Consider the following 142,327-nt stretch of genomic DNA (forward strand, 5'->3'; position numbering starts at 1 on the left):
CAAATTTTAGTCATTGGGTATTTGACTTTTTCATATCTCATAAAATGCCACACTTGTTGTTGAAAGGTTGCAATTTTTAGATATGATGGTCTTTTTTTGTTTTCCAGACATGACGGTTTTCAGATATGAAGAGTTGTGTCCGAGTAAACAGCTTTTTGGACATAAAGAATTGTGTCCAAATCTATAATTTGCAGACATGAAAAATTGTATTCTTCTCGCTATTATATATTCAAGGGTTATGTTCAATACTTCAACTTCCATTTTTGTTTCTCTAAAAAGATATGCGTTCATTGTTTTCAATTGTTTCCCTCTTAAGAGTTCCTGGAGAAATATCAGAATTTTTATTGATATTCTTATTCCGTGGCTTTGTTGTATTTTGGAGGATTTTTGTCGATAACAATTAAGGGCAAATAATTTGGAGTGTTATCACGTCTCAAATTCACTAAAGTTCCCAACACATGCTACTGGTTAATCACTACAATATATGGCTTTCATAAATCATATACATTTGAAACATAATAAAGGATACATAAAATAGGTGATCACATCACCTTTTTGAGTTTGTTCATATAAGCTGCTTCAAAATTTGCAAAATTTCTTTTCTAATACTTTTATAATCTTATTTTAATAAGTTGCTCTAAGCTTAAATGTTTTGTCATATGGGCCTTATGCTGGAGGTCCTGCTTTTATTTTTAAATTCTATTAATTAGTTGTCGAGATAGTTATGTCAAGTAAGTACGTCTAAATTAGCACCCAACTTTTCATGTTATATCGAAATATATAGTCTTTTCATAGGCTATTGGAATTGTCCTACTTTTATAATTTAGCCCCGCGTTACGGGCGGATTGCGATTTAGTGAGGAAATACTTTAGTGTCCAATGTATTGATTGCCCTTGTAATTGAACAATGAATGTCTTGAAAATCAAATGTTTATTCATTAAGGCTTCATTTGTTTTGCTAAAAATAAATGATTTGAAAAAATATTCCAAAAAAATGATTGCTTAAAATAATTAGTCAATGAAAAATGTTGTCGGTATTGATAATAATTTTATGAAAATATTTTTCGTTCATTCATTTTTGTAAGCGGCACAAGCGATCATTACTAGGAAAATGTGTTCTAAATGACGTATTTTTCTTTGAAATAAATGCAATTATATTATACCATGAAAACACTCGCTAATAAAATCTTTTTATGTTACCCAATTATAATTGGGCGCCAAAAGTGCACGGTGCATGCTCTTGTTAATTAGTCCCACCTTATTATATTTATATACACACGCAAGCACCCATTAACGAATATATTAATATGAAAATTCAGACAACTTATGGGGAAAGTCGGTGGTTTTTTGAATTTTTCTTTGAAGTTAATGAATACGGGAAAAGACAGGAGAGAGGGAAATGAGAAGAAGAAGACGGAAGAGGGTGTTTCGGTTGGTTTTGCGGTTTCTTCGTTTTCTCACTCGCCTTCATTGTTCATGTCCTTTCACTTCAACAGTTTTCTCGTTCGTGCGTGTGCTCTTTTCCCACGTAAATCAAGCCAATTTCTCAGACATTCCCTTCTCTGCCATCCATCTTCTTCAGCCCCATACCATAACCACCATCGATGAAAAGCAACTTCTCTCTCTCCCTCCCTCTCTTTCTCTATCTCTCTCTCTCTCTCTCCCCCTCTTCTTACGCCATCTATGATCGCTTAACGTTCTACTACAGTTGTCTCTTCTGTTTTCAGTATCATTGCTTCGCAAAGTTCCTTTGATTTTTCACTCTTCCTCTTTCTTGTTTTCTGTTCGTTGCCTTTTCTTTCTAGGACGTAAATCTTTCTCTACTGCGCGATTCTTGCCTCGTTGCTTCTTGATCCCTACTATTTCACCCTTTATTAGAATACCCTTTTGTCCATTCCTTCAAATTCACTCTGTTTTTCTCAGTATATGAAGACGACATTCTGCACTCTGCAATCTCTTGGCCATATCAACGCTTAATTTTGTCAAAGTTATCGTCTTTCTTGTCGTGTCTTTGTTAGGTGGTGGTTTTTTTTTTTTTTTTTAATCCATGGATTATCACGAGAGTTCGGGTTCTGGATTTCAATTCGTGAATCCTGCTTTTGGAGACACCACGTACACCAAGGTGTTTGTTGGGGGTTTGGCTTGGGGGACGCAGAGCGAGACACTGAGGCAACACTTCGAGCAGTTTGGTCCAATTCTGGAGGCAGTGGTGATCACTGATAAGACCACAGGACGATCAAAAGGATACGGTTTTGTGAGTACTTGTTTCTTCACTCGTCCGTTCCTCTTCCTTCTATGTTAGCTGGGGATGATTTAATGCTTATGCATTGATATGGAAGATATCTCTTCTGCAAGTATCTTTTTATGACAGTTTTCAAATTTGACTAGGGAAAAAGATCGTCGCTGTAATTTAACTATGGAATCTAGTATATTCGAATAGGATTGTTACTTCTTTTAGTGGAACGGTTGATCTGATTCATCTGAAAGTTGAATGACGACGATAATCATACATTTCTTTGACCAGTTAGCTTTTCAGAAGTCTGGGCTACTCCATGCGGGCAATGAGTTTAGTTGAGCTATGTTGCTGTCTAGTGATCTTGTCTTTGTGCTTCTTCTTCGTCTTCTTTTGGTTTTTTTTTTTTTTTTTTTTTGTGTTTTCGGGGGTTCGTAATTTCTTCTTCTTCTTTGCTGGTAAGTTTATTAGCACATCTGCATGTGGAGAGTGTAGGTTACTTTCCAGGAGGCTGAGGCTGCTAGGAGAGCCTGTGCAGATCCCACTCCGATAATTGACGGCAGGCGCGCAAATTGCAATTTGGCTTCACTTGGACGAGCCCGCCCGCCTCCTTCTTTTGGTAATACATCTCCCTTGGCTTCCTGGTCTGCAATATTGCTTTATGTAATGGTCTATCTGATGTATGTTCATTTTCATTGGTTGTCTTTTGGCAAGTCTCTTTCTGTTAAAATGATTTAATGAAAATCTGAAAGCACAATAAGGAGCGGAGTTCTGTTTTTAAGCTAGAAGTATTAGAAAGATTTGGTTTTTCTCAAGGTGACTTCTGTGCTTGGTTTGTATGAATTTCTGTTTCTATTTGTTGAAAACCTTGTACCTTGTTCGCTGTCATAGAGATGCTTTTTAATGTATTAAACAGACATTTGTCACTAATTTATCAGAAAAGCAGAGTCACTAATTATGTACTTTGAGTATGACAGAATTGTAGATTCTATGTTTATGTGCCGTTTGTTGCTTTGTTTATTTGAATTGGCTATTTGCTTTTTTTGACTGCTTGTAGATTGTGTTGCAATTTTGATACACTGTCTATGTTAGTCAGTCAATGTATCAATTGTATATAGTGCTATTTGTTTCTGTTTCTTGTAGGAAACCAGAGATCAGCAGCACTGTATGGAGGAGGCGTGCAGCCCTACCAGGGAGCTTATACGGGGGATTTCGGCTACCAGCAACCCGTTTACTACAGCTACCAACATGGATATACTTATCCTGCTTATAGGTATATTATTTTACAGATTATTCATGTTTTCAAACTCTAAATTTCATTTGGGTTCCATCTGAGTCCTGCGTTTGAACTGTCATGGGTCTTTAGAAGGTCAAAATAGGCATCAATAGTGTTCCACGTCTTTTAGGAGTTATTGTGAAGGCTGAATGATCGTATTGAATGGAGGTGTTCCTTTCGTATGCTCCTTGCTCACGTCTACTGTGGCACTTCTTGCATTTATCTGCCACTGAAGGAAATTTCTGCTGGAAGGCACCTGCATTGATTTCTAGGATCTTTTAGTTTCATCTGGAATGGTCTTTTAATCCCCTAGAACGAGCACCAGTTGTGAGGGCCGTATTCAATGTTTTGCAAGATTGGATATTTATATTCTAGATTTTTGTCTCCTTGGCTCTTAACCTAAACACAATAGCCTTTCTGCATCAGCACTTCAGCAGTCCACAAGTATAAGTTTACAAGTATACATACAATGTATGATTGTCTTGGCAATTGTATATACTGAAACCTTTCAAACTGCAGCGACGTGACATCCTTTTAGGTTGGACTATAATAAACGTGCCTAGGGTACTTCCCTTGATGTGTAATAAAATCCACAATGATGTTTGACTTTTGCTTTTCTTACTAGAACTCTCTTGCTCCGAGATTTTTTGAGTTTTAGCATACTTTTCCTTTTGTTTTACCATGCAGATATTCAGCACATGGTCCTGAGTATGTCTACACGCAGGTACCAGACTCAAAACCGTTCCTTGCAGAGATCTTAAATAACAGTTTTACTTTGATTAGGTTTGACAAAAGGGAGGGCGCTCTGCGTTTAATTTATTGTTTCACTGACCCTATTTTATCCTCATGTATGATTCATTCTAGTAGGGCGTCTATAGTCCATACATGGGTCAGCAATACCTCCAGATGTATGGAGTTCAAGCGGCTATTTATCCCTACAGCCAGATGGGTCAGAGCATTTCCACCGGTCGTGGGTTCAGTACCATCCCACAGTACCCAACGCCAAGCCATCAGATTGTGCAGCTCGGTGGCCCCAGTGCTGATGCCATGGCAACCTCACAAATACCCACAATACACGCAATGTATCATACCGGTAAAGACTCATAATTTGGATTTTAGGAAGCATATATGCATTAAGTTTTATTGTATATACAGGCCTTGAGAAATGCAGAGTAAGTCGGTAAAGTAATATCCTGCATGGTTTGGTTTGTTTACATCAAATCGGATTATTGCGTGGACTCCTAGAACTCCCCCTGAACAATTGATTGATTGAAGGTTTTCTTCAAACCAATCGGAAGAGAATAGAGAATTTTTGTCTGCACATCATTTACTTGCTTTCATTGACAGGCGTAGCTACAGCTTTTGCAGCACAACCACAAATAATCATTCCTAGCGCACCTCCTAAGTTTATGCAGAGTAGCAGTTCCGATGGTACATCTGGGTGAGGAAGAAAAGATCGGGGTGCGCTTTTCCTTTCCCTGAATTAAAGGCTTAAATAGGACGTTATACATGTGCCTGACTTTCACTCTGATGTCTATCTAATGCTTGGATGCTGTCAATCCACAGTTTTTCTTCATCATGCGGGGACTAAGAGTAGTCAAGCTGCTACATCGGTGGCGGGCTTCTTCCTTTTGCCTTCCAAAGTCTATAATTTCATGTTCTTTAGGTACGATCAGATCCTGTCTCTCGCGTTGGTGTTTGTCAACACAAGTATCGCATATGCCGATAAGGCTATTGTAAGCTGGAGTTCCAACTAGGAGTGTAATCACTCAGACCTTTGGTGATTCTCTGTGGCCACCTATTAGATCTTCCGTGATTTGTTGCAAATTGGTTGATTTGTGTCTGGAGGAAAACCTTATCGACATCTATCTGTCTGAAAAGTGAACCGATTTTTGTGCATCCTGCTCTGCTTTGCATTGATTCGTTCTCCCATTTGTTGCAACCCGCAGGTCGTCATACATAGTCCTCATCAGGGAGTCAAAATGTCTGAACAGCTCCTGATTTCGGAGCGGCATGGGAGACTGTAGCGTCTCTTCCTCGTTCTTGCAGAGCCAAAACTCTTTGCTCGTGCTGGGTATGTGTCGCAAGCATTCATATCCATTTTGGAGGGGTGGTCCGTGGTCACTGGAAGTGGTTTTCTGGTGGTAGCCATGGAATCTACAGGTTGGGATCAAGATATGGTTCTTTTTCCTAAGGACAGTCACAGCATTTGGCGTGTACATGGTACTCTGTATATACATGTTTCTGAGTAGCGTGCATATTAGAACTAGGAGGTCCTATTGGAGACATGAACTTTGTAATCAGATGAACCTGAGAAGCATAAGATGCACAATTTTCCTCCTCGTATTTTTAGGAATAATAACACTGCAAGTATCTGAATTTTTGTCTAAGTACTTCAATTTTACTTTTGGCTCAATGTAAGGCTCGCATTTAATAAATTGCTATGTGATTTTGCTGACGTGGCTGGCTGGCTGGCTGGCTTAGCAAAAGTTAAGCCCATTTGCCGACATGGCTTGCTCGCTAAGCGAAAGGCATCATTACAAGAGTTCACATTCGATTCTAATGTGATCGGCGAATGGAATGGTTATTTACCGACTATTGAATCTAATTTGGCCATTTTTTTTTGTCCGATTTTAACGGAGGTCTTGCATTGACCCACATTTAAAAAGTTGAGTTACTCGATTGAGTTAAAAAGATGTTGGATACTCGATTGTAAAGTGGGCAATAAGATTTAGGTACTTCTAGCTGTCATTATCCTTTTAATCTACTATATCATAGGAAAAAAAAAATACATATTTTGCACTTTCTCAATGTGGTTCTCAATCTTGTAATATATATCATTAAAATTTTGAACTTCTAGTAATCTTGATAAATTCCTATTCGACGTGCTGCGATCGATCTGTCAAAATTCTAATAATTGATGCATCGTCACATAAATTGAAAAAGCATCAAAAGTTGCTTAATCATATTCCGGATTATCTATCGGTACCAACAAATATTCCGGATTATCTTGTTTGATTTCCACTAATTTGTTAACGAGTATCCTAGCACTGTTTTCCCTTGTTATGTGTACTAATTGTATTGACAATTGAAAATCTCACATTTTCCACGTTCGTTTTCATTCCCCACCTTTCCCTCCCTTTCCGAACAAAGCCCAAGGGGCTAATGAGCCGGGCCGGGCCTTGCAACCGCGGGCATTTGTTCAAGCCCACCCAAAGCTGTCTTTCGGTCCTTGTTGTGCTAGCCAGGCCTGCACAGGCCCATTAACTTCCGGGCCCATGATCCGAGCTATGCTTATTAAATGCTAGGGATGCAAATTAATCAGGAAAGCTCGAAATTTAGACCAGCCCGGACCTAATCGGCTCAAGTTTTAGGCTTGATTAAGACAGAGCTAGTCCTTAGGTGGGTATTTGAGTTTTCATACAAGGTGGTACGGGTTTTTGGGCCTAGGGTGTTTGGGCCAAAATTGGCCTGATACTGTTTTGAACGAGAGAATTATTTTTTGGGGGGTCTACGAACAAATAGAATTGAATATGTAAAATAAGAGAAGAATAAAATTGAAAGTTAAAGGTAAGTTGCTTATTTTTTTTGTATCTCGATAAAATCATTAAGCTATGATTAATCGTCAAACTTCAAATGGACCATGAAAAGTCATGCCACGTTAAAGTTGGCATGTGCGAATTTCAAAAAAAAAATTTTTTTGTTAAATGTATGAATTTTAAGGAAAGTCATTGGTTATTCGACAATAAAATATAATTTTTTTCAAAATGATAACATAATTTGGGCTAAAGCCCAAATTGGCCAAAACCAAATCGATTAATTTCAATCAAATGCTTTTTTCTTTATTTAAGCCGACGCTAGGTACCGTGCCAATTAAAGTAAGGTTGGTCTGTTCGAGCTAGGCCTAAACATCCCTCAAGACCTAGCTGGCTCGACTCTTTTGCACCCATTTTGAGTGCCATATACATATAAAAATGTACTTACTTCTATCTTTATCTAAAAACTATTTTATGTTAAGGCTAACAATACAATCTAGAGGAGAGTGAATAAGTTGATTTAGAACTTGATAAATTTTCGCGGTTGATAAATTCAAGAACAAATTAATAATATCAAATGCAAGTGCTTCTCTCAAATAAATATAAACACAATTAAATAGATAAAAAAAAATATTAGACGCAAAAAATATAGTAGTTCAACTTATATCAAGCTTACGCCCACTCTCCCCGACAAACAACCACAACAAGACTAAAATCTACTAATAATCTCAAGAGATATTATCAGCTCGTAGTAGGTGTTGCTTCTATGCAAAGCCAGTGGATGCTATTATCAATACATAAGCACCTCTAGCAACACTGTAATATACTTTCTTCCCAGATTACGGATAGAAGTAACCTCACAGTGAATACAATTAGAAATACACTACTTCTACCAATAAAATATGTTCATTTTTGCCCAACTCTAATACTTCCCTTGGATTGAATTTTATAGCCAACAAACCTCATATGACCGTTTCAAATTCAAATCACTCAAGTAACCATTGCTTTTACTATTAGTATAGGCGAAACGTCTCTTTGTCACTCTAATAGAGACAATTACCCAAAGACAGTCATTGATGCTTCTATCTAAAGTCCATCATCTCTTTGTCTACCCATATATGATAAAATTGCTCCAACTCAACTCCAATCCTTCCGTTGTGAATTCCAAAGCTAGGAACTAGCCGTTAAACACCAATTTGAATTCAAATCAAATTGGAAAGATGTTCGAGTTCTCTTCTCCAGTTGTCCGATATGTTGGAGTCAACACCTAATATTGAAAGAAAAAAAGATTGTGCTCACATGTTAAGTCGGTAAAAGAAAAATAAAAAATGGTCTTCAAGTTTCCTGTGCAGTAAAACTACACATGTGAACATAAAAAGAGAAGTTGAACTCTTTCTCCAATTGGCCGAAGAAGAAAAGTGAACATTGATGTGCAGCTCTTGTCCATGTTCAATTACATGATGACGTCGGCAAAATGAAGACAATTCACAGTTGGTTCAAGTGATAAGCTAGCAACAAGATGGCACCTGCAACTTGCCAATCTATAATAAGTAAATGGATTTCACCGCCTTCTTAAGGAGGTGAAACTTGAGCCTATAAAATAAGACTTATATTGAAGGTTTTGAAGTAAGCTGCCATATGCAAAAGGTGAGCTTCAAGAAAGAGAGAGGTAGCGCAATCTAAGTAGACATAGAGAGAGATGTTCCTCTAGGAGGGTGAGAGATAAATAGATTAGCTGAGAGTGTCTTTGTATAAACAAGTATTACTTTGTGTGTTTTGAGTGTGGTGTGAGAAAATATATTGTAATAGCTGTGAAAATGAGATTTTTCAGTGTTATAGACTGTTGACACCTAAATTTTGATTTTTTTATAAATAAATCATTCATTTAAGCACAAAATGAGAATTAACATTAGTTCTCACCAAAAATTAATTTCTCATGCATCGTATTTTTATTTTTTGTCAGTCATACTTGCATATAGACCAAAGGTGAGTCAATTGAGCTAAATTTGATGAGCGATTGGACCAGGTTTAATCTGAGAATTTCGACTAAGATAGGTAGGGGGTGCCGATATTAATTAGGCTATGTTGAACCTATTTTGAGCTGAAATCAATTCATTTAAAAAATTAAGGTTTTTAACTAAATGTCTATTATTTTGAGAAAGCCTTAATTCAATCCCGGAAATTCACGAATGAGCCCACGAGAACACAAATTCGGCCAAGCCCATTGCACATATTAAATAGTCGAAAATTGCAATAAATAAATGCCAAATTGAAAAATGTTAGATAATTGAGCAATCTTGATTTGAATATATCTTTTAGGCTCTAGATTAGGGAAATAACAGATTTTGCTCTTAAAGAAAACCCTAAATCTAAGCCTATATAAGCATAACTTTCCTCACAATTGATTTTTTTTTGGGGGGGGGAGTGGGGCATTCATCATAATACACGGCCACAAAAATTTCTTTGGCGGAATTGAGAGTAAAAAGGCTTGCTCGAGCATTGCATCACCGATCACTCCTCAACCTGGACACACCGAATTCAAAGATGTCCTAGTGATGCAAAAGAAGTCCTTGCAAGCTGTTCGGGGACATGTGCAAGGGAAGCTAGCTCATGCTTGAGGAGCCTCAATTCTTGATCCGATGAAGCGGTTTGTTCACTGTCCAAGCCGCGTAGCCTCGTCGCTTCTTATCGGTCCGTGATAAAGTCAGCCACGATCCCGACAACGTGCATGCTACCTGTCGACAGTGAAGTGGTTGAGAAGTGGTTGAAGACACTCGGCGATCACCTCTGCATCATCGGCGAAGGGGTTATTGTTGTTGATCTAACGAACCCAAGTCATTATTTGCTATTCTATTTACTATACTTGCTGTTCTTCCACAAGTTTTCCAGACCAGGTGAACTTCATCAGCCCATATCGACATGATCAGCATTTCTAGTGATAGTCCAGCTTGTGTGGACGTTTCTTTCGCTCGGTCCTATTCCAGTCGGCCACCGCTAGTTGACCACTAAGCATTGACATTTACGTGTACTAGTCCTAGCAGTGATTGGTCCTTGGTCCAAGATCGAATCGATTTGATATCGGCTCAAATTTGGATAGATTATCTTCGGAAAAGGTAAAAATTTTGATTACTATTAATTGGAATATTGTCTTGCCTATCTCGAATTTTGAATATTCACTTGCCTATCTTGTCATATTTTGCATGTCTTGCATATTTGCATCAAAGTGGATATTTTTCAAAATACCAGTTGATTAGAAAAATTTCCTTTCCTAATCCGCAACTTGCCATATAATCGAGAAAGTCCTTCTTAGGATTATTGATGGAATACTCGATTAGGCAAGGATTTGGGTTCAATCCTTAATCGTAGGATTACGAATTAAAGATTGACTCAAATATTCGCGAAATATTTCAAAACTTGATTGATATATCCACTTTCTTGATTGACACTAATTGGCATATTCACTTTCCTCATTTGATTTGAATTGTTTGATTTTCATATCTTTTAGAATATATCCGTCGTATGATGTAATCTCGAAAATTCTAAAAGATTTGCATTCATTCACTTTCCATATTTGAAAATTGCATATCTTTTTAAAAATAGTATCATGTAGATCATTGCATATCTAATCTTTTTTTTTTTGTAAATAATTAGGTTAGATTGCATTTTAGGATAGAAATTGCATGTTTAGATAGAATCTCATGTTTAAAATAATTCATCTTTAATATATTAGGTTTTAGTTTAATGTAAACTCTAAAATATGCAAGATAAAAATTATTTTGGTATAGTTCTATTTTAGGAAATAAATTCATCCGAAAATAAAAAATTCATCTTTGCCACGTCATCTTGCCATGTCATCTTTGCCACGTCATCCATGCCACGTCATTCATCTTTGCTATATCATCTCATATCATGTCGTATAGATTGCATGTTAGTTTGCATTGCATGTAGAATTGTATGCTTAGGTTAATTTAATTGACTCCAACATCACGTAATCAATTTAATTAAACTATAAGCATATCTTTATACATTAGTTTAAAATTGCATATTTAAAATTTTAATTCATATGTCACGAGGTTAATTTTCATTTGCATGTCATCTTTTGCATGTCATTTAGCTTAGTCTTGCATTTGCATCACGACATTGCATCACATATAGTATAGTCTTTCATGCATTCATATAAAAATCGAAAAAAAAAAATTTTGTGTGGCGCATGCTCCCTTGATTATATTGACTTCTGGATGTTCATTAATTGATTGTGCACCCGCATGATAACCTTTGTTAGTGACTTAGGTTAAAATCAATTAATGTTGCATTCTCAAATGATTTTTTCATAAAATAAAATGGTACCGAAATGGCGTTAGAGTAATCTAGCGTAATCAAGTCCCCGAACTCTTAATCTTTGGTTCGTAGGAATAAAATAGTTTTCCCGCTATTTTATTTAGGTTTCTAATCGACCTACCATAAATGATTAGTGGCGGCTCCAAAATTAAAATCTATTGCATGTTAATCAATTAAACCTTAAGTTGCAATTTGGTATGGACTTGGAAGAGTCCAAATTAGGTTAGTTAAATAATTAACCCGATAATCCATTAGCCTAGAAATTTCTCGGATTTTTTTAGGTAGTGACATGCATGTCTTGCAGTTTGGTATAACAAATGTGTTGTGACTCGTTTTACCATCACAACACTTCCGCATACCCTACAAGTGGCATTGGAGCAAGGTTGCATACTCTGCACATGGTATCAAATTTAGCAGGTCAAGGATCATATCAAAGTGAGGCATTCAAGAACTTAGAGCAGACGATTGAGGATCATAAACTCAAAGCTAGCAATGTCATCCACCAGTTTTGTACAATTACAACTTCCAAAGTTGAACAGAAAGAATTTCAATAACCGGTCTGCCTAGATAAAGGTTATTTTAAAATCGCAAGATTTGTGGAACCCGGTGAAAATGGCCACACGTAAGTGGCCAACGTAGAAGTACATGATGCATTAGAAAAAAAGGAGAAAGATTTGTTGATAAAAACCTAGAAGAAAGATCAAAAGGCAAAATACACGTCTTTCAAGCTGTGGAGAAAACATATTTGAAAGAATATTGAGCAAGTTGTGAAGACCGAAAATTCCACAAATTGGATTATTAAGCGAAATAACTAAGGATATACTTGGATTAGTGGCACAATGGATGTTCGAATGGTAAACCATGGACGATTTGTATCGGTTTCGAGCTTTGCGGAAGTGAACCACGCGAAACTTGGTCCTAGGAACTCTACTAACCCCAGCCCTTTTTCCACCTCCTCAAGCATTTTCCCTCCCTATAAAAGACTCCATTTTTCTCTCTCTCTTCATTCTCCCTTCTTCTTTTGCGTGGATAAATCCCTCTACTCTCTCTCGGTTTCCTGTCCCTCTTCGCCCGTTCTCTTCCTCCGCCCACTTTGACGCTGCCGCTCCACCTTCAAGCACGACACCACCTCTACTTGAACTCGAAGGATGACCCTAGCTCAACCCTCCATCGCTCGTTGCTCACTTGCTCTCTTTTCCCCTAATCGGCCGCGCGACGTCTCTAGGAGATGAAGGTAGCCTGAGCTCGTTCTTCCATCAATTCAGCTTCCGTCTTTTTTATTTAAGATCCTAAGGCAACTGTCTATCTATCTTCCTTCTTTTTCTACCCAATGGTCATTCGTTCTAGCACGAATCGCCAATTTAGAAAATGGGTCTCTTGAGAAGAAGATTAGTTTTCATAGACAGGAAAACGGCTTCTCGTGGATGATTCCGTAACACTCCTAAGTAGATCTAAATAAATGGAAATTGGACGAAATGAATTGGAAAGCCGACTCATGTGAGGAAAAGTAGCGGGTGAGTTTGGTGTAATCACTAAAAGGCTTAGCAGGCCAAGAAGTGGGCGAAAGTCGGAAGAAAAAAATAAAGGAAAAAAAATGGAGTTTGGCTCGTTGATAAATCTTGGACTATTTGGATTTTTTGAGAAACGCTGTTGAGGAACTTTTTGTCGTAAAATTTTTTAACCGAGCCGCGGACTGTATGTGTTTTTTTTTTTTATCAAATCTAGCGAGCCGCTTGGAATTTACTCGGCTTGCTTGGGCTGTTGTCCCATCTTTCTTTCCCTACTAGCTAGTGAAGCATGCAAGGCCCAACTCTGTCTGGTTGTCTCATGGACCCTCTCATTCGGGAACAATGTGGGGCCGCGAGGTAGAGCGAGGCCCGAAGTTTGATGCACGAAATTCCTCCTCTATAGACCAATTCCCCATTTAACTTGGCCAAGAATGGGTCTGTTTTGTGGCAAATTAGGCCCGTCTAAAGCAACTAAAGGAGCAAAAATCAGATCCCATTCGAGGAACTCTCTACCGCACCATCTTCTCGCTCAAGGGACCGCAACCATGACTCATCGGTTTGCTCTCGATTGTTCTACATGCGGTAGCGGCCATTTGTCTCCGACACCGATCCACAAACGAGAACCGCGGCCCACGAGTTTGAGGTGAGTCTTTCTCCTAACCCGCTACCTAATCTACGCAATGGGTGTCCGACGGTTACGAGGTGGGGTGGTGAGGTCTCGGAATGGGTCCGCCGAAGGACAGTGGTCGAGGAAAAGTGAAAGCGTTTTATTTGAGGACTTGAGTTTGGGTTGGATAGAAGTGTGGATTTGTTGCAATATATCATTCGACAAAGAATGGGTCTCGATGATGTTGAACCGAAGGGAAGAAGGAATGCGTGGGTTGTATTTTGGCTCTGCATGTTCGTGCCTTCAATTGAGGAGGGGTCCACAAGTGATGGGTTTTTGTTGCTTATGGTCCGTTGGGGGAGGGAAGCCGAAAGTGAACCTGTGTAGGGGTGTGAATGGGATGAACGAGAGAGAAAAAAAAAGGAGATATAATAGCAATAAAACAAAAAAAGGAGAAAGGGACGATCATGCTGGTCCCATAAAAAAAAAAAGAAATTATGCTGCGCACATTTAGTTATTGGAAAGGTTTACATTTTGTTATGGGGCGTAGTCGAATCATGGATTACTCTTTTTATGCACAATTAGTAATATTGCTAATGATAGGTGATGAAGTTCGGATAGGTCGCCGAAGGACGATAGAATGAGAGTCACGGTTGAAGGTCCGGGTTTACAATGAGTTTTAGTACGAACAGTTTATGGCCGAATTGAGTGCAAGTTGCTATTTGAACCCATTTATCTTTAGCCTCTATTAAATACTTGATAACAAGTAAATTTGAGGTAACCGAGCTAAGTTAGAGTTGTCGTTAATTGGGTCAAAGCACTATTAGAAGTAACGACAACATAATAGTCACGATAATCTCTCATTGTGACAAAGAAGCATGGTATGCATTCAACATGTGCATGATTCATGACCTCTCACGTTTACTTCATGGACCGATCGCGGTTCGTGGGTTGAGCTTCGAGCTCAATTTCCTCTGTGGTACCTCATGGAGTTTATGGAAAGACCCTACTGTGTGATCCGGGTGGTCCTGTTGTGTGATCCAGACCGGTCTACGTGGTGTAACGAGACAATGCTTTGTGACAGTATTGTGATCGTGCAATTGCATTCTTGGAAAACCCACATCATGGACTAATGGATTGCATATACATCTCTAACCATGATCGTAATGCTTTATCTTGTATGATATCTGTGTCACTATAGACGTGTACGATAGTGCGGGTCGCTAGAAATCTGGATATGTATCTGTGTGATCGTTTGTTTGACAAGTATTATGGAGATTAGTCGATGTGTTAGGGATTTGACTCATTGAGTTTTTCTCACCCTATTGTTGTCTACTCTTTTTAGGTAATGGCTAGTCCGCAGACCATTTTCTACGGGATACCCACGCAAGTCTATGTGAGCGTGGAGCCTTACATATGCCCTAGGTTGCCCGACTATGATATGGTTCGAGTCACCGTCACCATCCGGGTGAACGACGGATTAGATGTGGACGGGTTTCCCCATATATATAGCTATGTACGGCATTCTGGAGGATGACCTGGGATTTATGGGGCCCTACCCTTTGATTACATTGCACCCTAGAGGGCCTTAGTAAAGTACGGTAAAAGGTTTGCGATGTACGGCACAAGCCAAAGTCTTTGTTGATTTATATGTTTGTAGAGTTGTTATGGGAGTTTTGTCGGGAATCGGTTGTTCGGACTCTGAGTTCCTTTTTTATCTTGGGTAGGGTTACGGGTCACTTTTTGGAAGCCGTCCGATGTGTATCTCCCGGGTTATATGTAAACGAACTCAACCATTTTTGGTCTTTTAGTAAATAAGTGCCGTGTTTTGATAACTCAAGTCTGCGTGTATTTAATGTGATTTAATACCATCCAATAGTGACGTGGCGAACCTAGGCCACCGCGGGCTCCGACGGATTCGTTGCTTAATCTAATATCTAGAGATCATGGGTAACTAGAATATGTATTCTAATCATTCTGATTGTTGTTGAACCGAGGTGAATTAAAGTTGGACGGTGGATGGATGTTTGGGCGTGAACCATGGGAAGAAGGAAGAACCCGAGTTTACTCTAGTAGTGATTCGAACTTCATTCCTCGAGCTTTGGACCGGAGGCAAGTAGAACTTCTAAGCATTTCCACTAAATTATCTATTAGGTCGTTGATTGGGTGCAACGACGCCGGATGTGTATGGGTTTATTTGCTTGAATGCTTTGTATGTAGGCATCCGTCTACGAAGTTTGGATGGCATGTGAGGTGAGCCTTGATGTGTGAAATGTGGTGCGTGTGATGTGGTGGTTATGCACATGGACGTTTGGTTTTGAGGCCGTACGGTTGTGTGAGGTGTTTGATGCTTTGTGGTCTAATGAGGCATGTGTCCCTCATGATTCTCATGGCCTGTGTTCCGTGGATGAAAAGTTGGGATAAAAATCAGAATCGAGGCCCGTGTTCCATAGATTGGAAATGAGATTTGTGTCCCTCATGTAACCATGATACGTGTCCCATGATACTCGGTTTTGAAGTGGAAACCGAAAATGAAAGAACGAACCAATGCATGCTCATGCGTGTGAAGGTCGTATTGCACGATGTATGGAAACATTATCGAGTCTCATTCTGCTTGCGGTTGGTGTTAGGTCCGCTTGGTTGTTTCATCGTTCATCCGTTCTGCGTGCTTCAATGCTTGTCGTGTGGTTGTGTCCAATTGAGTGGCGAATAGGTAGTTTAGTCGAACAGTTTAGAATGCAATCTACTTTTTTCAGATAAGAATCAGCCATTTGAGAAGTAGAAAACTTGGCAAGAAGACGATGTTGGATGGAGTATACCGATGGAGATGATGGCTAGTACTCGGAGTGCTTTTCCTCAAAAATCTTCCTAGTATATTCGTTTGGTTTGTTCAATACAAGATAATGTAACTAACTGGTGTGTGTGTGTGTGTGTGTTTGTGTGTGTATCGGATGTTGTCGCTTGTGTGATGGGTGTGTGGTATTTTATGAGTGTTTTAACGCATGTTTTTCATACTGAACCCTATCAAGGCCATACCCTTTAGGTGTACCTGCTATTTTCCTTTTTATGCATGCACTTGTCTTCCTTTTTAAGTGGCCCATTGGCTGTTTTTAGTTTACCCAGCTTCCGTATGTGCTCTCTATATCTATAATATCATATTAAATCAAAGCTCGAAATAAAGTCAGACGACGCTCGAGGACATTGGAGCTCTGATGATAAGGACGTCACACACGTAAACTGCGAAAGTAGCATGTGATATTTTGCAAAACCCTACAAAGGTGATGATCGTGTTAGACGAGTGTAGCTTCAAACACTTCGAGAAGATTTCAATCTTTCCACATAAATGACTCTGCATGCATTTCGTCGTACTTTGACTGTGTTCAAACCACTCATAACCAATTGAGGGTTGTAGAAAAAACTTTAAGGTCTTTGATCGAAAGATTTGACTACATTGTTGCGGCAATTGAAGAATGTCAAGATATATGAACCATAATGTTAAAGCAATCAATAGGTTCATTATGTTTGTGTGAGCAAAGAATAAATTAGAAGTCCATCGGTTCGAATCCCAAGCAAATACCGCAGAGTCGAGTCTCTCACTCAAGTCGAGGAGATTATCAAGATGGACGAGGTCATGGAGGTGCCCAAATTAGAGGTGAAAATTTGAATTTCACCGGAAAGTATAAAACGCATGACAAGTGTAGCAAATTTAGACACCACAAATTTGAATGTCAAGCAGAGATGACGAAATACACACATATCATTGATGATGACAAAGATGTGGTGCTGGCATGTACCATGGATGATGAAAGTTCTCTATTCATAAATAAAAGTGATTTCAAGAGTCAAATGATAAATGGTATTAGCACAAGGGATAACTAACAGTGGATAAGACCTAGAGATTGGCAGAAGCAACCCGAAGTGAGAAGCACTCGGTTAGGGGGAGCTCACCTGGGTCGTAACAAAGACAACAAAAGTCATAGTGAATGGTGCTACATCTATGGAAAAGTAGGTTACTTTGCTAGAGTCTCTTAGTGCAAATAGGGAAAAGAAAATGACACATCTTTTATCGGGAGTTTTGAAACGATTGTTGTAATAGAGGAGCAAAAAAAGCTCAGAGTACCTTGTAACAACCATTGAGATATCCCCAAAGAAGAGCAAGCTGAGGGGAAACTCGAAGAAGCAAGTGGCTGCTTCAACAAGTAACTTTGAGAATGAACTGCAGGGGATGTAGGAGATGTTGAAAGAGAGGGATAAAATTTCGAGGCAAAAGGACAAAAAGCTCAAGGTCAAAGAAGAGAGGATGAGAAGCTCCAATATAAGCTAAAGAAGTTGCAAAACCTCAAGAAATGTTACCTAGAAAAAAATATCCCAAGGGGCAAAGATAAATGGAAGAGTGTAAAGAAAAAGTCCTATGAGAATAAGGTTTGAGATATCTACACTTAGATGCTTTAGATGGAATTGAATCAATTGAAGTATGACATGAAAATCGAGAATGAGAGACTTAACCATATGAGTTGCAATCTAAAAATTTTTGCGATATATTTGAGTATGGATACTGTGGAGAGTGAAAAAGAGACTAATTTGCAAGTTGAAATGGCACTACTAAAATCTAAGCTTCACAAAGCTCAGTCGGAAGTTACGATCCTAGAGGTAACTAAAATTAAAGTAGATACCGATAAATCAAGGATTTATCTCACAGTCCTGGAACTAGCGTCAAAAGGATATGAATACCAGACACTATGGGAGAAAAGTATTAGGCGTTAAGGGGTATTGGAGTCAACACCTAATATTAAAATAGGAAAAGATTATGTTTACATGCTAAGTCGGTAAAAGAAGAGAAATGAAAGATGGTCTTCAACTTTCTTTTGTAGTAAACCTACACATGTGAACGCATAATGAGAAGTTGGACTCTTTCTCCAATTAGCCAAAAAAGAAAAGTCGACATGGGTGTACAACTCTTGTCCATACTCAATTCCATGATGAAGTCGGCAAAGGAAGACAATTCAAAGTTATGTCTTCAAGTGCCAAGCTAACAACAAGATGACACTTGCAACTTGCCAACTTGTTCAATAAGTAAATGGATTCCAACAACTTCATAAGGTGGTGAAACTTAAGCATATAAATAAGGTTTAGAGTGAAGGTTTTGAAGTAAGTCGTCATACGCAAAATGTGAGTTTCAAGAAAGAGAGAGACAACGCAGCTTAAATGGATATAGAGAGATGTTCCTCAATGAGGGTGAGAGAAAAATAAAATAAAATATTGCTTTGAGTGTTTTGAGTGTGATGTGAGAAAAATTTATTGTAATAGCTGCGAAAGTGAATATTTTTTAGTGTTGTATTTGTATAGTGCTTTAGTGTAACAAGTTTGGCTTGAATTGTCTATTACTATTCTCTCATGTGTACCATCACAATGCTTCTGCATATTTTACAAGTGGTATCAAAGTAAGGTTGTACATTCTACATGATAGAGGTAGTTGCTCTTGCCAGCAATCGGATGACTCTATCAACACTACTTGTTGGAAACCGACTTTCTATATTCTATCTTATAGTCATTCCAAGCATATTGGCAATCATTACACTATCAAACTGTTTACATTTCCATGGTTCTTCCAACTCTTCATGATTCTATTAGACATGTTCTCCTTTTATCGGGTCAATTCATGCTTTCTTGAACTCCACATTCTAGGCTTGTTATGCTTTTATCGGGTCTATCTAACTTATGAAAGCATTGTTACCCAGTACCTTTTTCACCCTTGATATAGGCAGAGCACTCCTCATACCACTTTACCTTTTTAGGACGTCATCTACATATTGGCTTGTGCATCTATCACTCAGTGTATCAACCAATTCACACATTAGTAGCATTTGATTATTTTGTTATACTCAAATTTTCTTCGAAGTTTTCTTGTTTGTTCTTTATTTTTATCATTCTTAACTGATTCTCGCTTGTTTTTGTGGAGTTTTGGTTGGTTTGATCAACGGGGGTAGTTACTCGGACTGATGGCTACATTCTCCATCTTCGATCACCATCCTGTGTTGAAGATTCTTTGGTATATTTTATAAATCTTGATGAAAGTATTTTATTGATATTTCAAGTTTAAAACTGGATTTGGATTTCCCCTGGTTGAAAGTTTTGGAGTTTCCTATTTTGGTGTCGATTAATTCTAGAATCACTATTGTGCATGATTTTCGGATGCGAGTATTGCTAGAATACGAAATTTGAAAGCATAGATAGTGTCGCATCAAATTGGAGGTCATCTGTCAAGAAATACGATGTTCGATCTTTTATGCCGGAGGCGCATGCCATGCCCGTAGGCGACGTAGATAAATCTTCGATATTGATGGAGGTTGGCTCGGTTGTGGAGGATAAATCCCTCATCATTCCAATAGTGTAGGCCTGTATTTTTCGGAATTTGGCAGCAATGCCAACTTCAAAGAGAATTTGGAACAAACTATGCGGTACATAATTTGATGCTATGGATATTAATATACTATGAACTTGAACCATAGACACCTCTGGTGTGGATTAAACCGCTCAACAAACCTAGTGTTTACTCCTAACTAATTTTTGGACAACAAGAGAGTTAAACAATTGACAAAGGCGGAAGACTCCTATTCAGGAAACCTCCCTTCTGTGAGCTATAACGGTTTGCATGGACGGACTACGGGTCAAATCTTGTGTCCAGCGGGTCTTTGACCATGATGAAGACTATCCAACGGCTTGTTTAAGAGCTTGGGAGTGCATAAAAAGGGATTCCAAGACCGCCAAAGGAGATGATCTCCACTTTGTTCCTTCATCATTTACGTGGTCGAACATGCAAGATGAGGACTTAATTCTGCAGAATCTCGACTAGGCACCGGTGAATGTTCCGTGGAGGAGAGTGAGGATGGTGTTATGATGTCTACTGAGAAAGTGGCAGCTTCAAAGTTGCATGTGCTTTCCGAGATGGAGGAAAGTCTATCCCGATAGAAAGCTCGGGTTAGATGGACGAGATTTGGAAACAGAGGTAAGGCTTTCTTTCTTTATTAATTTGAAATGAAAATATTCATTCATGGACTGTTGAGTCATTAATGGCCAAAAAGCACTTGTAGCTATACATATTTTTTTTGTAAATTTTTAGATTAGGTAATTTTCATTAATTGTGACCATCGATGGTGAAAATTCACTTTTGATATTACAAAACATCGCTTTATTGTACAAAAAATTTACATTGATAAGATTGTGACAAATCCATCCAAACTAATTTTTGGATTACCAAAAACCTCAAATTGTTACATCTGTGACAAATTTATTCCAAACTTGTATGAATTTTCACGTGAACTTGTCATGTCAATTGAATTATTTTCATGTATCATCCAGTTCAGCAATTGCATGCTAAAATATGATAGAAGATAATAGAGGGCGAGTATGTCGCAAGTGTACCAATTTAGAGTTTTTATGACCTAAAACTTAATTTTGAGTAAATTTATTCGCAAGTGGGTCGCTTTGGAGTTTTTGGTGACTTAATAATTAAATTAAGATAAATTTAAGACCAATATAACAATTTGAAGTTTTATCCTGGTATTATCCAGTCATCATTTTTTTTTTTTTTGGGTCTAACTTTTTTCAAAAGTGGTGATTCAGAGGGTTCAGTCCATTGGGCCATGATGGACTCGAGCGGCACCGCCCCGTTATCCTTCCACCGTCGGGAGCACGAGGTTTTCGCTGCTCTGTGAAGCCGGCCTCACGCGGACCCCTCCACCCCTAGGGCCGATGTGGCCCAACCCTTGGCCCGGCCCGTATGGACCAACTCTTGGTTTGGAACGGGCCCGTCCAGAAGAGGGCCGCAGCAGGCCCGACCCGTAAGAAACGAGCTCGGCCCATTCATCGTTGAATAGGCGTGCAAAATAAGGAAGGTAAAGATGAATTTGAGTTTGAAACCGGACAAATCAGAACCCATTCTCAAACCTCTCTCCACTCATCATGGAGACGACAGCAACCGCATCGCCCGCCAAAGATCCTCCCCGTCCCTCCGCCGAACCTCCCCAACCCGAGCCGGTACCTGCGCATGCACCCGAACCTCCGTCCACCTCAGCCCCCGCCACCGCCCCTCCTCCCGTCAAACCCGAACCACCGCCGCCCGCCGAGCCTCCCAAACCAACCGCCGCCCCCGCCCCCGCCACTCCTCCGCCTCCTCCGTCCGAGCCACCCGTCACTGACGCCGACGTCATCTACATCCCTAGCTACTCCAGTAAGTCTCTAAAACCCTAAAATATGGTCTTACTCTCTTCTTTTTTTTTTTCCCTTGAAGTAATCTTCCAGTGCCGACGATTGAGTATGTGCAACGTGAATCGTTAGGGTGGTTCTCATGGAGCGACGTGCACGAGTGCGAGCTCCGGTTCCTCCCCGAGTTCTTTGATGGGAAATCGCCGTCGAAGAACCCGAGGGTTTACATGTACTACCGGAACTCCATGATCAAGCTCTACAGGCGAAATCCTTCGAGGAAAATCACGTTCACCGATGCGAGGAAGACGTTGGTCGGTGACGTGGGGTCGATTCGTAGGGTTTTTGATTTTTTGGAGACGTGGGGACTGGTCAATTACTCAGGGTCCGCTCCGAGCAAGCCATTGAAATGGGATGATAAGGAGAGCAGTAAGACCGCCGGCGCCGGTAGTGGTGCAGGTAATGCGGGCAACTCCGCTGGGTTGAATAGGGAGGTATCTAAGAGGTTGTGCAATAGCTGCAAGTCTGTGTGCACTATTGCTTGCTTTGCTTGTGAAAAGGTGATGTTTTACTTCATTTGTTTTTTGGTAGAAGAGTGTTAACTTTTTTCAAGACGATGTTTTACTTCTCTTGCGTGTTTTTAGGGGCTTCTGTAGATTCTCCATGTCTCAAAGAAGTGATGATTGTTATGAGAGCAACTCTCATCCATTCATCATAAATCTTGTTATAATATTTTGTGTAGGACTTGCAATAAAATCAACTGATTACGACCAGTTATGATGAGGGATTGGTTCCCCTATTTTTAGATACAACTGCTGAAAACTGTGATTTCATTCTTTGCTTGTTAGCATATGCTCATGTGATTTCATCTTATTAGTGCTAGGAGCAGAAATTTTGTTGATTTGACAAAATTAAGATGTTGGTGTGCTATTGGTAAAGTAAAGAGTCTTTTTATTGTCCCTAGAAGGTTACTGTCATGCACGTCAAGCACTCTCTGGCTTCATACTAAGTTTTTAAATACCTCCAAAATGATTACTCCTCGACAAATAGTAGAGCTTTCAGCATATATTAAGGAGTTTGTCTACTACATTTGCATTCAGCTTTGTCTCTATAATATGGATCATATATCCATCTATAGGAGAAGATGATCGACTAGCTGGAAGATTTTTTATGCTGACTATTACATTTAAACCTACGACTTGTGATGTGCAGTATGATTTGACTCTCTGTGCAAGGTGCTACGTTAGAGGCAATTATAGGGTTGGCGTTAGTTCTTCTGATTTTAGGCGTGTTGAGATCAATGAAGACATGAAGGCAGATTGGACAGAGAAAGAAACTTTGCATCTCCTTGAAGCCTTAATGCATTATGGTGATGACTGGAAGAGGGTTGCCCACCATGTTGGTGGTAGAAGTGAGAAAGAATGTGTCACTAAATTTGTTAAACTTCCTTTTGCCGAAGAACTTGTTAGTGATCCTTACTCTGGAGACATTGATGGGAAGTATAATACCGTGAAGGACCATAATGATGTTGAATTTGGAATTGAAAGCTCCACAATGTCGGCGCCTAGTAAAAGAATGCGTCTCACACCTCTGGCTGATGCAAGCAATCCGATAATGGCACAGGTACAGAATTCTGTTTTTCCCTAATGTTGAAAGTTCTTTTTTCAATCCTGTGTGTTTGTGTTTATAGGGTTTAGAAGATCACATTATTGGCATAGATAAAAGAGCACTTGTTTGGAAAGTTTGTAGGAAGTCTGTCCTTGGCAAATGTCTCATATTGTTTTCCATTGTCGGAAGACTATGTGTGATGCATATCTGATCCATGATGTTAAACTTCCTAGGATAGAATTAGGACACTATTTTCTGACATGTTTGACTGTTGTAAAGGTCACAGAGCTACACTTTGTATCTTTGGCTTTTTCCATCATTTTTCCATGAAAGACTGGGCTTTTGAAAACCGGTATCTTTATTAGTAGATTTTAACAAAATAATTGTCATATTTTTATTATTATCTGTTATTTTCTAGTGAATGAATTAACTTCTTCCTTACTTGTCAAATTAAGAGAATCTTTTACTCAATTGAATTGAAATTTTCAAAGGCAATGCTTATTAGTTTATCAAACAAGCATCTATTTAGGTGCTGATTTTTTTATTTTTACCACTTAATTTGAGGTAATTGAACGGGCCCTTAATTTTCACCACTTAATGATGTTATCAAATATGCCCTCATATTGCTTAATAAGTGGTTGAACTTCATAGGGTCCTTGCTGTTCTAATTTCGTTTTTGACAATCAAACCATCTCTGCAGGCTGCTTTTTTGTCAGCTTTGGCTGGTGTAGAAGTTGCAGAAGCTGCTGCTCAAGCTGCTGTGATGACCCTCTCTGAGGTTGAGTATGGCGTAAGCAGAGGTAATTTTGGATCTTTTGTTGGTGATAAATCAAGATGTGTTCATAGCTTCCCAACGATAAACCTAAAATATTCAGCAATGAGTACAAATCAAGTGGTATTAAGCTGTCTTTATGATGATCCATAGGCAGCATGAGTAAATTTCACCTCCACTGTTTTCGGCTACAAAAGCAGGACTATTTTCTCAATCTTGGCCTTTTACAATGCCATTTGTCCTATGGACAATTACTTGGTTACTTGTTGTATAAGATAGATAATACAAAAGGACTATTTTTAGCTGAAATTTGCATGTCATTGTTGTCCTTCAGCGATGGAAATCTCGAGGCTATGGTGGTTTGAATGTGCAGCCTACCTGCTTGAAATCCAAGACATTTACTTTTTTATGAAGCAAATTTAGGCAGTGGCAAGCTCACACGTGTGAGCAAGAAAAAGCAAAGTCAAAGATGTGAATTCATTTGAGAAGCCATCCAAGATAAAATGCAATGAAATTAGGCTTTGGTGGCAACTTGAAACGACGCAATCTGTAGTCAGTCTCGGAGTCCTACAAATATATGCTGTGTTTTTTAAATATTCTCTAGGAAAAATGTGTGTTTAAGAAGTAGCTAGCTCATTAATCCTAGATTTATGCTCAAGTGTCTAGAGAGAGTCCCTCTGGGTATCAAAAGAATTCTACTGTTTCTGTGTAAACTATATAGCAAGGTGCACGCTATTCAGAGAGTTTGTCTATCTTGGAGGGTAGATGCAACACACCTTCTGCACTTTGTGAAGGGCGAAAATTATCTTTGAGGACTCATTTTTGTTTTCTACATATCTATTTGTAATTCTCGAGATTTTCACAACACTTCTTACCACTATGATGACTTCATATCTGTCATTTGATGTCCTCCATAGTACTGGTTGTTGAAGAACTTTTAGGTTAGATATCTAGTGTGCAATTTTTCAGAAATTCTGAATTATGAAACAGCATATATTGAGTTCCAGAAGCACGTTTGGTCTTGTCTATGCTTCGTTGTTGCAAATTTTATTTCTAACCATGCATATGCTCAGAACTTATCTTTTACATATGTCTGAAAGTTATTTTGGTCTAACCGTTGGGTGACTTGGGCGTGGGATAATAGCCCTACTCTTTTTAGTCCAATGACTTCATTCGTAGCCATATTTCAGAAGCTGAAGTTTCTGCCAATGGAGAGACGGCCCTAAATGCATTAGAAGGTGCTCTTATGGATGCAAATTCATCGCTTGAGAAGGAAGAGCTTGATCTGGAGAGAGCTGTATCTGACATTGTGGAGGTGCAGGTCTGTGTTTTTGTTCTTCTTTCTAAAAAGTCTAGAGATAATTGTGCTAGTGTATATTTTGATCTTTGGTCCATCTGAACCAAAATGGAGAATCCAAATATGTATATGATCTACCATGCTCTCATATTGATAAAATCTGTCAATTTTTTTGGCGGTTAGATGTCTACCTTGAACTACCGATTGAAATGACCTGCTTGGTTATTCAGATAAAATGGTAGAAAAGGAATTGTCTCCGGGAGTTGTTTGGATCCTCTGGTTCTGGCATTTGGTCATCATTTGTCTTGCCTTGAAATTAAATTATGGTGTCATCTTCTGGTGCAAATAAAACGATTAGCTCTAGTCTTGTTCTTTTAAAGAATACGGTGTTTTCAAAGCAGGCATCTGCTGCTTCTGTCTTTACCCATTCCTTGATCCGCATCCTTGCAGCAGGTGCCAGGCATCTTACTTTGCTTGCTTCCAACTGCTCCCACCGTGGCCTTTTTGTAGAAATACATAATGAAAATTTTGATTGAGTTTGGTGTCGATTCATTTTTATTTTTGTTTTTTATTTTTTGTCAATGATGTCGATTCTTGACAAGTGCACTTTCTTACACTGATGCCATGGTTCACAGATGAAGGAAATTCATGATAAGATAGTTCGCTTTGAGGAGTTGGACCTACTGATGGAGAAAGAGAGGCAGCAGTTGGAGCAAATGAAGAGTACACTCTTTGTCGACCAGCTTTCCCTGTTATTACATAAAAATGCTGCATCTAAAACTGGAGAGGGTGCAAGGGAGATTCTTAGAACTGGTTGATAATGTACTTTCATCCTATGACAGGCTGTTGTAATGTTATGAAGCACTATAAGTGAAAAGGCGATACTCGCTGTAGTTTAGTTAATGCCCTTTAATCCTCGCGTAAAAATTACTTCTTCTTCGGTTCTCAATTGCTGCATATTTTCTGTTCAATAACTTGTTGACAAAATACACAAGCTGCCATTGGTGGATCCAGTGGACTTAAAATGGTTAAGAGTGTGCAATACACGGACGGCGTTACAACTCCAAATCAACTACGGCTCTTTGAGCACAAACTATTCCCGCTTTCATCTTCTTTCAGTTTCAAATAAATCTGAAGGAAGCGACTGCCTGCAGTTCCCGCGTTAAATAAAGAGATCAGTTCGTGAATCTGTGGTGAGGTTCGAGATGTAGTTGGGATTATAAAGTACTTCTTGGGTCGAATGAATTTACCTGTTCTATCTTCGATCCGTATGCTTCGGACTTCTCTTCCACAAACTACAAGAACACAGAGAATACAATTTAGCGCCTTGGGTTCCAGTAAAAGGATGAATCATGAAGGTAGTGGATACGATTTCCCTGAGATCTAATACCGCCATACCTGTCCGGTCACTGTATACAGCCTGTTGTACCAACCATTGAACGCCATCCCGATTGCTGAATATATATGTCTCTGGCTCTCCCCAGGATTTTGGAGCGAATACTCGATGTAATAGAATCCTGATAAAAAACCATTCTTTCAGGGAGATGACATGTAGTACAGATAAATTCAGATTAAGGCAATCACTCGAGGTCTAGGAGCGAAGGCCACGATACGGATGCAGATGGACTCTGACATTCTTGTGTGAGAAAGGGGTGTTCTGTTTAGCTAGAGAAGATTATGGTTGAGAGACTACTACCATTGGCATCTCGGCAATCGATGAGTTTAGCCGCCACACCAGGAGGCCTCCGCCAGCTTCTGTCCAGACCGTTTACCTACAACAGCTAGCAGAAATTTAGAAGCATTATAAGCGGAAAAAAAAAAAGTAGCAAATGAATGAGCTTTCAACTAATTGGAAGAAGATGTTTACCAGATTCTCGGCAAATGCATCGACTTTGCCGAAAGATCCCATTTTTGTGAAGTCCGGGCCAATACCGGTGATTGCTACACTGACTATGCGAAACAAGATGCAATTGGACGAATCATCAGGATTCTAAGTAGTGACGAAATGAACCAGAGGATGATGAGAGATGAAATCTATTGTGAAGCAGAGTAAAACATTACTGTTTGAGGTTGAATCTTCTTTGGGAAAGAAAGCGGTAACAGATTTGAATCCACTAGGATCACCATTACCCACCAGCCAATCTGAACAAACAGGATTTAGTACTTCAAACAATCATCACATCAAAAGCCATTCATCTCATCTACTAGAAAGAGTCCGAGCAGAAAAGTAAAGCGGGCGATGCTGAAATGGTAAAGATTTTAAGCAAGAAGATAGAACAATTCCAACTCTCCAGCGCATCGCGTCTTGCTATTGAGACAGAATAAACTAGGAAAACGCCTACGTTATGATCCGTATCAGCAAAATTAGGACTGTATCATTCATGACTCAAATCGTGCATCGAAAATTGTAACTTGGCGGGTTTGCTGGCATTGATATCCATTTCATTCCCTTCAGCAAGGGTTCTACTTTCAGGATACTAATACATCAAACGAGAGAAAGGTGAAATGAACTATAACAGATCAGAAATTAGATGAGAAATCCTGCAAAATTTTTATGTTTTCTTTTGCTGTGAACAAAGCTATTTACTTGCCAAAAAAAAAAACAAAGCTATCATAAAATATGCAAGTTGATGGTCAAATTAATGGGTCATTTCATTTCACCTTGAGGAATTGATATCTTGAACTTGTTCACATCATCCACATAAACTTGCAAGTCCTGTTTTACACCTGAAACTCCCAATTGGGTCCAAATAAGAACCCTCAAAATCCAACCACATATCCTCAAACATTTTGCCAAGGAAAAAAGAACAACACAGCACCAGTCTCAGCCAATGCATCTGAAGCAAGACTCTGAAGCGAAAGTGCAGCAAAACCCAGCTGCAGCACAATCTCTCTCCTCTTAGCTCCACACTGTTCTTGCATGTGTAAGCCGGAACTAACCAAATGACAGTAACAATCCAAATGGAAAAATGAAATTTTATCTATCCGTTAATGTTGAATTAAAAAAATGCCTGCAAAAGAGCGGCAGAAGTCCAGAAATTTACGGTGCTTGGAGTTGCCTATCGTTTAAGCAACACTGCAAACGGGATCTTCTTCCTGCTTCATAATCTGGAGAAAAACCCAATGAAGAGAGCTTCTGAATTTGACTGGATAAATAAAAAAGCAAAAGGGAAACGATGAAACTGGATGGAGTTGAGTTGTGCCGATGACCTTTCTTGTTGGATGAGGAGCGAAGTCGCAGGGACGCAGAGTTGAGTGAAGAACAAGAAGCAACGGACGCCATGAATTTGTTCCCCTTCAGATTGCCTTTTTTGTTTTTTTGTCTCTGGTTCCACCTTAGCTGCAATCTTGAATTTCCGTGTTGTAATACGTCGTCGTCTTCTTCGTGACATGATAAATATCATGCAAAATCAGGAAATTATGAAGACAATTTTTATTTTTATTTTTATTATTATTAGGTGTGATCGGTTCCCGGTCCGGTCTGATCCCACCTAGAAATTGGAAACTGGACCCGAAGGATCGGTTCCCAATTTCTAGGACCGAGAAGTAGATCGGTTCGATTGGTTCTCAAACGGTCCAATGCAACAGATGGATTATTAGTAGGGGTGAGCAACACAGAGTTTAATTTTAATTTATTAATTAATTAGGTTTGCATTTAAGATAATAATAATAATAATAATAATAATAATCGATGGATCATTATATTTATATTTAAGAACCCGGAACTAGATCGAAAATCACCAATTCTAATTTTATGGAACCGAAAACTAGACCGGCGCCATGAGTATCGAATGGAACCAGGTTGATTTGGGCAATTTCCAATTGGGTCGATCCATCTTGCTCACCCCTAATTACTATTGTTGATGTTATTTATGTCTCTTTGGAGACAGTCCAATGAAATTTGATCAAGTTGGTATGTATTAGGGATTCCACATTTGCTAAAATGTGGATAACTTTTGCAAGATAGAAGAAGTGGATGTCCAAATGTTGGGTCAGATATAAGGGGAAAACTATAAAACCATTGTAAATATTTTCCCCACTTTCCTGTATCACTGGTTTTGAAAACCAAGTATGAACTGTAAAATTTTATAGTTTTGGAATCATAAGTTTAGGAGATGCTGTTAATGTCTATGTTATTAGAAACAGTGAAGAAGGAAGGAAAAAAAAAATGTCAATAAGCCATCATGACAAAGGCCACAGACGCGGCTATTCGTTTCAAATACTACAATAGAATATCTTGTCCAAGCAAAAATTAGGACTGTAATCGAGCCGAGTTCAGTCAACACAGTCAAACCATCACCTTGGTCGAGCTCAATTCAACTCGATTCATTTATAACTAATTTATAACCAACTGTCAAACCATCCCCTTGGACGAGCTCAACTCAACTCGATTCATTCATAACTAATTTATAACTAACATACATAAAAAGCTCGACTCCGATAAGCTTGGACGTTAAGCAATTCGAAGTATTTTGTGTTCATTTTTATCGATGTTAACATATTTTTCTTAAACAATAATGAAAGCTTGATTTTATGCTTAACGAGGCCTGCAAGTCTATCAAACTGAATATTCACAAGCTCAATCTTGACTCGTACTCGAGCTCAACTCGAAAAATTAGGCAAGTCGATCTCAAGTAGTCATGGAGCTGAATCCAAGCTACTCGCTAGTAACTTGACTTGGTTTCACCCCTAGCACAAATTAGTCGAAATGCATTCACCATTTCAAATGGATCAAATGCACCAATTCAAACATATCGATAGATACTAAGTCATCTACATCTGAGTTAGATACTCTTCTGCATAACAGATGCATCGAGATGCAAATCACTGTCGTAAGGATCCAATGATGTTGCATTGAGATGCCCACACAACACTCCAAAGTCAATACAATTTTCAGCGAACAGATTATTGGGAAACAAAACACAGCACCACCTGCCTAAAAGTTAAAGAAACCGCGAAGGGGGGAAAAACAAGAAAAGAACATGACTGGCTTATAAAAGAAGATAAACAAAACTTCAACCCCTCAAACTTCTAAGGCTTTTGACAACAACAAAAAAAAATTCTAAGACTGATCTTATCCTCGCATGCACGTAAAGTAGCATGAGAAGGAGAATGTCTCCGTTTTATTGTTTCTCGTCACATAGTATCTGCCCAGCAAGTCGATAATAGGTCAAGAAGAAAGAGCAAGGGGAGCGAAGGAAGTTCACCAGCTCCTAGTTGTGAGGTGTGCTCAGACGTGGTTGATGCCGTTGGATGAAGGTGCGGACAGGACAGAGAGGACTTCGGTTACAGATGCCATGGAACTCAAAGCTGCTTTGAGAACTTCCTGCGAACACCCTGGTTTCACAATGGTGCGGACCTGGAAAAGAGACACCGCAAATCAAATCAACTGGAAAAGGAGCGTTGCTTTAACAACATGAGTATGAGATTGCTACATTAAGTTGCCCAGCACCACTAAAGCATACATGAGCATTGAAACCTGAAAAGAAGGGAACAGCATGCTAGAGAACAGATCAATCAAAATGGACATAACTATGCCAAATTCTGTAACAAGCAGAATTGGTACTCTCTATTCCAGCCAAGGAATGGCGACTCTCTGGCCTTCAATGGCAAACCAAACACGAGAATGAGAATGATTCACCCTGTTACCACACCATTTCCTCGTGTTTCTTCAAAGGACAAATTTAACATTTGTTGCAGCAGTCCCCTCCAATCCAGAGTTCAATTGGCAAACCAAACACAAGAAGGAGAATGATTTGCACTGTTCCCACGTGATTCTTTGCTCACATCCAAAGGAATTCCAAGCACTACCATAAAATTTTGGATCCCCATCCCATTTTGGCCTGTGTTTCATTCACTAAGAGTGATGCTCCATAAGGACTGATTTCATCATTTCCTCCCCCATAAACATCAAACTCACTCATTTGATAGCTGACTCCATTTAAAAGTCTCTTTATACAGAAATCCCATGCAAAGATAGAGATTAAGTTACATAGTCAAACTACAAGACTTTAAAGGAGGAACGGAGGGTACGGTGGAAAGATGAGCACCTTATCAAGGTATTCCTGAAGCATCTTGATACGGCCCATGTAGTCCTGGTCTTCCACACACAAAGATACAGGCTTAGCATCAGCACCAGGACCATCAAACTGAAGAGGTCCTGGATTTCTGTAGAGATCATCTATCAAGAATTTGACTGCATTCTGTTGCAGCAGCCTACACAGCCAGAACAGAATCATACCATCACCAATATGTTGTACACATTTCTTTCCCGCCCGGGGTAGATTTGTCATATAACCAGGACAAATATTATTGCGTGTAAAAAGATGGAAAGATCCTTCCAGGAAATCATTCTCCATGAACTTACTCATATGCTTTGCCTTTCAAATCAACATTGGCTGGATGGATGGCAGGTTTACCAATAAATGAGGAATTGGGATTTTGGGCCCATCGCTTGACAGTCATCATTGCCTGACGTCAACAAGCAATTGAAGAAGTTAACAATACAAACTTCTCTGTAGAAATCCAAACTGACAATCTCAAGATTCAGAGAGGTAACATGCAATTTGATAGAACAGAAAAAGACGTACTGTTATGGGTGCAGCACCACAGCGCCACTTATTCACTGGATTCTTTAGATTAGTTACAGAGGCCATGTATCCATTCAAGCCAGCAGCCAGTATATGGTAGCAAATGTGCCCCAAAACCTGAATTGAAATAAATCATAGTCATGGAAAAGGCATTACTGAATGCAGTGATACAACTGTTAGTAAGGAACATACATAGGCATAATCACAGTCGAACTTTGACGGTAAGGACCCCCTAGCTTGATAGCCAAAAAAGTGGCATATAGCGTTGAACTTTTTCCCCTTGTATGTTCCTTCTTTCTGTAAGCACCAACGCCAATGACAGAGCATTTCAATATTTAAAAGAAGGCCCCCTTAAATAGACAATATAAAAGAAGTGTCAAAGTAAGAACATGGAAAAAGGACTTAATGGAGGTTCAGATTCAAGTATCTTCTTTGTTGGCTCGAGATAAAAAGAAACGGTGATCATGGAAACTAGGTCAGAGTTTGATGTTCTCTAAGATGATGAATACTGAATCCATGGATTGAACCTTGGTGAAACATGCAGCAGCAATTATGAGAACCAGCAGCAGAATAGTTTTCCAGCATGATCATACTCTTGACAAAAGATTTAAACCACATGACTCATATTGAACGGCGTTTTTCTCAACAAAGAGGGATGATCTTCCCCAGCTAAGCTAAATACAAGGAGAACATGGATAGTTTCGTCCTTGCTTGAAGAAATCAGCATCTCAGTATAAATTCATGTTCATCAAAAGATTGAAAACAACTATGAAGTTTGGAAAAGGACCAAGTATTTGTAGCGTAGAGTGAACATGCCAAACATATCAAGGTAACTGTGGCATACCATCCGCTTGTTCATTTCTGCCTCCACGAGATGAGCTAGCAGTTTCTCTGTCTCAATCTAGATAAATGGAGAAAAGATTTCTCTCATTAGTCTCAAATGAAAAATGCTTTAACCTTCACATAAAATTTAACCCAGTGACCTATCCAGCACCTGGGATAACTGTGCAGAGTCATCTGATTCAGGATGGAGGAGTAGCTGGCAAAACGACAGATATAGACTTTTAGAATGGCGTGATTGTCTTTGAATAGTAAAGCATGAAAAAAAACATGATTCCAACCTGCTTCTTGATAAAGGGTGGTAAAAATTCAAAAAGTGCTGATGCCCAAGGAGAGAGTTGGGAGGAAATCTTTTCCACGGAAACACCTTGCCTGAGCAATCCATGAATTTCCTGCAAAGAACAAGCAACTAGTGCTTCTTACAATAGCAAACACTCATTTCATTTTTTGTATAAGTGCAAAGACTGATGCATTACCTTCAAAAGAGAATAGACTTCAGGAATACTTTCAATGAGCCCTTCCGGTATTAGGATAACCCCATGGTACTTATCTATCAAAACATAAACTGAGTCAGTAGGTGAATTCACAAACATTAGTGCATTTCTAGAGATGTCTGAGAAACCTTGTTCTGCCCTAGCTTGAACAGCATCGCATAACTGCTTTGCCAGGTCAAATAGAGTAAGCTTTGATGCAGCAACTTCTTCCCCGAGAATTACCTATACATGAAGGGATAAAAGGCAAACACAGAGATTCATGACATCCTTCATCAACAGCAATGCTAGATCAGTGATTACTGACTTAGGAAAGCCAAAAATAGCTACCATATTAGGGTGAGACTGTAAAGTGCATTCCAGGGCCACATGTGATGCCTTTCGTCCCATGAGCCGAATGAAATAATAGTACTGAGAATATAAGGAAAAGCAAAAAGGTTAAAAGGAGATGGCAAGATGTTTAGAAACACAATTGCAATTTTTAAAGACAAGATTATAGCCAGAATAAATATGTAACATCTAAGTGCAATGACTGCTGACTAGAGATGCCTTGTGGGCCGGTGATGCGCTACAACAGACATGCCATAGCATCTCTTTGATAGAACAATGATGAATTAGAGTAAAACATACTTGAAGCTTGACAATATTCAAATTTCAAGGTCGCTTATCAACTGCAATTCTGCAAGCTGCGATCCTTACCTTCTCTGCAGAAAGGGCATCCGTGCAGACATTGCTGATGAGCTGGGAATTTACCTGGATACAACAAAATGTGAAGGAATTCTCGGAAATACATTATAAGCCAGGAAACTATTCTTCTCATGGCACTGTCCAGATGCATTTTCAGGGGCATCTTTGCTCTCAGAATTTGCTCCCGAGGAGAATTTCAAACTGTACACTTCCTTTCATACTGAGTCAAGCACATCACTTGCCTTTGCAGCATTGCGCAATTCAAGCTAAATTATTAATGGGACCAAGTACAGATTTCCAATATTAAAATGCCTCCAGTTCGAAGCGGGAAATGCTCATTTTCTTATTTCACCAAACTCATTAAAAAGTTTCCGTATGAATTGATACATCATATTACACAAGATCTTGTTGCAAATCGCTTCAAATGAGTCAATTGAACATATGATAGTGAAACTTCTATAATAAAAGGCAATTAATATTGAAGTGTTGTTTCTTCCATCTAACTGATAATTCCATAACCTTTGAAACTCTTAAGACAAGGAAGATATGAACTCGAATATACATTGGTAACATAAAAATTTACAGTGTTTTTTTAGGCTTTAAAAAGTACTTTTTTGTATCGTTACTTTCCCCCAAAAAATTAAAATTGACTATGTTACATTGAGCTCTAAAACTATAATTTTAAAAGAAAACAATGTATGAATCTCTATGTCAATATTTGCTAATATTAAAGAGTTTCAGGTGCTCTATCTAAAATAAAAGTCATATTCTGAGAGCCATGAAATTTAAAAAAAGTTAAAAGTAAAAGCCACTTCAAACAAACCCAAGCACACATCAAGAAGGCCCATTTAGTACCTTGCAAATAGTATCAAAACCAACGTCAGTCTCCACGAATGGGTTCTTGAGATCTCCATTTAAGGTAACTGGAACACCAACAACCTAAATCATCCAAACTCATTATTAGTATGACAGATGCCTTAAGAAACTCAAGATTAGATGGACAATACTGAACTATTAACACTAACAAACACACGTTGAGAGATGCGCCCATGCTCAAAAACACACAGGCAGCACAAGCACACAAGACACGCATGGATATGTCTGCACATATCCGTACTTGTGTGTGTTACTGGGCGCAGATGTGCATACATGTTGCACGCGCGCGTGTGTGTGTGTGTGAGAAAGAGAGAGAGAGAGAGACTACTGTATTGTCCTGTTACTTTGAAACTTCCAACAGATTCAATATAACAAGAGTACCTTTGTTGAGCATTTGGCTTCAGCAAATGTTTCCGCAAGCTGAGCTGCGTCAGTGTTTGACGTGACCCCTTCAAAAGCGTCAAACATCTATAATTAGACCCCAAGTTTTCAGTGGTAGGAAATCAATCATTTGAGGCACCATATGGTCAGTTACCTCCAATAATAACAAGACCATCTAATTTCAAGTTCTTGCATGTTGTCAGTGCAGCGTTGACTTGCTCAGTTGTTCTTATTTGGTCCTTTGTACGGCCCAGCAAATCATAACCACCTTGACAAGCATGTCAACGTCAGAAACGCTGGACACTATAATATCCATCAGATGATGTTCCCTAGAATGTACCTTGATTCTTGTAGGTTGAGAGAATTTCATCTGTGATCTCTAGAGTTTTCTGGGCAAACAAACCTTCAGAGCCACCTGTTGACAGATGACATAACAAGTCCCTTGTAACTGATTTCAACAGATCAAACAAGCAATAGTTGCACTCCTTGCTGGCTAGGCTTTAATGAAATCAGATTGCTGCTTCATAAAGCAAAGATCAGACAGAATACACATAAGCATTTTCAGAAAAGAAGTCGAAAGAAATCTCAGAGGCCAATGAGGATAGCCTGCATCATACGTATCTGCATAGTAGATTTAGATCATTAGGAGCTGAAAACGTTTGGACATGTTATTCCCCAAATAGATGAAGTACACTTCCATTTAATTGTGATAGTTCAATAAATACTTGAATTAGATTCTCAAATAATGGGAGCAAGTTATTTCTATTTTCTTTTGATAACCGCCAATTTCCAATAACGCTGAATTTTATGTTCACTCTTACCGTTGAGCGTCAAAATTGTATCCATTCATAAAATATTTATTCCGAATTATGATATCATTAACATTAGAATGAACTCCCCACTCCTTCTAAAGGGAAAAAAAAAAAACTGATTTTAGATCCATCATCCATCCTCAAACTCATTAGTTTGACCAGAACTTCTTTTCGCATATCAATACAGAGGATTCCCATCTTCTCGGGCAAGCATTATGGAAAACACTACATACTATTCAACAAAGTCAATACCTTAAGTTAAAAAGCGAAACATGGTAATTTGTCCTTGTTATGCTGGCATTAGATGGAAACAAAAATTGAGTCCTGTAATTTCGTGGATTCAATTTCAACACTATTTGAACATGCATATGTGGATTAGCTAATCCATAGAAGCTCAGATGCAAAATGCAACTTACCCAAAAAACCAAGTAGAACACTACTGGGGTTGTGGATTTTGAGAGCACTGTAGAGACCCCATATGACATTATGTCCTCCAGGAGACTGTCTCCCACAGAAGACTACTCCAACCCTATCAAATTTTGACACGTGTGCCAATCAAGTTAAAAAAGAAAAATACATCGCAGCACTGATATAGTTCACTGTTCTGATGGGAAATAATTACATGAGAATGTGCAGTCAAATACATAAAATTTTTGTGATATGAAGCAACAGCTATGTGAAATTAGTAATTGCTAGAAAATCCGCAATGCAGTTTTTTCGATGAATGGTATTATAGCTATAGGGAAGGATCATCAGGTGGGCAGCACAAAAGGACCTGGTGAGATTAGTTCATGGAAAGAAACATAAACAAGGAGGGTCAAAGTGTTACGTGGAATGCCACAGGATAAAACAATGTTTGTAAATGTAATAACCACTCTTCATCATTATATGATGAGGCTCAAACTATTTGCATATAAGAAAAGTGAAATAAAACAATATCAAGCGTAATGATACTCGGATGCATAGAAGAGGAAACAGAAACATTCCCCAGAAATCATAATGCTTGCATTTATGCAGCAAAAGGACGTCGATAATCATTGAACTAAGTACCTCATAGCAGGATGCTCGGTGATAATCTGAGCATCAGCAACCTTGGCAGTTGCCCGAAGGAAATGAGCCAAAGGCTGACCATAGGTGTGTGGAAAGCTTCGACCGATGGTGTGAGCACCAGCTGGATCTGCGGCAGCGGTGGCATCACCAAATTCTACACGAACAGTTGTCCCCTACACAACAGATTTGAGTCAAAATACAAACTCGCCATAATTTCAAAGTTTAAAGACCGAACATGACCAGTGTTTGACTGAGTCCACACACTGTCTAGAGTACCGAAAGCTTGCTTTTGCAATCAGATGCCGAGATAATGCATTGACCAGAGTCCTCACGGCCAAGTAAAAAACTAAATGCTCGCATCGTCAGTAATTCTCTTCCCTTTTTTTCTTTTTCAGGAAGCAGGCAGTAAGCGCTAAAGCTAAAACGCATGTCCGGAACCAAAATACGTTCAACAAAACAGTAGAGTCACTTCTCGACCCCTAATGATCGACTAGTGCAATTCACTCCCAAAGACAATAGGACTCCAACAGACGACATTAACGACGAACACGAAGAGTTGGCGACAGATTGCGGCAAAATGATACGAACGAGAACTTGATCCAGCCATAATCATTTCCAGAAACTCAGCTCAGTCCGATCAGGATCGGATCCGCACAAACCGAGACACCACTCTGATCCACCGCGATCGCCAAAAAAAAAAAGCAACCAGGCGCGAGATACTCAGAAGTGACGGGACTCAAATCTAAACTCCGGTCCGGCTGAGAAGCGGCGGCTACTCTCGGCTCCGGTAGCCACAAAAGAAGAGGAGTGAGAGCACAAGCATATATCAGAAAACGCGAGAACGAGAGAGAGGGACCTGGAGGCAAGGAGGGAGCTGGGGCTGGTAGAGAGATCGGTGCTTCTGGAGATCCGAGAGCTCTCTGGGAATGCCGTAGTCCGACTCCATTTCCGATTCGACGGAGCTTTTTAGAGAGAGAGAGAGTAGTTGAGAGAAGAAGTGAAGCAGGAGGAGGGGTGACGGTTTTTTATGTGATGGATAGGGTGGGTGGGGGGAGACAGAATTAGGACACCGCGAGCTTCGGCGTCGGGCGCTAAGACAGACGAGCAGAAGCAGGCCCATATTTTCCTTTTCCTTTTTTTTTTTTCTTTTCTTTTTTGAGCAGGAAGGAAAAGGATCCGAATGCAATTCGGGTTTCAGCCACGGTGCGGTCCCGTACAACTCTCTAACCCAACCTAACCTAACCTAACTTCCCCCTTTTCTGTTGGCATGACCACGGAGAGCCCGTGGACTTAGGCATGACCACGGGCCGTGAACCGCCGATTCCCGTTCATGAACCGGCGGTTCCGGTTCGTGGCCACTATAAAATCGGAACCGGTTCTTGAAGGGAGGGTTCCGATTCCGGTTCCGATTTCGGGATGGGGCCCGATTTTCCTATTTTTTTTTTTTTGCCAGTTTCTAATTTTTTAAAATCGAAACCAGCCCATGAGGGGCCGGGCCAGTTCCGATTCTTCCATGGACCAGTTCCGGGCCCAAACCAGCCTGTGACCATGTCTACGTGGACTGATGAAGAGTCTATTTTTTTCATCTTCCCATTAGTATTGTTTTCCCAATGAAAATCTGAACAGGAAAAAAAAAGTACTCTTGATTTGGAATATTTGTGAAAATAATTTCAAACGACAGTGCGTGTCAGTATTTGTATGTCGTCAAAATTTCTACAATCCAACGAGGAAATTTAATAATTCATAAGCTACGCAAATAAAATTTGGTGAATGATGAAAATCTAAATTTATGTAACATTTTGATTGAATTTCCTTATCGTTCAGATTTGGATATTATCTTAGCAAGATTATGTATGATAATGTTTACTTAGGTTTATATTTGAAGGATTAGGAAACCCCGATTAAATGTTGGCATCATTGCATCTCTTTCGGTAACCTTTATGTTATGAGTTGATTTTTTTTTTTTTGGGTCCGATTTATGAGTTCATATTGAGATTTACTTATTCGTTTCCAAAATTTATGAGTTTGATTCTCTTTCCTTTCTAACCCTACATGGATAAATTGTTACGAAGTTTGTAATTTTCAAAAAACCAAATAAAAGTTAGCAACGCGACTCAAAAAAAAAAAAAAAAAGAAGAAAAAAAACCGAACAAGTCAAGCAAATAAGAATTGCTGTGTGGCTACTCGCTTGGAATGGTAAATTCAAAACAGGCGAAAAATTGTCGGTCGACTCAAATAAGAGTTGGTAACACAACGAGAAGGAGTTAATTAGATTTAACGCGACGATAAGCTGCACGAATAACAATGTCGAACAATCGGACGGATGTCGATAGTGTTTTTTTTTTTTTTTTTTGGGTCGATTCGATAGGTTTGTTTTTAGATGGGAAGAAAGGATCTGGGCGGGGGATATTCCTGCGAAAGGGTGGGTGACTTGGATATTCAGATGAGAGATCACACCAGAAGGCACCAACCACCGGTGGGTCTTTCCGAGTCAACTCGCACCTAACACTCCACCACCACCACCACCACTACCGCCGCAAAAGCCAACGACTCTTCCTCAACTGAACCGGAGGTCGTCCTGGCCCCGATCTTAATCCCGTCGTTAACTGTGGGATTGCTGCCATGATTAGGTCCAAAAGCACCCGATTTCCCAAGCATTTCCGCCTCTAGATCCTGTCAAAATGGGTTCAAAAACTCATTTAATAACCCACGAGCATTTAAAAATAGGTCTTAAATTGATCATAAGAAACTTAACATGCCAGCATAATGAATTTATAAAATAAAGAGGTCAAAATAAGTTGATTATAAATGGGTCTATTATGAACTCATTTACGACCGCATTTTCCCTTTTTTTTACATTTTTCTTTCTTTTCCTACGAAGTCGGTGAGGGCGCTGGTCGACCCTTGCCGGCCACCCGGCGATGGCCGCAACACTCGCCGGCGACCGGCGAGGGCGCGACACTCGCCCTTGCCTAGTGCCCGACGAGGATCGCCGATCTTAGAAGTAAAAAATGTGAATATAAACAAATTCAAATAAAAAAATTTAAAAAAAAATCAATTTTTTTAAAAGAAATAAAAATATGAAAATCAGATTTTGTTCTAAAATTATAAAAACAAAATAAAAATAATATTTTTTAAAAAAATTATGAAAGTGATAAAATTTGTCCAAGTAGTATAATTTATTTAAAAAAATATATAAGAAACAAATTTTCTTAAATTAGATTAAATATAAAAGTGTTTTAGTAATATAGATCGAATCGAGTATGGATCGAGTCGATATGGATGAAAAAATTCGTACTACACATTAATGAATCATAAATGGATTAATGGATCAATGTGGATCGGGATTGATCTACTTATGATCCAATCCGAATGCCTTGTTTGATATCTCTACCGCCTCTTTACCCAAAGGTGCTACCCGCCACGGGCAGCGACGTTGCAAGCCTAACTTACAGCGTGACTTGGTCCTGTTTGTTAGGAAGGATCGGCAAGGAGATAAATCGTCTAAGGAGGAAAAGAAAGAAACATCTTGTTTTTTTTTTTTTTTTCCAAAACTGTTGGAGAAACAGGACTTAGAAATTATTATCCCCCCGAGTTGTGACGACCGTGAAAATATGTTGGATCTTTATACCAATCACGCCTCCTATTTTGCTTTATAAATAGAATTGCGCTCTTTCAAATAGCTGTGTCTTTTTCGTTTTCTCTTCTTAGGTTATCATTCAGAGTCCGTTTTCCCCTTAACTCTATCCAAACACCGGTAAATCTCAGATTAAAATCTCTCCGCTCAGGTTGTGTTTGATCAAAACGACATGCATTTAGATAGAACAAAACGAGGGATTAAATAAAAATAAAAAAAAGACCCCTTGGAACTTCTTTATATCATAACACTTATCTGATAAGTCATTTCTCATAAATCCTAGTATGGAGGTTCTCTAATATAAGTTACCGAGAAATTAAATACAAAATATTAGGACTAGAAAAGAAACCAAACACACAAAGGGAAGCTAGATCTACGAGGCGACAGCATCAGAAAATCTAGGGCAACGGCGGCTCCCTCCTTTATGGCGACCAACACCATGACGAACCCCATGGTGGTGGTGGTGGTGGTGGTCTTCTGTCGGAATGGACCACCGCCGCGATACAATCTGATACTCCACTAGAGAGAGAGAGACAAAGGTGACCACCACTCCCTGCTCAGGCCACTTTGAGTTCTAGTTTGAGAGAGAGAAAGAGATAGCCACCCAAAATAAGTTCGGCGGGCCTCGAACAGCATATGACAAGCAAATGCGAAAGGATTCATAAAAAGGCGCTGAACCATAAAATGAACGACTTAGCAAAGGAAACTGCTCAAATCATACGGGCCGATCATGGGAATTACATAGCAGCTCGGATCTCTACTCAAAGTCCTCATCTCCTAGCAATTACTTCCAATATCTCACACCATTTTAAACCACAGGACGAGAAACAAAGACAAACCCCGATGCCGGAAAATCAGTCAGAAAATCGCAAAGGAGAGAATCGACCTATGCCGAAACCCAGGGCAACAAAAATCTTGTCTTCATCTTTGTCCTCGATGCTTTGTATTTTCTGCTCTTGTCACGGGTTTGTACCCCACAGGATCCAAACATCTCACTTCTTGCTCCTCTTGTTCGAGCCAGAGGTTTCAGATTTCCCTTTCCTGCGTTTTCCCGCAACACTGCTTCCAGTGCCAACAGGAGTGGCGCCGGCAGGGTAAATAGGCATGTGATGCATAGGAACCAAAACAGGGAACCCAGCGGCAGGGGTTCTGCAACACAGCAGTTAAAATTGGTATCAGCCCACACGCAAAATAACAACCGCAGCAGAAATTTGTTTCCTAATTCTTTTTCATAAATTTATCTTCAATTCTCCTTCCATGAAGGACAAGAGGAATTGACCAAAAAAAAAGGACGAGGAAATGTCTAGGAACTGATAAATAACAGGCGACTAAACCATGTACACTGGATATCTATAACCAACCAAGATTATGCTACTTAACAAATGAAAGAACCAAAAACTACAAACTGCTCACAATGACTTCAAGATTTAATGACCTCCAGCAACAAAATCTTGCTCCATCGAAACACAAATGTTGGTGCATAAGATGAAGCCGAAAGGCTCTAAAGAATAGAACACAATCATCAATCATCTACTTACAGCTACTTACAGCTAAGATGTTGGCACAAGTATACGCTACATATGATGGTCACCATCAGCAAAGAACACCATACAAACAGAACATATATAGTCAACCAACACTGAGGAATGTCACAAAATGAAAAACCCAAAAACTGAAGCTGCTCACAACAAACTTCAAGATACATTGGCCTCCAACAAAATTCTTGCTCTTTTTTACTCTGACAAGATTTTTGCTTTCCACAAAGATCGACCCCATGACCTAATACTAGATGCCCCCAATCCCCACAAAGCCCCTAATGAAAACCGCTAACTAAAGATCGAATTATTTTGGATAAAGATGTTGCCAATAAGTCATTAACAATCAAACCCATAAGTCATCCTTGTCAGAAGAAAGACATTAGCACAAATACTTCGTACTTATGATTGTTAATGTCAATGGTGAACAAACTCATAACATTTCCAGTGAATTGCAGCCAGACCCCAAATTTTTATGCTCACGATACAAGTACCACGATATAAGCAAAAGAAAAAATAAGGCAAGGAAGTTGGTACAAAAAGTTGGACAATAAGGAAGGCAAAAAAAACTTAGAAGACTTTGATGAGCATCAGATGAGTGGCATATATGCAGTAAAGCACACTACTCTAGTTTACTCTTTAAAGCAGTTCATTCACTTTGCAACGCAGGGCAAACAGGATGCACAGTAAGATATTACGCTGAATTCAAGCAAATCATCTTATTAAAACACATTTGAACATAATCAGGCCAGAAAATGGTGATCGAGATTGAAAAGCTCAGTTATTAGTTCCAAGGTTCAAGACTCATACCCGAGAGCACGGCAGACTCCTGCTTGGCCACATTAGCACCACATGCACTGTTCTGCAAACTAAGACGCAGAGCTTGGTTTTCAGCCATAACGCACTGAAGTAACCTCCCAAGCCTCCTACATTCCCCCTCTAGATATTTGCTCTTCACCTCCAGATCTTTCACATACACTTTCTTCCTCTCTCTTGACCTGATAGCGGCATCCCTGTTTCTCAGCTGCCTGAAATATATCAAACGACCTGGTTTTAATAACATTCGACTAATGAACACATTAGTAATTTCTGTCTCAACATATTAATATCCCTACTGAAATTCTCAGAAGGTTCTATTCGTAATTCGAAAATCGTATGAAAGCATTTAAGATATGGACAATCACTCAACTATACAGGAGACGACCATATGCCTAAATCAAGTGAAAGAAATTATGAAGTACTGCACCTTGGCAAGGTCTCAGTGTCCAAAACACCGTGAGCAAACATCCAAATTTAAACACATTGTTTGATACCACTAACATGTAACGGAATATTTAACGGACTTGCAGAATGTTGAATTCACTCGCAAAACTCTCTGCGACTAATTCTATGCGCCTCAAGGCATAACCATAAATCCTACAATTCAACCGCTTCTTCTCCAGAAAGACAAACTAACAAAAAATACCGACAGACTTTGAAACGACGGTACTAATTGAACAATTCGGCAGTACCAACTAATCAACGTACCTCCTGAGCTTCTTAGACGCAGGATCGCTGGCTTCATCGCCATCGTTAGCCTCACCAGCCTTCGCAGCCTCGACTCCACCGTGATCCGACGAGCCCGGCTCCTCCTTGTCGCTGGACACGTCGACTATCTCACCGCATCCATCCCCAGGAGAGTCAACGAGCACGTCGGCGAGGAATCCATCGCAGAACTCCTGGCTCGATTCGGCCCTCATCCCGCCCCCAACTCCGTCGCCCTCGTCGTCCTTCATCAGAATGTTCTCGATCTCGTCCATCCACGAGAGCCCCGAGTCCGGAGACGACGTATTCGTCGACGAGCAAGCGCCGAGCACATCGCCGGCCTCCGGGAGGTCGTCGAAGAAAAGATCGAGATCGATGTGAGACATCACGTCGTCGTCCATATGCAACTCCAGGTTCTCCATAACACGCTATAAAACAAAAATCAAGGGGAAAAAAAACCGGGAAAAAAAGAGGAAAACAGGAGAAGAAAGGGGAAGCAGAAGATGGAAGTCGACGATGGAGGTCTACCGGAGCATCCGATTCAGATTCGATTTGGGGAATTTAGGGTTTTGCGAGAGGGTTGTTTCAGCGACTTCGATTGATCGTCGCCGAAGACGACGGAATGCTAGAGCAACGAGGAAGGTGAGGGAGGTTTTATATCTTCTGCGTTTGAAATTTTTGAAACTGCGATGCCATCATCAGTCCAATGAAAATTCGACACGTGGAAAGTCATGGGCTGTGCTCCCGCCACGTCAGGAATCTCCCCCCTCCGGCTTCGCGAGTGGAGAAAGTGCGAGGAAATTTCCATGCAGCTTCTGAGAAACCCAGGTTTGGATTCTTTATGGGACTTTGGTTTGTTTATGCAAGTTTCTTTCGCACTACATTTGAGACTTTTAAGGTATGTTTTTTCGGGAAAAGTAAATAATTTAAAAAATATTTATAAAAAAATAGTACTTATAAGTTATATCACTTGAAAATTAATAAAAGTAAAAATATTTAGATATATATTATTGTCGATAACAAACATAATTTTATAAATTAATTATTTTAAACGAAAACAAATAATCATTTAAAAATAAATAAATTATTTATTTTTCATAAAATAAATTAAACCTTATTCTGTAATTTGAAAAATTCGATTTATAAATATATACATGTACATGTATACCACACACACCTCATGACCATGGATGTGAATGGTATAAAGAAATAACTTAGAAGGCCCACGAACTAATAAATTAATCTTTTTTGTCGAATTGCAAGGATTCAACTACTGCCATCGTATCCTAAAATCTATTCCGATATATTTGAATTAGACGATAGCCGCCCATGATTGAATAGATTGGAGGTACGGGTGCAATCGAGACTAGCCGAGCTCGATCTTGGTGAATCGATATAGTGCTAGAGCCGAAATGCTCAACTCGACTCGCCAACTAAGGGCTTGAACTCAACAAATATCAAAACTTTCGATTTGAGCTCGATCTAGATAGAAAATCTAAATACTCGAGCTCGAGTTTAATAATCTCGAACTTTTTGCCTTTTTCGAAAGTGGATCTAGGAACGTGCACCAATGCCCTTTATCAACTTTTGTGTGTTCCATAAGTTAGACATTTCGTCTTTTGGCTAGACCGGTTTGCAAATATGCATTTTGAATATCATTTAGTATTTTCGTCTTTCAAAACACATGAAAACTCCATTAAAACTCAAAAGTGCCCCGAAAAATAACAATTCTTAAATCTACCGGTATATCTCTTAAATTTTGGTATATAAAAGACTATGCATTCTTGAAATGTCAAATAGCACAAGAGCCGGAGTACAAGAGCCGAAAAAATGATCAAACTCAATATATCACGATGTTTGATTTTGCGTAAGGGGTAGACATGGCCAAATGGAACCGGGGGCCCGGAATCGGCCCGTTGACCAGGCCCACGGTTCCGACCCGTTTTTTTTTTTTTTTTTAAAAAGGGGGGGAAGGCCCGGGGGGAAAGAATGGGTATGATGTCGAGAGGGATAATGGGTACGGTGAGGACGAGCCGAGGGAGAAATGGGTATGGTGAGAACAAACGGAGGGAGAAATGGGTTTGATGTCGAGAGGGAGAAATGGGTATGATGAGGACCGAAGGGAGAAATGGGTATAGTCGATCTCGCTCGCGTCTCCTCCCGATGACGCCCCCTCCGGTCCTCCAGCTCTCCTCCCTCTCTCTCTTCTTCGAGGCTCGGGCGGTGGAGTGTTGTGCACAATTTCGGTTGCGACCGTGAGAAGAGTCGTTTTGAGGTTGGGGCGACGTCGGTCCCTAGGCCCGGGAATCGGCGGTTTCAAAACCGGAACCGAAACCGCCGGTTCGAACAAACCGGCCATGTCTAGGAAGGGGTGCAAATGGGCGGGGTAGGTCTAGGGAGATGGCCAAACCCGAATAGATCGGTTCTAACCTTTTTTTGGGACCGGTCAGCAAAGCTCGGCTCAAAAATAGAAAAGGCTCAAGACCGAAATCGGTTTGATCCGGGCCGATTCAAGCTTTAGCATGGCATGATTTTTTTATGGCACATATTTAAAGTTTGATAGTTAATTTCGTATATTTACGCACTTGTGAAGGTTAATTAAAATTAAATGAATCACCTTTGAATTTCTTATTTTTTCTAATTGCGGGTATGATTTTTTTTTTAAGGTTTAATATCAAGAAAAACCACAAACCGGTACACTAATGACGAATTTACCCCAAACTATTTTTTACCACGAAAAAATTCCAAACTAGTACACATGTGATAAATTTATACTAAACTATTTTTTTGACCATCAAAAACCCTAAACCGATATATATGTGACAAATTTATTATAAACTAATTTTTTTACCACGAAAAATCTAAAATCGTTATAACAATTTTACCCTCGGTTAAATTGGGTTAACACCACGAAACATTCAAAATTAATAAACTCGTGACAAGCATAGGGTAAAAATCCCAAACTTGTACACTCGTGTATCGCCACGTGTCATCTAACTCAAGAATTTGATTGGTAGATTTAAAGAAAACTAACTTATGGTAAATTTGTCACAAGTGTATCGGTTTGGGGTAAATTTGTCATAAGTGTGGTATTTTTTGTGGCTAAAAAAATAATTTATGATAAATTTATCACGGGCGTGTCACAAAATACCACACCTGTCGGTTTTCCTTAAATCTAACCTTCAAATTGCCGAGTTAGATGGCATGTAGGAGTTCACGAGTGTACAAGTTTGAGATTTTTACCCTATGTTTGTCACAGGTTTGTTAATTTGGGATTTTTTTTGTGGTATTAACCCAATTTAAAGGAGGGTAATTTATCACGGGTATCCCAACTTAGGGTTTTCCTTGGTCAAAAAAATTAGTTTAAGGTAAATTTCTCACAAAAATACCAGCTTAGGATTTTTGGTGGTCAAAAAAATAGTTTGAGATAATTTATCACAGGTGTACTAGTGTGAAGTTTTTCGTGGTAAAAAAAAAAATTTAAGGTAAATTTATCATTGGTATATCAGTTTGGAATTTTTCAAGATATTAACCCTTTTTTTTATTTAGTCATACAGATTTTCAGGCCTAGCATCTCAGGCCTGAATACCCCAAACCGGCCCGAATGAAACTGAAGGCCCATCCCAGGGAGACATAATTGCCTGCATAGACGTTCACAAGTGCACTTAAACCCCCACAACTTTGGAGGGCTAAGATTGAGTCCGATGATGACACTGAACTGAATTCTTCTTTTTTTTTTTTTTTTGGTCATCTCAACCGAAGTCTGAATTCTTATGTTACTGGTATCCAACAAAAAGCAACTAAACTGAATGAAATTGATCGAGACAGTCGCAATGGCGTCCTTCGCTTCTGTGGTCGCTATCGACGGGCCAGCAAGAGGCGCGATCCCGTCGCCGTCGTCGCGCTCTCTGAGATCTGGCCTCTCCTTTTGCCCCCGCGTCGTCTCACTCCCCGCCGCGAGGGGCGTCGGCCGCGGCAGAAACGCCGCCGCGCTCGCGGCGAGGGCGATGGCGCCGGCGAAGTACGAGGGCACGCGCGCGAGGGAGAGGCGCCTGGCGGAGATGATAGAGGAGAAGGTGAGGGAGGCGAGGGAGGTCTGCGAAGGGGACGCGAGGTCCGACGGGTGCAAGGTGGCGTGGGACGAGGTGGAGGAGGTGAGCCGGGCGAAGGCCGATCTCAGGCTCAGGCTGGAGAAGCAGGACCCTCTCGAGCCCTTCTGCGAGCAGAATCCCGAGACGGACGAGTGCCGCGTCCACGAAGATTGAAGAATCGAAGATCGAAGCGTCTCGGCTTCGAAGATCGCTTCCCTGGGAATAAGCTCCGAATGCTTGTGTTGTACAGGTGGTTGTTCATGTATCTGAGAACATTGCCTAATGAAAAAATAGCAACTTTCCGAACATCGTTCCTCTCTCGTAATGGATGGAATTCTATTAGCCATCTCAATGGATCCTACAATGGATCCAACATTTTCTTGCTCAAAATCCAATGGACACGGCCACGTATCGATGCCGGCTAATCCCAAAAGACGAAGAATCCGAAAGGCAAGACGCGAGACCTTCAAATGTATAGAACTGGCTGATCAAAATTATCCATATGGGTAAACAGATGCAACTACGATGATAACGATACAAGCTAATGAGTTCGAGATCATGCCATGGATACAATCATAATGCCAAAACAAAAGAAGTTCCAAGGGACCCGAAAAAAGAGAAAAAATAAAGGACCACTGATCATCTTTCTACTCGGTCCTCACTCTTCATCAGCAGCCATTGGTTCACCTACGTCGACCGTGAAATTGTACTCCTGGTCGCAGCCCAGGTACGAGTCGCACATGAAGTACAAGCTGTACGTCTTCTTTCCGGCTTCTGGAGGAGCGGTGAATTCGAGCTTAACCTTGGACTTCCTCTGAAGGGACACCCTCTTGATGGCAAGCAACTGGTTGGTCCTCGTGTCACCAACGACGAGCCACCACCCTTCTTCCTTGGCTTTGGGATACCTAGGGGCATCGACTGGGCCCACCTCAGTTCTCCCCTCCATGTCCCTTTCGAGCGTCACTTGCAGCGTTATGTCGTCCCCAGCACCAACACTGTCGTCATTGAGTACCTCATAGGTGAGGTCAATGTTGGGGAAACGGTTGCAAAACCTTGCAATGTCCAGCAGCTGGGAGTCCGACATCTGAAGTAGCTCTTGCCTCTCCACATCTTCCATCTCCAGCAGATCAAACACGGTCTCTATAGTCTTCCCAGGGTTCTCCAGGCATTTCTTGGCCAGATCCTTGGTGAAATGCGGGAGCTGTAGAAGCATCGAATCGCGCTCCCACATGCCTTGTGTCACCATCTGGCTTACTTCCATTGCAAGAAGCGCAAGGCTCAGCCACCCACTACTTGATATAACATCCACCATCGCCTGAAGCAACCTGCTAGCAGAAAGGAGGACCTCCCGTTGATCCGACGCCAAATTGCCACCCAGAGGCTGCCTCGAGAAGTGGGCCTGAAGCAAGGCGTTGGCCTTCATATGTGGGTCCGTGGCTTTGGGGTTTTCAAAGGAAAACCTCTGGTGGTGAATAAGCCTCCGAACAGCATCCTCCTCTCCCGGTCGAATGGGGAGTTGTGCATATTCTGAAGCAGACGACAGAATCTCCAGAAGACCCTTCATCTTTGTTTTAGAAGTCAAGGAAGTACTGAACCGCTCAATTGTAGTATAACTGATATAGTAGTATGATGCTATCATGCCAAGATTTAAAGGAGAAAGGTCCGTATCATCCTCAACAAGGACACATTTACTAGCTTCCAGGTCGTTCAAAGTATTCTCCACAAGCTCGGAGAGGTGATCGGACAGATGCCTATGGCTCACCCCCTGTAGATTGTAGTAATTTGGGTTTTGCGTCAGCCTCCTGTACATGAAAGTCCAAGTCAGGTAATCCACGGCATCCTGCTTGTTCTCAATAACTCCTGCAACAATTTCTGAGTTCAGATTATCGTGCAGGAAGTGCTGCAAATGGCTCTCCACAGGGAAAGCCTCGTACAAGAATTTCTTGTAGTACTCCTTCCGAGGCGCATGGCAAAGGATAACACATTTTCCGGAATTATCTATCAATGGCCGGCTAGCACGACCCATCATCTGCAAAAGATCTGTGACAGGGTAATCTGTGTGTGCGTTCTCCCGCCCATCATAGTATTGTGTTCCCATGACCACTACCAAGTACGCTGATAAGGGCACTCCCCAACACATGGAACTGCTCATGACACAAACCTGAAGACGACCAGCTTCAAAGAGCTTTGTGACCACCTGTTGGTCAAGACTAGACAACCCCTCGTGCAAATAGCCAACCCCATGTCGCAAGGTGGTCCTCAACGTTTCTTCACTAATGCTGTCAATAAAAGTCTCCACATCTTCAAAGGAGCAAAGTAAAAATGGAGGATTGTCCCCCCCTTCTGCACTTGAATAAGTCATCAAGTCCACCGCAGTAAGTCGGACATGCTTTCTCGTGGGAACAAACACTAGAGCAGGCTTCCCATTCTTGGCATGCTGTACAATTGCTGTGTATGTCGGTTTCGTCATTGCTTGCATCCTTGCCTCAAAATTAGCAATGTCCACTCCTTGGATGTGAATCTCCAAGGGAGCAGGGCGGACATTGGGTGGGAAGTTGAAAAGACCATGGGAAGTGGCGCCAATCCATTCACCAAGATCCTTTGCATTCGCGAGTGAAGTAGACAGAGCCACAATTCGAATCTTGTTCTCCAGACTTGCTATATATCTCATCCTAGAGACGACCACCTCCAATACCGGACCACCTTGACCCCCAATCAAGTGGAGTTCGTCAATTATAAAAAGACTAACCTGTTGAACATGCTTCCGCTGCTTCCATCTACGAGATAAGGCATCCCACTTCTCTGGAGTGCTGATGATAATCTGACCCTTCTCAAGCAATTTCAAGTCTGTTGCAGTTTCCCCAGTTAGTTCAACCACCTTCATCCCAAGACCATCCCTCCCAAACTTGCTATTCCAATCTCGGAAGCGTTCTTTGGCCAGAGCTTCCATAGGAGCAATATAAACAACACGCATGATACTATCAGGTCCTTTCTGGTGATTTCTTAAGATAGCAAACTCTGCACATATGGTCTTTCCACTCCCAGTCGGGGCAGCAACAAGGACATTGTCATCTGTGTTGTAGAGCACGGTGAAGACCTGAGTTTGAACAGGATTGAAATTCTTGAAGTCCTTATACAAGGCTTCATACGATGGGTTTCTTAAAGCAGTCACAGGCAGTGGTTGTAAGTCCAGTAACTCTGTTGGTGGAGGATACTTTTCCGGTAAAATAAGATGCCTGAAGGAAACAGGCAAAACAGTTTGTGACCCCAGCCACCTATCTGACACAACACGAATGAAGTACTGAGGTGGCAAAGGTTCATAGATTGGAACCGTGAAATTCAGAGTGTGGTCTTCATCAATGTACTGCTTCTTCAGCATAAAGTATTCATGATGAAGAATGTATTCTCCATCATTGTCCTCCACAATCACCCAAAATGGTTCCACATACCCATGAACTTTGTCCTCCCACTGAAAGTCTGGTGTAATTGCGAGTTCAACTCTCAAGACAGATCGAGTAATTGGCAGAACATGTGCTGCAAGGTTCAATTTTGGGAATTGGTGGATAAACTTATGCAACATTCTTCCCTGCTTTGGTGCACGAATTAGCTCTCCTAACTCTTGCGAAGAGAGGTCATAGTACCTTTCCCAGGCTAAATCCTTCTTCTCCAACTTTGAAAGAATCTCATTAGGAATCCCAGCAAATTGACGAAGTGGTGTTTGGACACTCCACATCCTCCTGTTGACCATTTTGCAGAGGTTCAGAGCCTTCTCAGCCAACTGTGCCCATCCCCTTTTAAGGACAATCTCAAAAAGAGATCGCAGAAGACGTCCAGCACTCTAACAAAAAATAAATAAACAAATTAGTGAAGATTCGAATGATGCTACAGTAAGCAAGATATAATCAAGATGACGGAAATTAAGAGGAAAATGTACCTGAGTTATGAAAACCATATCTGAAGTCAATGAAAGCCCTTCAAGCTTTAGCTGAGATATGTATGCTTGAAGCAAGACATTGATCTTGGCACTAGGCTCCTCCAGACTTTCTTTCACAGGTATGGGAACTCGATCCAAAAGCTTCGCTAGCTCCATCTTCTCATCCTGTCTCACTGTCACATACTTAAATTCTTCACTCAGTGAGAACAACCGACATAACTCAATATCCCCCATTGTCGGCTTCAAGTGTTCATTATACGTGGATATTGTCCCATGTGTTATGTAATAGTAACTAGCTATGCGACCCAAGTCAGTAACCTGGAAGTATCCGCTTTTCCTATCATACTTGACCAAATTATTCCTATCCAGGATGCTAGCAGCAGTATGAATCTGCACCAAAAACAGAAAATACAATATAAATAAGCGAAACGAGAGACTAAATGCTCATGTTCGCCGCACACCCTAAAAACATAAATAAACAGCATATCTGGGTTACTATGAACGGGGAAAGAAAAGATCTTAAAAACCAGTAAAATTGAAAATCATATAACACACAGGAGAGGCACATTCCAACAACTCAGTTCTTAATCCTTGCACAGAGAAATAGAAGCATATGTGCCACGCTGATCCATATTAAAGCAAAACAGGAGAAACATTCCCCGCTATCCACCACTTTAGAACCATTACCCTCGCTTAAGACCGTAAATCACCTCTTTAAAAATACCCCAATATCCAAGCAGAAAGAATCAGAGTTCCGACAAACCCATGCATATTGAATGATTAATGGCATTCTAAAATTTATATGCAGTTTCATAGCGTGCCATTGAAGTGACATCAAATTCATGACAGTAAAATTAAATCTGGCTTCATTCACTCCAGGCACATATTCTACACTGAAAAAACTTTTACTTCCTGAAGAAAAGTGGAACAGACAGATAAAACCGGAGAGATTCCTCCATCTTCCATCTTCCTCTTCAGATGATACTTAATTCTCCGTTAGAGCCACTATTCCTTCTATTCGCATGTATTTCAATAAATAAACTTTCCATCTAGCACCATAAAGCGTAAGAACAACAAGAATAAAACGAGATCAAACAGTTTTTTGTCCTAAGAACATCTGACAACGCATTCTACCTTGTTATGAACTACTCCAAAACCAACACAAAAAGAACTAGCATAATTAAACTGAATGAGAAAAGATCTAAAAATACCAGAAAGGACAAGAACATCTAAAACTCAAAAGTTTGTTGAACAATGAAATACGAAGTGGAAAGGACACCACGTCTACTACATTTGAGAATGCATCCACATAGATAATCTCAAACATTTAAAATCATGATAATTCTTACCAAATCAGCCCTTCTCTCCTCCAGCGTAATATCATTAGTGAGAACATCTGGCGCTAGACCATATAGTGTAGGATTCCGCAGCATACGGATATACAAGTATGTGTAGCCAATCCAGTTGCATGCTTCTCTAGCATTCTGAACAGTCCCAAGAACAATTTCGGCATTCAACTGATCAGCCAATTTGGAGACAAACTGACTTTCTATAGGTAGCTGCTGATTCATCAAAGACAGATAGTATTGTAGTTCACTATGGCCAGTGATGATTATTCCTTCACCGCAGGTATCGTACTGAGGTCGTCCTGCTCGACCCAGCATCTGCATAACATCCAGCGGACTCAATTCGGTCCATGCTCCCTTCTCTGGATTGTATATCTGTGTTCCCTTGATGATCACAGTGTGTGCAGGTAAGTTGACACCCCAAGCAAGAGTTGCTGTTGAAACCAAAACCTGCACATGACCATCAGCGAAGAGATCCTCAACAAGTTGCCTATCTGCCCTCGCCATGCCAGCATGATGAATGGCAAAACCGTAAGGCAGGAGGTCCTTAAGATCATTGCTCTTGACGATGTCAGTGTGACTTTGTAGAATTTCGCGGCTCACACCATCCTCTTTCAAGAATCTACCAAGAGTATCATTAGCGAGTGCAGAATCTCTTATAGCTCGAGCAGTTTTGGCTGTTTCCTTCCTGGAGTGGACAAAAATAAGAACTTGATGCTTCCCTGCCGCAGCTACTACCTTTTCATAGCACACGTCATTCATCAACTGAAACCTCTGCAGCGGCTTCCTGACTGTTATTCCGATATACTGCTGGGAAAGAGGGACAGGTCTGTAACTATTATCAAAATAAAATAGTCCGTTGTTAACATCTACATGCAAGAACAACGCAACATCCTCATAATTGGGCAATGTAGCTGACAATCCCACCAATCGAATGTGCTCTTTTGTGGTTTCAATTTGTCTGACAGTTCTGGCAACAATGCTCTCAAGTACGGGTCCTCTATTATCATGGAGGAGATGAATCTCATCAATGATCAAAAGCTTCACAAGCTGCGTGTAGGTACGATCTCCCGATTTTCGAGTAATGATATCCCACTTCTCAGGGGTCGTGACGATGATCTGAGTCTCTTCGATTTGCTGACGAGTCAATGACTGGTCACCACTCAACTCCCTCACCTTGACATCATACTCTTGCAAACGGTTAGACAGATTACCAACAACTTCGGCAACAAGTGCTTTCATAGGTGCCACATAAACAATCTTATAGTTGCTGTGATTAAATGATCCATCTGGATTCCTGTTCAAAGCGATTTGCTGGAGTATGGTCAGCACGGCTACATTAGTTTTCCCAGCTCCAGTAGGAGCACACAAGAGGATGTTCTCTGCACTAAAAAGAGCAGTCTCGTAGACTTTGCTTTGAACACGGTTCAGCTGTTGCATCCCTTTGAAAGCAGGTTGTGCCCAATCAGGCAAGGCAGATATTTTAACAAGCTTCTCATTGGGATCTGGTTTAGCTTTCAACACTGGCACATGAACTTCTTCATATCCTTTGCTGAGATGCTTGAAGGAGCCAACAGGAAGATCGGTCCTTCTATTTGCCATCAAAAGGCCACCTTGCTCAAAAGCAAGGTTGTCGAGGTCGAGTAACTGACGCTGTCCCTTTAACCAACTACCTTCCGCATCCCTATCAACCATACCTCTCCGACCTGTATCTTCATCTCCAGCACTCTCATCCTTCAAACGACGAGCCTCTTCCCTAATACTCTTCTCCAAATTCTTTTGCCTCTCTTTTGCAGTAGCTCTTGTGGCATGCAACTGTTCCACTATTGCAGCCAACTCCGGTCCCAAACCCATCATTTCTTCTTCAATCTTCTTCCGGTCATCTTGGTCTTCAGCCCTAGCCAAACGGGTGCACCAGACGATCTTCAACCTATTCCGCAATAAAAACTTAATGAGTCTGAACTTATCAAACTGAAGATGCAACAATAGCTTGGTCTCAACCTCCCTAGCATCCCCTTCAGCAAGTATCTTCAGCACCTCCTCTGCAAGCTTCTGACACTGCTGGGGATCAATCTGCTGTTCATAAGCCTGAGAAATCTTTCTTTGAAGCCAATAAGCATCAATGTCCTGAACATTCAAGCTCATGCCCTCACTAGCTTCCTGCATATCATCATCATCTATCCCAGCACCCATCTGCATGGCCGAAGAACTGTTTGGTTCTGCAACATCTTCGTCCTCCTCTTCGTCCTCCTGGACCATATCGAGATCACTCTCCTCGTCGTCATCTTCATTCTCTTCAAACTCAACTGCAACACCCACATCATCATCAAGTGCCTCATCCCCATTAGCCACAGCAGACCCAGCGGCATCACTCGTGTCTTGGTAATCAGTGATAAGCCTCCCAATTGAAACGAGCTGATCAAAAACAGGGTTTGGAATAGGGTTCAACAACTTCTCAATCTCCTTCTTCTTATCAGGATTTTTGAACGTATCATTCTTCAACACGGCCAAAATTTCATCTGCTGCACCACTAACTATATTCAATGGCTGCCCACCCAACTGCTGCTGAATAACACTGAGCATCGCCTCGTATGCAGCCCTAGTCTCTTTCGTCTTCGGCTGGTAAACCCCTTCTTCCGTAGAGGTCAACACGCTCTCCTCTCGAAGCCGGCGCCTCTTGGCCTGCCTAGGGGCGGGCTCCGAGAGCGAGTCCCGCTCCTTCTTCTTCCTCTTAGCCTTCTGGAGCTTCTCATCGAGCTCCGGGGGCCTACCTCGGTACGCCCGGTCGCCGAAGCTCCTAGGATCGATCTTCCCCCACAGAGACTCGGGCTCGCCGGTGGGCTCATGGGTGTCGCGGGGCCGCGTATCGGTCGTCAAGACCAGACTCGAGTTGGCCCTGTACTCGTACTGCTTGAAGCGAGCGTGCGCCTCGGCACCTCCTCCCAGATGCGCCATGGCTCAAAACGGCTCGGCAAGAACCAGCCCTCCAAAACCCTAGTTCCACGGAAACAGAGAGCTTTCAGGTTCTCAGGAACGACCAACAAATGAACTTCCCAATCAACGCAATACCACTCCTAGGGTTCGACCAAATGAACTACTTCACAATCGATACAGAGACGCAAACAGGCACGGCAAAGGCGAAACACACGCACGCTACGAAGATTGGAGAACAAAGTACTTACAGAGATAACGGCGATTTGAGCGGCAAACCGAGAGAGCTCTTCCTCCAACAAATCCCTTCGTCGCTTGACACGAGAAGAGAGAGTGACTTCTGAACCGGAGAGGCTGAATTTATACGCGGACGCCGGTGAAATCATAACGAAGCACCGCCATTCCTCACTTCACTGGACCTGAAGGAGGCTCGCGAGGGCCTAAAAGAGGCGGTCCTTTTTCGTCGCTCCGGCCTGATTGTCTTCGTGGACCGGTCTGTTACCGAGCCGTGGGTTCGAGCGTTATTACCTTATTAGACCGATCTGTCCTCTTCCGGGCAAAATGCCCACGCTTGCTTAAAAATAAAATAACGATTGTTTATTGCGGGCAAAATACTTAATTAACTGCAAACATAATTAACATGTTACCGGTAAATTTCTTCCAAGTCAATTCAATATTAACCTCCCTTAATTCAAGATAAGAATAATGCTTTCTCCTTTTCAAATTAGCGGATTCATTCTCCTTTCCAATTGATCGTAAACAATTTTTCATTGAGTGATCATTCTCAACAAACCAAATATGTGAAAGTTTGAAAAGCTAATTTGCAAAAAAAATTTCTTTCACTCAAACGAACACACTCCTAATTCATTTTCTAAAAGTAAAACTAGCACAAATCTTATATTTTTTTTCGTTTCTTTATTGCAATTTTCTCATACTTTGTGCACACGTAAGTCTTGACTTTTCTTTTTGACTTTTTTGGCTAGTCAATACTGAAAGAAGACCACGGCCTACAACAGATATTCCAGCTTGATCACCAAGCAAACAAATCAATAATGAGTCAAGCATTTGCCACATGTGAACCTAACCTTTTTCTGTTTTTCTGAATACGAGAGGTTTTAGGGTTTGTACGTTTGAAGACAAACTGTCTTCGGATGGTAAAATTTCATAAAAGGGCCTCAAGTGTCCTAAACAATAATACAAAGTGCCTTTTTTGTTTCGAAAAATAACATGGTGAGGAATATTATCGTCTTTTTACATTTTATAATTTTTGTCTTTTTTTTTCCTTTTCCTTTTCTTTTTTTTCTTTTTTCTTTCCTTTTCCATTTTTCTCTTCCACCTCGCCTTGCCGGTGGCCTTGCCTCACGGCTGCCGGCGAGGGGTTTGAGCCGCTTTCTCGACGAGGGCGTTGAGGCTTCGTCGTGTGGGTGCCAAGAACTTGTGCGGCTTGAAGAGTAACCCGTGGAACTTGGAATTGGGCTTGAGGATTGAAGAAGACGAAAAATAAGTGGAAGGGACATTGGGGACATAATTTCTCGAGGGGATTTGTGACATCCCATGGAGGGGGTGGTACTCCTTATTTCACATTAGCTAGAGAGGGAGTCTTGGGCTAAGTTTATAAGGGTTGGGGGCTCTTTAGGTTGCATGAGGCTTTTTTTGGGCCGAGTGCCCAAAGAAACAAAACCGTACGGCTTGCAAAGCCCAAGGTGGATAATATCGTACAAGTGGGACCCCCGGGCGTTATAGTTGGCATCAGAGCCGACTCTCGACGGGACAGTGAGTGGAGAGCGGTGGGTGCTCGCTAGTGCCGCCGAGGGGGGGAGTATGTAACATCCCATGGAGGGGGCCTAGTGTGGCCATAGCAGTGGGTGCTCCCCTTGGGCTAATTTATAAGGGTTGGGGGCTCTTTGGCAGTGGGTGCTCACTAGTGCCGCTGAGGGCCTCAATGGGTGCTCTCTAGTGCAGGTGATGGGGGAAGTATGTAACATCCCATAAAGGGGGTGGTACTCCTTGTTCTACATTGCCTACAGAGGGAGTCTTGAGCTAATTTATAAGGTTTTATGGGCTGAGTGCCCAAAGAAACAAAATCGTGCGGGTTGCAAAGCCCAAAACGAATAATATCGTCCAAGCGGGACCCCCGGGCATTACGAGATTGGTGAGATGGGTTTGGGCTTTTGCAAGCGAGATCTTTGGTATTCGGCCACACCCTGAAGTCGGCCATCGCCGGCGAGATCTTTTGAATTCTCCTTGGAGAACTCCCTCGCTTGTGACCGGCGAGGACTCCCAGCCCATGAACACCAGCGAGGTAAGGTGGAAGAGACAAAAGGAAAAAGGAAAATAACAAAAACAAAAAAAAAATCAGAAAAAGCGAAATGGCGAAAACACCCATGTTGAAGTCCTTTTTTGAAACAAAAATAGTACTTCATGCCCTTATTTAACAATATCCATTTCAAGCCCTTAATTGAGAAAACGAGAGCACTCGATGTCCTTTTTTGAAATTTTCCCTTTTCAAAAAATTGTTTTTTGACTTTTTGATAATTGAATAACGGAAAATTAATCGATTTAGCGCTCTGTGATTTAAGTGGGGGGCCCCGACGGTGGGTTGCTGGGCTAGTCCCCCTCCGGGTATAATCCTTGGTTGGCCCTCGGGCCGGACACCGGGCGAAGCCCGGTGAAACCGGTGGATCCTGGACTATAAAAAAAAAAAAACTAATCGATTTATTGAAAATGTTTTACATAAGCTAAAAATGAAAAAGTTTGATCGAGGAAAAACAACTTTCCCTCTTGGCATAAAGGAAATCGCTTCCCTTAAATCATCAAACAAAAATAAATTAACCATTTTTCTTGAAAATGATTTCCACGGTTACTCGATCATGAAGTTTTAAGTGACAACTAACGCATCATCAATTTTGTAATCATGTTACAGTTTTAGCAACACCAAAAAAAACCACAATGTTGGACAACGCAACAATTTAAAAACTAATTATATAGACGACACGTGTTGGATGAAAAAACATATTGATCTTTCTTATTCGAAAAAATACAGCGTTAATGAATCCCCTTAGATACCGTTATATAGTTTATAAAAGACAGAAATTTGGAGATGACGTCGGAATGATTCGAAAGCTTACGGACCTACCGTCGCCTATGTCGTGAAATTATGCCATTTATCTCGTCGCGTGATAGTCACAAAAACAAAGCAAAGTGCCGTGCGGCGAATGCAAGAACGAACATTCTCGCAGCTCCAACTTTAGTTGTTACTTACGTATGATGAACATGGAATAGCCCGAAACATTAGCTGTATATAAGCAAGATAAAAGTCTAGTTAATTGAGAATTTCTTAATCGTTTACTCACTAAGCGATCCTTACAAAAATTAATTGCAATGATCATCTAAAGGATTTCATCATCAGATTTTATTTTGTGCCACTGAAGAAAATGGTGTTCTAAAATCTCCAAAACCGTACATAAATAAGCCCACACTTATGTTGCCAATCGAAATATACCCTGTATGGTTTGTTCCTCTTGTTAGGGATCAAATTGCAATAGAACAAAAGTATGTGGATGAAATTCAGCAAAACAAAATTTAAAGGGACTAAAGTGGACATTATATAAAAGTGTAAGGACCACTTAAAGATCGTCATAGGTCAAATTGACTACCGGGGAGCGTTGGTGCGTTGCATCCTGCTCTTCTACACCACAAAAACCATCATCGAGATCCTTCCCGGTTCTCTTCCCGCGCCACATCGAAGCGAAACCTCGCCGACCAACCTCCATGGCCGTGCTTCGATCCCCTGTTTCGCCTCCTTCTCTAGCGTCCTCCTTCGCTTTCGCGTCACCTCCACACGCACTGCCCGCTCATCTGGCTCCTCCGAGGTGGCGATGGACGCGGCTCCCCAAGTCTGCCTCCGTCTGCAAAGCGTCGTGGCAAGAGGTAATTACCCGATTTCGCGACTCTTTTTCCTTGTGGACGGAAATGGCGTTGATAGCTCACTTTTCCTTGGTCCGTCGGCGATGCGATGTTGAAGCTCGCCGGCGTTTTGGTGTTCTCGGCGATTCCTTTTACGGCGGTGAAGGCGATCGCCAACAGTCCGTTGGGGGAATCGTTGCAGAGACGGATGGAGGAGAGGAAGAAGTTCGCGGTTGAGAACTCGTCGCAGTTCCGGGCGCTCGCTGAGAAGGCGAGGAAAGAGAGGTAATCCTCCACGGTAAGCCGGTGATTTCCCCTGTTTTCAGTTCTTGTTCGTGGAAGATTGCCATATAGATGCTGAGATCTTTGTCCTCGATTTTGAATGACTATGGATACGTTGGAACTGTCTATGGAAATTTTCGAATGCGTGATTTCTTTTCATGGTTGCATTTACTGGCATCTGGTTTTGGATTTTACCAGTAATTGAAAGTGAAGCAGTTAGCATCAAGCACGTATATGAGTATTCTTAAATGAAAATGGAAAGCATGAGCAGTAGAGAAGCATCTTGCAACATGTGCTTAGCAATTTCTATAAATAACCCGGATCGACGACGCTACATTTCAATTGTCTTTCATGTTTTGGAGCTGGCATATTGAGCTCAGGTTGTTTGCTTTGTTACATTTTTAGAATCAATCACTAGAGGAATTTGAGAGCGATTCCTTCCTTTTATGGCTCCAATTACCTTCAAATAGACTGAGGAAATTATCAGAACGAGGAAGCCATGATGCTATAGTTGCTGAATCCATAGATACAGTTAATGCTTCTCTATACTGCAATATAGCCCCTTCTGCTGTGCTCCTCCCACGACAAATGCATCTCTTGGCACGGTTCAAAATTTGAAATACTACATTTCCCGAAGACTTGCTTCTATGGGACTAAGCTTTTTGTAGTTGTTAATTGAGGCTTGTGAGAGAAAGCTTGCATTCATCCGGCTTTTCTATGTAAATAACTGGAGAAATATCAGTACTAGCACAGGATTATCAGATTCTCCATCGGTATTTGGTGTGTTTCACACATGGTATCTTTGTTCAGCCTTTTCCTGCACAACTCGTATGACTGCCTAATTTACTTGATTCAAGCTGGAGGTTGTTCTTGTTGTAAGCATGAGCTTCATTGCTTTCTTGTGTGTTCTTTATCTCTACATTAACGGCCAGTTAAAAAGGACTTCTTATAGAAGGTAATCAGAGAAAGTGAAAGCAAGCCTACAACTCTGTGATTATCTGAGCGGGCTAGGCCAAATTACATCTTGAGAAGAGTTTTCAACCTTCCTTATGTTTTTAACTACATTTAAACATGCAAATCTTCCTCCATGACTGTAACACCTACATTATAGTTCAGAAAGATCACTTGCCATGTTTTGTGCTTCAAGGTTATTCTTGTATGCATTTTCCAAGATGGTTTATCCTTGACAAGATGTATGAGTTTTGGGTTCGTTTTATAGCTTCCCTTCTCCACTTGCCTATCTGGAATTTGTAAATGAGGCGCATTTACAGAAACATTGAGCAATAGTGGTGCTGTTTTGTAAATTCTTTTTGTACAATAAACTTTCTTAGTCTGCGGTAACTTTTCTGGGCTTACCTTTTTCTCTTTCATTTGCTGACTTAAAGTTGATAGAAATGAGTCATCATATGAGCTCTGATTTTTGAAACTCTACCCTGAACTTGCTTAAAAGTCAAAGTGGACAGATTATATCCTACTAGTTTCTGTATGTGCATACTAAGTTTGGAGTATGTTCTTTTGCTATTTAACAGTCCATGGTACGGAGAAGACCGTCCTCAGTGGCTTGGGCCAATCCCATATGATTATCCAGCATATCTTACTGGTGAATATCCTGGCGATTATGGGTTTGACATTGCAGGTCTTGCCAGGGATCCCACTGCTTTTGAGAAGTACTTCAAGTATGTTACATGATATTTCTGTGTCTTTCTTATGTGATGCCTCTTCATTGGTATTTCTCATGTCTGTCAGGTGGTACTTATAGTATATTTGCAATTCAGTTTTGAAAAGTGACCTTTCTCTCTCTGTACTGTGGAAAACACGAGCCATTATCTCACGAGTAGTGTTTACAGTATCTTGCCTGAGGTCAATCAACTGTCTCACATGTATGAATTGTGATTTTTTAACTAGCTTCTTTGCTCCACATGATTGCAATCCTGAACTTAAGATATAGCAAGCTATTATGTAATCCCTTGTGCCCAAATGAGATGGATGGTTTTGAGATATCATTTGGATTTGTTGTTCCTTTAATGACGCGTTATTTTGTATGCAGCTTCGAGATACTGCATGCACGCTGGGCTATGCTTGCAGCACTTGGTGCTCTTGTTCCTGAAGTATTAGACATAGTGGGAACATTTCACTTTGTAGAACCTGTCTGGTGGCGAGTTGGCTACTCAAAGCTGAAGGTCTGCATTTTCTCTTGGCATAATACTCCCATTTATAATCTATCCATATTTTTACTGGTAAATTCATGATCTTGGCTCCCACCTGTAATCTAGCTTGGTAGAAGTTTAATGAAAAATTAGTGTATTATTTTGATGGCCTACTGACTCTGGATAGAGGCTCCACTGACCATTCTTAGAGTTAAGATGAATAAAAGTATGAGCTACCCTCCCCACCCACCCCTCGCTCTTCTCTAATGCAAATTAAGTCCAAGAGGATCTCTTACTTCTTTGTTTGAAGTTCTACAATCTCCTGCGCCTAGTCTGTGGGATAGAATTGGGATTTACTTCCCCTTGCTTAGAATTTGTGGAGATTCTACCTCCGGGTTTCTTTTGGACCGTGCATGAGGAATGCTTAATCTATGACAGGCTAGTTACATGTTTAGGTTCTTGTTTTATTATATTTATTTGCTGGCATTGACAAAAAAAAGACGATGTAATGTGTCAGCAAAAGTCATTCCTTTTCAGATCATTACGTGATGTCCTTTAGGGTTGCTATTGCTAAATAACTGCTGCTATGCTTTTGCTAGCTCGAGAATCTTTCCTACATTTCCTTGCATGACCTCAGAGTTATATTCTGACTCCCTAGAAGCAGATTATTGTATACCTCATGATAGACACGTAGGATGGAAAGACTGCTGAATCCTGTTCACTCATTTTAGTGAGGTTAGTAGTTTTGTACATGTTTATTGCTGTAATGTCCGTGCTACAATGCTTTGGTTTATCTTATTGTCTGGATCGAAGACATAGATCACCATCATCAATGTGTCATAGATTTTCTAGCAAAGAAGTGGAACATAGTCATTTTTCTGTATGCTTATCTTAATTTCACTTTTGACAGGATGTGCTTGCAGCATATGACTTACGTAGTTTGCCTCACATTTTCATGATACCCAGGGCGATACACTGGACTACTTGGGGATACCCGGACTTCATTTAGCTGGAAGCCAGGGAGTGATAGTGATAGCTATATGCCAGGCCCTTTTAATGGTAAGAACCATATTTAGCCTTGGCCTTTTTTAGCTGCAAGATGTTCTCTGACCCCCGTACTTTTCTTCTTAATACTTATAAGTATTTCTTCTGCAAATATTCTTTATACTGTCATTTGGTGTAACAAGCCTTAGTTGGATAAATTGAAGAGTCAAAAGCTCTTTGTGAAAGTATCTTATGTGATGGATATATTACTTGGAAGTGACGACGTGGTGTAACCAACCAATCACCATTACCCGCATTCTATGAATCTCATCCTATTTTATGCCTTCTATGTATGCTTCTTTTTTTTTTTTTATCAATTACAATCTCGTGGTGTTTCCGTCACATAAAATCACTTTTCCATTCATTTCTGGCAAAAAGAAAAAAAGAAAGATCAGTTATTGCCTTTGTAGGAAACTTGTAACTTTATGGTAGAATAAATTTCGTTCACTCAACTGAGGAGATTTTTTGTTGCATCCATGTCCAGCATAAAGCTTTTTTTTTTTTTTTTTGTGTGTGTGTGTGTGTGGGGGGGGGGGGGGAGGGAAAGTAACATGTAACTTGATCTTATAAGCGTTCATTGCTAACCTCTGGCTTACAATCTAACAACCTACCCGTATTTGTAGGGCTTTCAGCAATTTATAACTGTTAGATATCAACTGTTCTGCGATGTTAATATTCTAATACAAGTTTTGTGGGGTATCATAATTTGTTAGAATTGTTAGGTCAGAGTCATTTTACTGTGTTTAAAAACTCATTGAATTATGTTAAGAACTCAAAGCTTTTACGTTTTAAATGCTCCTACTGCTTGTCTTAATAGGTTGGACCAGAATATGCAAGGTACTGTGGCATTGAAGCTTTGGAGCCTCTAGGAATTTACTTGCCAGGCGATATTAATTATCCTGGTGGAGCCCTTTTTGACCCCTTGAACTTGTCCAAGGACCCCGCGACTTTTGAGGAGCTCAAGGTGAAAGAAATAAAGAACGGGCGCTTGGCTATGGTTGCGTGGTTAGGTTTTTACGTCCAAGCAGCTTTGACAGGTAAAGGCCCCATACAGAACCTGCTCGAGCATATCTCAGATCCATTACGCAATAATCTTTTCTCGGTGCTTAAATGGATGTAAAGCATTAGTCCAACCATGTAAATATCTTGAGATGATACGAGGTCATTGTCTACCGCCTCGTGTATAGAAATGACGAGTTGAGGTTTTCTAGTGGACTTATACTAGCCAGTAAAAGTTTGTTCTCTCTTTTCGGCTACCTGAGCAACTGAATTATCAAAGCTGCTACGGAGGAGCTGGAAGTATCGCAAGAAATCACTTTAGATTTTGCCCAGGTAGAGGGCATTCCGGCAATCGTGAGCTTCTCTTTCCCTGTTCAAATCCTGATATCTTCTTCATATGGCATTGTGCATTAGAATGGCGCGAGGTTGTTGCAGGCATCATTGTAGCAGGTACATGTTCAATTCAAAATGTTGCGCACGTTTGGGTCTTCATCCGCAGTCCACTGAATACATACCACACATGTAAACCATGTTACTTCTTGAATGTTTAGGTAGCAATATAACAGCGTAGGCTTCAGAGTCCCACGACATATGGCATCGATAGTCGGCCACATCCCCACGGGGATCAACGCTTCACGGATCGACATGCCCCGCGGGCACCACTTCATTACTTGTTTTTTACCTAAGGTAGAACTTTCGGATACTCTTAGAGTGCCGAGTGTCGCACTAGCGGAAAACCGCCAACTCTTGTGCTGTCTACGGATTCCATCATTCCCTTATCTTTTAGTCTCCTGAGAGGCTCCAGCTGGTGGAGGAGTGTCGTGAAAGGATAGTTTAGAGAGAATCCACAAAGCTGGTTGGTATATGGGCCCAGAATGTGAACTATAACCAGTCACCACCTTCTTCTTTTGAGTGGGCCACATCAGTTCCATGAAACCTAATCACCACCTCAACCTGCGTACCCAACCATCCGGTTTGCCCTCTTTATTTCTCCCCATTTTCGACGTTTCCCACGACCCCTCCCTTAAGTCGTCCCCAATATGCCGATGCTTCGCCTCGGCTATCGTCCTCGTCACTCGATAATTACTCATTATTAACAATCTGATGCGCAAGAAGCCAGATAGCTCTTGTTGCCAACCTCATCTCGTTCTCACTTCTGATGTTCGGCATGCTCACGGCGGGAAGGATGACGGTTCCACAAGGCCTCTCCAGGCCCCTCTCCACTTAATAGCTCAATACATCCAAGTGGAGCAAGGACGAGACACTTAAACTTTGTGTCGCCCCAAATTTGCAAAATCAAAAGTAGAAGACGGAATGCCTCTGCTTTGTCTTTTGTGTGCCGAATAGCTCGATAGGGATTGAGAACGAAATCGAAGGAAAAAAGCTTCGCCCTACGATCCAAACATGGAATTCTTGGCACCGCCGGGAGAAAAAACAAAAAAGAAGAGTGACGAGGGAAGAAACAGATCGTTCCCCTCATAATGAAACTTCTTTTTGTCCTTTTATCCTTTCCGTAAAAGTCCACGTAAACGACCAATGGGAAGAATTTACGGCTCGGGCAACAAAGAAAAGATCACAAATCAGTTTTGGTCGGGAAAGAAGCGGAGCTTTTTCACGGTCCCGGTCTTGGTATTTGACGAGGTTGTTCGAGCTGCTAATTTGACTTTGTCTTCTCCCCGTACCCGCGCCCGCCGCGCATCCTCAAGGGAAGGAGCGACATCTGTTTTATTCGTTTAGTCAATTCTTTTAATTTTTTATTTTTTTCTTTACGTCTCATCCAAAGACATTTGGTTTCAAGAGGATCTCCCGTCCCAACTTCATTCTCATATTCCATATGTACGAGTTCCTGCCGCCCCGAATGAGTATTATTAGTCAAGTCTCTCCGTCATTAAACCCCGATCAAATTCAGCCGATGCGGCCTTTGGATGATGCCAAAATATCATGCGGATAAAGTATGCCAATGCGCAATTGGACATTGGTGGAAAAATTCATCTCTGATGTAAAAACGAAGGTTAGCTAATGTATAACGCACAATTGGAGAAAAATTATTCACGTCACATTTACGACGTGCCCCCACGGTCTTATCGGTTGAATTCGGTCGGATATGGTGTCAGAAATGCTTGATTAGGAAATTTATAAATGCAAATGGATTTAATTAGACAGAATAAAGTACATGAACACACATCTTATTAAACCCTAGTGGGTTTTCAATTTTTCGCCACAGGAGGTAGTGTTAGTAATTAATGTTTCAAAACACAAAAGTAAATAATATTTGAGAGCAAGAAAAAGTATGCTGTCTTGTGAGATTCCCCTTATATTTTGTTGGTGCTCGAAGAGATCACGTATAGTAAATCGATAAGCATTGCTAATCGGACACAATAAAGTAATTAGTAATTTTTAGTATACGGAAGCCTATAAGGTTTCGAAGAAGTAAACTACCCATTTGAAACGGCAAACATTAAGAAGGGAATTTATTTCTACGCTTATGATCTCTCTATATTGTGAATACATCTAAATTTAAATTAAATTTCTGCAGTACTATGGAATTCAATTTTACTTTGTAAAGTAATTGAAAACATGTGCCGCCTTTATTAGAAATTTATCCTCCATCTCTTTCGCGTGAATACATAGCCGCGTTCACCTTTTTCCAAATGCACCATGTTCAACACACCTACCATGGAATTACTAGCAAATGCGTATTGATGTGACTCAAGGTCGATTAAGAAACTCCGTTGAAAATTAGTAAGGTGAATCACATTTAGGCTTCATTTGTTTAGCGAAAAACGATGACTTGTATCGGTTGAAATAATTAACCAATAAAAGGTATTTTCGTTATCGATAATAATTTATATCGAAATATATTCGTAAACAATAAATACATTATTTATTTTTTTATTATTAGTGATATAAATAATAATTTTTTTAAAAAATATATATCTTTTAACTCGTTCATTCTTTCGTGGAGTTCAGTCTTTTCCAAATCACGATGGGAGGACGGCATCACATGTTGAATAAGATAACGACGAAGCATTGGAGAGGAAAATAAAAATGACGTGTTCCACATTGCCGACTCAGTCAAGACATCGCATCAAAGGTGACACCGGTGATGACGCACGTCGATGACTAAATTAATCAGTGTTCTTCCCGAAGAAGATAACCCTGTTTGACCGTTCCAAAAAGTGTTGATTTCAAATCGATGAAAATTTTGGAACAACTATGCTTGAATTGGATTCAGAGTTGGATCTTGGCTCGAATAATACCTTAGTCAATGCATGTAAATCGTCTAAGAAAGCGTGGCCGCGTCGAGTTAGTCCATGCCTGCACTAATTTTCCGTGGATAGAGGTAGAAAATTTTGGAATGAAAAACTTTCGTACCTTTCTGCCCTCTTCTAATTTATCATTTACTAGGGAGTTTGAGCCGATTCCGGACTAAAATGCCACGAGAATGCGCGCAAATGGTACATAGGACCGTGCTCGCCCGTCCGATCGACATTTCAACCGTGACAAGCCGGGAGTCACTTGGAACAAAGTTGACCGCTAGGGGAGTTATTTGAACGGACTGTCAAGTCTCCAGGACGCTTTGAAAATACGGCCCAAATTCAAAGTGGGAAATCTTGAAAGTTTCCCCCAATTCAAAATCCTCATGTGTTTGTATTGAGGACATTAAAATGGAAAATCAAAGGTGGTGACTTTGTTGCGATGGCGAACCTTGAGTTATCTTCCTCGCTTGAAAGTACGTTTTCATCGCGATTTCGGGCTCCATAACTAGGTATAATTTCCTAATAAAATAACGGACCATGGTAAAAATAGTGGTTTGAATTGTTTCAATAAATGAGTTTAAATTGTTGAAGGACGGAGGAGATTTGAATTCATAATTCAAGATTTAATTTCGCATTGTTATAATTTTTTTTTCGATATTACCTACTTAATTTGTTCCCGGTTTTAGCTCGGTTTTTTTTTTTTTTTTTTTAACTTTCCCTTACGCGACTTCCTTGTAAAAATGGCCGAAAAAGAAAGCATGACTATTTAAGGTTTGAGTTTGGCAATGCTTTGAGCTGAAAGGCTCTTTACATTTTAGGCAAAGGACGTGACTCAAAACGATTTCCAGTCAGAGCAAATAGCTTTTTATGATCACACCGTACATCAAGCATTGGAAATCAACTTTTAAAATGGAATAGTATAGAAAATAATAATGAAGGAGAAGCGCCAACGGATCGGAGAAGCGCAAACGTCCCTCGGCCAGATCTTACAAGGAAGGGGTCACCTGCGTTCTTAGACTTAAAAGTGTCTTTTGGTCAAATCTATGGATGAGTATGGTTTTAGGGTAGAATCGAAAGTTTGGAACTGAAACCTGTTGAAATCGATTCGATTCCAGGTTTTAAGGTATGTAGAATAGGTTTTGGGTTTCAAAAATTGATGAATTTGTTTCAATGGGTAGGTTTTAAGTTACACTACCTATAATCCGGAACCTAAAACCTAAACCCCGAATCCAGAAATACATTTTTATGCTTTTCTTAGTATATGTATTCGCAAGATCTTACATTGTTTTGTGGCGCCGATTATGAATATATAATCTGGAGCCAAACAAATTTGTAGGTTTTTGGTTACAAAAAAATGAGGAATCCGTTCTAAATGGTTGGTTTCGAGTTCTAAATGTAACCTATACAAAATTCAAAACTGCTCACATCTACTTCCCCTTAGCGGTTGTAACATTAACTCTCATTTTGCTTAACTAAAAATAAAAAATGAAAAAAAAAATTGGCAAGTTCTCGAGTATCCCGAAATCAACCCTATAATTTGTAACAAGGTAGATTCCATTTTTCAAGGTATGATATGATGATTAAGTTTAAGGTTTCAAAAAATGATGAACCTGTTTCAACGGGTAGGTTCTATATTCCAAGTGGAGCTTGTAAGGAACCTAAAATCGCTTGTTTCTAATCATATCTTGCAAGTGCGGCTCGTCGATGTCCACAAAAAAATGTTGCCTATGTCGAGCAACCCTCGACGAAGCCGCACTAACGTTGCTCAACCTCTCGACGAAGCTCCTCAAGCCACCGTCCCAATTCTCTCTCTCTCTCTCTCTCTCTCTCTCTGTGCCCCCATTGCTTGAGGGTAAATCAAAATTCCGATACTCCGGTGAGCGCAAGGTTGGGAGAGAAAAGAAAGAAAGTACATTCGAAAATGCTCAAAATCCAAAAAATAAGGGGGCACTCGTCTTGAGCTTTGGGTTTTTTACCAACCCAAACTTCGGATCAAAGCATCTCACACAAATTCCACCAAACACCAAAATAAAAACCTAAAAAAAAAAAAAAAGAGTCTTTAGAGGCCCGAAATTTGCCGCTTTACAAGACATTCCCGAACGCATCCCAAATTTTTGGACGGGGTAGAGCGACTTTACACAAGCATTCCGAGACGAGTATTAAAAAAAGACGGAGGACATGTGTCGCCTTTTGAGTGGAGTTAATTATGTTCATGCAAGGCACTTGGATCGGTGACGACATTTGTCCTAATTATATTTAAAACTTTTTTTATTTCATAAAAAATCTTAAATTTTAGCATATGTCCTAATTATATCCAAAAAAAATTTTATCCTAATTCTATCAACTTTAGTAACTGTCTCGTTTATATCAATTTTTTTTTATCTCATAAAAAACCCGCTAACTTTTATTTTTATCTCAATTCCATCACATCGACCTTCCGTCCATAATTACCATTAGTTAGTTAATCTTACATGGCTTGAATTTTCTCGACGAACTTACCATTCAAAAACAGCGGGTTTCAAAGACAATGAGATTTGAGACCGTCCGTCTAAATAATCAAATCTCCACGTCTAATCGCTCTTTGGGCTTTTAAGTGCTGGGGAGAATTCGAAAGGCGCCGTCTTGAATGGCTATATATCTCCCGGAAATGTGTATGAGAAGCACACAACCGAAGAGAAGTTGGGGAATTTTCATGACAACTTTGTTGAGGTGTAAAATTCATTAATGAGATGAACATGTATGATAGAATTAACTAACGTTGATTATGAACGGAATGTTAACGATGGTAGAACCGTGACGCACGCTAAAATTTATGGGTTTTCGGTCATTAGGTTGGTAGAATTGGGGAAAAAAATAAAAGTTTGAGATTTTTTATGAGATCCTTTTTTTTTCTATAATTGAAATAAATGCTAAAGTTTGATTTTTTTTTATTTTTTTATTTTTTTGGTATTGGGCCCGTCGCTAACTTGGGAGCCTAGCGATCCAATCGTCGCACGTCATGTGTCACCATCTCACGGCCCCTGTCACGTCAAAGAAGGGAGCCACGTGGGACGGATCAGATTTCACAACAACGTTGTTCCGCGCCGAAAGATGGGGGGGTTTCGGTCCAAACCCAAAACCCGGCCCGAAGCTTCGTCTTTTCCACTGGGGCCCCACATTGCGGGAAAAAGAAAACAGAAGAGAAAAGAACAAGGACGCGTACGATAATACTGCGTGTCGTGTGCTCCTTCCGTCAAAGGACATGGAAAAAGATGAGATTTGACTTCCGCCCTTACGGACGACGACGCGACTCACACGGACGCGCGCAGAGAGCGCGTCGCTCTCGATGCGATAATCCGTACCATATTGTAGATGCCCCTCGAAGTGGCCCCCACTCTTTTGACGATTGACCCTCCTTTCGACGACGATAAAGTTTTTTCAAATTGCGCTCCCTGCACCGTATGGTTTTGAAAGGCTTTACTCGTCTGTATTTACGATTTCTACTTCAGAATTTAAAAATTAATAACATTATTAAATTCCCGAAAAACTTAGAAAATTATAGGCGATTATATATGTCAATATTAAAAAAAAAATTTAGATATATTATTGAACGCTTTAGTTATTCAAAAGGCAAAGGGTATGTTGTGTAAATCTTATGAAAAATTGGAAGTTAATTTTGGACTTAATGCAAATAGATCCAATAAGTGAAGGATACGTTCGTGGAGATGAGCATGGCCTGCACGGAACTGAGTTGTGTTAAAAAGCCCCACATTGAAGAGTTGGTGTGATGTAGACTATGTTGATATATCATAATTGACTCATTATTAGTTATTTTAAGATTTCTAGTAAATGCGAGTCTAATTAGATATGTTGACGAGTTTGGACTTGATGATATCTCCATGTGAAGTTATTGAACTTATGTTGCGCGTCTAATAATTAGCATCAAAGCCGATTATTGATGGGTGGTCAGCCCAATGTGCATCGATATTTAGTGACTTGACCAATCAAATGCAATGTTTCGAGCAGCCTTTGTGGTTTGGTATGGTGAAAGAGACGTGGAGTGAAGATTGGTGTTGTAATGTAGCAATGTAATCCAGATGGCTTCGATATGGAGAAAGAGATCATGGATAAAGGTGGGCATGGTTGTTGCGTTCAACACACTAGACATGTTGATGCGGAAAAACACTTTAATTAAATGGGAGTCGACCTAACATTGAGCTCACATATGAGCTCAATTATTAAGATGTGTTTATGAGTTACGTTAGGAAGTCACACCTTGGAGATTTGCATGGTATGTTAATATATCATAATTGATTCATAACCCATTAGTTTAAGCTTTTGAATGAAAATAGAGTCTAGCTAGATATATTGACGAGCTCAAATTTAGACTCTCCCTCTTAACAATCTCGTAGGGTAAATGTATCCACATTCTGCTCTATCGCCTCGACAATGATGCCTCAAGAGGCACCTCCCTATTTGCGCTATTTTTTGCCCAAAAAGATTCAATACCCCTTTCTTATTGTTATTTGGCAATTTTTTTTATATTAAATTAAATATAAAATTTGTTTCTATCTTGTATAAGTAAAAGAGGTCTTGTCTGGTGTATGTAATAGGGGCCTCATGTTTATTGAGGCAAATATACTCAATCTTCGCCAATGAGTTGATGTGGAACAATATGAAGATGAAACACATTGAAAACATTTACATTGCTTGCCTAGAGAACTTTACATCTCTTATAAAAGCAAGGTTCATACTTGCGCATAATTTCTTCTTACAAGAAAATGTTGGTTTCTTAGGTTTTTTTAATGTACTGAAATATACTTTCTCTATAACATTATTCGAGATGGGTCAATGGAGCAGGGACGGGACAAGGCTAATACCAGCCTCGTTTGACTCTCGCCCACCGCCTCATTCCCAGCCTTTTGCCTGTCACGAGGGCGCTCCGACACCATCCTTCTGCCATTGATTTGATAACGTTGCCGTTGTATCTTAGCTTCTTCATGGAACATACTTGATAGTTTTTTTTTTTTTTTTTGGGGGGCGGTCGAAAACATACTTGATAGTTGACAAAATTGAATTCCGACAAAAAAAAAAAAATTGACCTTAGTGAATCATAATGACGATGAAGCCAACTGGAGCCCACGTGGACCTGCCTATGATCCACTTCCCTGCACTCGTTCCTGCAATAATAAACCCATAGAGGAACAGTCGGCGCCCTGCTCGCGCCTGGGAGACCCGAGAAATGCACGAGCTCGATTGGCGTAGAACACGTGGCATGCCCATGGCCGTTGATCACGGAGAAATTCTTGTTTGACTATAGAGGTGTCAAAATGAATTGAAAATCCATATTTTAATCCACATTCAATCAAACGATCAAATATAGATTAGTAAAGTTTTAATAAATGATCAATAGGCATGCGGCTCTGTTAGTAAAGGATTGGGGGTAGAGACGCTAGTATCATATGTGCGAGATTCAACTCCCATGCTCTATAAAGAGGCGATGTAAAAGTTAGAGTGAAAAGAGTTAGAGGTAGAGCAAATAAAAAATAATAATAAATAGATTAATAAGACAAACTCATATTATAATCCATTTAACAATCCATTTAGTTTATAAATGTTATTAGCTGAGTCAATCCATTCACATGCCTCTTAAAATGTTTTTATATTTTATATTCTTTAAATTTTGTTGTTTTGAATTTGTAATTTTTTCTTTTTTCTTTCTTCTCTCTTTCTTTTACATAACAAATTAAAATTCCGATTGCCAGACGCCCACCGTTCGCCGATTGTTGCCCCCACCCGCCGCCGATCCTCGATTACCAAATGCCACCATTCATTGATCGCCAGCAACCCTCAACAAACATAGAAGAAGAAAAAAAAAAGAAAAGAAAGAAAAATGGAAAAATATAAAAATGTAAATAAATTATGTTTTTTTAAAAAAATATTAATTATCGGTAGTATTATAGCAATATATTTTTTAAAATTTATAATAAGCAAGTTTTTTTCTAAATTGGATTTAATATTTAAATATTTTAGCAACATGGGTCGGTTGGGTATAGGTGTAGAATTGTATTGCTTGGAAATTGGTTAATATGAATCGGACCATTTTCCACCCGATCCACCCATTTGATAAGCCTAACTTTCGCTCACTTCATTCGCAAAAATAAATAACTTGAAAAATATTTTTTTAAAATGATAGCTTGTATCTTTCACAAAAATAGACAAATCAATTTTTTTTCATCCATGAAAGTATTTGGACATAAATAGTTATCGATAATGAAAAAACTTTTCAATAAATTTTTTAAAAAAATATTTTTCAAATAATTCATTTTTCTAGTAACAAATAGAGCCTAAAAGATTGTCACCACTTAGTACTTGATATAAAGTGGGCTCGCACGCACTGCGTGTATACTAAGACTTGCAAACGTATAATAAAGCACGAGTACAATGAGATGCCAATGACACTTTGTCAAACCGCAATATCGAGTAAATGAACTAATCTAACGATTTCGACCTGAAAAAAAAAAAAAACTAATCTAATGATGTTTTCAACTCAATAACTGTTGCACCAAGCCAATCTAGTGCACCAAAAACAGATCGAGTACCACGAGAGACAACAATAATAAAAGGAGAAAGTCATAAAAAAAATCCATAAATTATGTTCATGTGACACATTTACTACGAACTTCTTTTGTAACATAAAAAATCTTAAATTATGTCAATCACGCGACCCATTTGTCGTAGATTTTTTTTGTGATATAAAAAAACCTCACACTTATGACTACGTGACACATTTACCATCCATTGGGATTTTGTTATATGGGTTTTCAATCAAAATAATGTCATTTTTATCTAGCTTAAGCCACGTGGGTGCCATGTCAACACTATTTGCTTTTTGACATTTATGTAGACATGTTTTTAATAGTTCTCATTGACAAAACTTTGACTGAGAGTAAATATGTTACACGTATATAAATTTGAGATTTTTTCCATTACTGGGCATAGTTTGAAATTTTTGGTGACTTTTACCCATAATAGAAATATCTCTTGTGAAGCGAATATTTATCGCCTTTTTTCGGTTGATCGGCGCGTCGGCGGCGGTGTTTAATTGATTAATCTGTCGTGCATTTTCTTGGGGAAACTGTTTCATCGAGCATCCGCATCGTGAAATCTTGGAATATTTCATTTTCTTTTCTTCTCGCTTTCCTTTCTTTTTCCATTTTTGGGTGGGAAGGTACGTTCTTTATGCCAACCACGTTTGTTAAACAGGACAACACCGGAATGTGTCGGAACTCGATAAAAGGCGATTGGACCCCATCCTCGTTGTGCCATACAGCGAGGACCGTCCGGCTTTGGCGGAGAAAACCAGCATGCTCGCACGCGCGCACGTGTCTTTCATGCATCATGCGCGCGCACGTGATCAGTCTTTGTTTTTTTTTCCCTTAATAATTTTCGGTTACATAATTTTCCGAAAAAATTTCAAATAAAAGGCTCACTAGCCCTCATTTCTCAAATAAATACCTAAAGTGATCATTGTTTCATATAAAGGCTTGAAGTGCTATTTTTGTCTCAGATAAAAACTTGAATAGCCATGCCTGTTTTAAATAAAGGCCTGACAGCGCGGCCAGGCCGATCATGGGTATTTTTGTCAAAATATAATTATAATCTAATTTCTAGTTTAAAAAAAAAAAAAAAGACACGGACGAGAGAGGCTGCTGTTGCCCCGCCTACTAGAGGCAAGGGCGGTGACCCTCGCTTAGGTCCGACCGAGAGCTATGACCCTCTCCTAGCTCTGGCGAGGGCTTCTTGGCGATGACCCCGACGGCCTTCGTCGTTGTCCCACCTATGTTGAGGTGGCGGCAGCCACATCCCCTTTTTTTCGCTTTTTAGTTCTTTAAATTTTTGAAAAACTTTAAAAAGAAAAAAACAAACACAAACTAAAAAAAAATACCAAATGGCCAAAATGCCCCTATTAACCAGTGAGTCGGACCCTTTTTGGGACTAATAAAGTCACTTTAGGTCCTTATTTGAAATAATATCTACTTCAAGCCATTATTTATGACGATAAGAGCATTCCAGGTCATTGTTTGAAACAATGTCAACTTCAGATCCTTATTTGAAAAAATGAATACACTTGGGGCATTTTTTTTTTATTTTCCCTAATTTTCCTCTCTAAATATTTAAAATTTTACCTATTTGCCTATGACTAATATATGTCTAATGAGATGTTATGGGAATGCAGTTGCTCATCTAAATTAGTCCCAAAGACATTGGACACGGTTTAGTCGTATTCTTATTTCCAATTCCTAATGTTATAATTTGTATCGACACGGAGAGATTTTACAATGATAATGAACAAGCTATTCTCTCGTCATGTTTCAATTTAGGTGATGGGTTCGCTAATCTCGAATTTTCAAATCGCGGGTGGTGCGAATTAACTACTATTTAAATCGAACATTCTATAACGAGTGCGAAACTCCGATGGAGATGTCTAGAAGTGATAGCCAATGCTGATAATCACTTCACATCATTGAAATTTATACCGATAATGATAGCTTTGATAAGTTATTCCCTCTCTAAGCCGACTAGAAAAAGTGGGTGTTTAAGTGCGAAAAGTAATTGCCAGCTAACAAGAAAAAAAAAAAACAAATGTCTACATTATTCAGAGTCTCAGGCTTCATATTTTTTATTGATTAATTATTTCAAACGATATAAATAATCATTTTTTGGAATAATAGTTTTTCAAATTATTTATTTTTAGATACTTGGCCCATATATCAAACATCATGGACTTCACATAATTATCACTTCTCGATACAATGGTAAATATAGGGAAAATGCCTGCTAATTCATTTTGATTTTAATCCCCGTCAAACTTTCTATATTTTTGGCTCTACGGAGCTTGATTGTGCAGTTGTTTATTTAAAAAATTTAAATAGTACAGTTTTTTTTTATAGCTTAAGACACGTCATTTTACATTTTCCAGCTAAATGACCAAAATTCAAAAGAAATTTACTGGAAAAGTAGCTCGAGACATTTTTGTGAAACCGCCGCTAATTATTTTAAAATCTTATACCGTTAGATAAATACATAATTGAATACTTGAATATTCTAATACTCGCCCCTCACGCCAATCGTGAAAATATATAAGTGGTAAGATAAATAGGGACTTGAAAGATTCAAACCCAGTTCTTTTTTTTTTCTGACATTACATAAAATTTTATGAAATCACTGTCAACTATTCTAAAGTTTAAGCATGAAAGCGTGATTTAATATTTAAATATTTTAATAGATGCGCAAAATGCTCCGGATCTTTGGTTAATAAATTCCAAAAACAAAATAAAAGAATGGGTGGCGGGCATATATATGTATATGAACGGACCAGATTCATAGGATTTGAGGGTCGTACACTAATACAGCTGGTTCCCTCTCGCTTGTCCGGACGATAAGATCACATCGTCCTCGTCCTTCCAGTGGCCCACCTTTTATTCCCATTTTGCGAAAGTACGAAAAGGCTGGTTTCGTCATTTCCGCTTATTCCTTCCCAACTCCCAAGTCATTCGGCCGGGGAGAAAGCCTCTCGACCAAACGAGTACGAGTCTCACGTGAGACTCACGTGAGATTTTTGCACCTCAGGCTCTTCTCTCGGCTTGGTTACGTGGTCTCTCTGTCGTGCGACTTGAATTCATTTTAATTCGAAGTGTCGTGACACATAAGTGCATCCGATTTTTCAAATCCGGATACTTTTTATAAAAGTTATGACAAAAAATGAACTAGGGTTGCGAAGGGTACACGAGGATTGGTCCCTCCCGAGAGATCGTACATTTTTTTTTATAACATTTTAGCCAAAAATTTGATACTATTCAATACTTATTGAATTATGAAAGAATCTTATACAACTCTATGTGCGGTCATTCATGATTTTTAAGTTTCGGAAAAGGCATAAGTGCGCTGAAAGTTCTGAAACTTATCGCGAAAGTGCAATTGAGTTCTAAAATTCGCAAAATATGCGATCGAGTCCCGAAATTATCATCTTAGTGCAATCGAGTCCTAGAACACGTCGGCGCAATGCATGATGGAAAAAAAAAAAAAAACACGACATCATTTCAATTGTACTTTCGTGACAAGTTTTAAGATTTTCGATGCACTTATTCCTTTAAAATACTACTTGACATAATTCTTTTTAATTTAATTGATAATAAGAGGGATGATACTAGAAAAGTCACAAGTACTTACTTATGTGTTGTTTATTCATTTAAAACAAGTTTGGTAGACCAATTTAGTAAATGGGAATCAATCATTCAGATATTACTCCAATAATAAAAAATAATCTCGAGACTTGATTGAGACTTTTTTAAAACCTTTTAAATTATTGGCCAACGACCAAAATCTTAAATAATGTTGCACTTATCTCATTTTTCATCTTTTGTATTTTAGTATCGGGACATCGGACCTTTTTTTTTTTTATTAATTATCGATAAGTATTTTCCTCGTGTTTCGACATTGATCATGAAATTCATCATTTTTGAAAATTTTATATATAATAGTAGTCGGGAATCAGCAAAAATTCATCATAATCTACATTTATTCACCTTTTGATTCAACTACTTTGAATTTTATACGAACATTAGCATTCATTAATTATGTGATGGAAAATCGAATTCAAAAAACAAATTAATAGATGGAAGGAGATCACTTGAATGTAAAAAGTATAAATGATCCGTTGTTGAGAGATTTGAGACGAGATTTCAACATCCATCTTCACGTGCAAATCGGATTAAGAGCGGCACATAGAATTCCACCGATAGGAGGTGAATGCACGTGCAAAATGGATAATATTCACTTCAATGTCGTGTAAGAAATTTTAATCCAAAAGCTTGAGAAGAAGTGAAAATCAGGATTTGAATGGTCAACGATGGCATCGTCGAGGCTTTGGAATTAAAATTCCTAATTTGACTTTTGAGATTGGGCGGTTCCGGTTAATCATAAGCAGGACCTTGTAAGGATAACGTCACATTGACGTCAGCATTTGTCGGTCTAATTTCCCTATGCGCCCTTGGACGTTTAGAATTATGAAATTGGTAATCTTCTTTTTCCTTTGTGTAAAGTCTCACATTCACATTTATTAGCCGCCAATAAAAAACCAGACGTATGAAAAAGTAAAAAATGAAGGCAAAATTTCGCTATCGGTGGCGTGAAATCTTGACCGTTTTCCCTTATACAATGTCGTAAATTCTTGGGTTTATCCAGAATAAATACGACTTTTTGTCATTTGTTACCGCTCATTTTTTTTAATTTATTTTATTTCAGGTGGCCCAAGAAGGAAAAAAAAAAAAAAAACTGAGATCATGTCGGGAGAGGAGAGAAAGTAAATTGATATACCCGTGATAAATTTATCATAAACTAAATTTTTTGAACACTAAAAATCTCAAACCGATACACTTATTATAAATTTACCCTTCGCTAGTTTCTTTAAATTAGATCAATATTACGACAAATCCCAAACTGCACCTATGACAAATGGAGAGTAAAAACTCTAAACTTGTACACCCGTCAATTGCCTTAAGTCATCTAATTCAGCAATTTGGCCGTAAAATTTTATGAAAATTAATAGATGATAAATTTATCATGGTGTACCAATTTGAAATATTTGGTGGTAAAACAATTAGTTTGGAGTATTTAAATTTTTTTGTGGTAATAACCAAAATTTTTAAAAAAAAGAAAAAAGTTAGTAGGGTAATTTCCATTATCTGAGAGGAGAAGGAAGAAAAAAATATGTCAAATACGAAAATTATCTATCTACTCATACTTCACAACAAACATAACCTAAGTTTTAGATGACCCGAAAAAGTACGAACTTTTTATACGGGAGATACAAGAATGGCGACCGATATCCCTTCCGTATCTATGATCCTAGGTGAAAATTGGTCACGAATTGGCACCGACATGATGTGTTGACCTCGCCATTTTTTAATTAGAAGATTAAATAATAAACCAACGAATTGAAAATAAAATGAAATAGATCTCGTTAAGGGAAAAAAAAAACGAGCATCCCTCGAGTCATCTTCATTCTTAACCTATCAAAACACTCTACCTCTAACCTTTTATCGTGCGTCGCCGTTGCTTGTTGCCCTCGTTGCTGACGAACCCCTCTGTAATGATCCAACCAAATGAGGGGGTGGAGAGTGATCGTCGCGACTTGAGAGCCCAGACAAGGAGGGAGGTCCTAGCAAAGTTCTAAGATGGCGAATGAGGCAGAAATGATGATTTTTCACTTTATACTCATTATGTAGTTTTAATCGTCAAAGTACCATTTGAGCGCCATTGGTCGCCATGAGCTGCCACATAGGATTGTTTGGACGGGAAAGACAATGGTAGCCGTTTTTGTCTCACAGGAAAGAGGCCGTCGGGAGACATTTGCGTGGACCGTTCTTTACTATTCTCCTAAGTATAAAATAGTGAAAACACCGTTTGGATGGCTATGGATGTCTAAAATAAAAATCGACATAATCTATTAGCCCGCAAGCAAAAGATTTTTGCTAGTCATCTCCAATCTTTTTTTTTCGGTGGAGGAAGATGACAGCATGGTGTTTTTCTATTTAATAACCTATTTTGGGGGGACAGTAGAGAAAATAAAATATGCTCCAAACTCCAAAACAAACCTTGAAATGAAGATAGACGACAAATTGGAAGGGTATTAGATAGTGGTGTTGTTATTTCCGCCCCTTGTATCACTAAATGCATCCAATTTTTACCAAAAAGATAAAATTACCCTCTATCATTCAATTGCACTTTAAATTGGTTTTTTTTTTTTTTTAGTTTTTCCATCTCTAAGTAGGATCTACCTGCAATAATTATTATTGATTGTAGATTTTCCATGTATATTAATGGTGCCATATTTTTTTTCATTGCCATATGTTACTTCCCTAAATAGTTGTTTTGTTGAAAAGATAAATTTCTAAGAAATATGCTTTTTTCCTACATTGTCAATCAAATTTATGGATAAATTATTAATTAGATAAAATTTAACTAAATCAAAACATTGGGTGAAGTAATAATTTTTTTTGAAAAATTCTAGTGAAGAGTCATTATTTTGGATCGACAAAAAGTTATATCATCTATGAACTATTTACGAAAAAAAAAAAACCAAATTACGTCAATGTGCATAATGTTTTTAGTGTATTCTGAAAATTTCCTCCAACGTCTTACATGGTTTGTGTAAGAGTATCTCGCCAATATAACAAGGCAAAAAGACAACAAAGAGACATGATATATATTTCAAACCGATGAAATTAATAAAAAGTTCAACAGGAAAGTCAATTTTTACGATAAAAGGGAGAAAACATAGATAAATATAAGATCAACGATGAAAAGAGACCTTTTTCAGTTTCATACTATATTAAAGAATGTCTATTTTCCTTATTATTAGAGAGATGATTTTACATGGAGCATATATAACAACATAGGAATATCTAATAATGCACTTTTCTTTAGCTAAAAAACAGAAGAAATATACGCTTAATTCTGGTAACTATCCTAAATAGAACAAAAAATAAAATAGAAGGAGTGGTGTCATCACTTTAAACTGCAACCAAACAATTTTAGGGCTCATTCTTTTCAAGTCTTCCAAACAACAATATGTCCATGGTAATTCCCTTTTTCCCCTTTCGCTTTTCAATTTCAACCCCTTTATTTATTTCTTTTCTTTTTCCCAACTTTGTTTTTAAGGTAAACATGGTGGCTTGTTCGATAAAATTGGAAAAGAGAAGAACACGATCGTAAATGCCAACTGCAGGAGCATAAAATTAAAAGGTAAATATAACGAATAGTAGCTGAAAGGATATAAATCTCGCTTCGGGCTTTATACAATTGGGCGGATCATATAAATCTCATTAGAGGCTTTGAATTTTAACACCTTACGGGGATTTTGAATCACTCAATTTAAAAAAAAATGGATAAATTGGTGAGAAAAGTAAAAGGTTAAAAACATAGAAATGGAGAATGATTTTCATCTCATCGTCCGTTTATTTCACGAAAAATTTAAGATTTAATTTTTTTAAATAATTGATTATATCACTTAGAAAATATTGTCAATAGAAAATATTTTCATTAGTGACAACAATTTATGCCTAACTACTTTTGTAGGCGATGAAAATGTTTTCGGGAAAAGTGTCAAAAAAGTTATAAACCTATTGCATTAGTATAAATTTAGTCATAAATATTTTATTGATGTCAATTTAGTTACAAACCTTTTGCATGTGTGCCAATTTAGTCATAAACTTTATTTGATGCCAATTTAGTCATAAACTTTCTTTGATGCCAATTTAATCCTAAACTTTTTGTATTTGTGCCAATTCAATTCTAAATCTTTTACATTTGTACCAATTGAATCAATCCATCCAATTTTGGTTGGAAATCGCTAATATAAACATCGATTGGCCTACGTGGCATAGTTGGTGTTGATGTGACATTTTTAAATATTTTTAAGCACATGTAAATAAATTTTTTAATAATTTTTTGGTTTTTTTTCTTCTTTTTCTTTTCTTGCAAATTTTTTTGGATTTGGGGCTGGCAAGGATCGCCACCCGACCCGTGACGGACTTAGGTGAGGGCCGGTGACCCTTGCGGCTAGGTGACCCTTGCCGGCACCCAATAAAAAAAAATTGCAAGAAAAGAAAAAGAAGAAAAAAATTAGTAAAAATACTTAAATAATATTAAAAAAATATCACGTCGGTGTCGGTCGTGCCATGTAGGATAATCGACGTCCTTGTCGGTGATTTTCGATTAAAATTGATTAGATTGACTTAACTAACACAAATGTAAACCGCTTAAGAATGAATTGACACAAATACAAAATGTTTAAGATTGAATTGACACTAATAAAAAGGTTTATGATTGAATTGATATCAATATAAAATATTTACGACTAAATTGATACAAATGCAATAAGATTAGGATTTTTTTGATACTTATCCAAATATTTTATATTTAGTTACTTTTACAAGCGATACAAATAATTATTTTGTAAAAATTATTTTTTAAATTTTAAATCTTTTATGAAACAAACGCGCCCTCATTGTCTCTTAAAATGGAAAAGCAAATATGAGGAACATGAAGAGGGATGAAATGATCTTGCCCGAAAAGAAGGGAAAATAATGGGAAGAATGACCTTTTATCCGAAAGTCCTATTGCACCCTTTCACTATTTTTTGTGTGGCTTCTACTTTCTGGGTCAAATTGGAAGAATTTAACAACTTTACACTTTTCTCCACTTCCATAGGGCTGGTTGGTTGGCTAAACGAGTCATTTATCTTTTACGAGATCACAAGTTCGATTCACATTCTCAACGAATCTCCCAAAGGCTTGTATCACGTTGCTTAGGCGTGACAAACAATATGGGTAAAATCTTGATGATAAGGTTAAAGATAATTACTAGCACTGCCACTTTTCATTTTTTGATCCGTTCGAAAACCGTGATAATTAATAATCATGAGCAATTTTGTTCTCTTCGCCCCGCAATTTCTTTGCATCTTCCAAAAAAAGAAACAAATTCCCACTCCAGCATTGCATCATCATGACTACCCATACAAGAATTCCACCTCTCTCAAGCACAGTATTGACAGATGTTTTTTTTTTTTTTTTTATCACCGCTTATCGACATCGATTTTCCGTTTGGGCTAGTACTACGAATTTCCCACTTTTATAGAAATGGATATTGAAACACCAACGATTACCAAATTTTTGTTATTTTTTTAACACGTGCAATACGAACAATGAAAATACTCCCTAATGGCTTGACCTTATCCGAATTCTCGACGTTAGTTTAGCACATGGCCATGAAATACCTTATCGGTGTTATGACTCTTTTTAACTTTATATACTGATAAAAGCAAATCTCATTCAATCAAACACCAACCTCAAAAATAATATACTAGACCGTCAAACATTTTTAAATAGTCGCAGCAGAATAACACTAAACATCAATTTACTAAATATCAAAATCTACCATACCTCTGCAATAAAGTCGTAATCTTGATAAAACTAATGCATTAATTATTTAGGACTACGAGCACCATCAATTAATATTAATTCGAGTTGCCGTCCCCACCTTTGTAGCCAATGAGACGACGCGCCCAGTACACCGGTACAGGCCCAGCTTGTACGGTAGACACAGGGGGCTCAAATTTCTACGCAAAGGGTAATCGCCAAAGATCTTTTTTTTCTTTCCTGAGCAAAAAGTTTTGATTTTGATTTTGATTTTTGATTTGTTTAAGAATGGCGAGTTGATAATTACTGCTTTGTCCGGAAAGGGAAAAAGAGACCGGAAGCAAGGAATTTCACAACGAGACTTTGCGAGTGAGAAGGCTCTTGGATTCTTCGTTCGTCCTTGGTCGGCATAAGCTCAGAGCCTCAGAGGCCCCCGCTGTTGCTTCAATTTACAGTTTCTGCCACCCCTTCCCACAGGCGCACACACCCACACACCGAAAGAGAAGTTTGTTGGAAGGAAGGTGGAGACACAAGAAAAAAGTGAAGAGAAGAGGAGGAAGGGAGGAGGACAAAAAGCGAAAAAGAAAGTTGCTGCAGCCGTGGATGGTGGTGGTTCGTCCCTTCAAAGTTGCGATTTTTTTTTTCCCTCAGCGTTTACGAATTGGTCCTCTGTCAGTCAAGTATTGGGAAATTTTGGGGGATTTCCTCTTCTGGGCTCTGATCCATTTTTCTGGAGCTGCTTCTTTACTTTCTGTTCCTTTTTTCTCCCTTTGAGAAGCAAGAGGCTTGAAGGGTATGCTCCAGATTTGAGTTTTGTGTGGATTTTTAGATCTGGGTTCAAGCAGCGTGTTGTTTTGTGCCGAGCAAGATGTGGAACTGGTCGTCTCTGTGATTGCTTGGAGGTATTTGTTAATTTTGTCTTTGATTTCCACTGTTTATCTGCTTCCGGGAATGTTCAAGACTTGACCTTTGTGTGAAAAGGCTGAATCTGTACCCAGTATTTACGTCTGCTTGAAACAAAGCCACTCAAATCTGATTGAATTTGGTATGGTACGAAGATGGACTAGAAAGTTCTGACTTCTCCTATATTGGTTCTATTTTGAAGACCAGATTTATTGTTTCTCTCTCGTGTTTGTGATATGAATTTCCATGTATGGAGAGGCATACCATGATGAAAAATCAGTAAGGAAATTTTCTTCTTGGCCCCAGGTCGGTGGGATAAGAAAAGGTTCAATTTTTCTGAGCTATGGAGGAGGTAGGAGCTCAAGTTGCAGCTCCTATGTACGTCCACAGTGCTCTTTCCACCAAATACTGTGAAGCTCCTCCTATGGCAAAGAAGCGTGATTATCTTTATAATCAATATCAGCCTGAGCAGATCCAACAGCAGATTCCCCGGCTTCAAGATCTTCGAGACAATTGGAATCCCAGTTCCTGGAATTGGGACAACGTTAGGTTTGTGGCAAAGCCGCTGGAATTGGAGATTTTACGGCCTGGCATGGCGGCAGCCGACCATAAGAAGAAAGAGAGGGCTAATGGGTTGGAAAAGAATGGTGCTGGAGATGAAGAGGATGAGAACTTGAGGTTGAATCTGGGCGGCGGTTTGAAATATGTGGAGGAGCTGGTGTCGAGGCCCCAAAAAAGGGTTCGGTCTGGGTCACCGGGCTGTAACTACCCAATGTGTCAGGTGGACGACTGTGGTGAAGATCTTTCGAATGCCAAGGACTATCACCGGCGCCATAAAGTTTGCGAGCTCCACAGCAAGTCTGCTAAAGCCCTGGTGGGGAAGCAGATGCAGAGGTTTTGCCAACAGTGTAGCAGGTTGAACATTTAATTGATCCCTTTGTTATGCATTTGTAGTATCTGCTTGATATGTATTAATGAAATTGTTCTATTTTTTCTCCTGGGTGTTTTGATTTGTGGTGGCGATGGTGATTGTAACTAAGGAATCAGTGAAAATGAACGACATTCCTGCTTGAGCATGTAGTTTTGAAGCCTAATGATAGAATAGTTTGTATATTTTATCTGTAGCATTACAAGTCCTACTTGTTTCTGGCACTTTTGCTCTATTTGGTGTTTGAAGTTGGGTTGATGCTCTCTCATTTTCCCTGTTGTGGTTTGATGCAAGTAACAAGGCAAATATTTTCTAAACAGGTTCCACCCCCTATCTGAATTTGATGAGGGAAAGAGAAGTTGTAGACGCAGGCTTGCTGGTCACAATCGTAGGAGAAGGAAAACACAAGCGGAGGACGTCAATTCGAGGCCTTTAGTCCAAGGAAATCGAGAGAGCACTGCTCATGATAATTTAGATATTGTCAACTTGTTAGCATCTTTAGCTCGCATCCAAGGTAATTTGGCGGTTTAGCAGCTTGTATCATTTTAACCTATGTTTCTCATTTTCATGTGAAGTCCCTTGTGCTGTAGGGAAAACTGATGAGAGAAGCGTCAATAATATGTCGGTTCCTGACAAAGAACATATTGTGAAGATTCTTAGCAAGATGAACTCCTTGACTTTGCCGAGGGACCTTGCTGCTAGGCTTTCCACTTTCAAAAACTTGAATGGGGCAGTGGTGGGGCAAACATCTTCAAAGCATCAGGATGGATCAAACCGTGATATGTCCTCACCGTCTACTATGGACTTGCTTCAAGTGTTTTCAGCCACTCTTGGTTCATCTGCTCCAAATGCACTTTCAGCTCTATCTCAAGGAAGCAGCCAAAGCGGCGATTCTGATAGAACTAAGTTGAAAAGCCCCGACCTGTCCACTGGTGCTGTCATGCAGAGGGTTACTGTTGACTTAGCTTCAGTTGGAGCAGAGAGGAGCAGTTCCAGCTACCAATCTCCAGTCGAAGATTCTGATTGCCAAATCCAAGAAACACGGCCTAATCTACCATTGCAGTTATTTAGCTCATCACCTGAGGATGACAGCCCACCGAAATTAGCGACTTCTAGGAGGTACTACTCTTCTGACAGCAGTAATCCCACTGAAGAGCGATCTCCATTGTCTTCTCCTCCGTTGGTGCAGAAGCTGTTTCCCATGCGGACCTTGAAAGAAGCTATTGAAACTGAGAAGATGTCAACCAGCACGGAGATAAATGGAAGTGTTGAGCTTACAAGGAATTGTGTTCATACGGTGCCTCTTGAGCTCTTTAGGGATTCTGATAAAGGACCTGACTGCGGCCCGTATCAAAGTTCTCCATATCAGACTGGTTATACGTCTTCATCTGGGTCCGATCATTCGCCTTCTAGCTTAACTTTGGATTCCCAGGTAGCTTAGCTCCGTCAGTCATTTCTCTCAATGGTGGCCTGCAAACATCAAACTGATTTTTATGTGGTTTCTTTTGTGTTTTTAAGCAGGACCGGACAGGCCGGATAATGTTTAAGCTATTTGACAAAGACCCGAGTCATTTCCCCATGGCATTGCGGTCACAGGTACTGTGTTTGCAGCTCACTTGAAGGTGGTATACCTTGTTCAATTGACACACACTGCAATTGTACAGTCACAGGCTCTTAGCCTGTGGGAAATCTATCGTCTGATTGCCAAATTTCCTGTTTCAGATCTTCAGTTGGCTTTCTAACAGTCCTTTGGAAATGGAGAGCTACATAAGACCTGGTTGTGTGGTCCTTTCTATCTATCTGTCAATGTCATCTGCTGCTTGGGAGCATGTGAGTGAATTCTCTTCATGGTGATCACCACATTTTATGTCGCTATTGTCTAACTCTCTGATAATTGCAGCTTGAAGGAAACCTGCTCCAGCACCTTCAGAGTTTGGTTCAAAACTTAGATACCGACTTTTGGAGAAGTGGAAGATTTTTAGTGCATACAGGCAATAAGTTAGCATCACATAATGAGGGTGAGTAAAGGAAGAGGGGAATCTTATTGCTTTCATTCTTAATCTTTGCTTCAAAATAATACTGAATGTGATATCATATATAAAAATGATAAGCGATAGAGATGGATATTTAGTGTACTGCCTTCAATTTTCATAATTCCTGATTGTTGTTGTTTGTAACTTTCAGGAAAACTTCACCTATGTAGATACTGGAAAACTTGTTCCCCGGAATTGGTGTCAGTATCTCCATTGGCCATCGTGGGTGGGCAAGAGACTTCACTTTTATTGCGGGGAAGGAATCTTGATAACCCCGGGACGAAGTAAGTTGGATGTGTTTCACCACTGAGCTTCTCCTACATAACCCTTTCCTACATTGTGCCAGATAATTTACGTCCAACTTTTGCAGGATTCATTTGACCTACAAGGGTGGATATATATCGAAAGAAGTCACTCAAGTAAGTAGTCAGGGAACCCTGGATGAAATAACTGTCGGGGCTTTCAAAATTGATGCCGGGCTGCCGAATGCTTTTAGTCGCTGTTTCATTGAGGTAGCACTTCTCCCATTTGATTTATGCCCCCTCATTTGGGGCTTATTTTGATTTGTTTTAATTCAAGGAAATGTTGTTTGGTGGGTGGATGTTTCTGCACTTTGACATATTATCGTCGTCGCCAGCTTAATTTGTTGGTTTCTGATATTCATAGTCTCTTTCACATTGATTTTATCAACAGGTTGAAAATGGTTTCAAAGGCAACATTTTTCCTGTGATAGTAGCTGATGCTAAAATATGCAAGGAACTGAGATTGCTAGAGTCTGAACTGGAGGAAGAGCCAAGATCAAGGGACGTCAGTCCAGAAGAGGGAAATCAAGATTCTGGTTGTCAGGGCAGCACGAGAGCTGAAATCCTGCATTTCTTAAACGAACTTGGATGGCTATTTCAAAGGAATACAAACTCTTCGATGCTTAGGGATCCTGACTCTTCTCTCCGCCGCTACAAATATTTATTCATTTTCGCAGTCGAAAGGGACTGCTGTGCCCTGGTCAAGACGCTCCTTGATATATCAATATCAAGCTACTTAGATGGGGATGGTCAATCTAGTGAGCCTGTGGGGGCTTTGTTGGAAATTCAACTCTTGAATCGGGCAGTCAGAAGAAAGTGCAGGAAAATGGTTGACCTGCTTCTGCACTACCCTATAAGTAGCAGCAAGGACTATTGTAAAACATACATTTTCACCCCAAATATGGTGGGACCTGGTGGTATCACACCTTTACATGTGGCTGCTTGTACATCGGGCTCAGTTGATATAGTCAATGCCCTGACAAATGATCCACAAGAGGTATTAAAATTTGACATTTTCATATTTTTGTGGCATGTTGTATTATAACATAGCCATGTATGTAGGGCAACGCTACTCTATAACATAGATTTCCCTTTCGAGATAGCATGTGGTACCCTACTTGTATGTGATTTTGAATATTTTGGTATTAATTGCATACTTTGAATTGTTCATTTTTGTAGTGTGGTTTATGAAGTAGACATGTTATGTACCATGTGATTGCTAGATCTTTACATTGGTCCTCAATACTTACTATTTTTTTCTCTATCTAGATCGGATTAAACAGCTGGAACTCCCTTCTGGATGCAAACGGGCAGTCACCGTATTCCTATGCTGTGATGAGGAATAATCTCTCTTACAATGAGCTTGTGTCCTGTAAACTTGCTGACAGGAAGAACAGTCAAATTTCTGTGATAATCGGAAATGAAATGGAGGAATCGCAGCCGTCAGTTGTGCAAGAACCTGGCCAGCGTGCCCAGTCTCAATTGAGTGCGGGGTCGTGCACGAGATGTGCGGTCGCAGCAACAAAATATGGTAGGAGATTTCCGGTCTCGCATGGGGTGCTTCATCGGCCCTATATCCATTCGATGCTTCGTTGTTGCCGCTGTTTGCGTCTGTGTTTGTCTCATCTTCCGAGGTGGCCCTCAGGTTGGTAATCCTCCCTTCAATTGGGAACATTTGGGTTATGGTGCTATTTAAAGAGTACATCTAATAACATATAAAGAGGAAGCAAGAGGAAGCTTACGTAAATATGAAGGCAGGCTAGCGTGCATTTGTATCTGGAGAGGAACTGCTTCGAGATGACTCTGCAAGTACAAGGTTTCAAATGCCCATCAAGAAATTAAGCAGGGTTCGGCATTTCTGAAGTTGCATACCCCTCTTTTCAATAAGCTGGAATGTGAGAAGTACCAAGTTTTCTCTGACCTAGGGTTCAGGAGAATACTACATGGACATAGGAACCAGTTAAAATCTCGGTGTGTTGTGGCACTAGAGTTATTTGGTAATGAGTTGAGAGGAAAGATGTTGGGCGAATTACGACAGAATATAGGTGGCGGGCTGGAGAAGATGCGCTTTGCCATGTGAAGAAACTAGTGCCGAAATCGAGGGAGAACGTTTGCAGAGTGGGGATGAGCTAGAAAATTCTTTATCATAGAGGAAGTACAAATGCAATAAGTTATATGTTTGCTGTTATTATTCTGTTCTTTGTTGGGTTTTGGGTTTCTGATTACTTCGACTCGTGGGTGCTAAACGAGCGATACCAGCTCTGGACGAGCATCTGAGTTTGTTTTTAACTGTAAAGTTGATCACGACTCCTTTAGGGCTGTTGAGGTTATTGTATGATTCTATTAGTCGAAAATATTTGTTCAGGTATATCTTGCGGTATGTTTGATTTCCTCTTGGCTTGTTTGGCCAATCACTGAATCTCGATGGCTCGCGACTTCGTTTGGGTGCTTGGTTTGGATGATTGGTGCTTCTTGTATCTTTTGCTTATTTATTTGCAGTTGAGATCTAAGACAGGAAATGGTCTTTGGACTTTGGACAGCATGTATCGGCATTCTTTTACTACACTGGACTTTCAATAGTCGTGTTCCATTTTAGTTGGAAAAATTGCCTCTGTTCTAGCATCCTGAGTCAGCAAACCTTGGAGTCACGTCCTTCAATTGTGAAATGTTGGACTATATTTAAAGATCAAATGTGATTAGGGCTGCGTGGAAGACGGAGATTCTGGTCATTTGATAGATCGGTCACGTACTAGCATGGTGCAAAAAGTCAATCACGACGTTTGGGTCTCGTGGATTCTGATCGGCCTTGCGTTCGGGGTTTTGAAAGATTGTGTCGCACCCTTTACCGCGAATTGTTTCTTGATTAGCTCCGGAGATGCTAGATTGTCCTGTTATCCTGTGTAACATGCCTAGTCCTGCACCAAATTCATCAGCACGTCTTAAGCTTTTTCCAATTGACAATGCGAAGTTCTGTGTTTTCTTCTCCATTTAGCTCTTGGAGAGTGATTTCGAGGGGAATATTCAAATTCGCTTTATTGTTGTTTTGGCCTATGAGACAAAGGTCTCGTTATTGAGAGATAAACTCCGTTTATTTCGAGAAAAATAAACAAAACGTCTTAGTAGAAAAGACTGCTGTTATTGCTTATGAAAAATTAGTGACAAAATAAAGCCTGATTTCTCAGATGAAACAAAAAAAATATCGAATTGATGGGGTTCTGCTTGAGCTTCGCAGCATTATTGTGCAGATTAAAGAATTAGATCAGCTGTACATACATCCATACATCAATGGGTAAAGATCGAACAAGATTGAGCCATCTCTCACGTACGAGTTTTATCAAGTAATTTACTGTTAGCGGTCGTTTTATCAAATCTTTTATTCCCACATATCTTTAATCCTAGCAAATCTCTAATTTTATATATATATTTATTTATATATATATATATATATATATATATATATATATATATATCTTAGTAGTGAAATTATAATTGATGTAAAAGAACTAATAAAATTATGTGTATTTTCGTGATATGAATTTAAAAATAATTGTTTGTCTATCTAGATTGTTGAGATACCTATCTATAGTATTTTCAAATAATTATTTATGACAAGGTTTTGAATGAGTTTACGAATGTTGGGATACCCATATTTTACTTTATTCATACTTCAAAAATAAATACTACTAGCCTGGTAGAGAATATCCATCACCATAATAAAATATAGTGATATGTTTACTAGAAGTCCTAAAACTTTTACCAAAATGCAATTGAGTCCTAAAATTTGCAAAAAGTGTAGTCGAGTCCTAAAACTTGTTAAATTGATGCAGTTTAAGTCCTAAAGTTTGTTACCAAAAAAAAAAAGTCCTAAAGTTAACTTCGTCCAACTTGATTAATGGAAAATGTTGATGTGAATTTTTTTAATATTTTCTCTCTCTCTCTCTACATGGTGATGACGTGGCTAAAATGACGTCGTTTTGGTTAGAATATTATTTTTAGTATAATTTTTATTTAAATTTGCTTAATAATAAGTTAAATTCATAATTTAAAAAAAAAACCCAAATAGAGGACTAGTGGCATGAGGGCTTTGTAGCCCTCGGCGCCATCGTCCCACCACCACCGGGAAGGGCCGGCGATGATGGGGAACTTGTCGGCGATGAGTGTTACCCGAGAGTTTGGCTATGGCGTTTGAGATCGCAAGAGCAGTGCACACTCCTTTACCGCCTCCAGACATATCTTCTCCAAGAAGCAGCTTAGCCAATCTTTCCTTCATTATCTCAATTATGGAATTGCCAAGTAAAAAACAATAAAAATCCAAACAACCAGCACCTAGGAAAAATCAAGGGGCAACAAATTTCTGTTCTGGCCAGGTCGTGAATGCTAAAGCTTACAAAAATGATCGGTGAGGGTTGCCAGCAAGTTCCCCACCGTTGCTGGCCCTTCCCAGCTGTGGTGGACCGGCGGTGGTGAGGGCTGCAAAGTTTGAAAATTTCCAATCTTGAGATGGAAAAAAGGAGGGAAAATTTAAAATTATGCATTATTTTTGTCTGAATCAGTTCACCTAAGGGCTCCAAAATAGAGCCTTTGCGTGCGATATTAGCGTGCGATATTAGTAGATCGAAGAAGCTTGCATGTAAAACAAAACAAGAGAGTTTCCAAATTTTGAATGGAAAGATCGTCGGAGCAAATTTTGTGTTGTAATTTCTTTATTGATATTTTAAGCCCCAGATAGAGTTATTATCAAATAAAATTCCCTGATTCTTCTTTCTTGGTCTTGTGATCCTCTAATAAAGGTTTGGATGAGAACTTTTTGTTCTTATTAAATTAACTAAAATAATGTAAACAGAGCATGAAAAAGTAGGGAAGATAAACGGGAGGGCAGATTATGATAATGTCAAAGGCCATAGGTCCACTTCAATGCACGGCTTTACATATGTTATATTACATATCTCACACTTAAAATTACAAAGATGCTTGCACAAATATAAGTCCAAATCAAATTGGCAAACATAAAATGCACTCAGAATACACTATCAACCCTAACAGTCCTTAGACATGTTACTATGATAGTAAAGGATCAGATGCAGGAACATGCTGAATTCATTCCCAGATAGGAAAGACAGCTTGACGTCCCCTCGTCAGTAATTAAAGTCTCAACGGAGTGGCTGATTTCTTCATCCACTTCCCATTCAATCTCTTCATTTTTTTCTTCATCTGTCGAGTTCGGGTTAATTCTGGCAAGTTGCTGCGCCACTTCCCGCATCGCCGGCCTCTTCGCACCGCTTTGGTGCAAACACTTCACTGCAATCTCAGCAACCATTCCTACTATCTTGATTTCGTCTTCATTAGCGGCCTCAAAGTTTATGACGTCGGAAAGTGTCTTATCCTTCACGGAAGAGATGAAACAATGGATGATACTGATCGGCTCTCCGGACTTGGTAATGTAACTTGTAGGCTTCTTTCCCGTGAGCAACTCCACGAGGACAACTCCAAAGCTGTACACATCACTCTTGATTGTTAGCTTACCAGTGGTTAAGTATTCTGGATCGATGTAGCCTAGCGTGCCTTCTATTTTGGTGGCCACGATATGACTATGTTCCGGTGAGATAAGTACCGAAGCTCCGAAATCAGATATTTTCACCGAGTAATTTTGATCCAGAAGTATGTTGGCCGACTTGATATTGCCGTGAACGATCGCGGGTTCTGCGCATGAATGCATATACGCGAGCGCAAGAGCAGCTTCGGCGGCTATTCTGAGCCGGTTCTTCCACGATTTTAATATGGTCGACGCATTCTGATGGAGGTGTTGGAAGAGGGTGCCATTCGGAACGTATTCATAAGCCAGCAATGGTATTCTAGTCTCCAAACATATGCCGCTGAGCTTCACCACATTTTTGCGGTTTATCCGCATCACAGCTTTAAGTTCATGCTGGAATTCCTTCTTTATTAGAGACTTGTGCACATTTTTAGGCTTCTTGACTGCGACCTCGGAGTTGGCTTCCCCGGCTATTCGCCCTCTATAGACGGAACCGAAACTGCCCTCGCCGAGCTTATTGCTTTCATCATAGTTGCCGGTTGCTTTTGCCAGCTCCGCCTCCGTAAAGATTCTAACTCTTTGCTGTTTCAAATGCTTTCCTCCATGTCGTCTGAAGTTTATCTTCCTGATTCTCCCCTTCCACGTGATGGAGACTGGAGCACCGACAGTTATGCACAAGACGGGCACAAGAATCGCTGCCAAATAAAACATGTTGCCAGATTATTGCTTCGAGCTTGTAACCTTATCCGGCCCACATGGTTCATTAAAAAAAAACTAGTTTCAAACATACAACACATTTAATCTTTTTTGAATAGTCTCCATGACCATCGCCATTGATTTGTATGGTAAGTCAATCTTTCAATATAAAGCTATTCGATTTAGCAGCGATAGAATTTTCTTTTTCTGAAAAAGAACTAAACCGCTTTCTAAAAAACCATTTGACATTTATCTTATTTTTATAAAATGAGAATGGGGTATGTGTGAATTTTATATAGAAGGAGTGGCCTCATGGGATTGCTTTTATAGAGTCAAACAAATGCCAATCTTAACAAATTAGTCAACGGGGGACGATCTGTAGAAGAAATATATGGAAAAAGAATTGTGCCACATTAATCACCTAAAGAACTTACCAAACTTGCATCTTTTACAAAAGCAAGATCGATAGGGAGAAGAGATTGTCTACAGGGTTATTATTATTATTATTATTATTATTATTATTATTATTTTTTTTATTATTATTATTATTATCCCAAATTTTTGTAACAAATAATTGACATAAAATTAAAGAAATAAATAAATATACACGTCTGTCTATATATATATGTATATATATATATATGTAAGTATGTATGGGGTTAATTCTTAGCTCCGTTTTTCATTTTTCTTTTTCTAGCCCAAATTTGTGCTCACTTTCGCTATAAAATTTAGGGTTTTTTTCCTCTTGAAATCTGCAGGTTTTGTTCGAGGAGGAACTTTCATTTAGATCTGCTGCGTGTCCTCCCACAAATGTAGTTTCGAGGTGTTGGCTTCAGAAAAATAACGGAAAAAAGGGCGAGGAGGGAAGTTTAAAAGAAAAACTAAGAAAAAAGTCAACAGCTTTAGCCTGCTGTGTGTTACGGGGATTACACCGGCAAAGTACATTATAATGATCCTTAAATTACATATGCGTCTAACTTACTGCAAAATCAAGAATGGATTCATAGAATATGAGCCATCAGGTGAATGATGGGGAGATATATATGGAATTACCCGTAGCAATTAAGGCGGGGGGAGCATTTTGGCGGCATGAGTAGCTTCCGGGCTGATTCTGGCACTTTCCATGACATGGGTATTTCTCTCGGTCCTCGCACTCGTTGATATCTACGTTGTGCAGTAGACAAATTGAACGTTATCTCGGTTAATGGCAAAAATAGATTGAGCAAGTTGGTGTATGAATCATTAGACGGGCAAGGCTATCCCATTTAGGGTTTGGTGATAGTATTGTCACATGCCCAGTCTCTTCTAAGATATCTCCTTTCCCTACTTCTTCTCTCCCTTATGAATCCGAGCTTGTAGAATTTGAAGCCGATACCATGTTGAAAATTAGTATTTTAACATCAATGATAATTTGTATTTTGATGTGTGCAAGCGTATGTGTGTATGGCCTACTTGATAGAGAGGAATGGATAGTGGTAGGACAATTCAGGAATATAGCAGGTTTCATGGGACAATGATAGTGTGATTAGTTGATAGAATTGGGCATTCAATAGTTAAAGGAGGTGTTGGTGATGGAGCTATGATGTGGAGTTTATTTTCAGATGTGGAGTACTCCCCACACCTCCCCATGAATGGCATTAAGCCTATTTATAGGCATATGGTTCCAAAAATTGATATTTGTACAGCTTCTATAGAAATATTTTTTTTGATATATTAGACTTTTAGAAAAATATCTCAACACTTTTTTAAATGTCTTACGTATTTCAACAATATCTAGACTATTTTCTAAATATTTTTGTAATATCATATCCATGTAAATATTTCTGAAATTGATACATATTTTATTTTCTTTCTTTATTAGCCGATCATCGTCCACGGGGGGGGTCAGGCTTGATCTCGCTAGATTTGATGAGGCTTGGCCTCGCTTGAGGCCGCAAGGTCGGGTTCGCCAGTCTCGATGAGGTCTAGGGGGCTACCGCGATAGGCAGAGGAAGAAAAAATAGAAAAAAAAAGAAAATAAAAAATATTTTTTAAAATATTAAAAAAGAAAAAAGAAAAGGAACATATAAAAATAATTAAAAAGAATGGAATTAGTGGAGGAAAAAGTTACGAGAGAAAATATTTTTCTCTTAAAAAAAAGAAATTATTTTTCCTATTTTTAAAGGTGTTTCTTCCCTGGTTGGAAAATATTTTCTTCAAGATGGAATCAATGTATAGATACAGTACTCCCCTATCCGGCTTGATTGATCCATTTGGAAAATGTTCATTACCTTGACAGCCGTGGGGGCGACTATAGGGATTCCCCCCGTACCCGGCCTTGCAAAAGCAACGATAACCCGGTCCATTCCCAAAGTTTTCGCAGTCAGTGTTGTTGCCACACGCATAGCTCGACCAGTTCAACTTGGCCTGCTCGCAGGTCGCGTTCCATCCAACCATCCAGTCCAGAACGAGGTCCGCCCTCTTGCCCAAATCCTCGAACCTCGGGAGTGTCCTGTTGGAGAGATCGAACGCCTTCGTGTCCCCGACGAAGGCCAGTCCGCAGGGGTTGAATTGTGAGACCGACACGTGCCCGTCGATGGAGGAGATTCCGATGCTGAGCGTCTTGAGCCCCTTGGGAATGGATGCTTGGCAGCAACCAAGGCCGGAGCAAGCGGTCTCCTTGGAGAAGTTGACGGGGTGGCTGCAGTAGGAGATGCAGCCGCTCTGGAACATCCGATCTTTGTCGGACACGAGGGCGTAGGTGTCGCAGCCGAGGACTGTGAGGTTGTTCCTGGTGTCCGACAATGTGTACTGTGGATATGAAGATACATCGATGGCCTTAGAATCGCTTTTGTTTGCGGGCTGGCCCCTGCCTTCGTAGCAGTCGTATAATATGGGGAGGCTGACGACCATGGTCGAGTCCCCGACTGAGATCTTGCGTACTGGAATGTTCTCCAACAGGAGTCGAGCATGGCTCCCTTCGGTGGTGGTAGTGGTGCAATTGAGCAAAAACTCCATGGACCTCGCACACTGGGGCTTGAGGCCGAACGGATAAGGCACGGACACGCCCCCGCAGGCGTGTGGACAGTCTCCGGCCACGGTAGGGGCGCTGCCTTGCTGCAACCACCAGGCCACGGCCACCAGGAGAAGCCGATGCACTACCTTCATTTCCACAAGAAACTCTCTCAGACTCTCTTGGTTTTTTGTCCTTTTTGGGACCTTTGTGCCTCTGTCCTTGTTTGCGGAGAGGGATTCAAGCAAGAGCCGTTCCCACCAACCCATTATATAAGCATGGACAAATTGGGGGAATTAAGTACAGTAATGGAGCGCGGAAGGGCTAATTGTGTCAATAGAACAAATTGAAGGACCCGATTGCATATATTAAGAGATGCAAGACAGTACAACTAATGTTAATAAAAAAGACGAACATAGGTTTTTTATTTTCTTTTATTGAACTACAATCTACCGGTGCAAAAGATAGTTTATGCATGAAGGGCAATGCCGCCTGAATCATTGTCCTAGCGAAATGGATGGTCACAATATACCAAAGGGAAACAATTTCTTGACAGTATTGTCATGGATTGTACAATCTCAACTGTAAATTCACATATCATCACCGCACGTTTTGCATAAAATACTTCTTGATTGGAAAATTGTGTCGTCGGAAATAACCGACGGTCTTGTCAGATTGTTAGGGTAGTAGCTCCTTATATCAAAATAGTACACAAGGTTGTTTCAATTGAACGTTCAAATAAGTGTTCAAATAAGCATTCAAATAACATTGACGGTGATCTGCTCACTCAAATTTATAGTAGCTTAAACGGAACATCTTATTACGTGTGTGGAACTCTTATGATATCATTTAGTAAGAGTTAGTTGCCAGTGATGGTTGCCATTTCCTTCCATTTTCTTGATCAAATTACACTACAACAATAATGTTAATTATGATTTACAATAATAAATCTTAGGAAATTGATTATGTAATAGTTTTTGGGCGACTATTATGCTAACAATGTATTTTGTCCACAAAAAATAATAATAAACAATTACCAAAAAATTATTGTAGGGTCCACTCTTTTAAGAATTTGTGTCTCACAATATACTATTATTCTCACAGTCATCAAAGACCGTTATGCTAGTAAAGTCCTAAATCTTATTTTCACTAGTATCCTTATTGTACAAATACATAGTTGCAAGATGAAAAAAGCTATATCGGGAAAAAAACACAGAGTAATTGTTGCATATGCAACCAATGTTAATAAAATTTTACACGAACGACTGCATACACCATTGTTTTGAAAGGCTGGTAGTTATAATCTTCAAATCAAATATAAAGGTGGTTTATTTAAAGGAAAAATTCATGTTAAAGGAAAATATTTTCCAAGGAATAAATTTACATGAAAATGATTAATTTTCCTTTGTTTGGTGAAATGTGGCAGAAAATATTTTCTAGTGTTTGGATGTCATTTAAAAAATGATTTCAATCTATCACTTTATCTCAAGGAAAAAAAATTAAATTTGTAAATATTTTTTTCCTTTTCTTATTTTCTTTTTTTTCCTTCCTCCTCCACCGCGATTGGCTGGTGGCGGCCACTAGCGAGCCTCGAGTGAGTTCGGGCTAGCCGGGACACGGCAAGCACGAGGATCACCGGCCAACCGGTTCTAGTCGAGGCCCGGTGATTAGCGGAGGGAGAAGAAAAAATAAAAATAAAAATAAAAATAAAAAATAAAATCTAAAAAAAATTAGAGAGGAGCATTTCTGGAAAGCGTTTTCACATTTTTAGATTTAGGAATTCACTTTTCTGAATATTGTGCATGAATTTGCCGTTGATTGAAAAGTCTATTTCATTAACTAAAGTCAATTTCGGCGAATCAAACGGGTGAAAGTTTGAAAAGCTAATTCCCAAAAAAACTCTTTCACTCAAACAAACGCACCCTAAATGGGACCGTTTATGTGAAACTATCTATTATACAAGCGACGGACAATCTATATTTTCAAAAAGACATAGTGAACTATACTTGCTATATGATGTACTATGTAATAGCTGGATAATCAAATGAAGGCACACTTTGTGTTGGGTCTAATGCTTTCAGATGGACCACAATAATATATGATGCCGCATTATTTTGTAATCTGGTTTGTCATAAAAAAATTATTGACATGGTTTTTAATAGTTCAAAATTTTCAGGAAAACGGCAAGTTTGACGTGGTCTGGGAACACAAGTTAATCATTGGAATTCTGATCATTTGACCCCTCTGTCGGGGCGTCATTGTTTCTGCGCATGTCTAACGATACCAAGTTAAAGTAACGAATCTCACCACCTTTTTATCCTTCGAGCAGGAGGAGCCCTTTCCCTTTCCAGTTGGCCTGACCCTGCGCCCAAGCATTATCAACCAACATGCTCCGCACGCAGCTGAGTCCAGTGGATCTCCAACGTTGATTTATGTGGGCTCCACATAGGACCGACGTCATCTAACCGCTGGAATTAATTGGGATTTTTGTGGATTCGGTTCATGCAAGTCTGGCCTCGATCCCCACTGAAAACCCTCCGGGCCCTTGCGCCTGGTGGCCGCACACGATTCTCGTACGGGAAGGAATTGGTGACGGTGCACGAAGACTTTGCAAGTCGTCCTCGATTCCAAGTCTTTCGAAGAGCACGGCAAAATGCAACAGGAAAAGTAGAGAAAATAGAGATTGTGGGATTCCCAAAGATAAATAACTATGAATAATTCCTTACCCAAAAAAAAAAATAAAAAAATAACTATGATTAATTTCTACATAGTATCATCTTTTTTAAACTCCGGGAACCATTGTTTTATAAAGGAATTGACTCTACGCGTCATGAATAATAGACATGATGATGTTTTCTTTTTTGGGTCGAACATAATGACGTGCTCGTGTTTGAAAAAAGTAGTCCCCTTTTATGTATATTAATCACTATCGTGTACTGTAGACTTGACATATACTCATAATCATATTAAGATTTATAAAAATGATCGAAAACCATAATCTTGTAATCATATCAAGAAATTTCTAATGATATGCGACAGTATTTGATTAAATGAGATGGGCATCCAAAAGTACATTTGTAACAGTAGTTCCAAACAAAGGGGAAATTTTTTTGAAAAAGGGACTTGTTTTATGGTTATTAAAGAATAATTAAACACATTATTAATTAATGGAAGGATTAATTGTCTAGTCGTAGGACAATGTAAAGCATATAGTTAAACCCATCATTGATTAATAGAAAGATTAATTGTCTAGTCGTAAGACAATGTAAAGCATATCTTTATTGTTATTGTATTATAGGATCCAAAATAGGATCTCTCTCAACCCTCTTATTATTATTTTTTTTTTGTCGGAAATCTGTCTTAACCTTTAACCACCTCATTTATAGGGAAATAGTTACAATCTCGGGATAACTATGTTCTCTAGCAAAATAGCTTACGAAACGTGTTTCTGTTGGGAACTTGGACTCCAAGTCCCATAAGAAAGGTGAATAAGAAGTGAGGGATGGAGAGTTCCACATTGAAAAAAGAGTAGTTGAGAGATGGATTTAAATATGGGAACTCCACAAATGGGTTTGGGACCCAAGGGGCACCCCACTTTTATGGAAATGAGAGGACCTAGGTTTTGCTAAGGTTGAAATATTCAATTAATTATATATTAGGTTAAAGTTTATAGATTTGAATGAAAGTTTATGGACTATTTATCTTATTTACTCTATATTATTAGCAAAACAAATTAAAAAAAACAAATAATCAGATGGGAAAACTGAAGACGGGGAGAAGGGTGCTGGTTTGGGGTTTTGTTTGGGGTGGGGTGGTTGGTTTGAAGTGGGTGGGGCTGGTTGGTTAAAAGCTAGAAGACATTAATGGCAGTAGCAACAAAATAATAAATGGAGATTAGACGAGCAACCGCGCCATGACGATGATGATGATGATGGTGATGGCGAGTGAGCTCTCCTTCTTTTTCGAAGAACTTCCAACATGACAGACGCAATCGCAAGAGGCTATTCGTTTGCATTTAATTCCATTAAACGTCGTGCGGGTTGGATAGAAAAGAAAAGGCAGTGGAAGAGACAGACTATGAATTCTGACAGCTACAATATTGCTTTTGCAGGTACCTACTCACCATGACCCGAATTCAATGACACAACAGAGTTGGTAGAATGGCCAAAAAAACCTCCGATCCTCTTTCATCAACTGCTTAGCCAAGATGGTTTATTTCTAACTATAATTTTGTAAAAAATTTGTGAGCAAAAATGTCCCTAAGATAACTATGTTATGACCAATGAAATAATTTGTAATCTTCCATGGCACTTATTTTTTCTCGTGGTGTTGATTAATAGTATTTCGAAGATCAAATAATTTCTCATTAAATATGATTAATAGGAAACTTTGTGCATTGTTAACAATATACCTTTAACTTAATGAGTTTAACTCCGTTCGTCTAATTGTAGAGTTTATAATTAGCTATAAACAATAAACATATATAGGTATTAATTCATTTTCTTCACAAGTGTCTCCTATCATAATTTGATTGCCGTCCATCTTACCCCTTTGGACGTGACTATGAATTCTGACAGCTACAATATTGCTTTTGCAGGTACCTACTCATCATGACCCGAATTCAATGACAAAACAGAGTTGGTAGAATGGCCAAAAAAACCTCCGATCCTCTTTCATCAACTGCTTAGCCAAGATGGTTTATTTCTAACTATAATTTTGTAAAAAATTTGTGAGCAAAAATGTCCCTAAGATAACTATGTTATGACCAATGAAATAATTTGTAATCTTCCATGGCACTTATTTTTTCTCGTGGTGTTGATTAATAGTATTTCGAAGATCAAATAATTTCTCATTAAATATGATTAATAGGAAACTTTGTGCATTGTTAACAATATGCCTTTAACTTAATGAGTTTAACTCCGTTCGTCTAATTGTAGAGTTTATAATTAGCTATAAACAATAAACATATATAGGTATTAATTCATTTTCTTCACAAGCGTCTCCTATCATAATTTGATTGCCGCCCATCTTACCCCTTTGGACGTGGATGAACAAAAACTACAACCGTTTACGGAGAGAGTAGTTGGCGACTACTTTCCCATTACTTCGTAATTCTTTGCTAGATTTGAGTCAATATTACATAACTCGCAACTATGTTTAAGAAGTCGCATTGTTCAAAATTCGTGTTGTCGGAACAATAGAAACATGTTATGTATACAGAAAGTTATGACGACAATACTTCCACAAAGAAAATCAAGAAGTAGAAATTCATGAGAAGCTATTTTACTTAGGGCTTGCATGGTAACCATTCTTATTTTTTGATTCTCATCTCAGAACAGTAAAAAATGAGAATGCTGTTTAGTAATGTAAATAATTCTGATTCTGATTCTGTTTTCAGAATCGGTTTTGGAGAATCAGAATCAATTTTGGAGTAAAATCCAGAAGTAAAAAAAAGTTGCTTCTGGAAAAAAAATAACTTTTGAAAATAGCAAACAGAATGAAGTCTCACATTTCTCACTTTTTCGTTGTAATTTTTTCGTCATTTTTTCCCCTCTACCTAATAAAAATAAAATAAAATAAAATAAAAAATAATTTTTTTAAAAAATAACAAAAAATTTAGAAAATCCTAAAAAATAGAAAAAGCTTAGATTATGCTAGTTTGACCTTATTTTCATAAAGTTGGGCCTAAATTTCATAAATTTCATAGATTTCACTCTCCTACAAAGAATATTACAGAGGACGAGGGCATCCAACATGCATACTGGTAGCCGTGCGTCACAAGATGTTTCTATATATTTAGAAAACGCAACATTTAAAGAACTTTAAGCATCATGTATTAAAATTTATATTTCATTCATGACATGCTAAAAAATAATGTATTTTAAATTATTTGAGTGTGCATTGAAAATTAGTCTTTAATTTAGGATGAAATTTTATAAATTAACCGCATAGTTATTTGACTTAAATGAATAAAATAGGGAAATAATCATTTTTTTGAAACATAAATTTTGTGCAGTTATCAAACACATTCTGATTCTCTAAAACTCATTTAGTAACAGAATCAAAAAATTCATTTGAACCGGAATCGGTTTTTCTGGATCAAAATGAGAATCGGAGAATGAAAATGGTTATCATGTAGGCCCTTAATGATATCAGCTGGTTTAGCACACTATATGCCTGCAAATTGTGGGCAAAAAGAAAAGGGTTTAGGTCATTGGGTTATATCGGTAGCATGAGTCCCTTAACGTTTGCTAATGAAGATGTAGAGGAAGGGATGTTTGTTCCTAGGTTGCTGCTAGATTCCTCAGCTCTTTGCAAGTCAATAATGTCGAGTAGGGCCTTTGATCTCAACGAAACTGACACCCATCTTCTTTCTTCCTGTTCCTTTTTCTTTTCTTTTTTTAAAATATGGTTGCTGCTTTTGATGCATACTTAATTTGAGAGAGAGGAGAGAGAGAGAGAGAGAGAGAGAATGGGAGAGATTTGGGCACCGAAAAGGTGGAGCATTTTATGGGACATGTAAGAGAGTACTTTTGTCACGTGTTGAAGTATACTTGTGAGAGTATCAGCGCACTAAGGCTCGCGTTTGAAACACGTTCCCCCCGCTAGGGAACTTGACATCGTGAAAGAGTCTTATAAGGGCCTGAGTTAATTGACATGAAGTTCCAACTAATTATAACAACCCGATATAAAGAAAAAGAGAGGTTAAAAACCCTCGAATCAAGGGTGGATCGATCAAGAAATCGATCAAATGATGTGAAGGGTCCCTTGTTAATTCTTGGTTAGGAAATGCGATTTGGGGAGATAATTACAAAGTATTGGCCAACCATAAAGATGAAATTGAACAATTGATGTTCATTGACGTTGCCCGAATCATAATCCTATTACTCATAGCTACTATTGATGATTCACAACGGTGACAAAAGAAAGCAAACCCATCTTACGTGACTAACCGCAGTTACTCGACGCACCCACTACTTCGACATTGTGCTCAACACCAACATTTGCTCATTTCCTCTTCGTGACAGTTACAACCGCCCATACCTCTCAACCACTGTAGCTATTGGCTTCTGAGATCGGCGGCTCCATGATTTGATGATTGCGTTGGGCTTGCAACTGCGTTCATTTTCACGGCTGCTCTCGAACCGGCTCAATGACTTGGATTACCGTCTTGTATCTAACCCGTCGCGATAATTTAGCCTTTGACGCTCTTGTGGACTAAATCGATTCTCATTCATCGACACTCATGTCTCGTGATTTAGTAATTTTCCCTTGCATGTCTTGTCGATAAACACTATCTTGTTGGCCATCCATATAGGCTGACCAAGAATCTGCCAACAGTTAGCAACTTTTGTTGTTGTAGCGTCTCACTCGGTCTTCACCACTCCGTGCAAGAAAATTACCAAAAAAATCCTAAATCTATTGCAATTGTGTCAATTCAATCCTAAATTTTTGTCGGTTTAGTCCTAAATCTTTCGCATTTGTGCTCATTTACACAATCCAGCCAATTTTGACGTGGCGCTAACGTAACAAGTTTTCATAGGAATTTTATCGAACTTTTAATTTTTTTTTCTTCCCTATCTTCTTTTCCTCCGGACTGTCGCCAAGGTTCAGCTACCCGCCGGAGGAGAGGGTCGACAACTCGCCAACCTCAAGCAAAGCTCGCCCCCGCCCTCCCCCGGCAAGGCGCCCCTCGCTCGGTGTTGGCGAGGCCGGCCTCACCCAAATCTGGCGAGACTTGCCCTTGCTAGTGGCCAATAAGGAAGAAAAAAATAAATTAAAAAATAAAATATTTGAAAAAAAGTAAAAATTACGAAAAATTTTCACATCGGCTTCGGTAGCGCCACGTTAGCTATTTCCAGTCAAAATCGGCTAGATGGACTTAATTGGCATAAATACAAAAGGTTTAGAACTGAATTGGCAATTTGGTAATGCTCCTCAATTTGAGGAGACGGGATTTCCGATTATTTTTTGGTCAACAAAAACAATAGCCACCAATATGCAATTGCTCCACTAATTGGATCAGGATTAAGTTAATCATAAAAATTACGTTGAGAAAAATCCGCTTGACATGCTCCTTGCGATTATTTGATTTCTGGGTGTAATTGAATGCGCATCCGCATGATAACTTTGTTGGTAACTTAGGTTAAAATTTAATCAGGCTACCTGTGAAATGATTTTCATAAAAATAAATCGGTACCAAAAGGGCATTAGAAAGCCTAACGTAACTAAGTCTCCGAATTCATAATCTTTGATTCGTTAGAAGTAACTTAGTTCTCCCACTATTTTACTTAGATGTCTAATCGATATGTAAACTGATTAATGGTGACTCCAAAGGTTAAACATTCTGCGATAAAACATAAACCCTAAGTGTGAGAGGAGAAAAAATCGCGGTACCTTTGTTGGAATTTCATTATGCCCTAATCCACCTCCCCTTTCTCTGACAAGTACGTCCGGCTTGATGATCTTTTGGAAAATCATTGACAACCTAAAGTTGTTAAGCACTGATTAACCCCAAAACACTTAGGCAGCTAGGTCGTAGCATATATTTGAAAACGGATTGCACATCGAATGTCTAACATGAATTAAACCGTGCAAAAATGGATCGAGAAATAGTAAACAATCAATTACCGGAGAATTTACGCTTTGTCGGGCACTTGAGCCTACGTCCACAGAAGAGAATAACATGAATACTGCAAAGGGATTTTAACAGGAGATTTAAAGTATATGTTACGTTTTCTGTGATTTGAATAGAAACACTACACAGTTCAACGATGTTGGTATCGCTGGGCACGCCAGTATAGGTCGGTCAAGTACTTAGTAGGTGGTCATAAATAAGGAAATTAGGGTGTCGTTAGTGTCTATCATACACTATAAAATAGAGCCCTTAATATACTCTTCTATCAAGATATTGAGGAAAGACGTTTCTCTTTTCCTGAAAACGAATTAATACCTATAAATTATTTTATTGGTTATGACATAGTTGTCTCAGGGACATTTTTGCTCATAAATTTTTGACAAAACTATAGTTATAAATAAACCATCTTGGCTAAGTAGCTGATGAAAAAGGCAGGATCGGAGTTTGTTTTTTTGGCCATTCTACCAACTCTGTTTTGTCATTGAATTTGCAAGGCTTGGGAACAGAAGTTTGAATATAAATGCGCGATCATAGAGTTTTTGTTTTGGAATCGATAATTCAGGTGACGATGAGTTGGTACCTGCGAAAGCAAAGTTGTAGATATTAGAACTCACAGTCTGCCTCTTCAATAGCCTTTTCTTTTTTATCCACCCCGCACAACGTTCAATGAAATTAAATGCAACAAACAGTGTCTTCTTAAACATAGTTGCAGGTTCTGTAATATTGGCTCGAGTCTGACAAAGAATTACAATGGAATGGGAAAGTAGTCGCCAACTACTCCTTCAGTAAAAGATTGTAGCTTTTGTTCATCCACGTCCAAAGGGTTAAGATGGGCGGCAATCAAACTATGATAGGAGAAACTTGTGAAGGAAATGAATTAAAACCTATAAATGTTTATTGCTGACGGCTAAATATAAACTCTACAATTAGATGAACTGAGTTAAACTCATTAAATTAAAGGGTATTGTTAACAATGTCCAAAGTTACTTACTAATAATATTTAATGAGAAATTATTTGATCTTCAAAATACCATTAATTATATACATCACGAGAAAAAAATAAGTGCCATGAAAGATTACAAGTTATTTTATTGGTCATAATATAGTTTTCTTAGGGACATTTTTGCTCACAAATTTTTGATAAAACTATAGTTAGAAATAAACCATCTTGGCTAAGTAGCTGGTGAAGAAAATGAATCAATACCTATAAATGTTTATTGTTTATGGCTAATTATAAATTCTACAATTAGATGAACTGTGTTAAACTCATTAAATTAAAGGGTACTGTTAACAATGTCCAGAGTTACTTATTAATCATATTTAATGAGAAATTATTTGACCTTTGAAATACTATTAATCATATACACCATGAGAAAAAATAAGTGCCATGAAAGATTACAAATTATTTTATTGGTCATAACATAATTGTCCTAGGGGCATTTTTGCGCCCAAAATTTTTGACAGAACTATAGTTAGAAATAAACCATCTTGGATGGGTAGGTAATGAAAAGAGGCAGGATCGGAATTTTTTGGCCATTCTACCAATTTTGTTTTGCCATTGAATTTGTAAGGCTTGGGAAAAGAAGTTTGAATATAAATGCGAGGTTATAGCATTTTTGTTTTGAAATCGATAATTCGGATGATGATTATTTGGTACCTGCGAAAGCAACGTTGTAGCGGTTAAAACTCACGATCTGTGTCTTTGTTGACACCTAAATTTGGATTTCCTTAAATCATTCATTTAAAGCATAAAATGAGAGTTAGTCATAATTCTTACATATAAAAAGAACATTTCATGCATTGCATATTTATTTTTCGTTAGTCATTGCATTTAGGGTCGGAGATGAGTCAATTGAGTTTAATTTCAATAGGCAACTGGACCGAACTCGGTTTAAGATTTTTGACTGAACCCACAATGGGCTGTGCTGAATTTTTGTGAGCTATTTGGGCCCATTTCTAGCTCAATTTGATTTGTTCAAGTCCATTTAGTTTGTAAAGGCTTTTAATTTAATGTCTATTATTCATAAAACCCAATTTGAGCCCAAGAGTGTGCGATCAAGCCCGCAATAGCATGAAATTCGGATAGCCCATGATAGTCCCTCTTGCGGCTAAAGTTTGTGAGGAATTTTAATGGGATCGGACTCTTAAAGATCAGAAATTTAATCTTATGGTCATTAACGAGTCATATTAGTTTATAAATACCTCGTTATGGCTTAGGGTTGAGGGGGCCACATAATTTTACATATACGGTAGAATGGGGAGCGACATAATAGAAGCGCGCAGCCACAAGATCGGAGAAGAAAAGGGTTTTGGTTCTTCGTGCGGGTTCGGAAGAATGGCATGATCGGGGAAGAAGATTGACTTCTCCGTGGGGGAAAAGTCCAACACGGGAAGGCGTTCAATTTTTCTTTCTCTTAAACAAGAAGAATTACTTCTGTCTTTTCTCTCTTTTTCTTTGCGGGATCTACTTCTTTTGCACCGATTATAGAAATGGCCATGACAATTATGGAATAGGAAGTAGGAAGTGCAGCCTAGCACGTGTTTGGGTTCAACCCCGTGATAGCAAATTCATGGAGGTGGTGCCTCGGGTCCAAATTGTGTGTTTGTCAACCTTATTGCGGCATCCGGATCACCTCACATGCACATCGGCGGTTTCTCGACAAAGCAGCCGGTAATCTTGTTGATCAACATCATAACGCTCGATATTAAGTTAAAGCCCATCGAGAACAAAAAAAGCTGATCATGTGCCCTCTTCGATCGAGCGCCATTGTTGTCCTTGATCGCAAGCACCGCCGTTGTTGCAAGAAGGCCAATCGCAAATCTCCGAGTGCTGAGATGAGGCGACTGTTCCGAGATTCACGCACCGAAAGCAATCCGTTCCCGCACTCCCGAGCCTCGCACGGATGATGTTATTTTCGGGTTCAATTTTAATGTGTTTATCTTTACGGAGTTCCGGTGTTATCTTCGATGTCTTGTGTATATCCATCCATATTGCGGCTCCTAATTAGCATAGTGTTTTCTCAATAACATATCTATATCTCTTTTGATCACCTTTTACAAACATGCATGCAGGAAGCTTCTCACGTGGATTCATGGGTGTTCGTGAACACCCATAGTGCTTCCTTGTCCTCATCATAAATTTTTTCAATATTCATCCTACCTTCATCGCAGACATTTAGGCGACCACCAAGACCTTGTGAGCGACCCCCTAACAGCACCACCAAATCAGCCCCGAGGTCTCCAATCTTGGCCATCCAGCCCCGGCGCAAGCTAGTAGCCTTGTTCGGCCAAAATCAGCCGGACCGCACTTGCTGTTCAATTCGTTTATCTGATGTCCAGCCTTTGTTTGAGGTCGACCAGCCTTTGTTTTACTATTATTCGAAGTTCTAATCTTGTGTCAACTTGTCTTAGATCATTCAAGAGTGTTTTCTTGGCGAATCGAGCTTAAAAGGTGCTAACTTTGGGGGATTCTTTGAGTTAGCGCAAGTGCAGAATTTTAGCTTGAAAAAGGTAAGATATTTTTTTTTTTGAACTTTTGATTGCAAGTCCATGCTCTTTTGATTGGAAATTTGTATGTATGTTCTTGTAGCTCAATGAACATAAACAATTTGCATATCAAAATTTGGAAAGTTCAAGCCTTTTATCAATCTTTGCTAAAAATAAAAAATTGAGCGTTGTTGCATAAGAAGTCTGATCTTTTGAGTAAATTCAATTTATTCATGAAATTGTTTGAATAATTCTTGAGAATTGATACACTTTAATTGGAAAAAACTCTTTTCTCAAAGTTTAAAGATTGTTCGGCATTTTTCTAAGACCAAAATTGAATTGTAAAAGATAAGAATTTTTTGTGGAACAAGAATTGATTTTCGGCACACATTTACCTCTCTTGGCCGAATTGCGCATTGTGGATAATCTCTTTGCTTTGAATCTTATCTTGTGTTGGTTGACTTGGCTTTATTTTTGATTATCTGATGATAATTTTGTGTTATGGATAAGTATCGTGCTTAATTGGATAATATATGATTGTTGTGGATGAACTTTGCTTTGAATGTTTATCCTTAGTACATGAGTTGGTTGGATTGTTTATCTCGAGTTCGAATTATCTTATCTCTTGCAAATTTTCTGAATGTATTCAATTTGAGGATAAGGTTTGATTGGATTGGATGTTTATCTTATTTTCAAGAATTATCTAAAATTAAAATTTTCAAATCTCAAAGATAATTTCTCAAATTAAAAGTGGATCAAGTCTTTTAGATGAGGAAAGGTGGACCTCAATGCCATATTTTTGGCCACCTCTCTCATATTTTCAAAAAATCCAAAATAAATTGACTCATTTTTATTTTATTTTTGTTGTGCTTGTTTGTTTTGATTTGTTATAAAGTTTGTACAATTTTAAACAAACATGCCCATAATATATGCTCCCTTATGTGCCTAAACCCATCAGAAAATTAAATTGCGCACCTTAACCATGATATCATGGAATGGGATGGTAATTTAGTATAGAAATTCGTGTTCTGCCTTTTGGCGAAAAGGATGTTGTTTTTCTATACACATATTTACATACCGGCTCGAATCCTCGAGGATGTAGTGGATAAAATTTCGCTCTAGCCTAGATCTTTGGGAATGCGAGGATTTTTTTTGAAAAATTCGGAATTAAAGGTATATTATGGGCATTTTTGTTTTTTTTTTTTCAAGCTTTGGATTGTTTCTTTCTTATTTCATTTAATTCAAAAATCCAAAAAGAAAAATCAAATCTCCTTTTCTTATATCATAGGGTTCCACATCACATTTTTCCAAATTAATCACTCAAATCACATTGATCAATTGAAAGGGAATTTTTCATGAAATTGGTACCAAAAGGGCATTAATTTTTTCAATTAATGTAATCAAGTCCTCGAACTCACTTTTTTTGTTCATAGAAATAAAATAGTTCTCCCGCTATTTTACATAGGTTTCTAATTAACCTACCGTAAATGATTAGTGGCTACTCCAATTGAACATTTTTCATGAATTGAACCTAAGTTGCGATTGGTAGGACTTGGGAGGGTTCAAATTAGGTTAGTTGATTTTATTAACCCGATAATCCATTAGCCCGATTTTAGGTCATGACACTCTTCGCCAACGTTTTTTTTTCTATTCATCCCGCACAATGTTTAATGGAATTAAATGTAACAAATAGTGTCTTGCGATTGCATGTTTGTCCACATATTACTAGAAGTTCCGCAACCCCTCCCCATCTTCCGTTTTCCCATTTGATGACTTTGTTTTTAAAAAAATAAATCTAATAAAAAAGAGTAGATGAGACAAATAGTCCATAAACTTTCATTCAATATGCAATACGATCTCTAAACTCTAACTTAATATGCAATTGATCGAACATTTTCATACAGCCCAGATACTAAATTATATACATTTTCCAAAAGTCCATAGATCACATTGAACAAATAAGAGTTCGGGAAGAACATCGCATATTGAACTAAAGTTGGGGGACCGCATTACATGTTGGGTTAAAATGTATGAACAATTTTACTTTGTTATCTCATAATATGATAAGGAAAAACAATAAAATCATGAATGATTAATCAAGGGCATGGAGGAGGGTAATAATATTTTAATTTTTTTGAATTTATTTATTCTTATTTTTTCCTTTTATTTTTCTATTTTTATTTTTTATGCCTTGGGTAAGGGATGGCTAGCCCTAAGGCTGGTGAGGGCAACCCTCGCCATCCCGCACCCAAGTTTCCTAGGCAATGACCTCTACACAAGGCTTGGCGATGGCCATCGGAGGGAATAAGTAACAAAGAAAAGGGAAAAAAAAAGTAAAGAAAGAAAATAGAAGAAATGAAAAAAATGAAAAAAATCATGAGAATGCTAAAATATTACAAAAAATTGTCCGCGCCACCGCTAACCGTGCTACGTAAGACAAGCAACGTTCACATCATTCAATTTATGTCCAAAATTTACCAGATAGGCTTAATTAATAAAATTAAAATGTTTAAGATTGAATTAGCAAACATGCTATAGATTTATAACCTTCTGGACAATTTTTTCGGAAAGCATACTAGTCCACCATACGAAAGCCGATCACCGAAATATTTATGATAGTAACACCAGAAATGAAAGATGAATCGCTAGATTACATCATATTACACATCATCATGTCTTCTATTAACGCGTGCAATTTTTGCAAGCATGGGCAAGAGACGACATGAAGTTGCACCTCCTATGAAGGACCATTTTATGCACGCAAACCCTTTTTTGTTGTTGTTGTTGTTATTGAAAGCTTGCATGCATGCGAATTTCACAATCATCAAATGGCTCATAACTCTAATTCGTAACTTTGAACTTTTCTACTCCAAATTCAATTTATTTAAATTTTTCTGGGATGTAGCAGATCTCTATTCTTCCTATACACTGTTTTTCTCCGATTTCTAGCTGATGGCAACATCCCCCTTTTTATTGGATTCTCATATGAGAGTTTCCTCCATCTCATGCTCGAAAAATTTTCTAAAATGGATATAAAAATTAAGGCAAAAAATTTGAGAGGAAAAAGTGTTTTCCAGAAAAAAAAATGCTATTTGACTTGAGATCGGAATGCTTGTGATGCGTGTATACGGTGGTGCCTAATAAATACAACGTTTTTGACCAAAAAGTAACAATAAATAACTATAACGCTGGTCGTCATAATAGCTTGAGTTGAGCATTGAAATCAAGGACAGAAAGAAAATGAATAGTTTAAAAATGGAGAGAGTATTTAGCAAGCTAGCTACTCAATATAAAGTATGAGAAGAAGTCAATATTGCAACATATGGCACATATTTGACTCTTTTAGTCTTTTACTTTATTTTTCCTGACAAGAAAAAAAGTCTTTTATTTTGTTTTGGTCTATAGATTGATAATTTAGGAGCAAGAGCGCAGAGGTCTAACTATTTGGAGGTGTTGGAACACTCCTACGAGCCTCATAAAAGAGTTGAGTGTGATTTAATGATTTTGTTTAAATTGTTTTTTCTCATTTTTGATATTGTGTTCATGATCATTTTCGACTTGTTTGGGATTTTAAGATAATGGGTTCATTCTTTTTTATTGTTAGAATATATCTTAATCTCAATTCATGACAATAGGGAAGGCCCAAATAAGCTTTCCTATAAAATAGTATCACGATTCATGAGTCATCTAATTCCACCCAAATCACAAGTGATAGTAACTATATTGGTGCATAAATGTCTTCCGACTCGCCTTGCCTATTTGATTTGGCAAATAAGACCCCTCCCTCCATAGAGAAACTACGATTTGATCTGCATTAATTTATGTAAAGAAATTATATTTTCATTGGGTTAAGATGATTTAATACAAATTTATAGTCTACGAAAGTTCTTTTATTATATGGAATGGACAGCTGCTTTGTCTACCCTGTTAGATTATTAAATTTACACATTTATGTGGTTACCAACATTTGAGATTGAAGTTGCTCTGGATTTGTTTTATATTGTTTGTAGAAGTGTTATACCCAAAGCATATTTGTGTGCCACCAGTAACATTTCCGTTTAAGCAAGTTGCTTGGTTAAGGCGAGTTGCACAAACCAAAAGGAATGTTTTTATAGACTTAAAGGGTTTTTCATGGATTATTAGGTATTCGCATCACCATTCCCATATGTTGAATTTGTAATTAATTAGAAAAAAAAGCAAAATCCCTGTACACAAAAAAGTTGATAGGAAAACTACCTAGCAATTGCGCTGCGGAGCCCATTACTACAAAACCGATGGCGATTGAAATTATGGTGACTTTATTGTCTAAACATTATTTTGAGAAAAGAGAGTAATCAAAACGCACAAAAATAACTGATAAGATGGCTACATTGCTGTCCTCCAAGAGGAATAGGCATCACGGAATCCACAGGAGACCCACAACTAAGGGACACTGCATCCATGGAGCTGGGGTGGCCCATGTTGTAGAAAGGTTTTGCCGTTGGTTGAGGCGGGACCGAACTCGGAGAAATATAATTGAAGGAGCGAAAGATAGAGTAACCGGAGAAGAACTGCAGTGTGTGTACATGACGGGAGATGGAAGAGGAAAATATCGAAGACGGCTACCGCAGAGGCGAGAAATGCGAACAGGATCGAACTGGACATGGAAATTGAGGTTGGAATTGATCACTTGGGACTTGTTGTTTTATGATATGCCAAGCATCCTTTGTCATATAGTCCATTCCCCGCTGAACTCTGGATTTTCTTTTGCGACATCGTATGTCGTCGGCTTCTTTTCTTTTTCATACGATGGATGACAACCATGTTTGTGAGGACAGTCCATTTGACCAATTTTCGCTGCTCCGTTAGAGGAAGGTGGAGCAAAGAAGTTGTTATCCAGGTTATCTGGAACTTTCATGACGCCCTCTTGACAACCGTCGACATAGAAGGCCTCTTTATGTGATGTCCTTGCAGGCACCATGCAGCAAACCCTCATCATATTCACTGCTCGGCGGCACATTTAGTTGCATGTTTTCGTTGTACTTATCCACGATTGTGCAGTGTTCGCTTCACAAAAGATCTTTTCACAAAATAAATTTTTTCCTCATTGCCCTTGCCCCTTATTTCATCAGACCACTCTCGTGAGGATGCACATAAATAATCACCACATGAACCACAGCCAACCCCACACCAACCCCCCCACCTACCACAAAATTATCGTGTAAAATCATAAATTTTTATGAGAATTTGTATTTTTTCTCAAATCCATGAACAGTCGACACTATCATCCTATGCCATGTCGTTCCATTAATGAAGAATATTTCCGGAAGTTCTGGTTCCCGCTCTCAAAACTAAAAACAAAAAATTGATTTCTCATAATCATTACGGAAATAAGGCAATTCCTAACAAACCTGTTTGGTTATTGTGGTGCCCACCCTATGCCTATAGAATCAGTAGAACACGTCATTTGGTTATTGTGGATTGACCCAACAGAGTTTTGGATACGTGATTTCGGTTCGGAATCGGCGGTCCCGGTCAACGGGCCAATGTCGGTTATTCCACGGGCCGGTTTATGACCTAAACCGGCCCGTGGCCATGTCTAAGATTGCATTAGTCCGAATTGACCGAATCTAAGAAAATGACATTCCTAGCCACCATTCTCTCCAAAGTCTATTGTCGTGAAAGCGGGACATGATGCCAATAGCTCAAACGCATGGATGGAATTGCACAAGTTTTGAGAAAATTTCAAAAGCATGACAGATTCATTTCCGTGTGTTACCTCCGGGTGATAATGCTAGGGTTTCGTCCGCCCTATTCTTCTTTCCCTTTCATGTAGTGCTAACTTGGAGCCATTTTCAATTACTAAACATGCTTAAAAACTAGAAAATAAATGGTATCCTTCATATTACTTTTCATAGAAATTAAAATTAAAGAGATCTAAAATCGGACGATTTACATAACTTCATTATGGAATAAAATCCCGTGAACAATGACATATTAGACTAATGAAATTTCTTTTGATCCACGAATTAATGTAGAACAAAGGTGTCATCATGTGTAAGTTTCAAGCCTATCTAGGGCAACTAAGGTGTACCTTAGAGAATAATTTTTCTCTTTTCTGGTGCTTGCTTCTGATTAAAAATTGAAAATAGAGGTACGGGCTAATAGCAATAAATGAAAAGGTGCATCTCAAGAAATGTAACACTTAGGAGGAATAGTATTAGTATGTTTTTAATGAAAAACAATTTCTCAAATCGGAGTTAGGAAAAGAGCTTTCCGTGCTTGAAAGCATTGAGTTTTCATAAGTTCAAGTTAAAATAAATTTGAAAAAGTCTGTAATAATTATTAATCAATAGCCTAATATTAAGAATGACTTACTAATTTATTTATAATAACCTCTGTGGAATTGTTAGAATAATTTAGTCGGATCAAAAAGTGTAACATTGGTGACACAATGACCTAGTTGTGTTGAAATTAACAAATCATAAATGATGTTAATCCTTTGCTATGAAAAAAAAAAAACTCAATGACAATTATTAAGATTTCGAAATAACAATTTAGGATTACAAATATGATTAGCTAATAATAAGTCACAATTATTACATTAGATTAGGCAAAATTATCGTGTAAAATTAGAAATTTTTATGAGAATTTGTATTTCTTCTCAAACCCATGAGCGGTCGACACCATCATCCTATGCTACGCTGTTCCATTGATGAAGAATGTATCCGGAAGTTCTGGTCCCCACTCTCAAAACTAAAAATAAAAATTTGATTCCTCATAATCATTACGGGAACAAGGCAATTCCTGAAAAAACCTGTTTGGTTATTGTGGTGCCCACCCTATGCCTATAAAATCTGCAAAACACGTCATTTGGTTATTGCAGATCGACCCAACAGAGTATAGGTGATAGTGGAAGTGGATCTTCTCAACCTAGTATCATTACAATAAGATCCAATTAAGTTGATTACGTTTAGGCACTGTTACCAATGAAGATGAGGTTCGATTAAAATTATTCAAGCACTCAAGGAAAGTTTAAGACATGCTAATTAAGCTTCATGAGGACTATTATTTGTGTTTTCCAATGCATGAATACAAAAATTACAAGTTTGACCCTACTGCTTAGAAACATGCTTAGAGGGAAATCGGTTATCATAAAATGCATAAAAAATTGTAAAATGCATGCAAAAATTTTGAAATTTTTTATTCGGGTGAAAATATACGTTTTTGAAGACTTTTATTTTTTGCACTTTTACTGAAAAGAGCCTCATTTTTGTGTGAAAAATTATTTTTCACGAGACCTCTATGGCAAATAAACAATTTCCACGAAACATACATATTTTAAGATTAAGCTCAAATGCATACTCAAATCACTGAATCATTGGACCAAACTTTCTAGACCACTAAATAAGACCCCAATGAACAACTTTCATTCTTTGTGTTTTTTGAGAAGAAAACTCTAATGAAGTCATTATTGTAATTTAAAATAGACATGCATAGAACCACATATTGCGTGCGTGCGTTTCTGGCACCGATCGGCCGGCTTGGCCTGGGCTGGCTTGTTCCTATTTTTTTAAGCCCATCAGTTTTATTTTATTTTTATTTAACCGAACAAACATGTTTGGAAATTTTTCTTGTTCGAACGGATATGTTTGTCCGGAAACGTTTTTTTGTCCGAATACACATGTTTGCCTGAAATCTTTCTTTGGACAAACAAATTTGTTTGAAAGAGATCTGCTCGAATTCGTGACTTTTCATACTTAACCCCTTCACTACCATTTCGTGACTCTTCGCTTCACCGCCTATAAATACAAGCATTGACTGCCGCATTCATACTAATTTTTTTCTCCCGCCATTCATTCTACATCTTCATCATTTGTGCAATTATTCTGCGAAGTTGCGTTCGAAGATTTCCTTTGAAGAAGTGCCGCTTTAGAGGAAAGGCGATCCATTCTATCCTAGAAGGTAATTGTCCAAGAACCTTGGGTATCGGTGTAGGGGACAAATTTATCTTAAGGACACAACGTGAATTTGTTGGGTTCAGATCATTCGTTTACATTCGGATTACTCATTTGCGCTTGGTTTCGGGTTTGTCGATCGATCTTACTTTATATGTATACGAATACTTAGGCGACTACGGTTTCTTTACTAGCAAATTTTTTTCATGCACCTAAGACCACGAGGCTGGTTCTATCATAGCCGTTGACCATATAGATAACGCAAGTGAGCTTCGCATGATCAATGGTTGCAATGGTAATGGATCGATGGACAAAGCAAAAGATTCTTTATTTGCCACAATGTTTAAGTTGAAAAGTTACGTCTATTTAGACGTTATGAGGCAATGAAAGTAAGAGTCATGTCCTTTGTATGCATATGGTTTGGACTGCCTGTGAGATGGAATATTCTCCCTTTTCCCTAGAATTTTCTTGTTAATATCATGGATCGGTTGTATACTAGTATGACGTAACAAGTCAATCACAATAAACATGTCATACGAATTCTAGTGAACTTTGTGTTTGAGTTTTAAAAAGTTAATGCCACCTCCTAATGAAAAAGGATTTCATTTATATATTCTAATTAATAAGTACACATGTAACAGATTAGTTACTTAACAAGTGTCATGAGTTGACACCTTCTTAATATCTGAGGATTAAAATAATTGCAGGCCCGAGCTCACAAGATTCCGGCGAGCCGACCCTTGCCTCGCCGGATCCAGCGACACTTGGCCTTGCTCAAGGCCGAGGCTCACCTATGGCCGGCCGCCTGCCGTCATTATGGTCGGTGATTGGCAGAAAAAGAAAAGAAAAGAATATAAAAATAATTTTTTTTATAAAGATAAAAAAATTTGAAAATAAAAACAAAGAAAATAAAAGAAAAATAAAACATAATTAAAAAATAAAGGAATGTGAAGGAGAGGGGGAGGAAAGATGAGGGAAAATGTTTTTTTCTTATCAAAAAGAGGAAATAATTTTTCCCACTTTTTAATGTGTTTTTTCCTGTTGGGGTGTGGTTCATACTCCTCAACGATAAGAAAGCACGTAGGTCTCGCTCCATGATGAGTGAGCGAGGGTTCGAGGGACCCACCCTAGCGGGAGTCTTAAGGAGGTAGCGCCTCCTGGATACTAGAGAGCTTTTATAGTTTGAGTCCATGATTTTTTATTAGCAGTTTGAGTTTGTGCTCATGAATAGATACTGTTATATATATTTATATATATATTTTTTCACTTGTAATTGAGTGGTGTAACGAGAGGTGTGATATGGTAATTATAGTGAAATCTTCTATTAGACGTAACTCTAGTTTAAGGGTAAACCATTATGAATCTCATGTCTCCTTGTCTCTTTTTCGTATGTACGCTTTACTTCATTACATTTGTGTGCCGAATCCTAACATTTCCATGAGGGGAAAATATTTTTTTAGTTCGTTGATTGTTTGTGAAACGAACATCCGAAAATCCGTAAAGCATTTTCCTGGAAGTTATTTTCTGTGAAACGAATGGATCCCGACTACGTTTGTTTCGTTGAAAATGAGTGATTTGAGAATTTTATTTCTAAAAGTGATTGTATGTATCTATTGTTGCGACCTAAAATTAATTTTTCTAGGTTAATGGATTACCAAGTTAATTAAGTGAATTAACTAAGTTAGTTCGAGCTCTCCCAAGCTCTATTAATTCTCACCTTAGGTTCAATATATAAATGCAAAAGATTTTCAATAGGAGTCGCCACTAATCGTTTTTTGGTAGGTCGATTAGAAACCTAAGTAAATTAGTGAGAGAACTAAATTACTTCTATGAATTAGAGATTAAGAGTCCGGAGACTTGATTATGCTAGATTATTCTAACGCCCTTTGGTACCATTTTATTTCATAAAAAATTTTGTCGGGCAACATTAATTAATTTTAACCTAAGTCACTAACATAAGTTATCGTGCGGGTGCACAATCAATTAAATGAACATTCATAAATCAATAGTTTGCACGTTGCATGCGCCAAGTATTTATTATTATTTTTTGGATTTTTATTTATGAAAAAGTAAAGAACTAAACTATATGCAATGCATGACATGAATGATGTTTTTTTTTTTTTAATTTTCGGATTTAATTACAACCCTAAGTAAAACTATGCCAAAATACTTTGTTTATAAAATATTTTATGATTTAAATTGCCCTAAACCCTAACTTATTAAAGATTAAATATTTTTTTAAAATGAGCTACCATTTTGGAGATGCAATTTTAAAAGAAAATGCAATTATGATATGCAAAACTATATGCAAATACAGAAAAATGGGTAAGTGAATATTCTATGAATACTTAAGATAAAGATTGACCTTATTTGCAGATTATCTTTTCAAAATGAGGAATCGAATCAAATCGGCTCAATCACGCTTGCGGATAGGACCAACAGATGCGAATCGATCGGACTGGGACGGCTTGGAGGGCTTGCGATACGGTGGTCGACAATGGGAAAGCTGATAACGAAATTCTGACAAGTGCACGGTGGACAAGGGTTCTCGAGTGAAAGATCCAAAATCATGGAGGAAGTTTTTGCGTGCGTCCTTCACAGTCCTGTAGAGAAAAAATAAAGCAAAAGGAATTCTCTTTTTTGTGGCTGGCATACCCGTTCATCTACTCTTGAATGATCGGCCAAATCTCCCTTTGTCTGCCTTGGACTTTTGCTTCTGTGAACTTCACAACCTGGACTCTCTTTTTTGAATGGCGAACTTCGACTGCCCAGGCCCCACGATTGGGTTCTTCACTTGTCCACTCTCAGAGTTTCACGTGTATATCAAATAAAAGACCTGCAGAGTTTCACGTGTATATCAAATAAAAGACCTGCAATAAAATTCAAGTGAAACGCATGGAAGAAAACTGCTGTTGTCGAAGTTCGCGGCGAGGGAGATGGCTTGGTGGAAAAGCCAATCTAGTCACGTATGGTCGTTGGGCAACACGGGACTGCTCAGCTCGGCTTCGTGGCACAGCAGTGTTCGGGCTTGCGGGGGTGCTCGGGGGCGCGGAACAACGAAGGTGCAAGCTCCTGACTATTGACTTCGGCTAATCATGGATTCGATGGTGTAGACTGCGATTAGGCTCAATGGTCGCAAGAGAAAGCTCGCCAGATGTGTTGGTAAAACGCCAAGATGAAGCTTGGAACTCGACTTGAAAACTAGAAAACGCTACAAGAATTCACTGAGCAAAGCCCCAATAAAACTTGAAAACGCTACCAAAATAACTCAATTTTGAGGCTGGCATACCCCTTCATCTACTGTTGAATGAACACCGAACTGCAACATGGAGAAGAAGCGCCGACGGGGACAGCCAGCGAGATCCCCCAACCGAGACACGAATGAGAAGGACCCACCAACAGAATAATCCCAGCTCGTTGTGTCCTTTTCCTCTTTTTCTTCCTTCAACGAAGACCCTCTCTCTCTCTCTCTCCTCGCAACTTCCGCACGAAGAATCATAAGCACCAAGAGAGACCTCTCTCTTCTCGCCGTGCTCTCTCGCTCCATGGTCGTGTATACAATTAATTGCTCCCCCCACCCCCCCTTCCAAAAAAGCCCCCTACTAAACTTGTATTTATAGACTAAGAAGTTGCAAGCTTGGGGCCTAAGCTTTTTTAATTTTACAAAATAAACCCAAGATTAAAGCTTGATTTGAAATTATATCCTCAAGGGTCTAAATTGCATGAGATTGGGTCAAATAAGCTCCAAATGAAATGGAATTTTGGCTAAGTTTATGAATTGGGCTTAATTTAGGCTTTATTTGAATAATTGAACAATTAATTAAAGCCTTTTCAAATTTAATTGAGCAAAACGGGCTGAATTAAAATCCAAGAATGAGTTTTGACCCTTTAAATAAATTCGGCACCCCCGACCATGATTGGCCAAATTTTGCATGCTATGCTTCGTCCGATCGCTTGTAAATTTGAGTTCAATTTCGCATTGTCAATCCAAAATGCAAAATGCATGATTGAAAGAAAATAAATATACGGTGCATGAGAAATTAATTTTTGGTGAGAACTAAGACTATTTCTTATTTTTTTTATGAAAAATAAATGATTTAAGGAAAATTAAAATTTATGTGTCAACATCTATGAAAAATATTTTAAAAAACAGACAATAATGCGTGTCTAAACATTTGTATAGACAATGCAAACAGTTATCGCTTATTCATTTTTGTAGGCGATATAATCGATCAGTTTTTATAAAATATTTTTCAAAACACTCATTTTGCTCGAAACAGCTAAACCTCATGTAACAATTTGAAATTCATCGGTATCTCGTCACCGGTTCATGCAAGTGCGGCATGGATCCACACTCAGACCACTGGGCCCAACGCCCGGCGACCAATAGGGGAAGACTTGGCGGCGGCGACACGAGACTCTCTGCCGGTGCAAGTAGACTTCAAGTCGCCTCGAAGTCTTTCGAAGAACAAGACGACATGCCAGAGCACAAAAAAAAGCACAACAGGAGACGTCGTTGGGTTCATCGTGATCCATTCGGATGATGACCTTTCTCGCTGACGAAACGTGTGCTATGTCAGATGGTCGTAGCTCGAGAAGAAAAAATAAAAAGACCCATTGATTTTTATCGTCGTTGCCGGCTTAGTTTGTTGGTGTCTGGTATTCATAGTGTCTTTCACATTGATTTTATCAACAGGTTGAAAATGGTTTGACAGGCAACAGTTTTCCTGTGATAGTAGCTGATGCTAAAATATGCAAGGAAGTGAGATTGCTAGAGTCTGAATCGGAGGAAGAGCCAAGATCGAGGGACGTCAGTCCAGAAAAGGGAAATCAAGATTCTGGTTGTCAGGGCAGCGAGAGCCGAAATCCTGCATTTCTTAAACGAACTTGGATGGCTATTTCAAAGGAATACAACCTCTTCGATGCTTAGTGTTGGATTTAATGGGTGTATGGGAGTACCTTGGTCTGCCCATGATATCCCAATCCCCTATCCTCTTAGATAACTACCAAAGCAGTTACTTCTTTTTATATGTGAAAAAGTTCACGTCTGTTCTGACGTTCGATAATGAACGACGTTCATTGTATAGAGAATAGAGAGAACAGTGAAGGAAAGAGAAAAGGACGACGAATTCCAACTCCACTCTCGAACGTCAAAAGGACGAGCGATCTCTTGAGGGACTGCAAGAGGAATATTTAATCTGTGAAAACGAGGTATGTCCGTTATGTGATGTATTTATCTGATCAATGATTCAAGTAAGTTATTGGGCTTGTTAATTCTGCATAATTTGCTGCGTATGTAATGGGATCGGTTCCCATCATTGGTATCAAAGCATCTGCTCTTGTTCCCGATTGATCTGTAAAGTTTTTGTCCACGAAATAATGCGAAAAACAAGTTTTTCGAACCTACTATTCATGATTTGTTCGTTAATTCTATCCAACAAAAATGATTTTTGAACATGCCATGAGAATGGGCTCAACGAGACAATGAATTGGAGTGGTCGCCCATCACGAGACGACGCCGGGGGTGACCGTACGCCCCGCACGTTTTATCGGGCCTTTGGAATAGTGGTGAAACCTCGCCTTTAAGCGCGGCTTCCTTTGGTAAAAAATTGGTTTTGAGTATACCATCGGCTGCGAATCAATGAGACGAGGATTTTGATAGGTGGATCGTCGCCGGAGGACGCCGGACGGCGGCTCGCGTGCCGTTACTCTTCGGCCGAACGGGTGTGATTGGGAGCCACGTGCCACGTGCACCGCACATGCCGGAATCGTCACCTGCGTGGCCGACGTTAGCATGTCGCACCACATGGGCTGCACGTGGGTGAACCGTCGCCCTCATGGCCGACGTAATACCGACGTTAGTGGGTTGGGTTTCGACCCGAAGTGGAGCCCAAGTTTTTCGGCCCGACCCGATAAACCGACTCGTAGCACAACCCGAGATCCGACCCGATCTATGACTCGACCCGAATACCTTCTTGTTGAACTGATCGACTATTGACTAGTCAACGCTTGACTTTTGATTGTTGACTAGTCAAAGTTTGATAGTTAACTGCGAGTGAAATACACATGTCGGAGCTTTGACCAACGCGTGTGGGCGCCGAAATACGCATTTTGGGCTTGTGAGGTACCGTTGTGTTCGTCTCGAAATCATCTTCATTTTGGTATATTATTTGGATATATTTGATGACTTTAAAATTAGAAAAAGACGTATGAAACCTGTGATATACATATTTTGGAGCATTTTCGAGTATTTGTACCCGTATTTAAAAAATAAAAAAGGAGATGGCTTACATGTAGGTAGCTATTTTGTGTAGAGCATGTTTTGTTTATAGCATGTATAATGTTTAATATACTTGCTATTTGTATCCTGTAATCTATATATAATTTGATGCGTGAGTTCTTTTAATATTAGCTCAAATCATGCAATGCTATTATTTTGTATGATTACAAGATAAGGGGGCCATTATGTGATTTATGAGCTTTATTCAAGTGAGGAGTTCTATAAAGTTTTAGTAACTTTAGTGAACTCAATTTTATGTAAATGATTATATTAATGGTAATTTCAAACGAGAATTCTTGGACGATGATTATGAACATAGTGAACTTTCGAATTTGAGACCTTATGTGAAATTATTCATTAATATAATTAGTTAGTGTAAAATAGATGCATAAATGTTAGGCATTGATAGTTCTTGAATACATGTCCATAGAACTTTGTGTTCAGATACAATAGCCATAGTTTCTTAGAATATCGTAGCTGAGCTTGACAAAGGAGAGAATTTTGAATGGAAAAATTTATGAAAACTAGAATATGAGGATTCAATATGTATTAGAAAAGTATGAAGCAATAGAAGCTCTTAACCTAGTTATGAAAGAACCTGAAGAAGGAAATACTAGACAGCATAGAAAGTATAAAGAGGCATTTGCTGCATGGAAAAAGATGAACTCTATTTTATCGAGGAAGTTTTGTCATCATCAAAAAGGGGGAGCTTGCTGAGAAAACCTTCCTCTTGAATATTTTGATTCCGACAAAATTATCCTTTCTTATAAAGAATCTGTTCAATATCTATGAATGTTTTATTGCAAGGTGAACATGTGAATAAAAGCTTATATTGATCCAAACTTGACGATCAGATTCAAGTGGTAGTTGTCATATATTTGCTTTTGAAGTCGTTCGGATGGAGAAGGATTTTGCCTCCGAAGACTTGTTCTTTTGAAGATTTATATGACGCGTTAGCAAGGATTTTATTGAAGCTCAGAGTCATTGTTCAAAGTCTGTTCGGATTCAAAGAGTCTTATTTCAGAAGCTTGCTTCTGAATAATGTTCAGATTCTTTAATATCTTTTAGATAGATTCTGAAGACCTACGTTTGGCAAGTTTCCGATTTGGCAGTATCTTCTATGGAAATTTGTAATCTTTGATTGACAAGATTATTTTCCAATCAGATAAGGAGAATATCTACAATTGGATATTACCTTCTAGGAAAAAGGTTTGCCGATTATTTGAATCAACTCTACATTTGGAAACTAAAGATTTAGTTGTATGGGCGATTGAATTGAAGAGTTCATACTTAACTTCAACGATTATCATATCTTTCCGGATATAGTCTCATTCAATCACAATTGATGATGTCCAATCAATGATTGAAGAGTGATCCTTCGAAAACCTTTCCAACAGCTAGTTTGAAGGTGAATGAGTATAAAAGGAAGATCCATGGTGACAAGAAAAGAAAGATCGGAACATACAATTTTAAAGTGCTTGAGTTATTCAGATTCACATACTTGTTCTAAAAGAGCTAAACATTCTATTTTTGAGAGATTTTGTAAGAGTGATTGAGAGTGATATCTTTTGTAACCTCCATTGATTCATATAGTGGAATCCAGCAAATCGGCTGTTATCGTGGGGGAGTGAACGTAGGCGTGCTAAGCCGAACCACTATAAATACTATGTACAGTTTTCTCTTCCCTGAACTCTTATTATTGTGTTTAGTTAATTTGCATGTTCTCTTACTAATTCTGTTTAGATTGTGTTTTGAAACTGTCTTAATTCCACATTAAGTTTCAAACTTATTCAAAATCACATATTTACCCCATTCTAGGTGATAGTACTAGATACAACAATTGGTATCAGAGCAAGGTTGCCCATTTTTATTAAAGTGTTTTGCTTCTGAGTTAATGATCTACTATGTCTAGCAACAATTTCTCAAGAACAAGTGATTCACAACGGCAACAAACCACCGTACTTTGATGGAAAGGATTACAACATATGGTGTAACAAAATGAAATGGTTCTTCAAGGCATCGGACGATCCGATGTAGGATGTTGTTGTCAATGGAGTAGTTCATGTTATCACGGTGACTCCCTCTACTGGAAATGAAAATACTAACAACACAAATGCAGCTGCAATGTTGTCAAATATTGAGAGAGCAAATAGACAAGGACTTGATTCCAAAACTGTTCATGCATTATTCTGTGCTTTATCCATTCCCCTCTATAATCGTATTGTAGAAGAAGAATTAGCAAAGGCTATATGGAATAGACTTTATGTCACATTTCAAGGAACCGACAGAGAGAAAGAAACCAATCTTAGCATTCTACTAAGTGAATATGAAATTTTCAAGATGAAGCTTGATGAGTCGATTGCTGATATGAGTGACTGATTTCAAATACTAGCAAGTGGCCTTACAAGGCAAGGTGCTCCCGTAGCTGAACCAATGCAAGTGAGGAAGATCCTACGAGGACTTATAGATGACTGGAACTACTTCAAGCCTTCAATACAAGAATGTCAAACAATCAGACCATTATTCGTAGATAAGCTTGTTGGAACTCTACGGTCATACGAGACAGAGCGAGCAAACAAGACAAGAGACTCTAAAGGTAACAAGTCAATTGCATTAAAGTCTGAAATTAACTATGAATTGTATGATTTAGATAATGAAGATGAAGATGAAGATGATGAGGAGCTTGTACTCAGGGCGTACGAGTGCATCACATACACGTACGTCCATGACAAAAAATAAGAACTAGATAAAATCTCATTTAATTTAATTTCAATCCGACTAATTCGACAGTCGTGATTGTAAACATATTTGCAATACCTTCTTTCACGTTCAACGTCATCATGTATTGGTTAAGGTGTGTGACATCCCTAGGTCCATCACCGAGCTGGTAGTAAGACATGCACCAACACATTAGTACTTTCAAGAGAACCGATTGTCTCAATCATCCTTCGGGCCCTACAAGCCATGAGTAACATCTAGCAATATGTCATAGTTACTCGGATAGTGTGAATGCTTCAAGAACATAATGAACCTATCAGCTTTGACTACAATGTAATTCAATTCCTCTGTCTTCTCATGTCTCGATCGAGCAAAGGCCATGAAATATTTGTCAAGCCACTAATTCGATTATATGCACAAATCTCATTGACATGCATTTATATGAGACATGAATATTTCACTCTCGGTTACAACCCTAGCCGAGGATTTCAATGTAATGTCACAATTAGATCGCATAGGACATCAACATTGCATGTAACAAAGAGACAGATTCCATTTTATGCACACGTGTGATTTCGTATGTAAATGAACTATGATCATCAAGTACAAAGAGGAATCAACGAACCGGCAATATGCGCACTTGTGAACCATAACCATCTAACACATAAGTCAACACTATGCCTCGGTTCTACGGATTATCTACACAAGACCAAAGTGTGAACTTAGACACCGACCGCACTCAAAGCTTCCACGTTGCTAATCGTTCAATGCGTGTCACGTTCGGAGAACTTGTCCGGTACAAGCACCCGTGTTCTAACTCAAGCATCTTAATAGCCAATGACTTATGATTCGTCATTTTCTTATGTATCCAATACTTAATAGTGAAGCTAAGAACACACCGATCTCAACGGGATCATTAATATCCACTCAATGATCCATCAACTGGGAATAGTTTAAATATTCAGTCTAACTATGAACTTGTCACACCTATTCTTAACCTCTCAAGAATAGTTTTAGTCACAATTGATCATTTTGAATCATCGTCACTCATATTCTTAACGTTTCAAGAATAGTTTTAGTCACAACTGATCATTTTGAATCATTCATCTAAATAATTGGACAAATGAATGAACACATATTTACCATTAATTAAATATGAAATTGAAAGTACAACTAAAATCCCAACATATAACTATTACATGCTTGCTTTAAGGCATACATCTAACAATTTTTGTAAGTTTGTTTTGTAACTCATAACTTTGAAGTTGCGCAACCACTTTAGCATGAGATAGAAGAGGAGGCTCGAACATAATCGTTACGAACGATTCATAGCTATCCGTCACCGGTTTACCAATCAAATGCAATTGATCCCAAATAGATTTAAAATCACAAAGATAAACAGATAAAGGCTTATTTCCTTTCTTGATGTGTTGAAGTTGTCCGAAGAGGTTAAATTCACGAGTCACCGAGCTTTTCTTGAAATGATCGGTGAGAGCTTTCCATACTTCTACTACTGTTTGAAGTCCAACGGCATGTCCAAGAACCTCTTTTGAGAGTGTGCCCACGATCCAAGACTTTACAAGTCGGTCACTACACACCCATGATATATATTATGGATTAGTGACTTAGGTTGCATTTTCTACTGTCTAAGTCGGGGGCAGTGCCTCTGTCTCTCCGGTAAGGAAGCCAAGTAGGTCCTGACTTTCAATCAGAGACAATAAATGTGTCTCCCAAAGTGAAAAAAAAAAGTTTCTCTGAGGTTCAATGTAACAAAATTTGCCACATTAATGTTTGGAGGGAATGGAAATCTTGGGTTTAGAGAAGTTTGGGACATGATTGTACCTTTTTTTTTTTTTTTTAATAAGAAGAGATTAGTGTACCCTTGCGCGGCTCTGATACCATAATGAAAATAAAGTATTGATTCGATGAAGCTTAACGATACAAAGTACATATAAATAGAGATATCACCACCTACAATTATGGTGATAAAAGATAACGATTCGGTTATACATGAAAAAGGAATAAAAAAACAAATCAAAAGAAATCCCTAAATGATCAATTCGTAGATGTGCTAGTTGATATGTTATTGTCATGCCGATTTGTATAAGATTCCACACTTCAACAATCTTGATTTTGTCTTTTTGATTTGTTACTTCAATAGTATATGATTCATAGCACTTTCTAAAAGATATTAGAATTGATCTTTATATTAAATTTTCTATTCGCAATACTTTATACGATCGATGTTTATTCCGACTAAGGTATAAATTAGACTTAGGATCCTATAACATTGAATTCTTTTGACAAGTTAGTGAGACAAAGCATAAAGCCCTAGCGTAAATAATTGAAGGAGACTGGTGATGTGGTGATAATAGACTTCTAGATGTAATGATAAGTGAACTTGTTTTTCAAGAACAAGAGCTATGTGCATTTAGCATGTGATGCAATGTCATATTTGTTTGGGAAAATGTATTGAATCGAATGAGAACAAAATGGAATCAGATCTCGATGCAAGATAACACTCTCTTTAAGAAATTATTTGCCACACAATGTTACTAATGGTTGCTGGCAACAGTCCTCCGAGATACAACAAAGTCTCGGAATGGGAATAGCAGATAGCAATTTTGATGTTTCTCCAATAACTTTCTAGGAAAACAATTGAAAACAAATGCCTCATATCTTTTAGAGAAACGAAAATGGAAGTTGTTCTAGAAAAATGAACAGAATCGTAATGTGTATATATAAGCGAAAAAACACAACTTTCATTCAAGAAAACTACAAATTTTGACGCAACTTTTCGTGTCCGAATAATTGTGTGTTCGGGCACTCCTCTTTATGTCCGAGTAGCAGTAAGTTCAGACACACCTCTTCATGTCCTAGTAATATCTTCGGACAGACCTATTCATAGGTTGTAAGAGTCCTTCATAACCATTTGTCATAAATAAAATTTGAAATAAAATAATTAAAAATTCGCTATTAAAATTAATAAGAAAAATAACCGGAACTCCTACGTGAATAATCGCATCTTCATGTCCGAGTAACAACTTCACACACACCTATTCATAAGTTGTAAGAGTCCTTCATAACCATTCGTCGTAAATAAAATTCAAAATTAAATAATTAAAAATTTGCTATTAAAATTAATAAAAAAGATAATCGCAACTCCTACGTGAGCAATCGTACTTTTTCGATAGGAATAACACTTGATTTATTATTGTAATTTCAAAAATTAAAAATAATAATCATTGATCAATGCCAAATTCGCGCACTTGCATGTGGCTATAGTTGGGTCTAGCCCACTTGTCCATTTCTCTATTTGAAAATAATAACCTTCTAACTAATAAAGTATCTTTCAGAGGTAATTAAATTAGATATCTACTTTAATTCTAACTTTGCAATACAATATGCGTGTATTCTTGATGAAATATTAGATGCAGCACTTTAATTTAAATGGTTAATATCATGAAAAATCTCAAACTGGTACATCTGTAACAAATTAACTCCAAACTATTTTTTTACCCCAAAAATCTTAAACCGGTATTCTAGTGACAAATTTACCTCATACTATTTTTTTACCATAAAAAATCCTAAAACGATGTACCTGTGACAAATTTACCCCAAACTAATTTTTTGACCACTAAAACCTCCAACTGGTACACTTGTGAAAAATTTATCATAAACTAATTTTTTTACCACCAAAAAAATTGTAAACTGGTACATCTGTTAGTTTTCCTTAAATTGGGTTAATACCACGAAAAATCTCAAACTGTACACTTGTGAAAAATAGAGGGTAAAAATCCCAAATCGGTACACCCTTTAATTGTGATGTGTCATCCAACTCAGCAATTTGACAGTAAAATTTAACAAAAAATAATTGAAGGTAAAATTGTCAGAAGTATAATGGGGCTAATTAGTCACAATTTTATCAGTTTGAGATTTTTCGCGGTCAAAAAAATAGTTTGGGGTTAGTTTGTCATACGTGTATCTGTTTGAGATTTTTTTTTAGTTAATTTTTTTTTTTTGGGATAATTTTGTCATAATGCACCAATTTGGGTTTTTCGCGGTATAAATCTTAATTTAATAGATGTCATATCACAACTCCAGATGATGTGGCCATCCTTCTGATGTCAAACGCAACCTCAAACATAAACTAACAAAATATAGATCTCGGTTCATATAAATATATCTGACAAATTGCGGTGCTTGGATTTTAGTGTGATGCTCTGATTTTAGTGTAATCTTGCCTCATATGGTAATAACAAGATTATGTCTACTGCTGCCCCGGGACAGGTCAAATTATTATTTTTTTGGGTTAGTATAACAAAAAATCCCAAACTAGTACCCCCGTGACACATTTACATCAAACTATTTTTTTGACCACAAAAAACTCCAAATGAATACACCCGTGACAAATTTACTACAAACTATTTTTTCGACTACCAAAAATCCTAAACTGATACATTTGTGATAAATTTACCTCAAACTAATTATTTTGTTCACAAAATACCCCAAACTGGTACACATGTAACAAACCTATCCTTCTTTAATTTCTGTTATTTTGGATTAGTACATCGAAAAATTTCAAATTGATACACTTGTGACAAATAGAGGGTAAAAGCCCCAAACTTGTATATCCGAAAATTGCCACGTGTCACCAACTCAACAATTTGACAATAAAATTTAACGTAAACTAACGTAAGGTAAATTTGTCATAAGTGTATCGGTTTGGGGTAAATTTGTCAAATATATACCAATTTAAGATTTTTGATGGTAAAAAATTAATTTGGGATAAATTTGTCACAGCTATACCAATCTGGAGTTTTTCATGGTATTGATCCTATTTTTTTTTATTTACTATTTAATTTATTCATTGCTTTACTTACTTTTGAGTGTTTGATCTATTATCAGAAATGCTTGATCATGTAACTGCATGTAAGTGAATAAAATCGACGAGGACTGTATGAAAACTTTCCTTAAATGAAAATCGGTACGACTTGCGTAATTTTCTAAATCATAGTAAATAAAGAGATCTCTCATGTTTTGCTCGGTTTCTATCTGGCCTGCAATAGGTTAGTCGCGACTGTCAACTCTATCTTTTATATGATTAGATATAAGAAATCAAATTGCGATGCGAAACGCAAACGTCCCCTTGCAAGATGGCTGTTCACGCCCGCACAGCAATTTGTTAGCTTCTTCAATCTTGCGAGACAAAATGTGGTCACGCGGTGGTTTTAGTACTGATCCAAGCCATACTTGCATGAACTAGATGGCACAAGATCACTATAAATTGTGACCGTTAGATGATGTTAGTCTCATATGGAGCCCACATAAATTGACGTTGGAGATACACTAGGGTTATTTACATGCGGAGCATGCTATTATTATTATTATTATTTTGGGTGCAAGGTCGGGCCATCTGGATTTGAAGCCAGCATAAAGACGAATGGTCTCTTCACAGGTTAATACAAATTAATTTTCTTTGATTTTATTAAAGTACTACATGTTACTTTCATTTGGTCTCGATAGAGGAGGGGCATGACGGGCTTTGCACCTAATGTGAAAAAATGATTGATCCAAAAAGTACTCCTTCATCAAAATAATTTGGGGCATAACGGACTTTGCATCCATTTGAAGAAATGATTGATCGAAATAGTACTCCTTGATCAAAATAATTTGGTCTAAACTTTCGTCTTCAGAAACTTATTTTGTTAAAAACCTCGATTTATTAGTTGAGTGATTAAGCAAAAAATTGGATACGATAGATTCTATCTCAGCATCTTATGTTAAGAATAACCCCGTTAGTTACCTTATTATGGATGGAGCTTGACTAGATGCATGGGGATTGGCGAATAACTTCCACTCGTGACAGTTGTTTAAGTCTATTAGTCTGAACATTTGATATTGCCAAAAGCAAAGCTAATGACTTATTCTGGACTACGTGTCATGGTTTTCGGGGTTTTGAAAAAAAAAAAAAGCCCATTATCCTTTTGATCTGCGATGATTTGAGGATTATAGCAATCCACTCTATTACAGACATTCAACTATATTACCATAGAAGTAGTATAACTAAATTAACATCGACCCTACGTGACAAGAGCTCATCAACATGGAAATAGGAATTGGGGAAGTTATTGTCATCTTCTTCTTTTTTTCTCTTTTGGATGCCCCTTCACGTCATGGAGAAGGTCCTCCCACGGTATGGATCCGCATTCCAAAGAGCATCCCACAATCCATCTCTTCTTTACTTTTTCTGTGGCATTTCGTCTTGTTCTTCGAAGGACTCAACACGACTTTGAAAGTCTTCCTGCGAGACGTCATGTGGTCGGCCGGAGCTGGGCCCGGTGGTTTTAGTGCGGATCCGAGCCACACTTGCGTGCGCCGAATGATGTCGGTCCCACATGGTACCCCGTGAATCAACGTTGGAGATTCATTGGGCTCGTACTCATGCGGAGCATGCTTTTAATGTTTTCTTGGGTGCGGGTCGGGCCAACTGGGTTCAAAGCTAGCACGACAGCGAAAAGGCCTCTTGACAAGTTTGTTACTTTTCTGGGATTAACTTTCGCTGTGCAACTTATGTTACCTTTGTTTGGTCTCGATAGATGGCCGTAATGGATTTGGATTTAACATTATAAGCGACAGTTCGGAAGGGGACTCAATGATCAAAATAATTTGATATCTTAGCCAGATCATTCTGTTTTAGAATCTCTAATTATTGGCTAGGTGATTAAAGTTAAATTTAGATAGGAAGGATTCCGTCATATCATCTCACATTCAGAATAATCTCACCAGCGACCCCATGCACGGAGCTTTATTAGATGCATGTGTGTACATTTTTGACAATTTTTTAACTCAGATATTCTCAAAAAAAAAAGAAGCTAACACATTTTGGGAGTACTTGTTAAGGTTTCGGGATTGTGAAGCAAGTCAATTACCCTTTTAATTTAGGATGATTTCAATCAAAATTAAGAACACAGCAGTTGTTCTATTCACAGCCTTAAAAGGGTTTTCTCCTATAAGTGATCTTAACAACTATGCGTACTTGACTAATAGTTTAGAGAATTGGCGCGCACCTTCATGTCATGTCATATAAATATTCACATATTAAGAAATTGTCTCCCTTATTATACTTATTAAGTAACCAAAAATATACTTATATCGGCAAATTTTAACATTGATTTCTTTTCGTAATATGAGCAATAAATATTTTAAAATTAAATTCTTTTCAACGAAGTATACATAACCACTGCACGTGAGAGGTCATTAGCAATACTTCATATGTTTACTTAGGCCAACATCTAACACGTCCTCACTCCAACCGTGTACTCACCATTAAAAAAGAAAAAATTCCAACAGAACACCACAACTAAACAAGCAATTTGTACGTAGACACGTGCTTATTTTCGTACAAGATAATTACTGAGCAGAATAAAATGACAGAACATGAGAACAATTTCAATGACAGGCATGAGAAAATCGAGCGGGAGTGCCAGGTTTTAAACCGTTGACTTGTCTTCTGAGATCATATTAAACCATTCTGGTGGAGAACATAATGATAATCCATATTTTAATTGAGATTTTGCGGTAGATGTATTAATTTTTCCCGAGCGTTTTACCATCTATCTTAGAGTTATGGAAGTGAAACGTATATATAGTTAAATGTCCAAATTTGGATAATAATAGCTGAAAAAAAGGAACGGATCCATACCTAAAAGTTTCACAAATATTTTGTTTGATTTATAACAACAACAACAACAACAACAACAACAACAACAACAACAACAACAACAATAATAATAATAATAATAATAATAATAATAATAATAGCCCTAAAAACAATCACTTCTCCTTATGAGGCCATTCTTTCCGTATAAAATCCATCCATCTGGCCATTCTTTCTTACAAAGATGGTAAAAAAAATAAGAATATTGTCGAGGCCATCTAGTAAGGGGGATTAGCTCTTTCTAGGAATTGTTACTTGATACATAATATGTGTAACTTATTTGTCACGGAAACCATCTTTACCACTGCTAAGTTTGGTAGTTGTATTTTAAAAATAAGCCAATCATCCAAATAAATGGTGATGGATGCGTATAATGTAATAAAATATTAAATGGGTAGCCGGTTTGTAATTAAATTTTTTTATGAACTATGTGGACCGAACAGGGATTACATGCTCGAATCATTAATCTAGTAACATATATTTCTTTGGCAGTGATTGCTCTGCCCATCTTCGGCATAACTTCTGTTGCTTTAGTCATTGACATGTGGAGGAGGAGAAGCAAACAGAAAAACTTCAGACGAAATGGAGGAGAGCTCTTGAAACACCACAGAGTTCAAATCTTTACGGAGGCAGAGCTGGCGAAAGCAATCAACAACTATGATGAGAGCAACAAGCTTGGCGAGCACGGTTTCGGTTCTGTCTATAGAGGAAGAATAGCCGGGGACACCGTGGTCGCGGTCAAGAAGCCGAAAGATGTGCACAAGTCTCTGCTACGGAGGGGATTTCCTGCATGAACTTGAAACTGTGATGCAGATAAACCACAAAAATGTGGTGAAGCTCCATGGCATATGTTTGGAGACTAGGATACCATTGCTGGTTTATGAATACATTTTGAATGGTACCCTCTTCCAACACATCCATCCGAATGCGTCAACCATCTTAAGATCTTGGAAAAACCAGCTCAGAATAGCCGCCGAAGCTGCTCTTGCCCTCAAGTATATGCATTCCTGCGCAGAACCCCCGATCATTCACGGTGACATCAAGTCGGTGAACATACTTCTGGATCAAAATTACTCAGTGAAAGTATCTGATTTTGGAACTTCGGTACTTATATCACCAGAGAATAGTCATATCGTGTCCTTTGAAATACAAGGCACGTTGGGCTACATCGATCCGGAATATTTAACCACCGGTAGGCTGACAATTAAAAGTGATGTATACAGCTTTGGAGCTGTCCTCATGGAGTTGCTCACGAGAAAGAAGCCCGCAAGTTTTATTCTTAAGTCTGGAGAGTCAATCAATATCATTCATTATTTCATCTCTTGCGTGAAGGATGAGAAACTCTCCAATGTCATAAACTTCGAGGCTGCCAGTGAAGACGAAATGGAGAGAGTAGGAATGGTTGTTGAGATTGCAGTGAAGTGCTTGGACCAAAGTGGTGCGAGGAGGCCGACAATGCAGGAAGTGGCTGAGCAACTCGCCAGGATTGACTGCAAGCTCGACATCGCGACGGTTGAAGAAGACAATGAGGAGACCAAACGCGAAGTGGATGAAGAAAACCTCCCCTCCCATTCGATAACAGTTACTTGCGAGACAAGCCAACATGGGACAACGTCAGGCTCTCTTTTCTGATCTGGGAATGGTATCAGCAGGTTCAACCATCTGATATTTTATTACTATAGTAACATGTCTTTTAGGGTTGATTGTATATTCTATAAATGTTACGTTTGCCATTTGTTTTGGACTTATAGTTGTGCAAGCATTTCTGCAAGTTTGAGGGTCACAAGCTGTCCTACTAAACTTCTCTCTCGTTTGGAAGAGTTCCTCAACTTTGGTGTAGCAATGTCTGCCCCCTCAAACCCTAAGTCAAATCCTGTCCGAAAACCCAAGCTATCCCACCGTATCCTCTTCGATTTCCCATTTCATCCTTTGTTTCCTCTTTTCCCCATCTGAAACCCTAGCTTTGCTTTCTCTTCGCTGATGGATGCAGTTCGTGTTGCCGCCGATCCATTGCCAGTTTCTCGTTCTCTTAGACTCTTTTCTTCCTTCCCTCCCCAAGTCCCATCACTTGTCCCTTCTGCCTATATTATGTTGGAATACACATTACAATACTGTTTGTTGCAACCACTGAACTAATCAGAAATAATGACTTTGAGAAAATGATAACAAATTAAGTCTGACAAACACAATCATTGGATAGTGTGAATAGGTTATTATCTTACTTTATGCTTGGCATAGACTCAGGAAAGTCCCCGGGCCATCTTCCTAAAGAGATGCAATCTCGAAAACGAAGAAATGCTTTGAGCGCGAGAGTTCCTTTGCCCAATGCGATAAGGCAGACACGCGTTTGGAGCTTGGAGCCTCCATGGACTCTTGCCAAAAGTTGCATTGGCTGGCCGCCACAATCATTCGACTTTGCCCTACATCACATGGGGAAAAAATGGATATAAAAAAGGAGGTGAGGTATGGATGATCGAATCTCTTTAAGATGATTAATTCCCACCAACAATGTTTTACACATTTGCAAACTATGCCTCCCAAGATACAATATCTCGAACTAGTTTATATTAGCACTATTTGAATAGGACTCAATCATACACTTCTCGAAATTGGCACACTTAGTGTGACGCCCTGAAAATTCGTAGCTTGTAATTTGCCCGAATTCAATAAAAGGAAGAAAATTGAATTTCAGTCTATGCAAAATTTTGGATTTTGACGACGTAAGTTATGATTTTTGGACGACACTTGGAACGTTAGGTAGTTTAGGTTAGGTTTCAAAAATCTTAGTCGTTGCGAATTAGGATCGAAATCCGCACACCCGAACCTAACCCCGATCGAGCTCAACTTGCGAAAAGACTAAAATATTCCCTATCAGTTGAGCCAAATATCCAATTACTCCTAAATTGTCAAAGAACCGTTTTGTCCTCACCTTTATGCACTACAAGACAAAATATTCAAAATGTGGTGGGCCCTACATGTCACTCTCACTTTTTCTTTTTCCCACCAACCCATCACATCCATCTCCCTCCCCTCACATCATCTCTCTTCTCTCTCTCTTCCATCCCCCCCCCCCCCACATGCTCTCTCTCTTTCCCCCTTCTCTCTCTCTCTCTCTCTCTCTCTCTCTCTCTCTCTCTCCCTTTTCTTCCTTCTACCACGCAAAGCCCCTCGATTTGCTGTTCATCTTCTTCTTCATTCTTCTTTTTGGGAAAAGTACACTAGAAGTGCCATAACTTGTGTACGGCGTTCACTTTAGTGCTATAACTTTCAAAACATTCACTTAAGTGCCATAACTTTCAAAAATCGTTCACTTGAGTGCTACGTCGGAGCAAAATCATTTACTTGAGTGCTACGGTGACTTTTTCGGCGTGCCACGTCGCCTTTTTAGCGTGCTACGTCAGATTTCCGATGTCTACACTAACTTTTCCGACGTGCAACAGTAACTTTTTCGATGTCTACAATAACTTTTTCGGTTGCCACGTCGGTTTTTCCGGCCGCCCACGTCAACATGGCACTCAAGTGAACAATTTTTAAAAGTTATGGCACTTAAGTGAACATTTTGAAAGTTATGGCACTCAAGTGAACGCCGTACAAAAGTTATGACATTTTTAGTGTACTTTTCCCCTTCTTCTTCTTTTTTTCCTTCTTCTGGTTCTCGGCCCTCCCACTCGACGCCACACCACCAAACACCACCATGCTCAGCCGCCACCGCCACCTCATCTCACCGCTTCGCCGCCTCACCATCCCCGTCGTCGCGCTGTTAACTTGCCCGAACCGTGACCGGCCCGCTTGAGCAGCCCCGAGCCACCTTAGCTCCATGCGCCAACGGCCCGACAACCTTCAACCGCCACTACCTTAGATTCATCGTGATAGTCCTCATTCGCGAGCTCAACTTAGCCGCGTGATCCGCGAACCATAGATTTGCGGACTCGAAGCCCACCAGACCCGCGTGTGTCGCCCGAGCCCCGTCGACCGCTGGCCCGACGCCGACCACCATCCAACCTTTAGCCACCGCCTAGCCTCGTCGCCACCCGAGTTGCTGCCCGACCAACCCCGCAACCACGAGGAGTCGCTGGTCGCCATCGGCCACGAGCTAGCTCGGGAGCTACTCGCCCTCCGTCGTGCCCTCACGCCGTCGAGCCCGAGCCGCCGTACCCACCATCGTGAGCCGCCGAGACGCCGTCGTTGTCCCAAGAACATGCCGTGGAAATTGCTGTTACGTGAGCAGCACCGATCGTGAATAGTTTACGTAAATAGTGCCCATGAACAGTATCCGGCTCGATACGAAAGTCTAGTGCCCGACCCGTCTTCGACCGTCGGTTTTTGGTGAGTTAAACCCCTAAATCCCCATTAGGGCGCTAATTGCTCTTATTATTAGTTAATTAGCATAGTTAGCAATTTAGAGTGTTTAGGTAGTTTAATTGTGGTCGGATTAGATAGAAATTGAGTTTAAGATAAATGGCCACAATTATTTAAGATAGTCAAACTAGTTAGATCGTACGTGGCTAATTGGTGATTGGACCGGACCGATTATTTGGGTAGTGATTGTCGGTGTTTGATCGCGAGCGAGCGATAGGCCAAAGCCGAGCGTACGATCGTTAATTATATGAAATTGGATTAATAATTATTGTTGGGATTATTAATTGTGTTTAATTAATCCACGGTGATTAAATGTTTGATTGGATGCTCGGTGTTAACCGTTGGTTGTTGCGTGAATAGTTATGGGTGTCGGACACCCTATATTAGATACAAAGTCTTGTGGGTAATACTGTACATTCATATAACCACGTGTGGAATTAAATTGCATATTTTAGCATGAAAATGGCCTTGGGCCGAGTCTTTGAGCATGTTCGCATGAGCATCCGGCTAAAAGTAAAAGATAAAAATTGGTTGGTTATCGGATATGTTTGAGTGGTCATATGATAAGGTTAAACCGTGCCAGCCGTACGAGAACTCGACAAGTTCGTACCATACCGGTCGTGCAAAACTATATGACTTGTTAGAAGCACGTTAATTCATGCCCGTGCCGGTTGTACGAATCACACGAATTGTCGAATGTCGGTCGCGACTTGTGATGGACTAACGCTCCTTTTTGGAATGCCTGTCCGCTAGGCCGTGCCAATCGCACTTGATACATAGCTTCCGGTCGCCGTCATCGGAAGTAAGGGACGATGCCTGGTTCTGCTAGTAGACACCGCTAGCCATAGTGTTGGGGCCACACTAGTCGTGTGCCGACCACGCCCGTCGCGTGGGTCACCTGTTAATAAATGGACTTCATGTAGTGTTTTGCACATGCAAATTGATATGATGCCGTGCCCATTGATTGTTCGATGCGATTATGGAGTTGAGTCGAGCATTGCATTGTGCATGGCTAAAGACCGGTAAGTTTGCAAGTGGTTGACCGTTATACGTATGATGCTTTCACGGTTGCTTGGTAGGATTTTTAGAGCGAATCAATGTCCTAATTGGGCTTAGGCGTTGACTCATTGAGATTATTCTCACCCTGTCGTTATTAACCCTTTTTCAAGTCCCAAGTGATGAAGCCCGTGGGCATTTAAGGCGAGGGTCGTTGTAGGATTTTGAAAGTAGATGAGAGTTTAATCTTACCCGATCGTGTGTCTTTTTGAGGTTCTAGAGAATCGCCCCAAAGTATGGGGTTGTGTATGACTGTGTGTAGCTCTGTAGGGTTAAAACTCATCTGTTTTTCGTCAATGAAATGAATTTGTCTTTTGTTTAAATGATTGAGTTGATTTCCTACTTTTCTATCCCAATTGTTAATTGTCCGGGAGAATTTACGTTTCCGCATGTTCCGTAAGTGCGAAGGTCGATAGTGTACTTGTGACGCTATCCTCTATGACTTGTGGCGAATTGGTAGGGATGTCGCGAGCTTGAGAGTCGGGGTGTGACATCCTCGCTCAAAGGTGGTATCGTAGCAAGGTCAGGCTGATCCACCGGGTCATTGGCCTGGAATGATAAGGTGCGTTGGGAATCGGGATAGTTAGTAGGACCGTAAGCATTATGCATGTGATTTTTATCTGTGTGTCGTTGTTGTTGGGACTGTCTTCTTATTGCGTTTGCTATGAGGTGGGCAGGTTTTCGTAATTTTCCCGCAAGATGAGCAAACATGGTGGAAGAGCACCCTGGGGTAGACCGGCCGGGTCGATCGAGGAGATCCTAGAAGAAGTTGGAGCACCCCGTCTTGCCGGGATTGTCAGACAAGATCCGAGGGTCGATGGGATCCTTGTGGCACTTGGAGCTATTGGGAATTTGATAGGGTAGCAAGTAAGCAACCAGAATGCTGCCGCCCTTGTAGAAGTACCACGGGGAAACGTGCCAGCTGGAGTGGCAAATGATGGACGCCAAGTACAAAAGTTGGTGGAACAGTTCTTTAAGCTGAAGCCGCCTAAGTTTGCGGGAAACGGAGATCTTGAGGTTGCCACCTCTTGGATAGAGGAACTAGAGAAAGCATTTGCTCTGCTGAGGTGAACGGACGAAGATAAGGTCACTCTGGCCGTTTATCATTTGCGGGGCAATGCAACTCATGCAATTCTATTTGCTACCTTAATCACATGCACACCTTCCATAGTATCAGCGCAATCATCGCTCCATGGCTGAAGGCCTCCACATTAATTACCCCACGATATTTCCTTCCCAAGTCAGAAATAGTTAAACACTAGGATTATTCCGGACAACAGGTTTATGTACTCAGCCCTCATTTTGTGCGACAAGATTTATTGGTGAACTCTCAAACCATTTATTGCTCATTCAACTACCCTAGATGAATTACTCCATCGCTGCGAGGGTCTGTTTCAAGCATGTTAAATGACTGCGACGTTACTCATCCGTGCTTGTCCCCGACTATACTGCCATACGTATTATTTTATTCTTAGTGACTACACTTCCGCAGATGATCTTACAAGAAGCATATGTAAATATGTACAACTCAGGGTTATTATAATAAATGTAACAGAATTTCCCCATACTCACCCTCGTTTTAACCTTTCTTTGGTTACTAGAATATATAGTATGCATTCGTACTTTACATTTAGCTTTTCATATCATGCGATAAGGAAAGTGAAAGGAATAATTTTAATCGCCTTGTAGTAGCTGACAATTATACTCTCGCTCGGTTGTCCGGTGAGTGGTGGTAGGTGATAGCAAAATAGCAAATTAGAAACCTCTCTTGAAGAAGTGGCTGAAGGTTAATTGCTTCGCTTCTTTTCCAGTGAAGTTTTTCTTTTCTCTTTTTATATATATATATCCCAACAGAGTCAACTAAATCTTGAGGTAATGATTGTATCTCATTCCCCATAAAACCCATGATGACTGCTTCGGTATATGGGGTAGGGTAAAATAGGACGTTTGGCAGCTTTTCTTTGGCAGCTTTTCTTCTATTTTACTACAATTGTGCATGATAACACTCTCCTTCATACACCTCATCCTTGTTCTGCCGCCTCATGCCCTCGTTTTTCTTTAGCCAATAATCCCATGACGCATTTACATCAAGTTGCCCTATTGCAAGCTCATTCTACCCCATTAATTCCCCCAAACTTGTCGTGGTGAAGTCCCCATCGCCTAGCCCATGAGTCGGCCAAAAAATTTCAATTCCATACTCCAATTGATCAAACCGCACTTCACGGTCCACAACTATAAGTTTATACCACAACCTAACTTAGAACACTTTAATTCTTCCACTAAAATTTGCAGTTGCTTGTTCGTCCAATCCTTTGTGACACCGTAAAAATTTTAGATTGGTTATACCCGGCATAACCGATCGCGGATATACTTCGCAATGTATCCACAATGACCTTTATATAAGGTGAGGAATTTTTTATCGGACCATATAAAACCCCACAATTGTCACGTTATATCCCACCGAAGATTACGCTGGCATTCCTATTCCAAATTATACTGAAATCTGACACTACCCGAGTCTCTATTGGTGAGATAGCTCTATCTCAGTAAGATGGTTCCTCAGGATGCTGTAGATTTAGAGGGAGATTGATCTACAAAAGGTTTTGGAGTTCTCTGACAAAGGCAAGGCACCGGCAGTTGAGAAAGACACTAGCACAACTCCTGCAAGAAAATTGTCACCAACAGAAACTTTGAATGCTTTCATTGGAGAACTTCTTGACACGAAGTCTTCTCAAAATGTTGTTTAGAAGGAAATGGAGAAGCTTTAGACGGAAGTACTTCAGAGGATGGATGCTTTGGAAAGCCTGGTTGTAAGGAGGATGAGCAGATTCCAAAACATGCTCGACTAATATTTCCGACTCTTCTGTTGAGCGATAACAAGCCTGAAAACTTACACGTTGATTCGTGATGATAAGACCACTCAGGAGTTCCCTCATCTACATGCTCTTCGAGATTTCATTCTTACGATTGCCAAGGACCATGAGGATTAACCTAAAGAAGGTGCCCAGGAGGGTGATAAAGAGCACATGGATGTTCCCTCTTCAT

General features: G+C 39.1%; 11 protein-coding genes across 17 annotated transcripts; 6 read left to right on the top strand and 5 right to left on the bottom strand.

Annotated features, from left to right (window-relative positions):
- The first annotated feature begins 1,427 nt into the window (after positions 1-1,427).
- LOC115738542 (probable RNA-binding protein ARP1) lies at positions 1,428-5,887 on the top strand. 3 transcript variants are annotated; one of them, XM_030671158.2, is made up of 8 exons: positions 1,428-2,253; positions 2,728-2,851; positions 3,376-3,505; positions 4,196-4,232; positions 4,376-4,601; positions 4,856-4,949; positions 5,075-5,174; positions 5,458-5,887. In XM_030671158.2, the coding sequence occupies exons 1-7, from the start codon at positions 2,047-2,049 to the stop codon at positions 5,097-5,099; spliced, it is 843 nt and encodes a 280-aa protein (XP_030527018.1). In that variant the 5' UTR covers positions 1,428-2,046; the 3' UTR covers positions 5,100-5,174; positions 5,458-5,887. The 3 variants fall into 3 exon arrangements, with proteins under 3 accessions (XP_030527018.1, XP_048130768.1, XP_030527019.1); XM_030671159.2 differs by having other exon boundaries at positions 1,429-2,253; positions 4,856-4,969; XM_048274811.1 differs by lacking the exons at positions 4,856-4,949; positions 5,075-5,174.
- Positions 5,888-21,424: 15,537 nt separating this feature from the next.
- LOC115738595 (SWI/SNF complex subunit SWI3B) lies at positions 21,425-26,250 on the top strand. The gene is made up of 6 exons (XM_030671244.2): positions 21,425-21,727; positions 21,835-22,259; positions 22,912-23,322; positions 24,008-24,107; positions 25,270-25,400; positions 26,012-26,250. Exons 1-6 carry the CDS (start codon positions 21,460-21,462, stop codon positions 26,192-26,194), a joined length of 1,518 nt encoding a protein of 505 aa, XP_030527104.1. The 5' UTR covers positions 21,425-21,459; the 3' UTR covers positions 26,195-26,250.
- Positions 26,251-26,297: 47 nt separating this feature from the next.
- LOC115738596 (psbP domain-containing protein 3, chloroplastic) lies at positions 26,298-28,746 on the bottom strand. Of its 2 annotated transcripts, none has more exons than XM_030671247.2 (10): positions 28,587-28,746; positions 28,421-28,484; positions 28,196-28,311; positions 28,038-28,103; positions 27,438-27,518; positions 27,244-27,326; positions 27,073-27,148; positions 26,775-26,893; positions 26,627-26,671; positions 26,298-26,524 (listed from the first exon to the last, which is right to left on the bottom strand). In XM_030671247.2, exons 1-10 carry the CDS (start codon positions 28,657-28,659, stop codon positions 26,498-26,500), a joined length of 750 nt encoding a protein of 249 aa, XP_030527107.1. In that variant the 5' UTR covers positions 28,660-28,746; the 3' UTR covers positions 26,298-26,497. The 2 variants fall into 2 exon arrangements, with proteins under 2 accessions (XP_030527107.1, XP_030527106.1); XM_030671246.2 differs by having other exon boundaries at positions 28,421-28,481; positions 28,584-28,717.
- A 1,464-nt stretch (positions 28,747-30,210) lies between these two features.
- Positions 30,211-38,148, bottom strand: LOC115738594 (pyrophosphate--fructose 6-phosphate 1-phosphotransferase subunit alpha). The gene is made up of 19 exons (XM_030671243.2): positions 37,960-38,148; positions 37,104-37,276; positions 36,470-36,582; positions 35,582-35,656; positions 35,396-35,509; positions 35,242-35,309; positions 34,840-34,923; positions 33,997-34,050; positions 33,628-33,708; positions 33,429-33,522; positions 33,283-33,356; positions 33,088-33,198; positions 32,961-33,005; positions 32,811-32,867; positions 32,159-32,263; positions 31,967-32,083; positions 31,744-31,847; positions 31,427-31,592; positions 30,211-30,735 (listed from the first exon to the last, which is right to left on the bottom strand). Exons 1-19 carry the CDS (start codon positions 38,047-38,049, stop codon positions 30,607-30,609), a joined length of 1,854 nt encoding a protein of 617 aa, XP_030527103.1. The 5' UTR covers positions 38,050-38,148; the 3' UTR covers positions 30,211-30,606.
- A 3,277-nt stretch (positions 38,149-41,425) lies between these two features.
- LOC115738703 (bZIP transcription factor 60-like) lies at positions 41,426-44,426 on the bottom strand. Of its 2 annotated transcripts, XM_030671413.2 has the most exons (4): positions 43,803-44,426; positions 43,086-43,303; positions 41,624-41,889; positions 41,426-41,591 (listed from the first exon to the last, which is right to left on the bottom strand). In XM_030671413.2, the coding sequence occupies exons 1-3, from the start codon at positions 44,219-44,221 to the stop codon at positions 41,627-41,629; spliced, it is 900 nt and encodes a 299-aa protein (XP_030527273.1). In that variant the 5' UTR covers positions 44,222-44,426; the 3' UTR covers positions 41,426-41,591; positions 41,624-41,626. The 2 variants fall into 2 exon arrangements, with proteins under 2 accessions (XP_030527273.1, XP_048130750.1); XM_048274793.1 differs by having other exon boundaries at positions 41,426-41,889.
- Positions 44,427-47,592: 3,166 nt separating this feature from the next.
- LOC115738788 (calvin cycle protein CP12-3, chloroplastic) lies at positions 47,593-48,196 on the top strand. Its single transcript, XM_030671526.2, has one exon. It carries the CDS (start codon positions 47,609-47,611, stop codon positions 48,062-48,064), a length of 456 nt encoding a protein of 151 aa, XP_030527386.2. The 5' UTR covers positions 47,593-47,608; the 3' UTR covers positions 48,065-48,196.
- A 142-nt stretch (positions 48,197-48,338) lies between these two features.
- On the bottom strand, positions 48,339-56,579 carry LOC115738786 (DExH-box ATP-dependent RNA helicase DExH12-like). 2 transcript variants are annotated; one of them, XM_030671523.2, is made up of 4 exons: positions 56,362-56,579; positions 53,174-56,196; positions 51,825-52,214; positions 48,339-51,728 (listed from the first exon to the last, which is right to left on the bottom strand). In XM_030671523.2, the coding sequence occupies exons 2-4, from the start codon at positions 56,123-56,125 to the stop codon at positions 48,549-48,551; spliced, it is 6,522 nt and encodes a 2,173-aa protein (XP_030527383.2). In that variant the 5' UTR covers positions 56,126-56,196; positions 56,362-56,579; the 3' UTR covers positions 48,339-48,548. The 2 variants fall into 2 exon arrangements, with proteins under 2 accessions (XP_030527383.2, XP_030527384.2); XM_030671524.2 differs by having other exon boundaries at positions 53,174-56,164; positions 56,353-56,579.
- Positions 56,580-59,760: 3,181 nt separating this feature from the next.
- Positions 59,761-64,725, top strand: LOC115738787 (chlorophyll a-b binding protein 7, chloroplastic). Of its 2 annotated transcripts, XM_048275189.1 has the most exons (7): positions 59,761-60,031; positions 60,126-60,292; positions 61,819-61,912; positions 61,949-61,965; positions 62,337-62,469; positions 63,403-63,495; positions 64,298-64,725. In XM_048275189.1, the coding sequence occupies exons 1-7, from the start codon at positions 59,873-59,875 to the stop codon at positions 64,598-64,600; spliced, it is 966 nt and encodes a 321-aa protein (XP_048131146.1). In that variant the 5' UTR covers positions 59,761-59,872; the 3' UTR covers positions 64,601-64,725. The 2 variants fall into 2 exon arrangements, with proteins under 2 accessions (XP_048131146.1, XP_030527385.1); XM_030671525.2 differs by having other exon boundaries at positions 61,819-61,965.
- Positions 64,726-84,019: 19,294 nt separating this feature from the next.
- On the top strand, positions 84,020-90,215 carry LOC115738602 (squamosa promoter-binding-like protein 14). The gene is given in 12 exon segments (XM_030671261.2): positions 84,020-84,603; positions 84,911-85,519; positions 85,853-86,046; positions 86,123-86,964; positions 87,054-87,128; positions 87,255-87,362; positions 87,433-87,550; positions 87,717-87,849; positions 87,936-88,077; positions 88,259-88,864; positions 89,137-89,457; positions 89,459-90,215. Coding segments are annotated over 11 exon segments (3,216 nt in total). The 5' UTR covers positions 84,020-84,603; positions 84,911-84,947; the 3' UTR covers positions 89,564-90,215.
- Positions 90,216-92,794: 2,579 nt separating this feature from the next.
- Positions 92,795-97,307, bottom strand: LOC115733616 (wall-associated receptor kinase 2-like). The gene is made up of 3 exons (XM_048274540.1): positions 96,367-97,307; positions 95,150-95,260; positions 92,795-94,095 (listed from the first exon to the last, which is right to left on the bottom strand). The coding sequence occupies exons 1-3, from the start codon at positions 97,241-97,243 to the stop codon at positions 92,942-92,944; spliced, it is 2,142 nt and encodes a 713-aa protein (XP_048130497.1). The 5' UTR covers positions 97,244-97,307; the 3' UTR covers positions 92,795-92,941.
- A 36,694-nt stretch (positions 97,308-134,001) lies between these two features.
- Positions 134,002-135,551, top strand: LOC115729124 (wall-associated receptor kinase-like 1). The gene is given in 2 exon segments (XM_048274576.1): positions 134,002-134,646; positions 134,648-135,551. Coding segments are annotated over 2 exon segments (1,203 nt in total). The 5' UTR covers positions 134,002-134,295; the 3' UTR covers positions 135,500-135,551.
- The last annotated feature ends 6,776 nt before the right edge of the window (positions 135,552-142,327 follow it).

The sequence above is a fragment of the Rhodamnia argentea genome, chromosome 2 (genome assembly GCF_020921035.1).
Source record: "Rhodamnia argentea isolate NSW1041297 chromosome 2, ASM2092103v1, whole genome shotgun sequence".
In the NCBI taxonomy this organism is placed as follows: Eukaryota; Viridiplantae; Streptophyta; class Magnoliopsida; order Myrtales; family Myrtaceae; genus Rhodamnia; species Rhodamnia argentea.

What these genes read in the sequence shown, in the direction of transcription:
- LOC115738542 (XM_030671158.2), top strand. Translation starts at nt 2,047, where the DNA reads ATGGATTATCACGAGAGTTCGGGTTCTGGATTTCAATTCGTGAATCCT. An exon ending in GATCAAAAGGATACGGTTTT is followed by an intron (nt 2,254 to 2,727) that starts GTGAGTACTTGT and finishes TGGAGAGTGTAG; the next exon opens with GTTACTTTCCAGGAGGCTGA. An exon ending in CTGAGTATGTCTACACGCAG is followed by an intron (nt 4,233 to 4,375) that starts GTACCAGACTCA and finishes TCATTCTAGTAG; the next exon opens with GGCGTCTATAGTCCATACAT.
- LOC115738595 (XM_030671244.2), top strand. Translation starts at nt 21,460, where the DNA reads ATGGAGACGACAGCAACCGCATCGCCCGCCAAAGATCCTCCCCGTCCC. An exon ending in TGAGTATGGCGTAAGCAGAG is followed by an intron (nt 24,108 to 25,269) that starts GTAATTTTGGAT and finishes GCCATATTTCAG; the next exon opens with AAGCTGAAGTTTCTGCCAAT. An exon ending in CTGACATTGTGGAGGTGCAG is followed by an intron (nt 25,401 to 26,011) that starts GTCTGTGTTTTT and finishes CATGGTTCACAG; the next exon opens with ATGAAGGAAATTCATGATAA.
- LOC115738787 (XM_030671525.2), top strand. Translation starts at nt 59,873, where the DNA reads ATGGCCGTGCTTCGATCCCCTGTTTCGCCTCCTTCTCTAGCGTCCTCC. An exon ending in GCAAAGCGTCGTGGCAAGAG is followed by an intron (nt 60,032 to 60,125) that starts GTAATTACCCGA and finishes GCGATGTTGAAG; the next exon opens with CTCGCCGGCGTTTTGGTGTT. An exon ending in GCTTTTGAGAAGTACTTCAA is followed by an intron (nt 61,966 to 62,336) that starts GTATGTTACATG and finishes TTTTGTATGCAG; the next exon opens with CTTCGAGATACTGCATGCAC.
- LOC115738596 (XM_030671247.2), bottom strand. Translation starts at nt 28,659, where the DNA reads ATGGCGTCCGTTGCTTCTTGTTCTTCACTCAACTCTGCGTCCCTGCGA. An exon ending in AGAAGATTCAACCTCAAACA is followed by an intron (nt 27,327 to 27,437) that starts GTAATGTTTTAC and finishes TGTTTCGCATAG; the next exon opens with TCAGTGTAGCAATCACCGGT. An exon ending in CGATTGCCGAGATGCCAATG is followed by an intron (nt 26,894 to 27,072) that starts GTAGTAGTCTCT and finishes GTTTTTTATCAG; the next exon opens with GATTCTATTACATCGAGTAT.
- LOC115738703 (XM_030671413.2), bottom strand. Translation starts at nt 44,221, where the DNA reads ATGGAGAACCTGGAGTTGCATATGGACGACGACGTGATGTCTCACATC. An exon ending in GCGTCTAAGAAGCTCAGGAG is followed by an intron (nt 43,304 to 43,802) that starts GTACGTTGATTA and finishes GATATATTTCAG; the next exon opens with GCAGCTGAGAAACAGGGATG. An exon ending in GGAGTCTGCCGTGCTCTCGG is followed by an intron (nt 41,890 to 43,085) that starts GTATGAGTCTTG and finishes GCTGTGTTGCAG; the next exon opens with AACCCCTGCCGCTGGGTTCC.
- LOC115738788 (XM_030671526.2), top strand. Translation starts at nt 47,609, where the DNA reads ATGAAATTGATCGAGACAGTCGCAATGGCGTCCTTCGCTTCTGTGGTC.
- LOC115738786 (XM_030671523.2), bottom strand. Translation starts at nt 56,125, where the DNA reads ATGGCGCATCTGGGAGGAGGTGCCGAGGCGCACGCTCGCTTCAAGCAG. An exon ending in AGGAGAGAAGGGCTGATTTG is followed by an intron (nt 52,215 to 53,173) that starts GTAAGAATTATC and finishes TTTTTGGTGCAG; the next exon opens with ATTCATACTGCTGCTAGCAT. An exon ending in ATATGGTTTTCATAACTCAG is followed by an intron (nt 51,729 to 51,824) that starts GTACATTTTCCT and finishes ATTTTTTGTTAG; the next exon opens with AGTGCTGGACGTCTTCTGCG.
- LOC115738594 (XM_030671243.2), bottom strand. Translation starts at nt 38,049, where the DNA reads ATGGAGTCGGACTACGGCATTCCCAGAGAGCTCTCGGATCTCCAGAAG. An exon ending in ACTCTGCACAGTTATCCCAG is followed by an intron (nt 32,868 to 32,960) that starts GTGCTGGATAGG and finishes CCATTTATCTAG; the next exon opens with ATTGAGACAGAGAAACTGCT. An exon ending in CAGAAATGAACAAGCGGATG is followed by an intron (nt 32,264 to 32,810) that starts GTATGCCACAGT and finishes TGGTGCTTACAG; the next exon opens with AAAGAAGGAACATACAAGGG.
- LOC115733616 (XM_048274540.1), bottom strand. Translation starts at nt 97,243, where the DNA reads ATGAAGGTAGTGCATCGGCTTCTCCTGGTGGCCGTGGCCTGGTGGTTG. An exon ending in TCGCCCCCACGGCTGTCAAG is followed by an intron (nt 95,261 to 96,366) that starts GTAATGAACATT and finishes TGCACAACGTAG; the next exon opens with ATATCAACGAGTGCGAGGAC. An exon ending in CCCCGCCTTAATTGCTACGG is followed by an intron (nt 94,096 to 95,149) that starts GTAATTCCATAT and finishes TTTATTTGGCAG; the next exon opens with CGATTCTTGTGCCCGTCTTG.